At 32.7% G+C, this 119,480-nt stretch overlaps 3 protein-coding genes and 1 long non-coding RNA gene across 4 annotated transcripts; all 4 read left to right on the top strand.

Annotated features, from left to right (window-relative positions):
- The first annotated feature begins 4,232 nt into the window (after nucleotides 1-4,232).
- LOC143072628 (uncharacterized) lies at nucleotides 4,233-36,898 on the top strand. The gene is made up of 3 exons (XR_012977262.1): nucleotides 4,233-4,345; nucleotides 33,157-33,296; nucleotides 34,376-36,898. It is a non-coding gene; the product is annotated as an uncharacterized LOC143072628 (long non-coding RNA).
- Nucleotides 36,899-49,913: 13,015 nt separating this feature from the next.
- LOC143072627 (tripartite motif-containing protein 59-like) lies at nucleotides 49,914-51,872 on the top strand. The gene has a single exon (XM_076247666.1). The coding sequence runs from the start codon at nucleotides 49,954-49,956 to the stop codon at nucleotides 51,787-51,789; it is 1,836 nt and encodes a 611-aa protein (XP_076103781.1). The 5' UTR covers nucleotides 49,914-49,953; the 3' UTR covers nucleotides 51,790-51,872.
- Nucleotides 51,873-51,909: 37 nt separating this feature from the next.
- Nucleotides 51,910-54,651, top strand: LOC143072625 (protein meiotic P26-like). The gene has a single exon (XM_076247665.1). It carries the CDS (start codon nucleotides 52,382-52,384, stop codon nucleotides 54,347-54,349), a length of 1,968 nt encoding a protein of 655 aa, XP_076103780.1. The 5' UTR covers nucleotides 51,910-52,381; the 3' UTR covers nucleotides 54,350-54,651.
- A 14,490-nt stretch (nucleotides 54,652-69,141) lies between these two features.
- Nucleotides 69,142-117,269, top strand: LOC143071062 (SCO-spondin-like). Its single transcript, XM_076245138.1, has 35 exons — nucleotides 69,142-69,196; nucleotides 69,503-69,571; nucleotides 69,916-70,051; nucleotides 74,239-75,394; nucleotides 77,118-77,217; nucleotides 77,678-77,728; nucleotides 78,247-78,429; nucleotides 79,326-79,496; nucleotides 79,995-80,165; nucleotides 80,461-80,631; nucleotides 81,814-81,984; nucleotides 82,913-83,083; nucleotides 83,659-83,829; nucleotides 84,266-84,436; nucleotides 84,989-85,159; nucleotides 85,521-85,691; nucleotides 86,775-86,971; nucleotides 87,268-87,433; nucleotides 88,666-88,694; nucleotides 95,689-95,767; nucleotides 97,158-98,443; nucleotides 101,452-101,551; nucleotides 102,331-102,381; nucleotides 104,166-104,348; nucleotides 105,240-105,410; nucleotides 105,904-106,078; nucleotides 109,764-109,936; nucleotides 110,844-111,014; nucleotides 111,590-111,760; nucleotides 112,180-112,350; nucleotides 112,903-113,073; nucleotides 113,428-113,598; nucleotides 114,682-114,878; nucleotides 115,175-115,340; nucleotides 116,564-117,269. Exons 2-35 carry the CDS (start codon nucleotides 69,526-69,528, stop codon nucleotides 116,641-116,643), a joined length of 7,119 nt encoding a protein of 2,372 aa, XP_076101253.1. The 5' UTR covers nucleotides 69,142-69,196; nucleotides 69,503-69,525; the 3' UTR covers nucleotides 116,644-117,269.
- Nucleotides 117,270-119,480: the final 2,211 nt, after the last annotated feature.

The following is a 119,480-nucleotide window of genomic DNA, read 5'->3' as shown; positions in this document are numbered from 1 at the left end:
AAGTTATCTTCATATATAGAAATATCAGTATACTTTAAAAATATAAGACCTGAACATAAACTTCAGAAATCATGGAAAGATATGGCGAAAATGAGCACCCCACTCTAGGTACTCTTGTTGTCTCTTAATTAGAGATTGGTGCTTGATTCGCAATATTGGATATATTTTTCCTGGCATGAGTATATCACTGTTAAGGTATCGAAGGCCGGTATAGAGCTTAGCTAGAGATGTTATTCGCTCAATCCAGTAGGCAAGGATACCTTTTTTAGCTTTATTTATCAGTTCATCATGGCCTTTTTCATCTGAATATGATCTAGCCACTCACTTGCATTTCATAGATCGTATTTTAGCATGACTGTTTTTACTTCAATAAACCAACTGTTACTATTCATTGACTTGATGCACAATTGCCTCCTTGCTAGTTGTTTTTGAGTTGGGTACATACATTTATGAAGAGGGTCATAACTTTTAAGTGTATTTCTGCTTCTACTGGTATCGCACAGGGGCATGCACGATGGATATACCCTTATAAAGGGCATACGATCAGTGGCGTAGCTAGGTCATTTTTACGTGTACGCCCGAACCTTGGCGAGGGGTCCATGTAAAAAACATACTGGCAGTGAGTTAAAGCTATATATATAGGGAGTGAAGCCCCCGGAAGCTAACGAGTTATCGAGAATGGATACCATTCCTGTCATTAAAAAAACATCAATTGCAATAAACTTTGGAATCTAAATGGTTTATTTGTTTTGTTGAATTATTCATTTTGTTAATTATATATATAATATATGGTCATTGGATTTAGAGAAAATGTCAAAACCAGTAATATTAAAATATGTTTAAAGTGGGCCGTGGGGGCAATCAACCAACATGTAATAATTACTCATTAGTGTTCTATGGCACCCTGGTTCTCGTCTGAGGTTTTCTCCACACAAAGTGAATCCATTTATCAGTTCATTAAAGGATTTTTAAAAAATCAAACATTTTATTTAGATATTTTTTCCTAATCTGGAATATTAGTTTCGGCCCAAGTTTGATGACAAACTATTAAGGTTGATGCATTTATTATTTTTTAAAAGCCATACAGTCTTTCAGCATTGTTCAGTATGATACTGAAAAATGAATAAACAAAGGAGTATGGCCACGATGTGCCTATATTGGCCCTGTGAAATGACAAAAAAAAATATAAACAAGGGGATCCCTTATAGTTAAAACATATCTACTAATATCGTTGTTTGTTATTCTAAAAAAAAAATTCATATTTTCATATAGAAATTGCTTTGTGTCCACTTGTGTCCGCCTGTGTCCCCTCATTTCTAGAAGTTTCATATAGAAATAGCACTGTGTCCAGTTGTGTCCACCTGTAACCAGCATATTTTATAAGTTTTATACAGAAATTACGTTGTGTCCACTTGTGTCCGCCTGTGTCCCCTCATTTTTAGAAGTTTTATATAGAAATAACGTTGTTTCCAGCTGTGTCCACCTGTAGCCAGCATATTTTATAAGATTTATATAGAAATTGCGTTGTGTCCACTTGTGTCCTCCTGTGTCCCCTCATTTCTAGAAGTTTTATATAGAAATAGCACTGTGTCCAGCTGTGTCCACCTGTATCCAGCATTTTTATAAGTTTTATATATTATAGAAATTACGTTGTGTCCACTTGTGTCCGCCTGTGTCCACTCATTTTTAGAAGTTTTATGTAGAAATAACGTTGTGTCCAGCTGTGTCCGTCTGTAGCCAGCATTTTTTATAAGTTTTATATAGAAATTGATTTGTGTCCACTTGTGTCCGCCTGTGTCCCCTCATTTTTAGAAGTTTTATATAGAAATAACGTTGTGTCCAGCTGTGTCCGTCTGTAGCCAGCAGTTTTCATAAGTTTTATATAGGAATTGCGTTGTGTCCACTTGTGTCCGCCTGTAGCACACCCTATTCAGAAGTTTTATATAGAAATAACGTTGTGTCCGGCCAGCTGTGTCCACCTGTAGCCAGCAGTTTTCATAAGTTTTATATAGAAATTGCGTTGTGTTCACTTGTGTCCGCCTGTAGCCCCTCATTTCTAGAAGTTTTATATAGAAATAGCACTGTGTCCACCTGTGTCCGTCTGTAGCCAGCAGTTTTCATAAGTTTTATATAGAAATTGAGTTGTGTCCACTTGTGTCCGCCTGTATCCCCTCAAAAATTTGGGACCCTATTATGCAGAATTTTTTTTTTCGGTTTTCGGTCATAGCACGGTTAACTTGAAAAGAGGAGCTATATGTAGATAAAAATTTATGAATGTAAAACTATTAATAAATCTTCTGAATATAGTAATACATAAACAACACATATTTGTGATACAGAATTTACTCAAAATTGTCCAAAATCTGCTCTTCGGGTCTGGGCAGAAACAAACTTCTCTATTACTTGGTCAACATTCACACTGAAATCTCGATGAATATGCAGTAATATAATGCTATGTACCTTTCGTTGTTCATTGTTGATCGTACATTTGTTTTCAATTACATACGTAGTACTGTGACTCAGATAGATCTCAGGGCCATCATGGTATGGTAGCACTCGCGAGATGTTATAAACCAGCGTACGTGTTCAGCATCGAGCGACCTCCCAATTGAATTCGTCAAAATTACATGCTAGGTCAGTTTCGTATGTTTCAGACAATATTGAGATTTGTTCGTTTGTGATATTTCCTACAACACGATGAAGCAGATACAGCACAAAGAAGCGATTTTCTGATAACTTGACGCGACTCCACTCTCCAGTTGCCTTATCATATGGTCTATGAACGCAAAAAATAATGAGACTTTCCAATACTGTTTTGGCGTGGTTGCAGGGTGATTGGCCTCGGCATATTTTCAAAGATATCGAAGGGATCTGATAATTCTAATGCCGATTGGTACATCTCATTCCAAACTGATGAACTGTACACTGTAAAATGTGCTCCAAAACTACATATCTTAGACTGAGTATTACAAATTCAAAAGTAAAAATCTTGTAAAAGATACAAATAATCTTCCGATTTTGTCATAATCTCCAAAAAAATTTATTTTGAAACCAAATATCGTTATTTAATGATATTTCATCAATTAAAAAAAGTGACAACATAGGTGTTTCCTTTAACATTAAATTTATAAATTTTTATTTTGCCATTTCTTTTTTTGCATGCCGAATCAATGTGCACGCAACTTCGGAGCTACGATCTTTTTCTGAATGAACAGCTTCATCAACACATGTAACTAGGTTGTCAAACTAATATCCGGGATAGACGGAAAAGACACCAACAGTCTCCGATTCCGATTGACCAACTCATCTCTCTCTCTTCTGTTTTTGTTTTTGTTTTTGTTTTTTTTGAAAACGACGTGGATGCACGTGCTGTCGTGCCTCCGGGTAGCTACGCCCCTGGAAATAGCGTTGTTTCCACTTGTGTCCGCCTGTAGCCCCTCATTTCTAGAAGTTTTATATAGAAATAACGTTGTGTCCAGTTGTGTCCGCCTGTAGCCCCATATTCAGAAGTTTCATATAGAAATAACGTTGTGTCCAGTTGTGTCCACCTGTAGCCCCCATATTCAGAAGTTTCATATAGAAATAACGTTGTGTTCAGTTGTGTCCGCCTGTAGCCCCCCATATTCAGAAGTTTTTATGCTAGGATTAGTACTGTGTACAGCTGTGTCCATCTGTAGCCAGCAGATTTTTAAGTTTTATATAGAAATAACGTTGTGTCCAGCTGTGTCCGCCTAAATCACAAGTTTTATATAACACTGGGCTACTGTAACCACTATAATAGACATTAATTGTTTATCTGTTTATATAGTTATATATATACGTGTCCATGTATCCCCGGACACAAAATGCATGCTAACTATATTTTGCACCGAAAATAGGACATATCTAAAAAAAAAAAAAAAACACCATAAAACATTCGTATTTTTGAATACATTTTTAATGGTACGACTTCCCAGTGGTATGACTTTACGTTGGTACGAGTTAACTTTTTGGGTACGAGTTGACATGGTACGAGTTTCCGGTGGTATGAGTTAACTTGTTTCCCCCTTAAGTGCCTCACTAATAGCCAATCAAAAAGCTCCATTCTTTATCAAGTTGAAACGACAAAGAATACAAAATTATTAAAATATAAACTTTTTACATTTTCTAACATTAATCGTAAAATAAAACATTTCTATAACAGTTTCCACAAAAATTAAGGTAAAATGCTTTATTGTTTTAATCAACCAATGAAATCGCTAGCCTTTCATCTGATGTAATGGCGATACATGATTACATGCTGAAGATATGATCTATACGAAGATCGACAAGTTTAAACAAAATGCATAACCTTCAGTGGGGAAAAGTAAGTTATAGAACTCGAATTAAGAAAAGAGTGCACATAAGTAAGTTTGGCTGTCATTGTCCAAAAATGACAGAAAGTATGTCTAAAATAGTAAAGTGAAAGTGATCCCGAAAAAGTTTCGGACGAAAAAGTGCGGGAACTTTCTCAAAATAACAACAAGTCTAAAAAATCTGAATATCACAATATTCCTCATTTTCTACCCATTTGTTGGTACAAGTTAATAAACAAACACAATTATTAAAGCATTTGCAATGACTAGATATTAAAACATAAAAATATGGAAAGTAATTTTAACAAAATCTTGATGTTTACAATTTATGCAAAAATGAAAACATTCCCGACTTGGAATAATTTATCACAGGTATTTGGGGCATGGACCCCCCCTTTTTTTTGACCTCTCTAAAAAAAAAATTGTTTGGTGTTTTTTTTATTTTATTTTCAATTTTCTACAATGTATAAACATATATCAAGTCTCAACAATCCATTGCTAGTCGATTGCAATAGGGCTCTTCACGGTTAGTTCGGCCATATTGGATAGGGGGCAGATTTTCATAATAGAGGTAAAAATGGTGTGAAAAATACGGGAAAACATCATTAAAACAGAGCTGTTGCTTGGAAACACACATAGGATTTCCCACACTTTCATACCATTTCCACCTCCTTCCAAAAAATCTGCCCCCTATCCAATATGGCCGAACTAACCGTGAAGAGCCCTATTACTTTTTTACTATCCATACGAGCCCCAAGTGAAAAATGAAGAAGGTAATTACCTTCGATGACTGACCTACTTTCACTTTGGAGTATCAGGTCAGGAAATCGATAAAAATTTCATATAAAAACTCACTTACTTTTCATAAAAAGTACATCCTTAGATTCCTGAGATATTTTTCTCGACGTTTAAATAGGTCACATGGTGATCTGCGGAGGTTTTGTGTCTTGTTTTACTGATTTTGTTCTACAATTGTCGTCCGTTTGTACCTCGATGCACAGAAGTGAAAATACAGCGCCATCTGCGTGGTCTTTGGTTCTGTTTCTATAAGTCGGAAATCAGTTGGTTGAGCCTAGCGATGTCGATAAACGATTGGGATTTTGTTCAATCGATTGTCGTTTAAGTTTTCGGACCTTTAGCTTATCAACTTCCGGTCCGTTTGCGGTTTGCATTTTATCAGTCTGCACCAAAAACTTTTGAGAGTACTAGTCCACTGGACTAGTAATTATTTAAATTTACTAGTCCTGAATAATTTCCACTAGTCCGACACCGGTGAGGGTCGCGAAGCGACCTGAACCAGCTAGGGGGGTTTGGGGGCATGCCCCCCCAAAAAAATTTTGAAATCTTAGATGCAAAATCCTGCATTTTGAGCACACCTGAAAGGGTTTAAGCTGGTTAAAAATTATTTTTTTTTAGCTAATTTTAAGGATTTTACATTTGCAAAAAATTATTGAACAAGGAAAACTTCCTACACTATTAATTTTTAGTCATGATAAGTTCATAACAAAAACAATGTCAGAGTTTCCAAGTAATTTATAGTTTTTTTTATTCCTCATAGTCTTTTAATAATTGCTTTAGATTTAATTTAAACATCCCTTTAGCAAAATTGGTTTTGTTATTTTCTTTGCAGTACGTGCAAAACATTAAGAATTCAGTTCAATTCAAAGTTTTATTGCCATATATAAACTTTAGTTTGTGACATATAAGAACAACAAAAACAAATAAAGACAATAAATTATAAGTCACTCAATATATATATATATATATATACTAATTCAGGTAAATATTAAAGGGTCCCCTGTCCTCAGTTCCATTGACTTTTTTTTTATAAAGGATAATAGTTTTTTCACTTGTGTTGGTGTTGATGGGTTAAGTTAAAGTATAAAAATATGTCATTGTTAGTGAGATTAGCAAATGAATTATTTTCTCTGTTAATGCAATTAAAATATGTTAATCTAATATTTGAATTGTGAGAACAATTTATTAATAAATGTTTTTCATCATCTAGTACTTTGATTTTTTTTGCAAAGTGAGGAATTTGAAAATGCCTTTCTTTTTTAATTAATAAATGAATGGTCACTGATTTGTAAGTTTTGTAATTAATTTTCTAAATTTAAAGTTTGAGTTAGAGAGGTAAGGTTTGATCAATAGATTTGGATCAAGTCCTTTATACAAATTTAATTTACTTTTATCATCAATATATCTCAACTTATCCATCAACAGGTTGTTGTAGTATGAGTTTATTTATTAAGGATGACGGTCATTCTTCCAACTACACGAGATCCGAAACCCTCTGGTCCTGGTTACCTCGGATTTTTTGTTTGTTCAGAAACGTCATCATTTGATCTCTTTCGTTTTATAGCTTTCCTGGCTTTGACCCATCGGTACATTGAAGAATGTTTACGTTCTCCGGTCTTTCTAATTACCAAAAAAATCGAAGTGTACCAACACGATGTTGTTAAGATAACTCATAATGACATACATCTATTTTAATAACTTTATTGATGATGTGAAGTAAACTTAAACATTTTTATAACATTAAAGATATATAATTAATCGGGGGAAAACTTGTTAGTCTTTTCGTTTTATAAACAATTGCCGTCATTATTAGAAAATTTAATGTGTCCGTGTTGGTCCACTTTCTTCTGGTTATAAGACAGATCGAGTTACCGGAACTATTGCGACTGGTTTTCGTTTCTGTTTCACTTCCTCGGGAAATGTACAAATTATCGATCTCGATAGTTTAGACTTCGCAACGCATTGATTTGACGATCTTTTCTACATTACTTGTCAATTTGAACTTCAAAAATGTTCAAATTTCAAATAACATAGAAAGGACGTTATATTTCTTACTAGTCCGGTCGGGCTAGCGATAAATAAAATTTACTAGTCCGAGCTGAAAATTACAAGTCTGGGGCATCGGGCTAGTGGTTAACGTCGCAGACTGTTTTATATGCGCAGTCAAACAAAAAATATCAGTCGATGACAATAACAATGTCAAACATCCTATAATTAAAAGACATAACTAATTTCCTTCTTTATAAACGTGACAAAAGCATTGACTATAAACATAAACAGAATGATGGAATGTTATTTAAAATTTAAAATAACTTTGTATGAAATACTTTCTTTCAATACCGGTACTTGTTACATGAGAGCATACATAAAATCCTTCTGATTTTAGACAAAATAATTACTTTGCTTCATTAGAACGTGTTGCAAATTGCCTTTTATTAATGTTTCATCCATTTGTAGCATCAAAAACATCATATTTCTTTCCAAATTGCTTGTCAGACATCGTTTATTTTTGTAAATTTTCTGAAATTTGTCCACCGTTGAAAAATATAAAAATCACAAATCAGATACGGTTCAACTATGTAATAATTCCGCATTCTTGCAATTATAAGTTCAGACTCACGAATGACACAATTTACAGAAAAATTATGATCACAAAAGTGAATAAAAGCATTCTACGCCAATTTACAGACATTGGCTTAATCCCTTTTGTTTACTGTATATATTTCAATGCAAATGCATTGTTTTATTTTTTTTCTGTTAATTTTAGATTTCTTAAAGTTTAAAACTTTATATATCTTTTCTTAATTAGAAGCATTCAAATGCTTATACAGCTATGTTATTGAAATTGTAATTTGAGTTACACCTGTAATGGTGGTCACTTTGTTTACTTGTCTATATTCTATTTATTTGGGGATACAGTCGATTCCACTTAATTGCATACCGCTTAATAGCATAATTCGGTTAATTGCATACTTTTCTCCTGCACGAAACCATTTCCCATTCACCTAATGTTAAATTGTCCGGTTATATGCATAGCCTTACAAGTGGCATTTCGGTTTATTGCATAGAAAATAATCGCCAGCTAGATATGCTCTGTTAAAACTGACGAGATTTTTGACTGGAAACGGCAATTTTGGTAAGTATATTTTACTTGAATGCATCATAATTTTCATTATTATTTCACATTTACTTGTGTGTAATTCAAATAAAGTTTTAAAACAGTATCTTTCGTGTTTATATGATTATAAAAAAGTCCTCGATGTGTACACAGGTAAAGTTTCCCATATTCTATTTTAAGCCTCGAGGTCATAAAAATGTCAATCAGCTGATTGTTGTAAAAACACAACCATTCTATGATCTTCTATCTCAAAAGGTGTTAATTATTGATTGGATTTCAAACATTGTTCATAAGATTCCATTTTGGCTGAATTTTTAAAACATTAACGCCTGCTAATTATCGATCATTTATATATCCAATGTGTAATCTCGTAATTCAGCTTGGGTGATCTACATTTATGTTAAATATTACAGGGCTTTTATATATGGTTGAAGAATTTTATACATTAATCTTTTCTTTTTAATATTTTTTAAAAGAAAATTAACTTCTGATTATTATATATTTCTCACTTTCAACACTCGTGTCCAGCAAATAACCCGTGCATGGCCCCATCACCTGTGAACTGCTTTGCATAAACAAAACTAGCGGTGTTAAAGTAACAGTGTCACATCACTGTGTAATCGGTAAATACTGAATATCAAAGGCAGTTCATTGCACAATTATTGTTTACAATGATTATAAACTGTGTAGTATTGTTAAACAGTTTATTTTAAACAAGGGGTAACAATGTAATTTGTACATCTGGGTCATAGAAACAAATCTATTTTTAGAACAATTTTATTTTCGTATCTCAGGTAAAGGAAAAATCGGTACATAAATAAACTAAACAAAATGTGTTTATAATCTTTATTGAAAGAATACACAATGAAATAAAATGTATGACACTAGACAAATAACTTTTATTAGAATAAATAAGCATTCAATATGTTGTAAGTGGACTATGGACGTTCATCTTCCTTCTTTGTTGATCTGCACTATCTATGTTATTTGACTCCGTAATTTGGCATTTCGGATATAAGCATACTCCGCTTTATTGCATAATTTCGTCTGACAAATAGGCTATGCAAATAACCGGAATGTACTGTATTGGTTAACTTTAGAATTACTTATAGTTCCGCAACTCTTTCTTCCGAGACCGGCCATGAAATTATCCTTGTCGGGACTTCCTGTTCTGGCACGTGCCCGGCTGGGCTCGTTGTCCATAGGAACTATAAGTATGACGTCACTCACCGGGTTCTGGGCAGTCTACACTAAGGATTTGAAATGAGCAGACGCTCATACTTTGGCTTGGGAATATGGAACTTTATTTATACAAGTAGACTAGCCACCACCGTATATTTATTTATGTAAACTTATGTTCAACCATTTATATGTCTTTAAAATAAACATCTTGTTTATATTCACGTAGTTTTACGTACTTTGTCTAATATCTCAGAACTTGGGTAGACAACGGGAAACCAAGGCCAGTGGAAACTTCCACTCCCGTTACACACCATTGAAATTTAGAAATGTAAGTGTCACTGTTGGTAATTAATGTTGTAATTATGGGATAAAATATGTTCAATCTGAATCTTGATTCTTATTAATTCATTGTTTTAATTGCTAAATAAAATATGAAAAGAAAACTAAAGATCAAATATGAATATATAAACTCTGCAATGATATGGAATATACACATTAGACATGTACAATGAGACTTAATGCGTGATTTCATTTTAAAAATGTGCAAGGTATAATGATGCGATTATAACCGATAGTCGGTTGGTTGCTGTGAACCGATTGTAATAGATAATCGGTTGGTGATTTCAACCGATTATCCAACACTAATTAGAGGGACCTCAAGGTCATCCTTTGTAAAAAATATATGCCCTGGGGGTTACTTGTAACGGTATTAAGGGGAGATATATAATTAATCCAAATGACTTCATAGGGGGTGAACAATAAAGATTGTTTTATACTGTCAGGTTTGAGGAAACAGTAGGTTATACTTTGTGTATAATGTATTAAGGGGAGATAATTACTCCAAATAACTTCATAGGTGGTGAACAATAAAGATTTGTGTTATACTGTCACAGTCTGTCAGGTTTGAGGTAATGGCAGGTTATACTTTGTATATAATGTATTAAGGGGAGGTAATCAATCCAAATGACTTCATAGGGGGTGAACAATAAAGATTTGTTTTATACTGTCGGGTTTGAGGTAACGGTGGGTTATATATACTTTGTGTAAAATGTATCAAGGGGAGATAATCAAATCAAATAACTTTATAGGGGGTGAACTAAAAAAATGTTTTATGCTGTCAGGTTTGAGGTAACAGAAGGTTATACTTTGTGTATAATGTATTAAGGGGAGATAATCAATTGAAATGTCTTCATAGGGGGCGAACTAAAAAAATGTTTTATGCTGTCAGATTAGAGGTAACAGAAGGTTATACTTTGTGTAAAATGTATTAAGGGGAGATAATTAATCCAAATAACTTCATAGGTGGTGAACAATAAAGATTTGTTTTATTCTGTCAGGTTTGAGGTAACGGTAGGTTATATATACTTTGTGAAAAATGTATTAAGGGGAGATAATCAAATCAAATGACTTCATTGGGGGCGAACTAAAAAAATGTTTTATGCTGTCAGATTAAAGGTAACAGAAGGTTATACTTTGTGTAAAATGTATTAAGGGGAGATAATTAATCCAAATAACTTCATAGGTGGTGAACAATAAAGATTTGTTTTATACTGTCAGGTTTGAGGTAACGGTAGGTTATATATACTCTGTGTATAATGTATTAAGGGGAGATAATAAATTCAAATGACTTCATAGGGGATGAACTAAAAAATTGTTTTATGCTGTCAGGTTGAGGTAACAGAAGGTTATACTTTGTGTAAAATGTATTCAGGGGAGATAATTAATCCAAATACAGGGGTTTATCTCGGTATTTTGGGAAAAAGGACCCTGGCCAGTTTTGGGAATTTTTTAGCGCAGTTTTCAATGAAATTGGGAAAAACAACCAATATACCAGATGTACGTTTTAGTGTGTTTAGTTCATTAAATTTGTTTTTAAATATAACAACATGGCATTAAAGTTTATTTGAGTATCAAAATAATGAGTTCTAACTTTTTAAAGGATTGTTATTTTTTTTAATATGACATGAAAATTTGTGAACTAAAATATTTTGAGTTCTGTATAAAATGTATCCTGTTTCTATTTTCTTTTATATATATATATATATATATATATATATATATATATATATATATATATATATATATATATATCTTTTACTTTTCAATTTTAGTGTTGCTATGATAGCTGTCACATGTTTGGTTCTTTTTATTAACTGTATTTGATTGACAAACACAGAATTATATACTTGTTCGTTTCCGGGTTTGATCTGTTTTTAGTATTTTCCCACACTTCCTGTTTATTTATGGCAGCCATTGTTTGTCAAATGTTGTTTGTCATTCAATATGTTTCAACTTGGATTTACACATTACTTGTTGACGATTTTTGACATAAAGCTAGCTGTTGAATAAAATAAACATCTCTGTCATGAATAATAAAGATGAAAATAAATTTTGTGATCATTTGGGAATTTTAATCCCAAAATTGGGAAAAATGTAGGGTTTTAAACTTTTTGCTGTTGGGAATGGGTCCGAAAACCGGACCCTGTGGAATGCTAAAAAAATCCATGAAATAACTTCATAGGTGGTGAACAATAAAGATTTGTTTTATACTATCAGGTTTGAGGTAACGGTAGGTTATCATGTTATATATACTCTGTGTATAATGTATTAAGGGGAGATAATTAATCCAAATGACTTCATAGGGGGTGAACAATAAAGATTGTTTTATACTGTCTGGTTTGAGGTAATGGAAGGTTATACTTTGTGCATAATGTATTAAGGGGCGATAATCAATTGAAATGACTTCATAGGTAGTGAACAATAAAGATTTGTTTCATACTGTCAGGTTTGAGGTAACAGTAGGATATATATACTTTGTGTATAATGTATTTAGGGGAGATAATCAATCCAAATGACTTCATATTTGGTGAACAATAGAGATTTGTTTTATACTGTCAGGTTTGAGGTAACAGTAGGTTATACTTTGTGTATAATGTATTAAGGGGAGATAATCAATCTACTTGACTTCTGTTCATACAGGGTGAACAAAAAGATTTGTTTCATACTGTAATATTTGAGGTAAAGGAAGGTTATACTTTGTGTATAGTGTATTAAGGGCAGTCTGCACGGTAAGCCACTAGTCCGATGCCCCAGACTAGTAAAATTAAATTCGGACTAGTAAGTTTTGCAAAAACTTTGTTTGGACCAATAAGAAAAATGTCTGAATATTGGTCTCCGGACTAGTGGTTGAAAAAGTTTTTGGTGCAGACTGTAAGGGGAGATAATCAATCGAAATGACTTCATAGGCTGTGAACATTAAAGATTTGTTTTATACTGTCAGGTTTGAGGTAACAGTAGGTTATACATATACTTTGTGTAAAATGTATCAAGGGTAGATAATCAATTCAAATGACTTTATAGGGGGTGATCTAAAAAAAATGTTTTATGCTGTAATGTTTGAGGTAAAGGAAGGTTATACTTGGTGTATACTGTATTAAGGGGAGATAATCAATCCAATTGATTTCAAAGGGGGTGAACAACAAGATTTGTTTTATACTGTAATGTTTGAGGTAATAGTAGGTTATACTTTGTGTATAATGTATTAAGGAGAGATTATTAATCCAAATGACTTCTAAGGAGGAGAACAAAACAATTGTTTTATGCTGTCAGGTTTGAGGTAACGGAAGGTTATACTTTGTGTATAATGTATTAAGGGGAGATAATCAATCCAAATGACTTCTAAGGAGGTTAACAAAACAATTGTTTTATGCTGTCAGGTTTGAGGTAACGAAAGGTTATACTTTGTGTATAATGTATTATTTGAGATAATCAATTGAAATGACTTCATAGGTGGTGAATGATAAAAATTTATTTTATTACTGTCGGGTTTGAGGTAAAAGTAGGTTATATATATATACTTTGTGTATAATGTATTAAGGGGAGATAATCAATTCAAATGACTTCTAAGGGGGTGAACAAAAAAATTGTTTTATGCTCTCAGATTTGAGGAAACGGAAGGTTATACTTTGTGTATAATGTATAAAGGGGAGATAATCAATCCAAATGACTCCATAGGGGGTGAACAACAAGATTTGTTTTATACTGTGATGTTTGAGGTATTGGTAGGCTATACTTTGTGTATTATGTATTAAGGGGAGATAATTAATCCAAATGACTTCATAGGGGTTTCAACAAAAAGATTTGTTTTATACTGTAATGTTTGACGTAATGGTAAGTTATACTTTGTGTATATATATAATGCATTAACCCTTTCACCGATTGCTGCCCAGACAGAAGCTACTCTGAGACGATGGCTTCCCTGGCTACTATTACTCAAGTGGGAGATCTTCATAATAAATGTCAATAAAAACTTGTTTGTAGTTATTTGTGTATTTATTTCATTCACTAACACCATGTTCACAGTTTTATTCATGTTTTGATAATTTTTTCTTCATAAAATGTTCAAATTGTCAAATTTTCAACATTTTTTAGGTGAAATTCTCAAAATTCCGCTCTTTGACCCCAAATCGTAATTTTTTAACCCAAAACGGCAAAATTTTGAAAAATTTTATGAGGCTGTACAAATTCCTCACACTGAACGATGTCCATTCCAAGTGTTTTGTACATAAAACGACATTTTATGTCAAAAAGTATACTAGTTTGTTTTCAATTCTTCCATATTCTTTCAAAAAAAATGTTCCCTCATTTCAAATTCTCGTCAATTCCGTAAATTTCCTCTGATTTTGACATGATTTTCAACAAACGGAAGTGCCATGTTTACACTTTCATCCGGGTATTCATCAAAGAAAGATAACTCGTGTTTGCACTGTTTTAAGCGCATATATTTATAAAAGAGGTATTCCGATCCCGGTAAAACGGGACTCATCGTCAGCTGTCTGAAGAGTGAATCCCGGTAAACCGGGACTCATCGGCGAAAGGGTTAATGGTGAGGTTAGATCAATCGATATGACTTTATAGGTGATGAACGATAAAGATTTGTTTTATACTGTAATGTTTGAGGTAAAGGAAGGTTATACTTGGTGTATAATGTATTAAGGGGAGATAGTCAATTGAAATGACTTCATTGGTGGTGAATGATAAAGATTTGTTTTATTACTGTCTGGTTTGAGGTAACGGTATGTTATATATACTTTGTGTATAATGTATTAAGGGGAGATAATCAATCCAAATAACTTCTAAGGGGGTGAACAAAAAAATTGTTTTATACTGTCAGGTTTGAGGAAACGGAAGGTTATACTTTGTGTATAATGTATAAAGGGGAGATAATCAATCCAAATGACTTATAGGGGGTGAACAACAAGATTTGTTTATTTACTGTCAGGTTTGAGGTAATGGTAGGTTATACTTTGTGTATAATGTATTAAGGGGAGATAATCAATCCAAATGACTTCTAAGGAGGTGAACAAAACAATTGTTTTATGCTGTCAGGTTTGAGGTAACGGAAGGTTATGCTTTGTGTATAATGTATTATTTGAGATAATCAATTGAAATGACTTCATTGGTGGTGAATGATAAAGATTTGTTTTATTACTGTCTGGTTGAGGTAACGGTATGTTATATATACTTTGTGTATAATGTATTAAGGGGAGATAATTAATTCAAATGACTTCTAAGGGGGTAAACAAAAAAATTGTTTCATTCTGTCAGGTTTGAGGTAACAGAAGGTTATACTTTGTGTATAATGTATTATTTGAGATAATCAATTGAAATGACTTCATAGGTGGTGAATGATAAAGATTTGTTTTATTACTGTCTGGTTGAGGTAACGGTATGTTATATATACTTTGTGTATAATGTATTAAGGGGAGATAATCAATCCAAATGACTTCTAAGGGGGTGAACAAAAAAAATATTTTATACTGTCAGGTTTGAGGAAACGGAAGGTTATACTTTGTGTATAATGTATAAAGGGGAGATAATCAATCCAAATGACTTATAGGGGGTGAACAACAAGATTTGTTTATTTACTGTCGGGTTTGAGGTAATGGTAGGTTATACTTTGTGTATAATGTATTAAGGGGAGATAATCAATCCAAATGACTTCTAAGGAGGTGAACAAAACAATTGTTTTATGCTGTCAGGTTTGAGGTAACGGAAAATTATACTTTGTGTATAATGTATTATTTGAGATAATCAATTGAAATGACTTCATTGGTTGTGAATGATAAAGATTTGTTTTATTACTGTCGGGTTTGAGGTAACGGTAGGTTATATATATATACTTTGTGTATAATGTATTAAGGGGAGATAATCAATTCAAGTGACTTCATATGCGGGTAACTTAAAAATTGTTTTATCCTGTCAGGTTTGAGGTAATGGAAGGTTATACTTTGTGTATAATGTATTAAAGGGAGATAATCAATCCAATTGATTTCGAAGGGGGTCAACAAAAAGATTTGTTTTATTACTGTCAGGTTTTAGGTAATGGTAGGTTATACTTTGTGTATAATGTACTAAAGGGAGATAATCAATCCAAATGGCTTTATAAGGGGTAAACAACAAGATTTGTTTTATACTGTCAGGTTTGAGGTAACGGTATGTTATATATACTTTGTGTATAATGTATTAAGGGGAGATAATCAATCCAAATGACTTCTAAGGAGGTGAACAAAGCAATTGTTTTATGCTGTCAGGTTTGAGGTAACCAGAGTTCACGAAAATGGTCGGTCCTGTCGGTCCTAATGGTCAAAATGAGGCTCGGACCAGTATTTTGAAACCTAGTGCCGGTCCTGATGACCGATGTAAAAACGGCCGTTGTTCCTATTTTATCGGTAATTAGTTGTACCGCAACTAATTTCGATATGTGTTTACATCGGTCTTCAGATGTACCTGCTGCTAATTTCCGGTACTGGTTTCCTGTTATAAAAAAACTGAAACTTATGGAAACCGAAGTGCCGATCTACACGTGGCCTGCTAAATTTGTTCTTGGCAAACAATCGGCGATTGAAATCTTAGATGGAGTTAACAAATACTAAGAAAATGATTCATTTGATGAAATAGATAGAGAAGATGACTTTAATTAAGAACAATCAGAAGAACAGAACTGGTCCTTCATTATTAATTTGTCCGTAGCTGTGAAAAATAAAACTAATAATAATAAAGATATTTTAGGATAAAATATGTTATTATTTTTATTTTAGGATCAAATTGACAGATTTTTTTAGGACTGGCTAAAATTTTGTAGGACTGACAAATAATCTTGCTTTGTCAGTCCCATGACCGACGGGTCAAACGAAGTTTTCGCGAACTCTGGGTAACGGTAGGTTATACTTTGTGTATAATGTACTAAAGGAAGATAATCAACCAAATGGCTATATAGGGGGTAAACAACAAAGATTTGTTTTATACTGTAATGTTTGAGGTAATAGTAGGTTATAGTTTGTGTATAATGTATTAAGGGGAGATAATCAATTGAAATGACTTCATAGGTGGTGAACGATAAAGATTTGTTTTATACTGTCAGGTTTGAGGTAACGTTAGGTTATATATACTTTGTGTATAATGTATTAAGGGGAGATAATCAATCCAATTGATTTCAAAGGGGTTGAACAACAAGATTTGTTTTATACTTTTAATGTTTGAGGTAATGGTAGGTTATACTTTGTGTATAATGTACTAAAGGGAGATAATCAATCCAAATGGCTTTATAGGGGGTAAACAACAAGATTTGTTTTATACTGTCAGGTTTGAGGTAACGGTATGTTATATATACTTTGTGTATAATGTATTAAGGGGAGATAATCAATCCAAATGACTTCTAAGGAGGTGAACAAAACAATTGTTTTATGCTGTCAGGTTTGAGGTAACGGAAAGTTATACTTTGTGTATAATGTATTATTTGAGATAATCAACTGAAATGACTTCATAGGTGGTGAATGATAAAGATTTGTTTTATAACTGTCTGGTTGAGGTAACGGTATGTTATATATACTTTGTGTATAATGTATTAAGGGAAGATAATCAATCCAAATGACTTCTAAGGAGGTGAACAAAACAATTGTTTTATGCTGTCAGGTTTGAGGTAACAGAAGGTTATACTTTGTGTATAATGTATTATTTGAGATAATCAATTAAAATGACTTCATAGGTGGTGAATGATAAAGATTTGTTTTATTACTGTCTGGTTTGAGGTAACGGTAGGTTATATATACTTTGTGTATAATGTATTAAGGGGAGATAATCAATTCAAATGACTTCTAAGGAGGTGAACAAAACAATGTTTTATGCTGTCAGGTTTGAGGTAACAGAAGGTTATACTTTGTGTATAATGTATTATTTGAGATAATCAATTGAAATGACTTCATTGGTTGTGAATGATACAGATTTGTTTTATTACTGTCGGGTTTGAGGTAACGGTAGGTTATATATATATACTTTGTGTATACTGTATTAAGGGGAGATAATCAATTCAAATGACTTCATATGCGGGTAACTTAAAAATTGTTTTATGCTGTCAGGTTTGAGGTAATGGAAGGTTATACTGTATGTATAATGTATTAACCCTTAGACTGCTACGCGCGACTATTGTCGTTCCGATAAGACAGTCTGCTACTGCTACTCGCGACTATAGTCGTTTTCCATAACTCGTTTGTTTACACAGTTACCATGGAATGGGCGGAGTCGATATTCATGAGATTGCAGCAGTTGCGACTTATATGGATTCTGATTGGTTAAAAATCTGCGTTCTTTCGAATGTCTCTTGACTTTTAATGAGGTATAAGCGATGAACCGAAAGTGAAAATTTTTGATAAAAAAAGTGACAAAATGGCGGACATTATTATAGAGGTAAACAAAGGTAAACTTATGTTTTCATGTTTTATTAACGAATCCATCAATGTAAAAGTATCCAGGACTTCAGAACTGAACCAATATAGTTAACAAGAGGCTGTCACAACGACAGCAAACCGGATTTATTAACATTTATTTGTGTCCTGGCAATATCACAAGAACCATTACTGATGAATGGTGAAAGTGAAAATCGTCAATATCAAATTTGACCTCCATTTTGTCATCAGTATCAACATATTAAAATTTGAAAAGCTTAGATTGAAAGGTTCATGAGTAAATGCAACAACGTGAATGGAAACCCCATTTTACAATCTTTCAAGAACCATAACTCCTGAACGGTATAAGTAAAAATCGACATTATTGTTTTATACTGTCGGGTTTGAGGTAACGTTAGGGTATATATACTTTGTGTATAATGTATTAAGGGGAGATAATCAATCCAATTGATTTCAAAGGGGTTGAACAACAAGATTTGTTTTATACTTTTAATGTTTGAGGTAATGGTAGGTTATAATTTGTGTATAATGTATTAAGGGGAGATTATTAATCCAAATGACTTGATACAAGGGGTGAACAACAAGATTTGTTTTATACTGTAATGTTTGAGGTAATGGTAGGTTATACTTTTTGTATAATGTACTAAAGGGAGATAATCAATCCAAATGGCTTTATAGGGCGTAAACAACAAGATTTGTTTTATACTGTCAGGTTTGAGGTAACGGTATGTTATATATACTTTGTGTATAACGTATTAAGGGAAGATAATCAATCCAAATGACTTCTAAGGAGGTGAACAAAACAATTGTTTTATGCTGTCAGGTTTGAGGTAACGGAAGGTTATACTTTGTGTATAATGTATTATTTGAGATAATCAATTGAAATGACTTCATAGGTGGTGAATGATAAAGATTTGTTTTAGGCCTAAAAAAAAAGATATGTGTTTCCGGTAACATCATTTTGAAAAATAGGGTCGGAAGGTCGGAATTCTTTTTTTTTTTTTTTTTTTTTTTTTTTTTTTTGACATCGTAAATGAAATCCGGAAAATTATCATGGTTTTTCCAAGTCCGGATCCGTAATTAGTTTCAAAAACCGGAAGTGTGCCATTTGCAATGTTTTTGAAGCACCTGCTGTGCAAATTTCTTGGATTTTAACCTATTTGGAATACCTTTTGACATTAATAAAATGTTTTACTGGCTTTCTATGCAAGTAGAAGCAAGAGAGAAAAAATATTATGTCATCTATCAGAAGCCTGTGTCAAAAACGGGGTCGGTTGATACAATTTTTTTTTTTTTTTTTTTGAAGATCCAATAAAAAAGTTAGGGTCGGGGCTAAAAAACAGGGTCAGTAGGGTTACCGGAAACATCGATCTTTTTTTTCTCGGCCTTATTACTGTCTGGTTTTAGGTAACGGTAGGTTATATATATTTTGTGTGTAATGTATTAAGGGGAGATAATTAATTCAAATGACTTCTAAGGAGGTGAACAAAACAATTGTTTTATTCTGTCAGGTTTGAGGTAACGGTAGGTTATACTTTGTTTATAATGTATTCTTTGAGATAATCAATTGAAATGACTTCATTGGTGGTGAATGATAAAGATTTGTTTTATTACTGTCGGGTTTGAGGTAACGGTAGGTTATATATATATACTTTGTGTATAATGTATTAAGGGGAGATAATCAATTCAAGTGACTTCATATGCGGGTAACTGAAAAATTGTTTTATGCTGTCAGGTTTGAGGTAATGGAAGGTTATACTTTGTGTATAATGTATTAAAGGGAGATAATCAATCCAATTGATTTCGAAGGGGGTGAACAAAAAAATTTGTTTTATTACTGTCAGGTTTGAGGTAATGGTAGGTTATACTTTGTGTATAATGTACTAAAGGGAGATAATCAATCCAAATGGCTTTATAGGGGGTAAACAACAAGATTTGTTTTATACTGTCAGGTTTGAGGTAACGGTATGTTATATATACTTTGTGTATAATGTATTAAGGGGAGATAATCAATCCAAATGACTTCTAAGGAGGTGAACAAAACAATTGTTTTATGCTGTCAGGTTTGAGGTAACGGTAGGTTATACTTTGTGTATAATGTATTAAGGGGAGATAATCAATCCAAATGACTTCTAAGGAGGTGAACAAAACAATTGTTTTATGCTGTCAGGTTTGAGGTAACGGTAGGTTATACTTTGTGTATAATGTACTAAAGGGAGATAATCAACCAAATGGCTTTATAGGGGGTTTCAACAACAAAGATTTGTTTTATACTGTAATGTTTGAGGTAATAGTAGGTTATAGTTTGTGTATAATGTATTAAGGGGAGATAATCAATTGAAATGACTTCATAGGTGGTGAACGATAAAGATTTGTTTTATACTGTCAGGTTTGAGGTAACGTTAGGTTATATATACTTTGTGTATAATGTATTAAGGGGAGATAATCAATCCAATTGTGTATAATGTATTAAGGGGAGATAATCAATCCAATTGATTTCAAAGGGGTTGAACAACAAGATTTGTTTTATACTTTTAATGTTTGAGGTAATGGTAGGTTATACTTTGTGTATAATGTACTAAAGGGAGATAATCAATCCAAATGGCTTTATAGGGGGTAAACAACAAGAATTGTTTTATACTATCAGGTTTGAGATATAATCAATTGAAATGACTTCATAGGTGGTGAACGATAAAGATTTGTTTTATACTGTCAGGTTTGAGGTAACGTTAGGTTATATATACTTTGTGTATAATGTATTAAGGGGAGATAATCAATCCAATTGATTTCAAAGGGGTTTAACAACAAGATTTGTTTTATACTTTTAATGTTTGAGGTAATGGTAGGTTATACTTTGTGTATAATGTACTAAAGGGAGATAATCAATCCAAATGGCTTTATAGGGGGTAAACAACAAGATTTGTTTTATACTGTCAGGTTTGAGGTAACGGTATGTTATATATACTTTGTGTATAATGTATTAAGGGGAGATAAATAATCAATCCAAATGACTTCTAAGGAGGTGAACAAAACAATTGTTTTATGCTGTCAGGTTTGAGGTAATGGTAGGTTATACTTTGTGTATAATGTACTAAAGGGAGATAATCAACCAAATGGGTCAGGATCCCTAATAGACCTTGAGATGAGGAACTCAGATGACGTAATTAAAAAAAATATTAGTCCGCCATACAATTGTGGATGCTGTGATTTTAAAAATGGACATAAATGAACAATAAGAACTGTTTAATAGAGCTGATGTGATGAGAAAAGAAAGATGTAGATTTGACCTGAAATAAATTATTAGAAAGGACAATTTTTTTATTGAATTTTATGATCAGAATTTTGGGATAATTTCATGAGGAGAGTGACATTTTTCACCATCTTCCGGGGTCCATCAATTTGCGAAAAAAGTAATCTCACTTGCCACCCCGAAAATTTAACCAGACATGTATAAATGTATCAGCTTCGATATGAGCCATCATACATGTTCAAGTAAACGATATGGACTGAGCAACGGAGGAAAACGTTACCATTACCGCCTATGGAGAATTAATTGTAAATGTATACCCAAATGGCTTTATAGGGGGTAAACAACAAAGATTTGTTTTATACTGTAATGTTTGAGGTAATGGTAGGTTATACTTTGTGTATAATGTATTAAGGGGAGATAATCAATTGAAATGACTTCATAGGTGGTGAACGATAAAGATTTGTTTTATACTGTCAGGTTTGAGGTAACGTTAGGTTATATATACTTTGTGTATAATGTATTAAGGGGAGATAATCAATCCAATTGATTTTAAAGAGGTTGAACAACAAGATTTGTTTTATACTTTTAATGTTTGAGGTAATGGTAGGTTATACTTTGTGTATAATGTATTAAGGGGAGATTATTAATTCAAATGACTTGATACAAGGGGGGACAAAAAGATTTGTTTTATACTGTCGGGTTTGAGGTAACGTTAGGTTATATATACTTTGTGTATAATGCATTAAGGGGAGATAATCAATCCAATTGATTTCAAAGGGGTTGAACAACAAGATTTGTTTTATACTTTTAATGTTTGAGGTAATGGTAGGTTATAATTTGTGTATAATGTATTAAGGGGAGATTATTAATCCAAATGACTTGATACAAGGGGTGAACAACAAGATTTGTTTTATACTGTAATGTTTGAGGTAATGGTAGGTTATACTTTGTGTATTATGTATTAAGGGGAGATAATTAATTCAAATGACTTAATAGGGGTTTCAACAAAAAGATTTTTTTTATACTGTAATGTTTGAGGTAATGGTAGGTTATACTTTGTGTATATATATATAATGCATTAATGGTGAGATTAGATCAATCGAAATGACTTTATAGGTGATCAACGATAAAGATTTGTTTTATACTGTAATGTTTGAGGTAATGGTAGGTTATACTTTGTGTATAATGTATTAAGGGGAGATAATCAATTGAAATGACTTCATAGGTGGTGAACGATAAAGATTTGTTTTATACTGTCAGGTTTGAGGTAACGTTAGGTTATATATACTTTGTGTATAATGTATTAAGGGGAGATAATCAATCCAATTGATTTTAAAGAGGTTGAACAACAAGATTTGTTTTATACTTTTAATGTTTGAGGTAATGGTAGGTTATACTTTGTGTATAATGTATTAAGGGGAGATTATTAATTCAAATGACTTGATACAAGGGGGGACAAAAAGATTTGTTTTATACTGTCGGGTTTGAGGTAACGTTAGGTTATATATACTTTGTGTATAATGCATTAAGGGGAGATAATCAATCCAATTGATTTCAAAGGGGTTGAACAACAAGATTTGTTTTATACTTTTAATGTTTGAGGTAATGGTAGGTTATAATTTGTGTATAATGTATTAAGGGGAGATTATTAATCCAAATGACTTGATACAAGGGGTGAACAACAAGATTTGTTTTATACTGTAATGTTTGAGGTAATGGTAGGTTATACTTTGTGTATTATGTATTAAGGGGAGATAATTAATTCAAATGACTTAATAGGGGTTTCAACAAAAAGATTTTTTTTATACTGTAATGTTTGAGGTAATGGTAGGTTATACTTTGTGTATATATATATAATGCATTAATGGTGAGATTAGATCAATCGAAATGACTTTATAGGTGATCAACGATAAAGATTTGTTTTATACTGTAATGTTTGAGGTAAAGGAAGGTTATACTTGGTGTATAATGTATTAAGGGGAGATAATCAATCCAATTGATTTCAAAGGGGTTGAACAACAAGATTTGTTTTATACTTTTAATGTTTGAGGCAATGGTAGGTTATAATTTGTGTATAATGTATTAAGGGGAGATTATTAATCCAAATGACTTGATACAAGGGGTGAACAACAAGATTTGTTTTATACTGTAATGTTTGAGGTAATGGTAGGTTATACTTTTTGTATAATGTACTAAAGGGAGATAATCAATCCAAATGGCTTTATAGGGGGTAAACAACAAGATTTGTTTTATACTGTCAGGTTTGAGGTAACGGTATGTTATATATACTTTGTGTATAATGTATTAAGGGGAGATAATCAATCCAAATGACTTCTAAGGAGGTGAACAAAACAATTGTTTTATGCTGTCAGGTTTGAGGTAACGGAAGGTTATACTTTGTGTATAATGTATTATTTGAGATAATCAATTGAAATGACTTCATAGGTGGTGAATGATAAAGATTTGTTTTATTACTGTCTGGTTTTAGGTAACGGTATGTTATATATACTTTGTGTATAATGTATTAAGGGAAGATAATCAATCCAAATGACTTCTAAGGAGGTGAACAAAACAATTGTTTTATGCTGTCAGGTTTGAGGTAACAAAAGGTTATACTTTGTGTATAATGTATTATTTGAGATAATCAATTGAAATGACTTCATAGGTGGTGAATGATAAAGATTTGTTTTAGGCCTAAAAAAAAAAGATATGTGTTTCCGGTAACATCATTTTGAAAAATAGGGTCGGTAGGTCGAAATTCTTTTTTTTTTTTTTTTTTTGACATCGTAAATGAAATCCGGAAAATTATCATGGTTTTTCCAAGTCCGGATCCGTAATTAGTTTCAAAAACCGGAAGTGTGCCATTTGCAATGTTTTTGAAGCACCTGCTGTGCAAATTTCTTGGATTTTAACCTATTTGGAATACCTTTTGACATTAATAAAATGTTTTACTGGCTTTCTATGCAAGTAGAAGCAAGAGAGAAAAAATATTATGTCATCTATCAGAAGCCTGTGTCAAAAACGGGGTCGGTTGATACAATTTTTTTTTTTTTTTTTTTTTTGAAGATCCAATAAAAAAGTTAGGGTCGGGGCTAAAAAACAGGGTCAGTAGGGTTAACGGAAACATCGATCTTTTTTTTCTCGGCCTTATTACTGTCTGGTTTTAGGTAACGGTAGGTTATATATATTTTGTGTGTAATGTATTAAGGGGAGATAATTAATTCAAATGACTTCTAAGGAGGTGAATAAAACAATGTTTTATGCTGTCAGGTTTGAGGTAACAGAAGGTTATACTTTGTGTATAATGTATTATTTGAGATAATCAATTGAAATGACTTCATTGGTTGTGAATGATAAAGATTTGTTTTATTACTGTCGGGTTTGAGGTAACGGTAGGTTATATATATATACTTTGTGTATAATGTATTAAGGGGAGATAATCAATTCAAGTGACTTCATATGCGGGTAACTTAAAAATTGTTTTATGCTGTCAGGTTTGAGGTAATGGAAGGTTATACTTTGTGTATAATGTATTAAAGGGAGATAATCAATCCAATTGATTTCGAAGGGGGTGAACAAAAAAATGTGTTTTATTACTGTCAGGTTTGAGGTAATGGTAGGTTATACTTTGTGTATAATGTACTAAAGGGAGATAATCAATCCAAATGGCTTTATAGGGGGTAAACAACAAGATTTGTTTTATACTGTCAGGTTTGAGGTAACGGTATGTTATATATACTTTGTGTATAATGTATTAAGGGGAGATAATCAATTCAAATGACTTCTAAGGAGGTGAACAAAACAATTGTTTTATGCTGTCAGGTTTGAGGTAACGGTAGGTTATACTTTGTGTTCAATGTACTAAAGGGAGATTATCAATCCAAATGGCTTTATAGGGGGTAAACAACAAAGATTTGTTTTATACTGTCAGGTTTGAGGTAACGGTATGTTATATATACTTTGTGTATAATGTATTAAGGGGAGATAATTAATTCAAATGACTTCTAAGGAGGTGAACAAAACAATTGTTTTATGCTGTCAGGTTTGAGGTAACGGAAGGTTATACTTTGTATAATGTATTATTTGAGATAATCAATTGAAATGACTTCATACGTGGTGAATGATAAAGATTTTTTTTATTACTGTCGGGTTTGAGGTAACGGTAGGTTATATATACTTTGTGTATAATGTATTAAGTGGAGATAATCAATCCAAATGACTTCCAAGGGGGTGAACAAAAAAATTGTTTTATGCTGTCAGATTTGAGGAAACGGAAGGTTATACTTTGTGTATAATGTAAAAAGGGGAGATAATCAATCCAAATGACTTCATAGGGGGTGAACAAGATTTGTTTTATACTGTAATGTTTGAGGTAATGGTAAGCTATAATTTGTGTATTATGTATTAAGGGGAGATAATTAATCCAAATGACGTCATAGGGGTGAACAACCAGATTTGTTTTATACTGTAATGTTTGAGGTAATGGTAGGTTATACTTTGTGTATTATGTATTAAGGGGAGATAATTAATCCAAATGACTTCATAGGGGTTTCCACAAAAAGATTTGTTTTATACTGTTATGTTTGAGGTAATGGTAGGTTATACTTTGTGTATATATATAATGCATTAATGGTGAGATTAGATCAATCGAAATGACTTTATAGGTGATGAACGATAAAGATTTGTTTTATACTGTAATGTTTGAGGTAAAGGAAGGTTATACTTGGTGTATAATGTATTAAGGGGAGATAATCAATCCAATTGATTTCAAAGGGGGTGAACAACAAGATTTATTTTATACTGTAATGTTTGAGGTAATGGTAGGTTATACTTTGTGTATAATGTATTAAGGGGAGATAATCAATCCAAATGACTTCTAAGGGGGTGAACAAAAAAATTGTTTTATGCTGTCAGATTGGAGGAAACGGAAGGTTATACTTTGTGTATAATGTATAAAGGGGAGATAATCAATCCAATTGATTTCAAAGGGGTTGAACAACAAGATTTGTTTTATACTGTAATGTTTGAGGTAATGGTAGGTTATACTTTGTGTATAATGTATTAAGGGGAGATTATTAATCCAAATGACTTGATACAGGGGGGGGGGGGGGGGGGGGGACAAAAAGATTTGTTTTATACTGTAATGTTTGAGGTAATGGTAGGTTATACTTTGTGTATAATGTATAAAGGGGAGATAATCAATCCAAATGACTTCATAGGTGGTGAATGATAAAGATTTGTTTTATTACTGTCGGGTTTGAGGTAAAAGTAGGTTATATATATATACTTTGTGTATTATGTATTAAGGGGAGATAATCAATCCAAATGACTTCATAGGGGGTGAACAACAAGATTTGTTTTATACTGTAATGTTTGAGGTAATAGTAGGCTATACTTTGTGTATTATGTATTAAGGGGAGATAATTAATCCAAATGACGTCATAGGGGTGAACAACAAGATTTGTTTGATACTGTAATGTTTGAGGTAATGGTAGGTTATACTTTGTGTATATATATAATGCATTAATGGTGAAATTAGATCAATCAATATGACTTCATAGGGGTTTCAACAAAAAGATTTGTTTTATACTATAATGTTTGAGGTAATGGTAAGTTATACTTTGTGTATATATATAATGCATTAATGGTGAAATTAGATCAATCAATATGACTTTATAGGTGATGAACGATAAAGATTTGTTTTATACTGTAATGTTTGAGGAAAAGGAAGGTTATACTTGGTGTATAATGTATTAAGGGGAGATAATCAATCCAATTGATTTCAAAGGGGGTGAACAACAAGATTTGTTTGATACTGTAATGTTTGAGGTAATGGTAGGTTATACTTTGTGTATAATGTATTAAGGGGAGATAATCAATCCAAATGATTTCAAAGGGGGTGAACAACAAGATTTGTTTTATATTGTAATGTTTGAGGTAATGGTAGGTTATACTTTGTGTATAATGTACTAAAGGGAGATAATCAATCCAAATGGCTCTATAGTGGGTAAACAACAAAGATTTGTTTTATACTGTCAGGTTTGAGGTAACGGTATGTTATATATACTTTGTGTATAATGTATTAAGGGGAGATAATCAATTCAAATGACTTCTAAGGAGGTGAACAAAATTGTTTTATGCTGTCAGGTTTGAGGTAACAGAAGGTTATACTTTGTGTATAATGTATTATTTGAGATAATCAATTGAAATGACTTCATAGGTGGTGAATGATAAAGATTTATTTTATGACTGTCGGGTTCGAGGTAACGGTAGGTTATATATACTTTGTGTATAATGTATTAAGGGGAGATAATCAATCCAAATGACTTCCAAGGGGGTGAACAAACAAATTGTTTTATGCTGTCATATTTGAGGAAACGGAAGGTTATACTTTGTGTATAATGTATAAAGGGGAGATGATCAATCCAAATGACTTCCAAGGGGGTGAACAAAAAAATTGTTTTATGCTGTCAGATTTGAGGTAATGGTAGGCTATACTTTGTGTATTATGTATTAAGGGGAGATAATTAATCCAAATGACGTCATAGGGGTGAACAACAAGATTTGTTTTATACTGTAATGTTTGAGGTAATTGTAGGTTATACTTTGTGTATTATGTATTAAGGGGAGATAATTAATCCAAATGACTTCATAGGGGTTTCAACAAAAAGATTTGTTTTATACTGTAATGTTTGAGGTAATGGTAGGTTATACTTTGTGTATATATATAATGCATTAATGGTGAGATTAGATCAATCGAAATGACTTTATAGGTGATGAACGATAAAGATTTGTTTTATACTGTAATGTTTGAGGTAAAGGAAGGTTATACTTGGTGTATAATGTATTAAGGGGTGATAATCAATGCAATTGATTTCAAAGGGGCTGAACAACAAGAATTGTTTTTTACTGTAATGTTTGAGGTAATGGTAGGTTTTTCTTTGTGTATAATGTATTAAGGGGAGATTATTAATCCAAATGACTTGATACAGGGGGGGGGGGGGGGGACAAAAATATTTGTTTTATGCTGTAATGTTTGAGGTAATGGTAGGTTATACTTTGTGTATATATATAATGCATTAATGGTGAGATTAGATCATCGAAATGACTTAATAGGTGATGAACAATAAAGATTTGTTTTATACTGTAATGTTTGAGGTAAAGGAAGGTAATTATACTTGGTGTATAATGTATTAAGGGGAGGTAATCAATCCAATTGATTTCAAAGGGGGGTGAACAACAAGATTTGTTTTATACTGTAATGTTTGAGGTAATGGTAGGTTATACTTTGTGTATAATGTACTAAAAGAGATAATCAATCCAAACGGCTTTATAGGGGGTAAACAACAAAGATTTGTTTCATGCTGTCAGGTTTGAGGTAACGGAAGGTTATACTTTGTGTATAATGTATTATTTGAGATAATCAATTGAAATGACTTCATAGGTGGTGAATGATAAAGATTTGTTTTATTACTGTCGGGTTTGAGGTAACGGTAGGTTATATATACTTTGTGTATAATGTATTGAGGGAAGATAATTAATTCAAATGACTTCTAAGGAGGTGAACAAAAAAATTGTTTTATGCTGTCAGGTTTGAGGTAACGGAAGGTTATACTTTGTGTATAATGTACTAAAGGGAGATAATCAATCCAAATGGCTTTATAGGGGGTAAACAACAAAGATTTGTTTTATACTGTCAGGTTTGAGGTAACGGTATGTTATATATACTTTGTGTATAATGTATTAAGGGGAGATAATCAATTCAAATGACTTCTAAGGAGGTGAACAAAATTGTTTTATGCTGTCAGGTTTGAGGTAACAGAAGGTTATACTTTGTGTATAATGTATTTTTTGAGATAATCAATTGAAATGACTTCATAGGTGGTGAATGATAAAGATTTATTTTATGACTGTCGGGTTTGAGGTAAGGGTAGGTTATATATACTTTGTGTATAATGTATTAAGGGGAGATAATCAATCCAAATGACTTCCAAGGGGGTGAACAAACAAATTGTTTTATGCTGTCAGATTTGAGGAAACGGAAGGTTATACTTTGTGTATAATGTATAAAGGGGAGATGATCAATCCAAATGACTTCCAAGGGGGTGAACAAAAAAATTGTTTTATGCTGTCAGATTTGAGGTAATGGTAGGCTATACTTTGTGTATTATGTATTAAGGGGAGATAATTAATCCAAATGACGTCATAGGGGTGAACAACAAGATTTGTTTTATACTGTAATGTTTGAGGTAATTGTAGGTTATACTTTGTGTATTATGTATTAAGGGGAGATAATTAATCCAAATGACTTCATAGGGGTTTCAACAAAAAGATTTGTTTTATACTGTAATGTTTGAGGTAATGGTAGGTTATACTTTGTGTATATATATAATGCATTAATGGTGAGATTAGATCAATCGAAATGACTTTATAGGTGATGAACGATAAAGATTTGTTTTATACTGTAATGTTTGAGGTAAAGGAAGGTTATACTTTGTGTATATATATAATGTATTAATGGGGAGATTAAATCAATGGAAATGACTTCATAGGTGGTGAACGATAAAGATTTGTTTTATACTGTCAGGTTTGAGGTAACGTTAGGTTATATATACATTGTGTATAATGTATTAAGGGGAGATAATCAATCCAATTGATTTCAAAGGGGTTGAACAACAAGATTTGTTTTATACTGTAATGTTTGAGGTAATGGTAGGTTATACTTTGTGTATAATGTATTAAGGAGAGATTATTAATCCAAATGACTTCATAGGTGGTGAACGATAAAGATTTGTTTTATACTGTCAGGTTTGAGGTAACGGTAGGTTATATATACTTTGTGTAAAATGTATTAAGGGGAGATAATCAATTCAAATGACTTCATATGGGGGTAACTAAAAAATTGTTTTATGCTGTCAGGTTTGAGGTAATGGAAGGTTATACTTTGTGTATAATGTATTAAAGGGAGATAATCAATCCAATTGATTTCGAAGGGGGTGAACAAAATGATTTGTTTTATTACTGTCAGGTTTGAGGTAACGGAAGGTTATACTTGGTGTATAATGTATTAAGGGGAGATAATCAATCCAATTGATTTCAAAGGAGGTGAACAAAAAGATTTGTTTTATTACTGTCAAGTTTGAGGTAATGGTAGGTTATATATACTTTGTGAATAATTTATTATGGGGGTGAATAAAAACATTTGTTTTATACTGTAATGGTAGGTTATAATTTGTGTATAATGTATTAAGGGGAGAAAATTAATCCAAATGACTTCATAGGGGTTTCAACAAAAAGATTTGTTTTATACTGTAATGTTTGAGGTATTGATAGGTTATACTTTGTGTATATATATAATGCATTAATGGTGAGATTAGATCAATCGAAATGACTTCATAGGTGGTGAAAGAAAAAGATTTGTGTTATATTGTAATGTTTGAGGTAAAGGAAGGTTATACTTTGTGTATAATGTATTAAGGGGAGATCATCAATCCAATTGATTTCAAAAGGGGTGAACAACAAGATTTGTTTTATACTGTCAGGTTTGGGGTAACAGTAGGTTATACTTTGTGTATAATGTATTAATGGGAGATAATCAATCCAATTGATTTCAAAAGGGGTGAACAACAAGATTTGTTTTATACTGTCAGGTTTGAGGTAACGGTTGGTTATACTTTGTGTATAATTTATTAAGGAGAGATAATCAATTCAAATGACTTCATATGGGGTGAACTAAAAAACTGTTTTATGCTGTCAGGTTTGAGGTAATGGAAGGTTATACTTTGTGTATAATGTAGTAAGGGGAGATGATCAATCCAATTGATTTCAAAGGGGGTGAGTAAAAAGATTTGTTTTATACTGTAATGTTTGAGGTAATGGTAGGTTATACTTTGTGTATAATGTATCAAGGAGAGATTATTAATCCAAATGACTTCATTAGGGGGGGGGGGGGGACAAAAAGATTTGTTTTATTCTGTAATGTTTGAGGTAACGGTAGGTTATACTTTGTGTATAATTTATTAAGGGGAGATAATCAATTGAAATGACTTTATAGGTGGTGAACAATAAAGATTTGTTTTATACTGTCTGGTTTGAGGTAATGATATTTTATATACTTTGTGTATAATGTATTAAGGGGAGATAATCCATTCAAATGACTTATAGGGGGTGAACAAAAAACATGTTTTATGCTGTCAGGTTTGAGGTTACAGAACGTTATACTTTGTGTATAATGTGTTAAGGGGAGATAATTAATCCAATTAACATAGGAGGTGAACAAAAACATTGGTTTTAGACTGTAATGTTTAAGGTAACAGTAGGTTATACTTTGAGTAGAATGTATTAAGGGGAGATATTTAATCCAAATGACTTCATAGGGGTGAACAATGAAGATTTGTTTCATTCTGTCAGGTTTGAGGTAACATTAGGTTATATATAAGAGGAGATAATCAATTCAAATGACTACATAGTGGGTGAACAATAAAGATTTGTTTTATACTGTCAGGTTTGAGGAAACGTTGGGTTATTCTTTGTGTATAATGTATTAGGGAGAGATAATAAATCCAAATGACTACATAGGGGGTAAACAATAAAGATTTGTTTGATACTGTGAGGTTGTAGGCAACGGTAGGTTATATATACTTTGTGTATAATGTATTAAGGGGAGATAATTAATCCAAATGACTTCATAGGGGATGAACAATAAAGATTTGTTTTATACTGTCAGGTTTGAGGTACATGTAATGGTAGATTATATATACTTTGTTTATGATGTATTAAGGGGAGATAATCAACCCAAATGAATTCATAGGGAGTGATGAACAAAAAGATTGTTTTATACTCTCAGGTTGGAGGTAATGGTAAGTTATACTTTGTGTAAAATGTATTAAGGGGAGATAATTAATCCAAATGACTTCATAGGGGGTGAACAAAAAAATTTGTTTGATACTGTTATGTTTGAGGTTATTGTAGGTTATACTTTGTGCATAATGTATTAAGGGGGAGATAATCAATCGAAATGACTTCATAGGTGGTGAACAATAAAGATATGTTTGATACTGTCAGGTGTGAGGTAATGGTAGGTTATACTTTGTGTATAATGTATTAAGGGGTGATAATCAATCCAAATGACTTCAAGGAGGTGTACAATAGAGATTTATTTGCATGAACCCCTTAATGGGTTCATGCTTATATATTGGCGAGTTTTGGATGTGTCTTTGGGCCACTGAATATCTCTTGGCCGGAAGTCAGAATAAAATTCTCAGAACGTCTCTAAAGTTTTCGGTCATTTATACAGGTCTTATCAGGTTGTTATCTACATCTTTGTAAAGCGGATTATGTAAAATGTGAAGAGTCAAAAATTAGTTTTATGGTTCAATAAAATCAAAATAAATTATTGCCATTCATTATAAATAAATTTCTATCAAAAATAAGGCTCAAAGAACTTTTTATATTATTTATATTAACAATAACAATGTACACGCATGTTGGCGTGTGAATAAACAATGTCAGAGTGGGCGTGTCGCCATCAAAATTGACAACAATGAAAATAAAACTAATAGTTTTAACCAATCAGAAGACAGTAAAAACACCAAATTTATTTATTGCTCTGTAAACTCCTTCATTTTTGTTTCTATTGTCATACAGTTTCATACTTTCAACAGCTGCTTTTGTTAGTTTCATTTTCAGGATTTCTTATAGTAAAATTTTTTCTGTTTTATCTATTTGCAGGGCAGTGATTTGGTATGTGGATAAGTAATGGGAACGACTCCACCAGTCAAGTGCAGCATCACCTTTGCAGACAATGGAATGTTCCTGACACAGGGTGCAGTCACCATCATAGCAGTGAAGAGTTGCATCTAGAACTTTTGGTAAGTCTTTACTCATATCATTAATGTTTTTGTCGTACTTTTCCATCAGTTTATTAATTATCATGGAGCAAATGCACTTGATATCTTTGCTAAACACTGTCTTTATTTGTCTATTTTCTTCTTTTGTTTTACCATGGATCATTGCCACACTGTATTGAGCACGATTAGAGGCTCTAAATTGAGACTGCCCCAAATGTACTGGATCTGCCAGTCTTTCTACCTCCCACATTAGTTCCAGAGCTTTAATGGCATCTTCAATACCTCTAACGGAAAGTCCATCTCCATCTGTGGTCACATACCATACCAGAAATTTCTGTAGTCCTAGCTGGTTTCCCATCTATTTTGTCAGCTCATACTCTGACAGGGCAGCAGCTCTGTATAAATATGAAGTACATTCTTCATGGCCTGGACATTCTATTGGAAAGCCTTTCACTCTAAGCCAAGCCCCTTTCCAGCACATCTTATTCTGCACAACTGCAGCTACAATAAACTTTCTGTCTGTCATTGTTTCAATACCAAGTGCGAATGCTTGAGTGGCATTCTGACCCGGCTTCTTTTTACTAACAATTGTGTTGCTGTTGTATCTAGCATCCACAGTTATGTTGATTTCGTTGGTTCACTTCTTTTACTTGTTCAAGTTTCTGTGCCATGTCTGTTTTGTTGAGTTTGACCATTTCAGCTGCTACTCTGTTAGATGTGCGTTGCATACTGCTTCGGCATGGTGGTGGTGTGTCAACTCCTGCAAGTAGTTGCTGTACCGTGGTATTTCCAATTGGACAATCCTGCAAAGCAGATGCAAGGGCTACATTTGGTTGTCCTGGGTTGGGTCCTGGTTTGCCATTAGCTATTTCTTTATACATCTTCATTCTGTCTCCAATAAAACATTAGGTTATGCATTTTAGGGTATACTGCCAGCAAGTTCCCCACTTTTTCTGTGCATGATAGTCCACATTCAACCTAGGACAGGATGGTGACTCCACTTTATGTTGATCATAAGTAGTGTTGATCAAGCTGATTGTCAGTTGACTGTCTATCCATCTCATACCAGAATGTAATGCATTGTTTTGTTCTATTTTCAGGTTAACATTCGCTTGCGGTCGAAGATTACAGATGTAACCAGTAGCCTTTTTACAGTCAGGAGATTGTAAAGTTTGCCACACATAGGAAGTACTTGCACTAGCTGAATGAGGGATCTATCTGTATTGACGTCTGGCTTCTGCTTCTACCAGTTGTGCCTACAGTGAACCATCCAGGATTTCTTGGAGAGTTGTCTTTCTTTGACCTCTTCTTGCATTTGCTATATGGGGTATAACCTTTAGTGAACATTTTAAAAATTTAACTGGATCCGTAATATCACAACTTGGACTGATAGCATAAACTTTGGACATCCTTATATTTATAATCAAGCACTGTATGATATCTGCTTTGATGTACATTTTTGTCGAGCCTAAAGCTCGACATAGGGATAGTGATCCGGAGGCAGCTACGGCGGCGGCGTTAGCTCACTTCTTAAAAGCTTGATATTTTAGAAGGTGGAAAACCTGGATGCTTCATACTTTTTATATAGATGCTTCATGTTACGAAGTTTCCGTCAGTCACATGTCCAATGTCCTTGACCTCATTGTCATGGTTCAGTGACCACTTGAAAAAAAGTTCAAAATTTTTTTTAATGTTGAATTCTCTCTTATAATAAGTAATAGGATAACTATATTTAATATTTGCGTACCTTGCAAGGTCCTCGTGTCTGTCAGACAGTTTTCACTTGACCTCAACCTCATTTCATGGATCAGTGAACAAGGTTAAGTTTTGGTGGTCAAGTCCATATCTCAGATACTATAAGCAATAGGGCTAGTATATTCGGTGTATGGAAGGACTGTAAGGTGTACATGTCCAACTGGCAGGTGTCATCTGACCTTGACCTCATTTTCATGGTTCAGTGGTTATAGTTAAATTTTTGTGTTTTGGTCTGTTTTTCTCATACTATATGCAATAGGTCTACTATATTTGTTGTATGGAATGATTGTAAAGTGTACATGTCTAGCGGGCAGATGTCATGTGACCTTGACCTCATTTTCATGGTTCAGTGGTCAAAGTTAAGTTTTTGAGTTTTGGTCTTTTTATCTAACACTATATGCCATAGGTCAACTATATTTGGTGTATGGAAATATTTTATGATCTTTATGTCAGTCGCGCAGGTTTTATTTGACCATGACCTCATTTTCACGGTTCATTGCACAGTGTTAAGTTTTCGTGTTTTGGTCTATTTTTGTCGAGCCTTTGACTTTAGTTGAAAAAGTGAGACCAAGCGATCCTACATTCCGTCGGCGGCGGCTGCGTCCACAAATATTCACTCTGTGGTTCAAGTCTTTGAAATTTTAATAACTTTCTTAAACTATACTGAATTTCTACCAAACTTGGACAGAAGCTTGTTTATAATCATAAGAGAGTATCCAGAAGTAAATTTTGTAAAAATAAAATTCCATTTTTTCCGTATTTAACTTATAAATGGACTTAGTTTTTCTGCGAGGAAACATTACATTCACTCTGTGGTTAAAGTTTTTAAAATTTTAATAACTTTCATAAACTATCCTTGATTAGTACAAACTTGGACAGAAGCTTGTTTATGATCATAAGATAGTATCAAGAAGAAAATTTTGTAAAAATGAATTTCCACTTTTCCGTATTTTACTTATAAATGGACTTAGTTTTTCTGCGAGGAAACATTACATTCTCTCTGTGGTTAAAAGTTTTTAAAATTTTAATAACTTTCATAAACTATCCTTGATTTGTACCAAACTTGGACAGAAGCTTGTTTATGATCATAAGATAGTATCAAGATGAAAAATTTTTTAAATTAATTTTCACTTTTCCGTATTTTACTTATGAATGGACTTAGTTTTTTTGCCAGAAACAAAACATTCACTCTGTGGTTTAAGTTTTTAAAATTTTTATAATGTTCTTAAACTATCCTGGATTTCTACCAAACTTAGACAAAAGCCTGTTTCTGATCATAAGATATTATTCAGAAGTAAATTTGTAAAAAAAAAAAAAAATCACTTTTTCCATATTTTACTTATAAATGGACTTTTTTTCTTCCAGTTAACATTACATACAGTCTGCAGTTAATGTTTTTAAAACGTTTGTTAGATTCATAAACTATCCTTGATTTTTACAATCTAAAGATAGTATAAACATGATAAAGAGGAATATTTTTGTTAAGCCTGGGACTTGCAGCAAAAGTAGGTGAGACAGTGGGTTCTGTGGAACCATTACAAATTTTTTTTTAATTTGTTCTTGACAATTTTTTGTTCATTTAAAAACTTTAATTGTTTTTGGCATCCAAGATCCAAATTGAGTGTTGAGAACCAATATGTGGTAAAGTTTATATTGAATAAGTGAAACTTGTCCTTTGAATCAGTGGTTTCACAATAACCATAATACAAAGTATCTGTTAGAAGATAGCTCTCTCACAGTACATTGTTAAACTTAAAGATAAATATATACCAACAATGACCAATATTAATGATGGAACGAGATTATACATGTATTTATACTGTTTTATATTGTTACATGTACATACATAAATGAAAATTAAAATCAAACTGTTGTCATTATTCATAAAAATGAAACGAAAAGGGAGGTATGATTGGTAATCAGACACCAGCTCTAGACAAAATGATGAAAAAGAAATAAAGCTTACCATACAACATTTAAACTATACATAAATCAGTTAGAAATAGCCATGAAATTACAAATGTTAAACAATATATACAAGAAAACTAATGGCCACATCAATGTACAAACAGAAAATCAAGATATACACCAAAAAATTGCAAGCCCTGTTTTACAGGCTTCTTACTAAGGACCGACACATTCATATGGTAGTTGTGTTCTATATGTATGGTGCAAAATTTTTTCATTGCTAAAACCAGTGGTATCCTAAGTATTAAATCCAGAACAAAGTAAAACTAGAGGCTCTCAAGAGTCTGTATCGCTCACCTGACTCCACTTGGGTTTTTGAATTCATATAAAAAAAAGATAAAATTTGGCTACAAAGTAACAACACTTGGTCAGCACCAGATAATAAACATTCATGCTATGTTTGGTTTCATTCCATTCAGTGGTTCTCTAAAAGAAGACATTTGTATGTATTTCCCAAAGGGTCCCATGTTTAACTAAGTCCTCCGCTAGCGGCCATCTTGGATGATGGATCGGCTACAAAGTAACAACACTTGGTCAGCACCTCATAAGGAATATTCATGCCATGTTTGGTTGCATTCGATTTGGTGGTTCTCAAAAAATTACAAGCCTTATTTTACAGGCTTCTTACTAAGGACCGACAGATTCATATGGTAGTTGTGTTCTATATGTATGGTGCAAAATATTCTCATTGCTAAAACCAGTGGTATCCAAAGCATTAAATCCAGAATAAAATAAAAAAAGACCTACAGTTGAAAAACTATCCAGATGTTGTGAAATTCAATTAACAAAAATACCATCATTAGCGAAAGGCTATCTGCATATAATACATTGTAATATTTACAATGAACCATTTAATAATTAGAAAACAGAACCTACAATGTGCATGTATAGCTGCTGAATTTAAAAAAAAAATAAATGAATAAATGATTGACTGTGATTACAATAAAACCAAGATAACTCAGTGAAGCTATTTATGAACATTTAAAAAGTTTGTGTTGACTGCAACAAAAATCTAGAATAAGGGATAGCAATCTTGCTGTGTTAACATCCATTTAATTAGCAATTGATCCAAACGCTAAATATTTCAGAAAATAGAAGACCTGGATACTACATGTACAAACATTGTTAATAAATGCCATTTGTAGAGCAGGATCTGCTTACCCATCCGGAGCACCTGAGATCATCCCCAAGTTTTGGTGGGGTTCGTGTTGCTCAGTCTTTAGTTTTCTATGTTGTTTCTATTGTACTTTCATTTGTCATGTCTTTTTCAGTTTTAGTCATGGAATTGTAAGTTTATTTTCGATTTATGAGTTTGCTGTTCATCTGCTATCTTTAGTCTCAATATTACAATTATTCATTTGTCTTGAACCTCTTTTTCATAGTTCAGTGAGTTACTATATAGCTACTCGAAGAATTGTTTGCTATGCTGATTCTCTATTATACGTTATACGCTAACGATTTTTAAAAGTGTGCAACTATATGGTCATAATGCCAATCTAACAGTTCTCATTTGACCAAGTAATCATTGATAATTCACAAAGTTAAGTTTCCTAGTTCAAGTCAGTATCTCAGATATGATAGCAATTTATATTATCTGTACTATATTTTAAGATGAACATATCTGTCTGTTATTACGAGTGAATGGCAACATGTCGACTTAAAAAAAAATCGAAAAATTTCTTAATGAACTGTTACACAAGAAGTCATTGGAAAGTAACATTGTCTATTCAAGTTATCTTGTGAGTCTTATTGCAGTCGTGCTACGATATTACATGTATTTATACTGTTTTATATTGTTACATGTACATACATAAATGAAAATTAAAATCAAACTGTTGTCATTATTCATAAAAATGAAACGAAAAGGGAGGTATGATTGGTAATCAGACACCAGCTCTAGACAAAATGATGAAAAAGAAATAAAGCTTACCATACAACATTTAAACTATACATAAATCAGTTAGAAATAGCCATGAAATTACAAATGTTAAACAATATATACAAGAAAACTAATGGCCACATCAATGTACAAACAGAAAATCAAGATATACACCAAAAAATTGCAAGCCCTGTTTTACAGGCTTCTTACTAAGGACCGACACATTCATATGGTAGTTGTGTTCTATATGTATGGTGCAAAATTTTCTCATTGCTAAAACCAGTGGTATCCTAAGTATTAAATCCAGAACAAAGTAAAACTAGAGGCTCTCAAGAGTCTGTATCGCTCACCTGACTCCACTTGGGTTTTTGAATTCATATAAAAAAAAGATAAAATTTGGCTACAAAGTAACAACACTTGGTCAGCACCAGATAATAAACATTCATGCTATGTTTGGTTTCATTCCATTCAGTGGTTCTCTAAAAGAAGACATTTGTATGTATTTCCCAAAGGGTCCCATGTTTAACTAAGTCCTCCGCTAGCGGCCATCTTGGATGATGGATCGGCTACAAAGTAACAACACTTGGTCAGCACCTCATAAGGAATATTCATGCCATGTTTGGTTGCATTCGATTTGGTGGTTCTCAAAAAATTACAAGCCTTATTTTACAGGCTTCTTACTAAGGACCGACAGATTCATATGGTAGTTGTGTTCTATATGTATGGTGCAAAATATTCTCATTGCTTAAACCAGTGGTATCCAAAGCATTAAATCCAGAATAAAATAAAAAAAGACCTACAGTTGAAAAACTATCCAGATGTTGTGAAATTCAATTAACAAAAATACCATCATTAGCGAAAGGCTATCTGCATATAATACATTGTAATATTTACAATGAACCATTTAATAATTAGAAAACAGAACCTACAATGTGCATGTATAGCTGCTGAATTTTAAAAAAAAATAAATGAATAAATGATTGACTGTGATTACAATAAAACCAAGATAACTCAGTGAAGCTATTTATGAACATTTAAAAAGTTTGTGTTGACTGCAACAAAAATCTAGAATAAGGGATAGCAATCTTGCTGTGTTAACATCCATTTAATTAGCAATTGATCCAAACGCTAAATATTTCAGAAAATAGAAGACCTGGATACTACATGTACAAACATTGTTAATAAATGCCATTTGTAGAGCAGGATCTGCTTACCCATCCGGAGCACCTGAGATCATCCCCAAGTTTTGGTGGGGTTCGTGTTGCTCAGTCTTTAGTTTTCTATGTTGTTTCTATTGTACTTTCATTTGTCATGTCTTTTTCAGTTTTAGTCATGGAATTGTAAGTTTATTTTCGATTTATGAGTTTGCTGTTCATCTGCTATCTTTAGTCTCAATATTACAATTATTCATTTGTCTTGAACCTCTTTTTCATAGTTCAGTGAGTTACTATATAGCTACTCGAAGAATTGTTTGCTATGCTGATTCTCTATTATACGTTATACGCTAACGATTTTTAAAAGTGTGCAACTATATGGTCATAATGCCAATCTAACAGTTCTCATTTGACCAAGTAATCATTGATAATTCACAAAGTTAAGTTTCCTAGTTCAAGTCAGTATCTCAGATATGATAGCAATTTATATTATCTGTACTATATTTTAAGATGAACATATCTGTCTGTTATTACGAGTGAATGGCAACATGTCGACTTAAAAAAAATCGAAAAATTTCTTAATGAACTGTTACACAAGAAGTCATTGGAAAGTAACATTGTCTATTCAAGTTATCTTGTGAGTCTTATTGCAGTCGTGCTACGATATTACATGTATTTATACTGTTTTATATTGTTACATGTACATACATAAATGAAAATTAAAATCAAACTGTTGTCATTATTCATAAAAATGAAACGAAAAGGGAGGTATGATTGGTAATCAGACACCAGCTCTAGACAAAATGATGAAAAAGAAATAAAGCTTACCATACAACATTTAAACTATACATAAATCAGTTAGAAATAGCCATGAAATTACAAATGTTAAACAATATATACAAGAAAACTAATGGCCACATCAATGTACAAACAGAAAATCAAGATATACACCAAAAAATTGCAAGCCCTGTTTTACAGGCTTCTTACTAAGGACCGACACATTCATATGGTAGTTGTGTTCTATATGTATGGTGCAAAATTTTCTCATTGCTAAAACCAGTGGTATCCTAAGTATTAAATCCAGAACAAAGTAAAACTAGAGGCTCTCAAGAGTCTGTATCGCTCACCTGACTCCACTTGGGTTTTTGAATTCATATAAAAAAAAAGATAAAATTTGGCTACAAAGTAACAACACTTGGTCAGCACCAGATAATAAACATTCATGCTATGTTTGGTTTCATTCCATTCAGTGGTTCTCTAAAAGAAGACATTTGTATGTATTTCCCAAAGGGTCCCATGTTTAACTAAGTCCTCCGCTAGCGGCCATCTTGGATGATGGATCGGCTACAAAGTAACAACACTTGGTCAGCACCTCATAAGGAATATTCATGCCATGTTTGGTTGCATTCGATTTGGTGGTTCTCAAAAAATTACAAGCCTTATTTTACAGGCTTCTTACTAAGGACCGACAGATTCATATGGTAGTTGTGTTCTATATGTATGGTGCAAAATATTCTCATTGCTAAAACTAGTGGTATCCAAAGCATTAAATCCAGAATAAAATAAAAAAAGACCTACAGTTGAAAAACTATCCAGATGTTGTGAAATTCAATTAACAAAAATACCATCATTAGCGAAAGGCTATCTGCATATAATACATTGTAATATTTACAATGAACCATTTAATAATTAGAAAACAGAACCTACAATGTGCATGTATAGCTGCTGAATTTAAAAAAAAAATAAATGAATAAATGATTGACTGTGATTACAATAAAACCAAGATAACTCAGTGAAGCTATTTATGAACATTTAAAAAGTTTGTGTTGACTGCAACAAAAATCTAGAATAAGGGATAGCAATCTTGCTGTGTTAACATCCATTTAATTAGCAATTGATCCAAACGCTAAATATTTCAGAAAATAGAAGACCTGGATACTACATGTACAAACATTGTTAATAAATGCCATTTGTAGAGCAGGATCTGCTTACCCATCCGGAGCACCTGAGATCATCCCCAAGTTTTGGTGGGGTTCGTGTTGCTCAGTCTTTAGTTTTCTATGTTGTTTCTATTGTACTTTCATTTGTCATGTCTTTTTCAGTTTTAGTCATGGAATTGTAAGTTTATTTTCGATTTATGAGTTTGCTGTTCATCTGCTATCTTTAGTCTCAATATTACAATTATTCATTTGTCTTGAACCTCTTTTTCATAGTTCAGTGAGTTACTATATAGCTACTCGAAGAATTGTTTGCTATGCTGATTCTCTATTATACGTTATACGCTAACGATTTTTAAAAGTGTGCAACTATATGGTCATAATGCCAATCTAACAGTTCTCATTTGACCAAGTAATCATTGATAATTCACAAAGTTAAGTTTCCTAGTTCAAGTCAGTATCTCAGATATGATAGCAATTTATATTATCTGTACTATATTTTAAGATAAACATATCTGTCTGTTATTACGAGTGAATGGCAACATGTCGACTTAAAAAAAATCGAAAAATTTCTTAATGAACTGTTACACAAGAAGTCATTGGAAAGTAACATTGTCTATTCAAGTTATCTTGTGAGTCTTATTGCAGTCGTGCTACGATATTACATGTATTTATACTGTTTTATATTGTTACATGTACATACATAAATGAAAATTAAAATCAAACTGTTGTCATTATTCATAAAAATGAAACGAAAAGGGAGGTATGATTGGTAATCAGACACCAGCTCTAGACAAAATGATGAAAAAGAAATAAAGCTTACCATACAACATTTAAACTATACATAAATCAGTTAGAAATAGCCATGAAATTACAAATGTTAAACAATATATACAAGAAAACTAATGGCCACATCAATGTACAAACAGAAAATCAAGATATACACCAAAAAATTGCAAGCCCTGTTTTACAGGCTTCTTACTAAGGACCGACACATTCATATGGTAGTTGTGTTCTATATGTATGGTGCAAAATTTTCTCATTGCTAAAACCAGTGGTATCCTAAGTATTAAATCCAGAACAAAGTAAAACTAGAGGCTCTCAAGAGTCTGTATCGCTCACCTGACTCCACTTGGGTTTTTGAATTCATATAAAAAAAAGATAAAATTTGGCTACAAAGTAACAACACTTGGTCAGCACCAGATAATAAACATTCATGCTATGTTTGGTTTCATTCCATTCAGTGGTTCTCTAAAAGAAGACATTTGTATGTATTTCCCAAAGGGTCCCATGTTTAACTAAGTCCTCCGCTAGCGGCCATCTTGGATGATGGATCGGCTACAAAGTAACAACACTTGGTCAGCACCTCATAAGGAATATTCATGCCATGTTTGGTTGCATTCGATTTGGTGGTTCTCAAAAAATTACAAGCCTTATTTTACAGGCTTCTTACTAAGGACCGACAGATTCATATGGTAGTTGTGTTCTATATGTATGGTGCAAAATATTCTCATTGCTAAAACCAGTGGTATCCAAAGCATTAAATCCAGAATAAAATAAAAAAAGACCTACAGTTGAAAAACTATCCAGATGTTGTGAAATTCAATTAACAAAAATACCATCATTAGCGAAAGGCTATCTGCATATAATACATTGTAATATTTACAATGAACCATTTAATAATTAGAAAACAGAACCTACAATGTGCATGTATAGCTGCTGAATTTTAAAAAAAAATAAATGAATAAATGATTGACTGTGATTACAATAAAACCAAGATAACTCAGTGAAGCTATTTATGAACATTTAAAAAGTTTGTGTTGACTGCAACAAAAATCTAGAATAAGGGATAGCAATCTTGCTGTGTTAACATCCATTTAATTAGCAATTGATCCAAACGCTAAATATTTCAGAAAATAGAAGACCTGGATACTACATGTACAAACATTGTTAATAAATGCCATTTGTAGAGCAGGATCTGCTTACCCATCCGGAGCACCTGAGATCATCCCCAAGTTTTGGTGGGGTTCGTGTTGCTCAGTCTTTAGTTTTCTATGTTGTTTCTATTGTACTTTCATTTGTCATGTCTTTTTCAGTTTTAGTCATGGAATTGTAAGTTTATTTTCGATTTATGAGTTTGCTGTTCATCTGCTATCTTTAGTCTCAATATTACAATTATTCATTTGTCTTGAACCTCTTTTTCATAGTTCAGTGAGTTACTATATAGCTACTCGAAGAATTGTTTGCTATGCTGATTCTCTATTATACGTTATACGCTAACGATTTTTAAAAGTGTGCAATGCCAATCTAACAGTTCTCATTTGACCAAGTAATCATTGATAATTCACAAATTTAAGTTTCCTAGTTCAAGTCAGTATCTCAGATATGATAGCAATTTATATTATCTGTACTATATTTTAAGATGAACATATCTGTCTGTTATTACGAGTGAATGGCAACATGTCGACTTAAAAAAAATCGAAAAATTTCTTAATGAACTGTTACACAAGAAGTCATTGGAAAGTAACATTGTCTATTCAAGTTATCTTGTGAGTCTTATTGCAGTCGTGCTACGATATTTAAGATCTAGAGCTTCTTAAAAACACCGTAGACACATCGGAATGGCCCAAGACCTCGGTATCCCTGTACGCAGCTACAGAAAGGCTAGCTTTTCACTCGCAAACAAAAGGTGTAAATGAAAAGAATCGTGCACAACCAAGACTTGCAAATGCAAAAAAACTATGATACCGTGTGGAAGTAAATGTCACCCAAGACTACATGCAAGAATGTAATTAACGGTGAAAACTAACTATGGCATCAATATTTGATTTTTACGTAGTATTTGAATTATAAAAATAATACATTGTCATGTAACCATCATTGTTTTTTTAGATAAAGTTTTTGCATTATTGAAACTTTTATAATGTAATTTTAAAAAAATACCTAAATGGTCCAATACTCATATGGTCCGGCCCGTCAATAACCAAACGAGTGTTATACTCATATGGTCCGGAACATACACATAAAAAAAATATTGTGTCCCAGTTTAGATAATAAAAAAGGAAGGAGAAACCTTTCTTTTTTCATCAGGGGCCTCGTTTGCCAAGAAATCTAAGTAGTTCTACAGTAATCACTAGACAGTCAACACTGAGGGTTTCAGGGCAAACTCCGCCCGTGCTGGGGTTTTCGACTCCAATATTAATTGATTAAGGACTGTCAGTTTTCCTATCAAATGTGTGTGGTTTTCTCCAGGCACTCCGGCTCCCTCTACTAATAAAAACTGGGCGCCACGAAATAGCCGAAATGCCCTATATCCTTATTTATTCAGTTATTTAAATAAAACAGGTGTACTAGAATCTTTACTAGTAGCATATGTTTGTGTCCCTTTTGCCTTATTTAATATTTATTTAAATTGCGTAAAGCAAGACAAGTGTACTAGAGACTTTATTAGTAGCGTATGGCATGTCTTCAAGCGACTAGTAAAATAGAGGACAATAAAAGTATAACAAAGAACTCTCAGACATACCTTTGAAAACCTATAATATACTGTAAATTTTTAGACTGAGATATATATATATATATATATATATATATATATATATATATATATATACAACTCGTCTAAACATCAACCCAACAATGTTAGATCTGTAAATTTGCTTTCGCATTGTATATACATTATGTACACAGCCATGTATCACCATCATTGATGGCGATCCGATGGATACATCTGTTGTAGGGTTGTCACTTACTCAGACGTACTTATGTATATATATATATATATATATATATATATATATATATATATATATATATATATAGACCAAACATATATATATATATGTTTGGTCTACTGATATTTAATGTGATAACATTTACAGATTAGGTCACGTATTCATTTTTTAAATAATTGACAAAATGAAAAAAGACAAGATTTTTTGGTCTTTGACCGGAATTCGCCTTTATATATGCAGTTTGTTTAAATTTTACATTGCTGTCCCTCCCATCCTTGCACCCACTCTTAGACAGCCTTTTTCTTTGCTTGGTCTTTCATCACCAGTTGATATCGTGCGTTGTGTATGAGGAACACTAGTCTTCTTGATTGGAATTCTATTTGAGACATCAGGTCAGATGTGACTCTGTATATCTTTTGTATTTTTGTAATGTCCATTAATACTTGAATTGTCATTTCACATGTGAGATCTTCTTCACGCACCCCATTTGTGGTTAGTAGGTTCTTAATTGTTTGTAGTATTGGATCTCGCAGGTAATTCCACGCTTCACATTCTATAGCCTAACACATTTCCATTGTGCACGTTTCAGCTGAACTTTTTGCTCCAATTTTATAGAATAAATATGTTGGCATTGCTAACTCATAAATAAGTATTAAGTGAATACAAGATGAAACATCTATTGAAAATATAATGCAGTAAACTGTTGTCGTCCTGAGTGCGCATGTAATATTATACCTCAGTATGTTTTTTCTATATAAAAAATAATGAAATAGTTCTGCTATTTCATTCTACAGACTATTTGCCAGTCAATAGTTTCAAAGACCCCGGTTTATAGTTTCAATATCATCTTTCCCGTTCTTTTTCATGCTTATTTTTCCTTGGACAATAATGATGTCATTGACTATTTTGCTTGGCAACGTCAAACTCTAATATTGTAGCAATTATAAAAGAGAGAAAATCTTCGCGCGCATTTTTTAAAGATCTAAAATATAGTACCTTATTCATAATATGGGTTCTGTAGTAGTATTCTAAAAGTGAATTTGCGTTTGATGTACTTAAATCATAAATGTTTTTGGAGACAGAATTTTCTTAAAATTTGCCAAAATGAAGATTTTACTATGCTTTTTTCAAAAATATAATAAAAAGTATGGGTCACCGTGCTATTTTTCAAGCTATGAGTCGTTGAAAATTGCCTAATTTTGGTTAGTTTGTTCATGAAAAAACACATAAGAGTGCATAAAAAAATTCTATGGGATAGAATTTTGAAAAAAAAAATGTGAGAAGATAGGTTTCATAATATGTTTTAAGAAAATAAAAAGAAAACATGGTGTCACCGAACTTGTTTTCTTGGCACAAGTAAAAATAAAAAATTTCCCTATTAGCCTAGTATAAATTTTGTACTAAAAGAGTTATCTCCCATTAAATGGCTCATTAGAAAAGAAATGATTTTAAAAACCAAAAAGGTATTTGTTAAAATATTTTGAATAATACAATAAATCAACAAGTTTTCTTTATATTAATAAACAGTCTAACCATTAAATTGCAAATCTGTTTCCAAATTTGCTGATTTGGGAAAATAACTAGCTAGACCGACTTTGTACTGTGATTGTACAATCCAAGATGGCGGTATACCATGAATCTACCTTAAACATGTTAAGCTGAAATTTATCATATGCACGGAAAATTTAACACAAGTATTTCTAGTCTTGATTGCAATTAATGAAATATTTACAAATACAAGAAGAACTATAAAAAAACGTTTAGTTCATCTTGTGCATGTCAAGTTATGTGACATTTTTTTCTTTTCTTTCAGATGATATTTGTACACTTTTAGAAAATAAGTTAATTTGGTATCTAAAAACACTTAATGACTGTGTTGTTCAGTATAAGAAAACACCTAATGACTGGTTGTGCGGGTAGTAGAAAGTTTGTTGTCCCTTCGCATACCAACTATTGGTATCTCAGGGACAACAAACTTGCTATTACCCTCACACCCAGTCAATAGGTATATACTGTACTTTGAACAACCTACATCATCATCGTCATCGGCTAGTCGTAATCCAGAAATTATTCCATTATATATTTACAAGTTTTGATATGCTGGCCTCACATAGATATGTGAATTTTTATATTTTTTTTTTAAATTTCACCTGATAATTACATTTTTAGTTTAGTCTTGATATGAAGCTGGCATTTAATGTAGCGCCCTCCTCATATTATTAAAAAAATTAGAACCACAACTACAAAAAACAACACAATAATAATATCCGATCAGAATTACAAATACAACATCATATATATAACCAAATACATTAATTTTGGATAGCAAAGTATCCTAGGTGACACGTCTTATAGTAATGTGAAAGAGGGACGAAAGATACCAGAGGGACAGTCAAACTCATAAATCGAAAATAAACTGACAACGCAATGGCTAAAAATGAAAAAGACAAACAGAAAAACAAAAGTACACATGACACAACATAGCAAACTAAAGAATAAGCAACACCCACCCCACCATAAAACTAGGGGTTATCTCAGGTGCTCCGGAAGGGGAAGTAGATCCTGCTCCACATGTGGCGCCCGTCATGTTGCTCCTGTTATATAACAAATACGGTAAATATTCTAATTCGGTAGGACACATTCATAAAAAGGAAGCCTTCAAGAGGATTGTAGTTATTACGTAAGGGACATATCAGATATTATCTGTGAAACGATTATTCCATACTTGAACGGCCAACCAACTTGTGGCGTCCATAAAATTTACGAACTCTTGGTTTAATAGCTTCCTTGTGAGCAGCAACCATCTATCAAGAAAATCATTATAGGAAATGTAAGCACGGGAATATCGTATCAATTGGGAGATATATACCCCGTATGCAGGTGCAGTTGGAATATTGCTACTTGGAAATGGAACGTTCCCAATTGGAAAGCTGAAATCATCTCTTTTGTCGTAAAGTTCTGTTTTCAACCGACCCTCATTGTCAATTTCTAGATGCAAGTCAAGATATGAGGCCGACTTAACTGTATCTGTGGTATCCTTTATCTCTAGTTCGACGGGATAGATGCGTTAAACATAGTCATCAAATTTTGAATTATTTAGTGAGACGGAACATCATCTATATAGCGGAAAGTAAAGTTAAAGGATATTGCTAACATCTAATCTTTCTTCCTAATAACGTATGATTCTAATGGATCAACCAATTCGTGATGGTGTCCATAACATTTACGGAGTGTCGTTTCTAATCTTTTCTCCTCATAACTTTGTGCGAGCAGTTTCTGCGTAAGGAGCACACTACGGTAAATATGAAGTCCTTATAGTGTGAACATGCACGAGCATCAGTACGTCGCAATGAAGCTACCCACCAGATATTCCCGGAACATGATAAATAGTAGCTGCGAATACGTAGCTCTTAAGGTCCTTTTGATGATTTTGATATTTGCGAACCGCAAAAAAAATTTCAAAGGACAATAGAGCTACGTTTTCGCAGCTAGATAAATAGATAATAACGAACATGATATTAAGTTGTCTTTTACCAATTTAAAGATCTCATATTTGTCATTTGTTGATTAAAGCTTTTTAACAATTCAAAGATTACTACAAAACAAGTAAAAGTTTTAAAGCAATTTGATAATGTGATATACATGGAAAATAACTTCGCGCGTAAAAGGAAAAAGCAAATCGACTGAAAACTAGAGGTGAAAATGAATGAAATTGATTATTTTTATTGATGAAATGATCATCATGATGTTTCAACTATATTAATGACACATGCATGGTTACATTCGATAAACATGAATGATTATCAAATGCTCAAGAGAAAACGTTGTATTTAGGATTATAAAAATAAACTTATTATATTTCAAGTTGTTTAGAATTACCCATTTATATTCTATGAATTATTTATCAACACTGATTTTACATGAGTTGGTATCCGGTTATTTGTTAATTTCTGTTTAGTTGAATTCATTATTTCAAAGAAATATCAATATTCAAATTCAAATTTCTTAGAAAAAAATCATCATTCCAATGAAATGTAATTATATAATTTCAGTTTCTTAGAGAAATATAAATCCAAATCGACCAAATAGAAACCAAGTTCAATTACCTATATAATGAATAAGTCTTCTTTCCTGAACGACAGCATGTGGTTATTCCAAAAAGGGTATACATATGTATGACAAAAATGATAGTTTGCTATTTTAGAGTCATTTGATATCATTTTGAATTATGTGTCACTTGTTTTAAAAGGCATGGCGTTGACGCGAAGTTTTGCCGATCTTAGTTGTTCGATATGTATGTATGATTTTGAGGACCCTCGACTGCTTCCATGTTTTCATACTTTCTGTCGACGTTGTATTGATGGCGTTATTGCAGCTGAGTACAAAGATGGGACTTTCAAATGTCCTCTGTGTCAGGAAACAATTAAAGTCCCAAGAAATGGCTCGAAAGGATTTCCCATCAATACATTCTTAGAAAGAGATTTTAAACTTCGAGATATAACATGCGACGTTTGCGACGAAAAAAAGCATGCTGTGTCTAAATGCCGTGACTGTGACCAAAACTTCTGCCACAAGTGTGTAGACATACATGAAAAAATGCAAGGTACTTCTTCACATATCGTCCATTCAATCCCGTCAATATCAAAACCACGCTTACCATCCTGCAAGGAACATGCTATGGAAAAATTGGAATATTTTTGTGATTCTTGTAATGCTGTCCTATGTGAAGTTTGTATCAAGTATGGTCACAAATATCATTCAATCCAGGATGTTTCTTCCGTTGCAGATACGCTTAGGGATGATATCAATCCATATCAACAAAAACTTCAGAAATTTCCTGATTCTTACAATTATAAAAAACAGGTTGCTAGACAACATCAGAAACTAGATCGTGATGAAAATGACGTAATGGACGCAATAAAAGAACAAACAGAAAAGTTTAAACATGTGGTTGATGATGTCCGCAACGATTTTGTGCGTCAGCTTTTAGAAGCTCTCTCCGACTCTAAGAATGAAATCAAAGATAACAAAGGCTTTGTTACTCAAAACTGTGCAGCAGCTAATCACTTAAAACAATTTGCCGAGCTTTTTGTAAAAAATGCCAATGACTGTGATGTCATCAAGTATGGACCTATCTTAAAAGAAAAGTTGTACAATTTAGAGTACGGGAATACTGGTATACTTAATTTGAAAAAGATCGAATTTATACCGAAGGATGTATCCCTGAATGATGTTAAGAGGCTCTTCGGATTCTTTAATCCCGCAAAATACGATTTTTCGTTAACTGGGGGTGTTAATATCGTTCAGTCTTTCCACAGCTCTCTGGAAGACTGTACTATAACGTCTTTGACATTCACGCCAGACACCAGCTTGTGGATTTGTATGGGAAACAATGGTGTCTTAGAACGATACAGCTTTAATGGCCAGAAAAAGGCGCAAATTCGATTGGAACACAGAATAGACGCAATTGCGTCAGACAGTCATGGGGTCCTCTATGTAACATGCAATGCGGAAAAGAAAATAATAATGTTTAACAAGAATAAATCAAGTAAAAGAGAACATTTTATTGATACCGAAATGTGCGTTAGAGGAATAGCAATAGATAAGAATGACCATATTGTTGTTGGGTTAACAGAACGTGATGTGTTCTTTGACTCCACATATCCTCAGATAGGTTCTGTGACCCTTATTTCACAAGAGAAAACCGTCAACAAGTTACACGGTGACGATGTTGTTCAGTATCCAGCTCGTATTGCTGTCAATAATACTGGAGCTGTGGCTGTATCAGATTGGATCGCTCTGTGTGTCAAAATTTTCAAGAAAAATAAAACAGTAGGCTTTTTCGACGGGAAAATAAATGGTTTCCGACATTTTCTTCCCCGAGGAATTTGTTCAACCAATGATGGAAGTTTTATAATTGTTGATACCTCTTCTAATTGTCTTCACTGGATAACAGAAGATGGCAACCTACAAAGAACCGTAGAAAGTAAAGGTGAAATGGGTGAACCATACAGCGTCACTGTTGACAATCATGACGGGTTATGGATAGGCACAAAAGATGGAAGAATTGTACAATTGTACATTTGATAAAACAAAAATGGCAAATCATTATAGGTAATAATCATAGGATTGATTAAAATATTGACACCTTTAATTGCTGCTATGACTTATCGACTGTGTTTTAAATTACATAGTTGTCATAACTTCTGTTCATTTAAGAACTTTTTATTGTGCGATGCAATTTAATGGAATGATTTTCACAACAGACTTCAAAAAGTTTCAGTACAATAATTTAAAACAAATACGAGCAAATACTTGAAGTTGTTGCTAGTAACGATATGTTTTGTTGTCATATGGATTGTAAAACCACTTTGAAGTCTATTACTTTTAATTGAATATAAATATTTCATACGAGAACTATATAATTCCTCATTTATTATTGATAAAATCCTCGTAATGAGAGAAGATAAATACTATTGGGTTATTAGTATTGATGAAGTATTATGACAAAAAGTTGATTTCATAAAGATTAAAACAAAGGCGTTTCAATTGGGACACATGTCAAGTATATATTTTCAGTAGATAGTTTTTTGTTCGTTATTCATGTTGACAAGTCTCAAGTGATATCATGTGCATACATTGAATATTTCTTATATTACGTTAAAACCGTAGTGGTAACATGGATTCATTAACTTTAAACAGTATGAAATTCATAGGAAAACTGAAAGCAGGTGTGAATAAGCGACGGACGAGAAAGAGTTACTTTTGTACGCTGTGTAAAGATGACTTCAAGGATCCTCGACTCCTCAACTGTTACCATTCTTTCTGCAGATTTTGTTTAGATGAGTATCTGATGGTGAACTATGAGGATGGAAACTTCCCATGCCCACTTTGTAAAGAGATGAACATTGCCCCTGTCAATGGGTGTAGAGGTTTACCGAAAAACGAATACATAAAGATCAGTGACAGTAGCTCCCCAATTAATTGCGACCTTTGCGAACATAAAATAAAAGCAGATTCAGTATGCAAAGATTGCAATACAAACTTGTGTAAATCTTGTCTTATTAGCCATATAAGTATGCAAGGATATAAATATCATAATGTTATAAGTCTAGGGAAAGGGAAAGAACAGATAAGAACATGTTCTATACACCCAAAGGAAGAACTGTTGTATTATTGTGATACTTGCGAGAAACCTATTTGCCACACGTGCAACACAACGGAACATAAAACCCATCGTAGTAAAGATATAGCAAGTATGGCAACCATTTTAAGAGAGCAACTTGGAACATCGTTGAAAACGGTCACATCAAATACGGATGCAAATGACTTTCAAAATAAAGTTGCTGAACAGAAACGGAAAATCAAAGCGTATCAAGAAGATGTCATCGCCATGATTGATGAACGGACGAAAGAATTACATAGACTAGTGAATGAGATACGCGGCGAATTTGTAAGGAAAGTTGTTAACGAAAATGAAGAAAACATAAAACAACTAGAAAATAATATGAACACGTTGAACACGAATGTAGCTTCAATTGAGGAACTTCTAAAATTGGGAAATATATTTTTACAACACGCTTACAATATAGATATTGTAGTCCATACACCGAAACTTCAGAAACAATTTAAAAAATTACAGAGATTAGACGTTCAAATTTCGGAAATTAAGCTTAAACACTTTTCTCCATCGCAAACTGGCATTACAGATTTTGAAATAGAGAAAATATTTGGAACATTTGATAAATTGAATAAAAGACCAAAACACATTCAATCAATTTCCAGGCTTTCAGAATTACGTCGCTCCTACTACGACGAAGATCGCCGAACTAAATCAATTCGTTCACATCGTTCATTTGATGTGTCATCTTCTTCGCGCTGTAGAAAAGCATTCTGGTGTTCCGAAGGTACAGTTACTGGCTTGACATTACTACGGGACGGGTCTGTTTGTGTTTGTCTCGGAGGTGAAGGTATTCTTGAAACCTTTACCATAACCGGTCTTCGAATTGGACACAAGAAGTTCCATCATCCAATTGACGATTTAGTTGCAGCTAGAAATGGATCTCTTTATATCAGTTCAAACTCAGAAAAAAGAATATTCAAACTTGTAAAGGAAAATAAGGAGATATTTGCTGAGACACGTTCTTGTGTACGGGGACTTGCAATTGATTTCGATGAGAATTTAATTGCTGGAATGACAGAAAAGGGTTCTTTCTTCGACAGACACCAAGTTGGACATGTCACTGAAATATCAAAGGCACATAAGGTTAAGAGAGTAGTAAATGACAATAAAATTAGGTATCCAGCGAGAATTGCGATTGGTCAAAATCGACGCATAGTCGTTTCTGATTGGATACAACTCTCTGTCTTTATCTGTAATGGGGACATAATTATTGGAACGTATTCTGGTATTTTTGACTCAGAACAGGAATTTATACCACGTGGAGTTTGTTGTTGTGAAAATGGTGACATAGTTGTTGTAGACATTTCTACAAACTGTCTTCACTGGCTGTCACCTGAAGGAAGACTTCGCCGGGTTGTGCCCCTTGATAATCAGGAGGCTTGGAGTGTAACAGCCGATCAAAATAATACTGTCTGGATAGGCACAAACAATGGTTATGTTTTTCCGGTAGAACTATTAAGTTAATACATAAAGGGATAAAATCCTCAACTGAGAATACACATACTATATATATACAAGATTTTACATTCATTTTGTTATCGATATTTTGCTGGCTCCCGCAAAATAGCGATTTATATATATGAGTGTTTTTATTTTCCGGTCTTAATTCTGATTTTCAGTATATAAGTTACAGTAAGAATTAACAAAAATATACTGAGAAACATGCAGTTTGATACAAAATCTCTAAACATTCTTTAAAACATTTATACATAAGCAAAGTACGTGAGTTATAATTGACATTATTTTCTTTTTTAAGTAGTCTCTAAAACAAATTAAAAACATAGCAACTCGAAACCCATAAAACAAACTAATGAATCTCTCAGGTGCTCTGCAAAGGAAAGTGGATCCTGCATTGTGGTCACGGTGAATTTTTCAAATATTAAAATAGTTGTGCAATAAAAATCAGATTTATATAGCTGATGACTAATTTAGCCTTCAAAGTGGGTTTATAAGAAACTCGAGATTATTTTTTATCCTTTTTATGGGTTGTTAACTGTTTGACTGTCCGTATTTTTCGTAGGTCCAGAATTTTCGGTAGTATAAAAATAAGAAGATGTGGTATAATTGACAATGAGCCGTGACAACTCTTTAAAAGACACCAAAATGACACATAATTAACCGCTATGGGTCGCTGTACGGCCAAAAAGTATTGAAACGGAAATTGGACAATGGTGTCAAAGAAACAACAACCTGACCAAAGAGCAGAAAACAGACGGAGGCTCTTCAACACAACGATAAAATCCCACACCCGAGGCGAGCTTCAGCTGGCCATACATAAAAATGTGTACTAGATCATGAAAAACGATCATCATACAAAACTTCAAAACATATAAATATAAAATTGAGGGGCGCCGCAATGATGCTTGAAAGTTATGGAAAGTAATATATTGACACAAATGGCTCCTGATGTTCATATATTTTCTGTTTATGCCCAAATTATGGTTATCCCCATAAACCGACAAGTCAACTGTTTCATCATAACACCGTAACAAGGGGTGTTTTATTCTTCTTCTTGAATAATCAGATGATATTCATCAGGAGAAAGTCTGCTGTCTGCGTTTGTGTAAATTGGTGGGAAAGTACTTTCATTATTTGTCTATCTTGACTTAAAAAAATTCAAAAGGTTTATCTACAATCTGTCGGGAAATATTATGCAGTTACTGTTTTACTCACAACCTGTCACAAATGCAGCTATGGCAGATGTGAAACAAAGATTTTTGTCATCCTTTCACCACAAGCGCTTATAGAATACTTGTCAACTTCTTTTTTTTACTTTTTGTTCCATGAGACTATATTTATCATTTTTTTTTATCAAATAATTTCGATGTGATTGATTTGACTTCTTTCCAATTAATTAGTGTTGGTCTGATCCTGGAACAGTATATCTAATTCCTGGTCTGATAGAGTAATTCTTTTTTTCTAATGTCATCAATTGCTTTTCCTTTTTGCAAATAATATAAACAGCCAATATTTCTACAGTCAGTAAGCTACTTTAGCAAACTTTAACAAAATGTTAAAATGAAAGAAATGACTATATCTGTATGATGATAAGATAACGTATCCATCAAAAATACATTGTACAATTGCGTTTAGGTGTCCTTGTTTAATTCCTTCGAGAAGGAAACACAAAAGCTGATTTTTAGTATCTGCTTAGTTAGAGGCCTAGGATGGGATAGATCTGCGCAATGCTAGGCGGTGATGTGGTAGAAGTATGGAGTGAAAAGTACATTATATTGATTTTAATTAACTGATAACAAAATCATTGTATTCATACCAATAAAAACAATTTTCAAATATTTAATGACAGTGTTGAATAGGTTGATATGTTTATCAAGATCGTATCTAAATTTTCGGGCTTCGTTTACAACATCACCGTAAAATTTAGGATGTGCTATTCCGTGTGAAATAAGTTTTCTACAGGTACAGCTAAACTTGCTGACCAAATCTTTGTATCTACAAAAGTAATTTGTGGTAACGAAATCCCTGCCTTAATAATATATAAATTTATCCTGCAATTGGGTGTTCTTCTAAATACAGATACAGCCCTACAGATATCGCTATGCTGTATCTGTGTACTATACAGATATAGCTTTAAAGCTGCCGGACTGAGTATTGTATGAACCTGCGTGACCTCAGAATGTGTATTGCAACTCCATTCCAATGACGTATTAAACTACAATTTTCCGATAACATACACACATGAACAGCAGCCTTTTCTACGATGACAACTACCGATTTCAAAACTTGAATGTGCATGATTGTGTAACAAAAAAAAACCATGTCAATTTCAGCATGCATGTTTAGAGAATGTCGAGACTGAAGCGTAGGACAACTCGTACACTCCTGTTTCAAATTGGACAATGTTTTGTTATTTGTTTTTACTGTTGAAATTAGTTGTTATGTTAAAATAGATAATTATTCACCTTGAGCAATGTATTATTGTTGACAATTCGAGATTCTTTTTTGTGAACCCGTCTTCAGCTGAATTTGTGATTACTGTATCGTATTACTACACGGGCCTCAAGGGATTTCAAAACGAAAATAAATGCAAAAAACATGCTTTTTTGTGTCTTTCAAAACACAAAAAATATACAGAATTAATCGCAGGATAAAGACAATAACTGTTTAGTGTCTTTAAATATCAGCTGTTCTTGTACTCGGCTCGAAACAGGTGTAATATCTCGCTAAAAGCTCGCATACACCTTGTTTCCTAGCCTCGTACAAATACAGCTGATATTTAAAGACACTAAACAGTTATTGTCTTTATCCTGCAATTAATTCTGTAATTCTTCAAATTTAGTATACTCTGTTTATTTAAAAGTAATTTTAGCAGTTAAAACAGAATTAACTCAAACTTTTTTCATGTTTTTGTGGTACAACAAAATATTAAAAAGATTAAAAAAAAGTGGTTGTATGCAATTAAAAAGGGGGAAAGATTCTATAGAATAACTATAATATTTATTTGAAAATTTGTACACTTCACTAGTCGAGCTGGTTTGAACTGGTCAAAAGTAGACAAAATTAGGATATTATTTTTTGCTCACACCATTTTCCAATTTTTTGTATTGGATAAGTACATTTTCTTTGTTAACAGTTCCACAACTTGTGATAACAAAATGATTTTAACACAAATTTCCATCAATTTTTCATATTTTTAAATTATTATTTGATGCGTTTTAATATAAATTAGATATTTTATTATTGATTTTCCGGTCTCTTTGGGAGAGTTATCTCATTGGCAATCATACCACACCTTCTTTTTTATATTTAGGATGAAACTGGGCCCTGTAGTTTTGCATTGGTAAAACTCGATTTTTTTTCTTTTGCTCATGCATGTATTCAAACGTATGTTAATTTGCAGTAATAAAATTCAAATTCAGCTCCCTCAAAGTATGTAATGATTTTACCTAATTAATAATGAATTATATCTAATTTGAACTATTTACAATTAATTTGTTCAGTTCTAATATAAAACGATAATTTTACTATCTCTATTGGATAAATCCGATAATCCACTCGTATCACCGTAAGAATCTATATATATACAACTCGTCTAAAACCCTAACTGATATAAGGGTTTTGGTAAGGACTTTTAAAAGATAGAAAAAGACAATATATATATATATACTAGAACACACCCGTGATATCACGGGTCCGTGACTGAATTAAAGTATATAACTATGCGCAAGCCTTATTTTAGTATTAGTATTGTCATCTGATAAAGTCATGCCGATTATAAGGTACACAGTTTTTCTCTGCTTTCAAGTCTTTCTGTTTGAACCCGTCGAACTGAAACAATAATATTAATTATTTGGAAAACAAAAAGTCCTGAAATGGAGCATTTTTTTAATCAACAGCATTGTCCTATATAAGTTATAAATAAAGTTGAATTCTTTGCTTCGCTGTTTTACGTCATGCCCACTAACAAATTGAAAACTGTACCTATACGCCTTATTTTTAGTCCAGATTTTTAGTATTCGTATTGTTATCTTAGAAAGTCTTACTGGTTAAAATACTACAATAGGTAACAATTTGACAATTTAGTAGTGTCAACCCTGTGGTTATGACCCGTGTATATAGCATATTAATCCTGAATACAACATTTGGTGGTGCGCCTGTCAGATGCGGAACGTACAGATAAGGTAATAGGTAACAGGTGAATATACTATTGGTATCGGTAGCGGACTCGACCCGGAACTTCTTAATTATTGGCATATTAATTACGTGGAAAACAAAAGGGCCTGGAGTGGTGTAATTTTTAATCTACACCTTTGTACTATATTAGTTATATATAAAGTTGAATTCTGTGATTCGTCGTTTTTACGTGATGACGGTTGACAAATTGGACCTCGTAATTTTAGTATTATAGATATGTTTAACTTTAGACGAGTTGTATATATATATTATATTTCTTTTACCGTAATGCATGTGTACATAATTTAAGGATATAAGTTGTATACTTATTTGAATCCATTTCTTGTTAATTTTCTTGCTTTTACTTGATAAAGAAATATTTTATTAACTTATGTTTTAATCAGGTTCTGAGATATGGGGGTTTCATCATGCCAAGGACATTAAACAGGTTCATAATAAATTTTGTAGACTTGTACTTAAAGTTGGTAAACATTTAATGAATGGCTATTATTTATTTTGAATTTATTGAACCATAAAATTAATTTTTGACTCTTCACGTTGAATAATCCGCGAAGCGGATTATGTAAAATGTGAAGAGTCAAAAATTAATTTTATGGTTCAATAAATTCAAAATAAATTATTGCCATTCATTATAAATAAATTTCTATCAAAAATAAAGCTCAAAGAACACTTTATATTATTTATATTAACAATAACAACGTACACACATGTCGGCGTATGAATACACAACGTCAGAGTGGGCGTGTCGCCATAAAAATTGACAACATTGAAAATAAAACTAATAATTTTAACCAATCAGAAGACAGTAAATACACCAAATTTATTTATTCACCTTTATGTGCTGTTATCAGTGAACTTGGACATTTGCCAATGCATATTATTAGAAAACAAAGAATACTTTTAATATTGGTTGAACATTGTTACTAAGAAACCTCCTATTGTATTTGATTTGTATAAAATGTGTTAGTTAATGATACTAAGAATGGAAAAACAAACTTGGCGTCAAATGTCCGGATCTTGTTAAATTATCTTAGTTATAAATTTTTATGTCATAACCAAGAAAATGATTTTTTTTTTCATATGATGTTTTGAAACTACGCCTCTATGATCAGTTTTTACAAAGCTGACGTTCTAATATGTTGGAATGTGAAAAAATGACTTTTGTTTGGAAAAATATTTACTCTTAACACAACTTAGATGTGGTTCACTTAAACATTGAAACTGGTAGATAATAATGTGCCTCGTAATGAAAGACTTAGGCTGCATTTCTTTCTAACCAAAATTTTGTAAACGTTGTGTGGCGTTTGTTGTTGTTTTCTAAACTCTACGAAAGTAGAAACAAATAAATACAACGTTCAATAAGTATTTACTGACCCTGTTTCAACTTTCAATTATGCATGTACATGTTGTTGGTAAACAGATTTTTTACAAACGTAGAAAAAATATATCGTTTAATCAAGTTCAAGTCAGAAACAAATGTAGTGTTTGTACTAACAAACGACGAACGACAAACTGTAGACTTATCTTTAGCGATTGCATAGACAGTTTGTCAAAGTTTATGTAAACTTTTCAAACGTATGTTAGAAACAAATGATCAAAACATGTGCGCGCTTAGTCGTTTGCGTAGTTTGTGATAGAAAGAAATGCACCCTATGTCAATGTTGCAATATGAAAGCTATTGAAAATGAATATCATTTTGTAATGATTTGTCTAGCCTAAAGACATTTGCGTTTAAGATTTTTGCCTAAATCTTATTTTTCTTGGCCTAATATGTCAAAATGTTTATCACTTATTCAAACATGTTCAAGAACGTTGGTATTAAAACTTTGTTGTTTGTTAAATGAAAACTGGAAACTACGGTCACAACTGATAACGTAGATTATATATGGTACTATTTGTTTAATATGGGTTGTTTTTTTGTTATTATTTTGTTTCTGTTTTCACTTATATTATGTCGCTTATTATATAATATATGTTGTTGATACTATAGCATTATATTATATGCTGATTTGCAATAAACTTATTACAATTACAAATATAAGACTTGTGTTTAAGCATAGTATGTGTGCAAACCTAATATAGCAAACAAAACATTCAAATGCTACTTTTTTTGTATATGCTTGTTAAAATAATTCTATCATTATACGGTAACGAGAAAATTGTACTTAGAACTACGATAGAACATCTTTGTTAAGATTATCTTAGGATACCTTCGGTGTATAGTCTGAGATATATCATAAGACCGTCCTAAGACTATCTTAAGACAATTCTTAGGACACTTTCGATGACACGGCCCCTGGTGGTAGATCCCTGTGTTTTCTGAGTTACCATGAGTGTATTTCGGCAAATTATGAACTTAATTGACCTGACTGAATTTAAAGACTTATGAAATATCATATTTGGCATGTATGACGGACAAAGGACACGGCCTCATTAGTCCTAGCCTTAAAAGAATTATAAGCGATCAAAACTTGGTAAATAAACGATATTTAGGTCAGAAAATATTCGGAAATCACTATTCTCTTTATTAAACTAAACAAATCAAGATACAAAAAATATAGACCAATAAAGCTATATGTGCTTGATCCATGATAGTAGCATAGGCGGATCCAGGGGGGGGGGCCCTGGGGGGCCCGGGCCCCCCCTTTCGTGGAAAAAATTTGGTTGATTATATAGGGAATCATTGAAGCATGACTGGAGCGGGCCCCCTCTTAGGTCAGTCAGCGGGCCCCCCCTTAGGAAAAGTTCTGGATCCGCCACTGAGTAGAAACATATATATATATTTCTCTGGTGATAGGTAAAAACAATAGATGACAAGACCCTATCGTACACATTTTTTTATAAGTTGGGGTTTTGGTAAGGATTTTAAAAAGATAGAATAAAACAATAAGACAGTAGATGTATTGGTTAAAATCGATTTTTACATGATGATTAACTCAAAGCATTTTATTTTTAAAACAAATGTTAGACATGTTATAAATTTCATTCTTGTCCTTAAGCTACTTATCAAAATTGTAGATTTGGTTCAAGGTAAATCCCTTTATTGTCTAAATGCTTATCACCTTAGTGAAAATGTTATAAATATAAAACAATTGTAAAAGTATTAACTGATTTTCAATGTATTCACATGAGAAATAAAAATTCGAAGGTAAAATATGAAATACGGGTTGACTTCCAATTCACAACACTAAAGCAACCATGCATGTCCCATCTATGTTTTGCTTTATAATTTGAAAAGAAAAAAAAACCCACTGCAGATATTGCTAAAATAGTCTCATTTTGAAATGTTGTCCTTTGATTTAGATATGACCTACAGTATTACAGTACTTCCAAACACAAGTAACTGAATTCAATTTTGCCATGATTCAGGGTTGATTGATTGATTGATTGGCGACTAACGCCACTTTCAACACTATTGTGCTATTTCGTGGCAGTTAGTTTTTATTGGTGGAGGAAGCCAGAGTTCCCGGAGAGACCATGATTTAGGGGTAATTAAGGCCATGTTGGCATAGCAACATGACACCAATAGGATAGTTACACCATGGAAGTAAAGTCCATGGTTCTATATGTAACTATCGTATTCCAATTCGATCATTATCCTTTCTTAAGTCCCGGTCACAACAGATCGTACGATTTTTTGTCGTGGAAGATCTATTAAATAGTTGTCGTGGCACTGTCGTGCAAAATGTCCAAAAATATTTCGAGTGGTCACATTGGCTACGACATTTCCACGATGATCCCACGATGGGTACACGACAGAACAAAACATTGTAATTATACTGTCGCAAATTTGTCGCAAGTCGGTCGTGCGACAGTCGTAGGACAATCGTGAGTTGTTTAGGGCTATGGTTTTAGGTTTTCATTTCATGGGATGCGCGTGTTACTGTCGTGTCACTGTCGTACCACTGTCGTACGACTGTCGCACAACAGTCGTGAGTCACTCACGCGTTTGACTCCGAACTATAGTATATATAGAGGGCCCGATTATTGGGTAAGTAATGTGAGCGGCGACTCTCAGTAAAAGTTCTTGAAACATGCCAGGCTCCATCTGCATGAATCAAACAAAATCACCGGCAGATTCCCGCTTCAACTCTTGCATCAGTGTACTATACTGCCCACCCATCAGGCGCAGCTCAATCCATGGTCTAACCCACCAATGTCGGGCGTTTCGCTGGTTCCTATTCTGGTCACGGGCTCGATTCAACGCTAACAGGACCATATTTTGCTATCGTTGGATTCCGGCAATGCGCCTATTTATGGGGTCGGGAAAATCGAAGCAAAAAAACAAAGGTAAGCCAAAGCATAAATTGTCTTTTTAATTTATTTTTAGCACCAAATAATGTATTACACGGAAGATATCATTACATAAGTTTTCAGCATGCTATTCCAGCTTTACTGCAACAAAACAGATTTTTTTTGTGTCAAGGATTTGTCAGTTGTTACAAAGAGAATAATTTTCTATACTGTCTGAAGCTTTTTTGATTTTTAGTTGTAGTTTGTAGCAGTATTTTAGTTTGTTGTATACCCAATGCAAATATGAAGGGATGTGGAGTAAATGTACATGAGACCATATTATTATCTTACCTCCTATACATTTCCAGGAATATGATTGGTTACCCAATGTAAATATGAAGGGATGTGGAGTAAATGTACATGAGACCATATTAATATCAATACATGGTAAAATCCGACTATGGAACGTTTTTATTGTTGTCCTTCATCTTCAAGTCACCATGAGGCATTCAACAATTATCAATATTTCATATAACTGGTGGTATGTTCAAGTGGGCACTTCTCATCGGTTTGAGTTGCCTAATTCATGGTTAAATATCATACAAAGCAAAATCAACCTTTACTAGGAGGAATAATTTGATATTTGTTTGCTTTAGGATTTTTAGATCTTTTGTCAAACGAAGTTGGGGAAGGGATACAGTGTTTCATCTGTCCACCACAAAGATTCCATCTGTCTAGTGTAAATATATTTATTTATAGTGGATTGGGAAACAAGTAATGGCAACTTATATTAATCCCTTTTCACTTTGCGGGTGTGCGTGTATGCTGCCTTGTAGCGGCATTAGCCTTCTCTTTTTCGTAATTTACAAAGGAGTCCTTTACGGGCAATAGATATGGATCTCTCTTAACACGGGTCAGCCATTTATCGACCCCTTCTGATGGACTATCATCGTTTCTTAAGACCCCACTCGCAGATTGTTTATATAATATTTTGCACATTTTTTTACTTTAGAAACCTCCATATTTCCGGCCAAAAATTAACTCTCGTTTTACATTATACAATGTATATATACATGTATGGTTATTTGAGATACACAAAACAGTTACAATATATTATATATAACATGGATAAATTCATCAAATAACCAATAGCAACCTGCGTTTAAGATGGGCGATGATTCAAACATGATGGAGGCTTGTTTAGGGGGGGTATCAATATCCCATATCCCATTAAGTTTTTATCCCAATATCCCGTATCCCTATAATGTTTACCCCTAATATCCCAATAAATATTTTTTACAAATATCCCATATCCCTAAAACTATTTTGAAATATCCCCAAAAATCATTATAAAGTCATTCCCAAGCCCATTTTTTTCCTCATCATCACAGCGTCAACAATTTTGACTGGTAAAACAAACTGTGTTAAAGGAAATTTACAGTGCATACTTCCAGTGTTAAATAAGAAAATATGTGTCCAAAAGATGAAGTGTTCCATCTTAGAGCCTTGTATAACAATCTTTTTTATGTGATCTTAAACGATAAATTTAGTGTAAGGGGTCTAATTTCAGACTTTTTTAAATTGTTCAAACCGTGATGCATATGACTGTAAAATTTCATTTTGATAGCAGTCTTCTTTTATTGATAAGAAACTTCATCCTACACGTTAAACTATGTTGGAAAGAACAGAAGGACTCAACCCTGTCTCTTGTCCGAGATTGCTCTGACATCCAACGGTTGTTTTGTCAGACAAGTTGAGACTGTGGGACGTCAGAGCACGTCTATATCAAAAAGTGGATATTTAGCATGCAAGTTCAATAACTCAAAATTTAACACAAGAAAGCTTTCTGCTAATGTACCTACATTACACTTAACTGTTGCAATATTTTTACAGCAGGCAAAATTTGCACAGCCCTTGTTTTGCAAAGAAATAACACAACATTTGACTCTGTGATCTTGAACTTTATGAATTACATAGATCCCAATATTTTTGTTACTTTTTTTTAATTTCCTTCCTCACAACACCAGTAATAGAAGAATATATATGAATTTACATTGATTGTTTAGTAATTATTCGTTATTAACATAGTTTATACGGCGAAATATCTACTTTTTGATATGGGGCGTGCTCTGACGTCTCCCGGCCCTAGCTTGTCTGGCAAAACAGCCGTTGCACATCAGAGCAATCTGTGAAACGTGGAGACCTCTGAAGATCCTCACCACGTGAAAAATAAGAGGTAAAACACTAGAAAATATCCTGTAATCATATAAAGCATCAAAACAAATAAAAACATTGACAACAATAAGGCTTATAAAAAAGAAGATGTGGTATGATTGCCAATGAGACAACTATCCGCAAAAGACCAAAATGACACAGACATTAACAACTATAGGTCACCATACGGCCTTCAACAATGAGCAAAGCCCATACCGCAAAGTCAGCTATAATAGGCCCCGATAAGACAATGTAAAACAATTCAAACGAGAAAACTAACGGCCTTATTTATGTAAAAACAAATATGTAACACATAAACAAACGACAACCACTGAATTACAGGCTCCTGACTTGGGACAGGCACATACATAAATAATATGTCGGGGTTAAACATGTTAGCGGGATCCCAACCCTCATCCTAACCTGGGACAGTGGTATAACATAACTCATCAGATGGATACATCTAACAAAAATCTATGATTATTTTAAGAAAATTTTCAATGCATATGTGCATATAATATAAAAAAAGATATGGTATGATTGCCAATGAAACAACTCTTCGCAAGAGACCATGTGACACAGAAATTAACAACTATAGGTCACTGTACGACCGTCAACAATGAGTAAAGCTCATATCGCATAGTTAGCTATAAAAGGTCCTGAAATGACAAATGTAGAACAATTCAAACGAGAAAACTAACAGCCTAATTTATGTACACAAAAATGAACAAAAAACAAATATGTAACACAGCAACAAACGACAACCACTGAATTAAAGACTTCTGACTTTGGACAGACACATACATACAGAATGTGGCGAGGTTAAACATGTAAGCGGGATCCCAACCCTCCCCTTAACCTGGGACAGTTGTGTAATAGTACAAAATAAGAACGAACTATACAAATCAGTTGAAAAAGGCTTAACTCATCAGATGGATACAAATAGAAATACATCTAACAAAAACAGAGAGTGGACGTGACCGAGTACTTGTACATCCCATCAACAAAAAGACACTAAGTACAGATCTGAGAGTACTCGCAGTTACTGACAGCTAGTTCAAAGCCAATTACAACTAATAAAAAGTAATGCATCTGAGGCTAAATTATCAATCATTACACATCCAGCATCCAATGGCACGGTAAACAACATCTCCGTAAAAATGAGGATGTGCTATCCCGTTTGAAATAAGTTTTCTACAGGTAGAACCAAACTTCAAAACCAAATCTAGAATTTAGTAAAGATTTTAAGTGATTTATGGTAACGAAATCCCTGACTTAATAATTTACCAGTAATACATAGATTTCGTTCATTAAAATCCAAAACGTTACAACAGACACGGGCATAGCGGAGGAGTTGTGATATACAAACACCGTAAGATAGTGCAAAAGGAACATCACCACCCAAAAAGGAAAATTAACAATAAGGAATGAAGTATGGAAAGCAAAACAAATACTTTTAAAATTATCAGTACATATGAGCATACAAATATCGAAAATAGATCAATACTTTTCGCTTGGGTTTGGATGACTTTTAAATAAAACGACCATAAACTCAATTAAAATCAACAAAGCACTAAAATGACCTTTAATATTAAACTTTTTTGAGCAATTTTATCAAGTGAGATGTAAATATTTCTGTACTTAACTTTTAAATTCCACTTATTTTTTTTCATGTTAAAAATTCAGTATCCTAATAAATGCATCAATATCCCATATCCCATTTACTATTAGGACAAATATCCCATATCCCTAAAATTAAAATGGCAAATATCCCGTATCCCAATATACCCTATACAAGCCTCATGATGCAAATGATACTGAAGGTGCATTAAAACTTATAACTCGGAATCGAACTGACAATACTATTGTAATAAAACAAAAATCAACAAAATGCAAACAACAGATTACAAAAAAAACACAAAAAATATAAGTTGTTTTTATTGGGGTTTGTTTGGAGGGGAGGTGAAGGGGTGGTTGTCTTCCGCTTCTGTTTGTTGCTTTCTCTTTTCCTTCTCTGTTTTTTTTTAATTTCGTAAACACTTGTCGTTATTCGTTTAATTAAAAGGATCACAAGTTTCACCTTTCGGCAGAGAACAATAAGCCCAAATTTATTGCGATTAAGGTCGTGTTTTGTTGTTTCATTATTTTTAAGTGGATGAGGTGTAGTCTTCTGTCTTTTGTTTATTGCACTTTCTTTTATATTTTCCTTTTGAATTTGTTTTTGTATACAGTGTTTTATATATTTGATTAAAATGATCACACATTTGACCTTCTACCTAGAGAACAAGAGGATACTTTCCTTGCGCCAGTACCATTGCAAGACCGAAACAAAAATTCTAAAAAAAAAGGTTTTGGAACCGATTTTAAGGAGATTGAAGATACATAAGATGATTGCTTAAATATTTTTTTTCGCACCTGATCATTCTTAAAAAGAGAAAAAAAAGCATAATGAAATAGAAAAAAAAAACATACTATTAAGAAATAAATCACACGCATAACTGGATACACAATAAAGAGCACGGTATTTAAAATTGATGATTTTTTTTTTCACAACCACTGGTACGATGCCGCATTTGGTTGATGTTTCCTCACCGAATAAACGGGTTTTAAGATTAAAATAATTCCAGAAATTGGCTCACTTCAATTTTGTTTTCAAGAATGCAAACAAAACGGAAAAAAGCAAGCGCGTGAACAAAGGTACTGAGTAGTCATGTACAACATTGACTTATTGTATTTCTACTATGACATTGTAGGCACAAATGCATCAGATAACAGAGGAACAAAATTTGTCATAGCCTACATGGATACACAATAAAGAGCATGGTATTTAAAATTGATGATTTTTTTCACAACCACTGGTACGATGTCGCATTTGGTTGATGTCTCCTCACCGAAGGTATTACCAGGACTCTTTGTTGGTATGTTGTTATGAATTATCATTGATGTTTACAAAACCTTGAATATTTCGAAATTCTAAGGAGAATTTTCTTTCCTATGAATATATTATCTTAGCTCTATTTGGCAAAACCTTAAAATGATTTTGGTCGTTAACTTCGTACTATATTTGCCTTGTACCACTTTTGATTCGAGCGTCTTTAATTAGCATTAATAAACGAAAAAGCGCGTCTGGCGTACAAAATTATAAGCCTGGAATATGTGATAAGTTTTTTCATGTAAATCAATCTAAAGTTAGAAGTCTTGAAATACGGTCTATCAACAGAATACCAAATAGACTTAACTGCATTACTTTTGTTACAATAGAAATGAAACAGTAGTAACATAATACGTAACTGAAATATTACTAGAAGGCTTTAATGGGAAAATAATTTTGCGGAGATTTTTTTTCTCCTTAACCGAAACAGATCCTTATTGAAACATTCATCTTAAATATGATCATATTTGGCGCGTTTTAACAAGAAGTTGATAATTTGACTTTCAACAGAATTTGTATGGTGAATACATACAACGAATTACGTCATGTTTGCCACTCAATAAAACTTAAAAGATTCTTTCGGATTCACGATTTTTTAAATAACAAATTATCAAACTGTTAACCAGAAAAGGTCATTTTGTTTAATTCTTGCAAAATTTAGGAAAGTACATTCTTGGCCCTTCAACCTTGATTTAATGGACATGTTTGCAGTCAGGCTAAACAGAAAGACTTTAAGTATACTGAGATCATAAGCTTTCAAATGAAATACATATGTATGTTAGGTGAGAGATTTTATGTCGTTCACGTAGATACTTTTTAAAGAATGCCACTCACCTGTTCGCACAAGTTTAAAAGTTGTACGCACAAGGTTTAAAGTCGCGCGCATAAATATTCTAAACTTCATCTTTGGCGCTTAAGGGGCTGGAGGACGTATTTTTCAAATATGTATTTATTTATGTTAAATAATATAAGTCAGATACCTCGACAGGTCTAAAGAAAAAATAACCGAAATTCGTCTCTAAATAAGATAAATAAAAAGCAAGCCAATCACAGTTTAACTTTTGATATAGATTTATAATTCAATTTAGATTTAAGAATTGGCCCCATATGCAGATTTTTTTTGTCCCATAATCTTATAATCACATTTCTATTCAGTAGTTATTAGAGTACTGTGCATGCGTATTGAGGTAATATATAATCTATGTTTTATTAACTATTACGTGTAATATAACAGCGATAGAACTGATACATGACGGACCCATTTCAGACTTCAAGGTGTAAGTCAAAATACAATTATTAAGACATAAGGCAGATGATACCAAACAGATGATAACAAAATCACAAGCCAAAAAAATAATTTATTATTATCATATATATATATATTAATATATAAATAGTCATTTAATTTAATTAAGAAAATGAAGTCGTTTGTTTTAGTTTTTGCTTGTTTTTAGCATGTTGCACTATGACTGTAGGACTAAATGTTCGTTTTCGAATGTTTCACGCTCCTGTATATATATATATATATATATAAAAAATATATTATATAGTCGCCATTTACTAAATTGTTTATTATTCTTTAGGGTTCTAAAAGACCTTGTTAAGGATGATATTCGTAGCGATCTTGGTTAGTTTGCTGTCCTCTTCTCATGGTAAGTGTCTAAATACTATAGATATTCATCAGACCAGTTTTTCGCAATTTTGATGACTGCATATTCTTAAATAAACAATATGCATCTAGAGTGGGAAAAAATTGTAATAGTTCTCAATGTGTTATATAATAGAATTATTTTTTTCTTGCGGGGAAGGAATAACGGGTTTTAAGATTAAAATAATTCCAGAAATTGGATCACTTCAATTTTGTTTTCAATAATGTAAACAAAACGGAAAAAAGTCAAGAATGCAAACAAAACGGAAAAAAAGCAAGCGCGTGAACAAAGGGACTAAGTATTCATGTACAACATTGACTTATTTTATTTCAAATATGACATTGTAGGTACAAATGCACCAGATAACAGAGGAACAGAATTTGTCATAGCCTACATGGATAATTATTTATCAACTTACGAATTGGAATTATTCGTAACGACATCACGAACAACTATAGTTAACGTCGAAGTCACGTCACCTAACACTGGTTCTCCGTTAAAGCGCCCATTTTATAACGTTATTTTGTCCCACCGTAAGAAAGCAAAACTAACGACTTCCAGTTATATACCCGTAGCTTGTTATACTTATATCTGAGAGTTTTAAATTTCTTTATTATCTATATTTTTAATATTTATAAAGGTTAGTACATATTGCACCACGATGGTGATCGTACCGGCCGTCCATAATATTTTCTTTGAAAAGCTGAAATTTCCGTTGATGGATAAAAGACCAACCAGGACAAAATATTTAGTACACTATAGAGTGTAATATGAGTTTAATTTGATCATAAGGTTACCATGAATAATTTTATTTATAACAATGGTCATTTATTGCAAGTTACATCAGTCTGAAAAACGAAGCAAAGTTGAAAACTGTAGAGATTTGTTAAGCGTGTAATCTCCGTGGAATAGCCAATTTCTTAAAAAACATCAATTTTGAAAATAAATTCCACATCCAACAGATCGATATCGGTGTCAACATTAAATTTTAGTACAACTTCAATCTTTAGATATACATATTATGGTTAATAAATGACGAAATCGTCGAAATGTAACCTCCGTGGAATGTAATCTCCGTTGACATTTTGGTAAAGAGTGCTTTCTATCACGTCCGCACTTTTATCGAGTATGGCATGCCAAATAAACATATTAGATAGTTATAATGGATGGCGAATAAATCACTTACAGATCAATAATATATTGTAATTCAGACGACATAAGACGACACCATGTAACAATTTTTATAAATCAATTGTTTGAGTGTCACAGAGTTGCTTCTTTCTCAAATCTAGAAGAAGAAAAACAACCGAACCGGATGTTTTTATATCAATCGTAATGCATGTAAATAATTTAGACCTGTTTTCAATATTTAAGATATGAAGCTTTTATATGATTAATATAAATTTGATTCCGAATTCAATACGATTTAACAATTATGCAATTGCAAAAAGGTATAAAAATTGTTCTTTCTTTTTTTTTTTTGTGTTGCACAAGGAGAGAAGCTTTTAATTTCTTTCATCGAAATTAGGACGTCGGTTGAAAAGGCATGATATATTGTCTGCTACATTTATTAACAACACCTTGTACAAAATTCTTTTCGAAATTAAAAGCAGTTAAATAGATTAAACAAAACTATCCGTCAAAATGCTATATATTACGGTCTGTATTAGAGGAGGAGATCTACATTTCTGTATTCTATAATTCTTTTAGCCATTTTTCTCTATTCAGTTAGAAATATATGCCCTTCTATGTAAAATTCTTGGGTTCAGTTCCTGCATTTGAAAACTTCCGTATATAATATTTTGACAATATATAGTGTCTTGACTGTATCAAAAATATACGTATAACGACACTACTCCGTATAGCCCCTCTTTTTTATTCTGTCACTGTACTGCATAAATGATACCATGTTTAAAATAAGTATAAAACTTGGAGAAAAAAAAAGTATTTCAATTTGTTCGAAATCAGTTGGATATTTGGGATAATAAACAAAAGGAAAGATGATATGAGGTATACTTTATCATATTTTCCTTGTGATTCGGGGTACTAGTAATGAGGAGCTGAACGTTCAGTTTTATAACAGTGACAGTACCGGTAGCTAACCGACATTAAGAGAAATCTGAAATCGGATAAAATAAAAATTTGATCACCAAAAAGATTTTATCATTGATTACTCATCTGTCCAACAAAATATAGAAAGAGACATTGCTTATCAATCAACTGTTTTGGTGAATAGTGAAATATATTTAATATATGTTGGTACTAAAAAAATGTTATACCCAAAAGTCTGCCGTCCTCGAGCATCAGTATGAAAATTAAAACGTACGAATTATGACAATGTTTTGATTCTGCAAATCCTTACAATTCCAATCAATGGTCAATTTATATATTTTGGAATTATAAAGATACCTAAGGTTTTAAACTTCATCAATCAATGTTACATTCGACTGATTTGACTTTTTTTGTGTGTCATTTTTGTCATATAGCTCATCAACTCTTTCTATTCTTTCATATCTTTTGATTTCAAATACTTGTCGCTGAGGCGTAAATGATGAAGATCAATCAAAGATAGTGCCCGCTTCAAACGCATGAAATTTATAACTTTTTTTTCGACCACTATTGCAGATCTTTTTGTTATCGGATTATCGTGGTCTGACATCTGTCACGAACTGTTTTTTTTTTAAGGTGAATAACATTAAATATTAAATACGAGAAGGATGTAAGGTTAAATTTGCCTACAATAGGAAACGAAATGACAAGTTAACTCATGCAAGATCGTGATTTTGGCGAAAAACACTGAACGGATGCTTATATGAATGTATAAAATTTGCATCGCTTATTTCATTTGACCAGTTGCGTTTACAACCAATTTGAAAGTTCAACGTTTCTTTCGAAATGATCTACTAGAATATTGTCAATAATGCATTTAATATGCAGAAAACGGAAAGTTTCATTCATCTTTAAATCATTTATTTCTGTTATTTTTAATTCACCGTATTCTTATTTTTCATAATTGTTTTTTAATCTATAAACCACCTCCTATATCTTGGATTAATTCAAATAACTTTATGATATTCAAGCGGAATACGATGCATAGTACTATTAGTATAAGAGTATCTACAAAAAAAGCTGTTCAATTAGTCGTTACTGGTTGTCTAAAAATCGAAGTTGCGAGATTAATAGACTACAACTAACCAACAAAGAGGATGAATAAAATATCTATGAAAAATGATTTTATATTTATATTTTGCTGGATCATTTTTTGTCGTGTCTGTCTCATCATTGCTTTTTTTATATATTTATATTGAACCTTTTTAAATTCTTTATCAACGGCAACGCATGTAACATCTGATTTATTTTTTTGAATATTCTTCTCCCGCTCATAAATCTGCATGAAATATTTGCCACTGTACGTCCAGAAAACATCAATCACGAATAAATCATATCTCCTCTAAAGTTGTAGTAATATACTAACTGTAAACATTATCAAATAAGTGATTCTTTTAAATTCTAGTCAGATATTATCAGTTACACAGTATGTTAGTGACCTAATACGATAAATTCGGGGTCAGTTAATTCCATAAGGGGTTTGAGCGAAAATAGAACCTCATATGGAATTTACTGACCCTGTATATCGTATCAGGTCACTAACACACTGTATAACGAATTTATCGTGCCGACTATCTTTATTAGTTGAATTTTGAATTTTAAACTCGAGTCTCATTTGCAATCATACCACATCTTCTTAATTGTTATATTAAAGTGTTCAAGTGTTCAGTTTTAAGAAACATACTCTCATTGGTCTGCTATATATATATAAAATACTAATATAAACTTCTCGTCTCTCTCCTAATTTTTTTCCCAAATTTTCGATACAATGAACAAAAAGGTATCAAAGGGAGTAACCCATCAAAGATACAAGATCATACAAGGGTTGTGCTTCGGCTTCGAAAGAATTTTTCAAAACAGTTCAAAGCAAGGAATTCATGCGTTATACGCCATACTTGTGCATTTTGAAATTAAAACAGTTGATTTATATATATGTTTTCGATATCAATATGACCACATCAATGATAATTCATTGTAACACAGATTGGTAAATAGGATGATGACGAAAAAGAGGAGAATTCAGTGGCGAATTATATGCATAGTTGGGTTGAAAGCATGTTAATACGATTTTGTTATTTATTCTGCTTTGTACAAGACTAAAATGCCGAGTCGATTGTTTATCGTACTTATTCATACAGAAACGGCCAAATTGAAGATTAATCACATTAATTTGTGTTAAAGAGATGACAAAATGATTTTTATATATATATATATATATAATAATAATGCAGACATGACTGAATATCTTAAATTTCAACTAACAAGAAAAAGAAAAAAAAGTTTACGTGAATCAATAAAAAAAGTTTTTAGCATTTTGGCATTGAAAATCACGACGTCAAAGGAAATAAAATGACGTTAAATTTTTTTTTTTTATTGTTTTATTATCTAAACTGTCTCGATCATTACAAATTTACGGTAGCACATTACATGCTGAAATTTATAGGGTGGATAGAATACACTATGAAGATGTTCTATGTTCTTTATAAACAAGTTTCGCTGTAATTTATATTTTATCATTTTTTACTCTGACGTTGGGCGCTTTAACGGAGAACTAGTGCTAAATGGACCAACCCATCTGTCAACGAAAAATTCACAGTAACAGCAGGTGTCGTCAAGCAACTTTTAATTGACCTTAGATTACGTTTGGAAGGAACAGTTAAGGAGTCAAAAGGTATTCTTGTATCTGCAGACGATGAGGTGGTCATTTATGGGGTAAACAAACAAAAGTATTCTAACGATGCTTTTCTTGGGCTCCCTGTAGATGTCCTATCAGATGAGTATTTTGCTGTAACATATTATCCACCCTACCGTAAGGCTCAACTATGTGTTGTAGGTGTGAGCGACTCGACCAATGTTGAAATAAAGCTCCCATCATGTTCAAATTGTGGAAGCGTTACCTATAATGGACAGAAATATTCCAAAGGTCAGACAATTTCTGTCATTTTGAACAGATTTGATGCAATCCATCTTCAAAGCACAGGTGATTTAACCGGAGCTCGTATTACTAGCGACAAGCCTGTTTCAGCATTCAGTGGAAATAGGAAAACAAACACCGGATCCGGAGGGAGTCAAGATCACTTGGTGGAGCAGCTGACTCCAGTTAATACGTGGGGAAAGAGGTTTGCAACTGTCCCTACACCAGCAAGAACCATTGGAGATTACTATAAATTTATTGCTAGTGAGGATTCCACTCAAGTTACTTATAAATGCAATAAAAATGGGCAGATATCGACAAATTCATTCACCTTATCCACTCTAGGTGACCAAAAACAAATTTCTATCGACTCCCAAAACTACTGCTATATAACAGCAGATAAACCAATACTTGCAGTGATGATTGTTAAAAGTCAGCTGTCATCGTCGGAACCAGCTGATCCTGCTATGATTATAATTCCACCTGTAGAACAATATGCTGCCGATTATACATTTACAACACCTAAATATAGTGGAGGAAGTTACGAAAACTTTTTCCTTTTTGTGGTGAACAAGGCAGATAAGAATGGACTAAAAATCGACGGCGGTTCTTTCCCAGGAAACACTGCGTACTACGATATTCCAGATACTGATCTTGTAGGAGGGTACATTTCAGTATCGGATGGATCTCATTCTGTTCGTCATACCTCACCAATTTCTATTTTCGGGGGATTTCTTTATGGAAAGGCAAACCTTGAAACATATGGATTTACTACAGGAATGAGAATGGCAAAAATTAATTCGGTATATTAGATATATTTCAAGTTATATAACTTTTCCCATGAACTTCACATATAATTGCCTTTTTTACTTATAGACTTACTTGCATTTAATTTATCTGTTTGATTTTTATTCGAAATTATATTATAATTATATAATTCACCAAATTTTCTTCCTATATCTTTTAAAAAAAAAACATTGCACAAACTTTAGCGCAATTATATGCCCTTGACAAATTAACACTTCTATCAGTGTAAGAATCTATCCATATGTCAATGGTGAATGTCATCATAGGGTAAGTATAATGTTTGCATACTTATGAACCAAACAATGCCATTGAACTCAGAATATCTAGTCCATCTCTCATGGACCAGGGAATCATATTCAATCTTTTGTATCTACTTACATTGTACAAGAATTTGCAATAAATTATAATACTAAACACTTTTAAAAGATATATTAAATTTGTTTCATATTTCGACATAGGCATAGATATTGAAAATGAGGTACATTTGAAAGCTAAACCTCAGTTTAATTGAGGTCTGGAGCTGGCATGTCAGTTCACTGCTAGTAGTCTGTTGTTATTTATGTATTATTGTCATTTTATTCATTTCATTTTGTTACATCTTTTGACATCGGACTCGGACTTCTCTTGAACTGAACTTTAATGTGCGCATTGTTATGCGTTTACTTTTCTACATTGGCTAGAGGTATAGGGGAGGGTTGAGATCTCACAAACATGTTTAACCCCGCCGCAATTTTGCGCCTGTCCCAAGTCAGGAGCCTCTGGTCTTTGTTAGTCTTGTATGATTTTTAATTTTAGTTTCTTGTGTATAATTCGGAGTTTAGTATGACGTCCATTATCACTGTACTAGTATACATATTTTTAGGGGCCAGCTGAAGGACACCTATGGGTGCGGGAATTCTCGCTACATTGAAGACCCATTGGTGGCCTTCGGCTGTTGTCTGCTCTATGGTCGGGTTGTTGTCGCTTTGACACATTCCCAATTTCCTTTCTCAATTTTATTTAAGTGAAAAGAGACGATTTCTATTCCCCCTTTGTGAACTTTCGATTTCTAAGTAAAAACATTCAACCAGCAGCATCGAAATAAGGCATATCAATTTCGAAGTAGACAAGGACTAGGATTTGCTTCGGCTATCAAACTAAAGGTAGAAACGATGAAGATATATACAAGGAGACTTTCAAAAATTCATAAGTTGAGAGAAATTAGCAACGCCATGACAAATTACGGAAGGCGATGACAGTAGACGTGTTCAGAATTGTTTGAACATTTTTTTATGTCCCTCGGTCAGCACCAAAACTATTGCTTTCATAATTTAGAGTATGTATAACGTTTACAGAATATAGAATAATGGATAAAACATACAGAATAAAGTGCCCATAAATAAGAAATAGAGAAAGATAGGTAATCCGGAATAGAGAATGATGATGTGCTCAAATAAATAACAAAGAGAATGATTGGCAAACAAAATATAGAATAGAAAAAAATGATTTCATAAAATTATAGAGTACAGAAAGGAAGGACTCTATCTGGTTGATGACGACGAAAACGAAAATGATTGTGACAAGGAAGACGGTACGATGATGATGACGATGACAATGATGACGGAGACGATGACAATGACGATGATGACGAAAACGATTACAATGACGACGATGACGATGATGATTGTAATAATTTAGTTTCCTAAGTAAGTTTTATGCTTTGCATACAATTAATTACAGATATGTGTGCCGACACCTACAGTCGTAGGGGATGGTATTGACAACGATTGTGATGGACTTATTGATGAAGAACTGTGTACAACAGAAAATAAAAATAAAGGTAGTTTAAAAATAGGACAAAATGGCGATTTGAATTTTAAGTATTTTTTTTTTTATAGTTTTAGATTATTAGAAATTTCTTTAGTTACGACTATGTAACTCGAGCCTAGACAGTGATGAAAACTGGAAATTTCAAATTGATTATAGATTTGAAATAAATCCAGATATACGATGAGTTTTCTAAAAACATTAGACTAATCAAGTGGCAGCACCTTATCGTATTTTTAATTGCATACCTTGATTTGTTTTTATCATGACTTTTAAAGTTTGATTTAGCTTCATTTCATTCAATGACTTACGATTTAGCGTCTAATATTAGGCTGGTCCATTGTGGTATGTTGTTACAGTTACCGTACTCAAGTCGAAACCAGTTTCGTATTTATTCATTATTCGTGTTTTTTTGTTTTTTTTTTTTTAGTTTTTCGAAACACATGACATACGGGTTCTATTTTATTATACAGATGACGATGGTGATGGTGTATCAGAAGAAGATTGTGCAAAACCTCCACCAAGTAAGTAGTATTGGATAAGGCAGACGATTGAAATCTATGCATGCAATTAGAATTGCAAATTGTATGTCATAAACCAACAAATGGATGAAATGCTTGTTAATTTGTGTATTAATCTAATACGTATGACGTTGATGAAAACCAGAAATATATATATTATTTTTTAGATGCATAAGCATCTTTCTTGTAAAAACACAAGTGTGGACACAGATCAGTGTGGATTATAACAGTTCGGTTCGATTTTTGTTAAAAAAACAATATTTATGGTGAGTACATGTTGGTTGTGAAATGTATTGGATGTTTAACCTGTTGGTTGTGAATTCTATTGGATATTTTGCATGTTGGTTGTAAAATCTATTGGACGTTTTTGATAATAAATTCCAACAATTTAATCAATTTCATTTTCTTTGGATAATTTCTGAGACATCTTACAGAATGTTGAGATGTCAATACAACTTGACATATAACAACACCATATGAAGACGTACGAACGAATAGCATATTTTATTTCTAAATTACAGTTAACGGTGCATGGACAGATTGGGCATCATGGGGTAGTTGTTCCGTATCATGCAATCCTAGCGCGTCTGGTACATACACCAGAATCAGAACCTGTACGAATCCAGCACCAAAGTACGATGGGACACAGTGCGTTGGTGTCACAAGTCAATCAAGTTCCTGTTCACCGACCATCTATTGTCCAAGTGAGTTGATTTGTTACTACTATCCATTGATATTCTTATAGTTTGCTTTTTTTAATTGAGGAGGTGGCGCAAATAAAAAGTTTCAATTCTGGTATTATGATGAATTTATATAACACCTAGCATAAACAATGTACATAAATGCAGTAAAATTACCACATTAGAATTGTTTGCCTAATATAGAATTTACGAATCCTAATAAAAGTATCCAATAGATTGTAAAGACATAAGCATACAATATAATATTTTGTTAACATCCCATTTTTAAGATATTCCTACATTTGACCATCCTACCTAGTACATTTCGAATATATGTTTTGAACACTCTTACCTAAAAAAATAATTCATGTATATATTTTTATTTTATTCTTTCAATAATTTATTGTTTATCTCTGATATTGTTTCAGACTAGTTTATAGCAGAAACATAAGATTCACTATTTTTTTTCTAAATCATTGCATACACAAGTGAAATCAGTGACTCAAGTTGCCATAAAATATCTTTGATCAGACGTCATTATTTTATATTTAAAAAAAATCTTTTCTTTTACGAATAACTAAAAATATGATACATTGAATAGAAATATAACGCTAAGTGTTTTCGAGATAAGAAATATAACAAACGCGTGTCGATAATTCTACATTTAAAGACTGGTCTTTTTGGCAAATTTACACGTGTAACTAACATTCAAGTTGATTTTCGATTAACAAAAGGTGTAAACACTGGCTGCACTCAAGTTTATAGTGTACATACATAATGAAACCGAACATGAGAAATAAGAAAAAAATTTGTTTTTTATCACTTAACATTATTTCAAGTTAAAGATCTTAAAGAGTACATCTTAGAAAGTACAGGAATCAATTAAATGAAAGCCTTGATGAAATACAATTTTTTTCCAGTTGATGGAAACTGGGGATCATGGGGTTCTTATGGATCATGCTCAGTAACTTGTGCAACAGGAGATCAAACAAAGACAAGATCTTGTAATAATCCTACTCCTGCACACAATGGAAACCAATGTAGTGGTTCAGGGACTAGCTCAAAAACGTGTACCATGGTAGCATGTCCAGGTAAGGCTTCGTTGAATGCTTGCTTTATTTATTCCGTTGAAGCTTGTTTCTTTTCTTGTCTTTTATAACTGACCGTATAGCAAATGATAGTAAATTATAATAGTAACTGTTAATGCTTTAAACGCAGAGCAAAACAATTACAACTGATGATTATAAAGGAATACATTAGTTAAAAACTTTAGAGAGTTATGAAAAATATTACACATTTACCTTATACATACTTTGCCACGACTGGACATAACTTAATCAGTTGTAAAATTAAATAAAGTAAACTACCGATACTAGGCAAATCCTCAACATATATATATTCTAGTAGTATATTTTAAGTTTCTATATAAAATGATATTTTAAAATTTGAAATCATGTAAATGTTATCAAAACTTTAATAAATTAGAATATATATGTGATACAAAAGTAATGTTTACTAAACCAATAGAACATATATACGTTAAACCTCGTTTTGGAGCTATGCTATTTTTTTCTTACCATTTATTGCAGTAAATGGTAATTGGGCATCTTGGACGACATGGACCTCTTGTTCTTTAAGTTGCGGAAGTGGAATCTCAAGTAGAAGTAGAGCATGTTCCAACCCAGCACCCGCTAACAATGGATTGGACTGTAGTGGATCCGGCTCAGAAAGTAAAACGTGTACACTTATTGCTTGTCCTAGTAAGTATTTTTATGTATATCGAATGCATTCAGACTTGTTGAAGTTGGTATTCGTTTTGTCGTAGAGACAACACTTTCACATGATAATCTGAAGCACTGTGCAGAGGATTTTCTTTGACAACGAAAACATGTCTCAAATATAAAAGAAAATATTTATGTACTCTATGGTTATTTTAGATTAATTTCTACGACCTCTTAATTACGACCGAGATACACAATTATCTTATTTTTTCTAAACCTTAAAATTTAAAAGAAATATCGACACCAATTATTTATGTTTTATTCTTGTCTGCAGTTGATGGTCAGTGGGGAAGCTGGGCTTCATGGGGAGGTTGTTCTGTGACCTGTGCAAGCGGAACTGATACGAGACAACGCCAGTGTGACAGCCCTGCACCACAGCATAATGGGCAAAGCTGTAGTGGTTCGGGTACAGAAACAAAGACATGTACAAAAGTTTCTTGTCCAGGTACTAACTATATCTAAGCATTAATTTGCAGAAGGAGTCATGCTTATGTGTTTCCTCTTAATGTATAGAAAAAATATCAACCATGTTCATGTGTTTGTGTGTGATTTAATAAAAGTTTCCAAATTTAATAGGAAAACCAGTTTCGATCAACTATTTACCAAATAATTATTATCATCTGAAATGAAAATTATATGGAAAACTGCCTTGCAGGCTAGTTTTTATGACCTTTATATAAAATGTTTATCATCGGAAATATGGAGAATTTAACTTCGACAATTCATGTTACTTTATTGGTTCTCTTTAATCATAAACTCAATACAAACACCAAATTAAAACCATTCTCACTCAAATGCCTGCCTTTTTTCTTGTGATTTTTACAATTAAATTTAAAAATAAGCATAATTCAAATTATAACCCTGCGGACAAACAAATCATATGAGTCGATAGGGGCTATAGAAGGCTGTTCTTTTATTGTTTTTACAAAAAATTCGCAGAGTAAAGATGATTATATTGTATCATCATTTAAGACAGTTGTGATAAAAATACAGAGAATCAGGTACATGTACAATCCTAGCTATATGCAAAAAGTAAAATCACAAAACAAACTGAACTCCGAGGAAAATTCAAGACGTAAATTCCCTAATCAAATGGCAAATTAAATGATAAAACACATCAAACGAATGGTCAACAACTCTCATATTACTGACTTTGTACAGGCATTTTCATATGTAGAATATGGTGGATTGAACCTGGTTTTATAGCGCTAAGCCTCTCATTTGTACGACAGTTTCATCGAATTCCATTATACTGACAATGATGCGTGAACAAAACAAACAGACACAATGAGTAAAAATGTCACAAATACGGGTAAAACTGCAACACTAACCTCACCAAAAACAGGGAGAGATTTCATGTGCTCCGGTAGGGTAAGCAGATTCTGCTCGTTTGGCTTTATAACTATTTTGATCTGAGCGTCACTGATGAGTCTTATGTAGACGAAACGCGCGTCTGGCGTATTAAATATAATCCTGGTACCTTTGATAACTGTTTAAATCTTCTGTCTAATGATAGGACTTATTAGACTTGAATACATTCAGTATAAGGAATTCCTGTTAAGGTGAGGTTCATGTCCAATACATCGAACTTTGTGTAACATTTTAAATGATTCATTCTTAATTGTAGTTGATGGTCAGTGGGGAAGCTGGGCTTCATGGGCTACTTGTTCTGTAACCTGTGCAAGCGGGACACAAAACAGACAACGCCAGTGTGATAGTCCTGCACAACAACACAACGGATTAGATTGTGTTGGTTCGGGTTCAGATACAAAGACATGTACAAAAGTAGCATGCCCAGGTATGGTCTTATATTTCTAAATTATTTCTGCCTTAAATAAAATTGAGAATGGCAATGGGGAATGTGTCCCGTTAGGGGTTTAGTATCATACCATCATAACATATATGAGAAGAACATAACCATAACATGCTAACAACTGTTTTTAGAATAAATGTGTTTAGTTCCGATGCAAAGACCTTATCAGTGACTCAATATTAACGCCAAAATATGCAATCTTTAATGACTTGACAACAGTATCGTAATTATATCCCTTCTTAATAAGTAAGTCTTTTTTTGTCGAATATGAGAAACGAATTGATAAAAATATAATTACAACCCTTATTATCATTTTTGACTGATGTATAAAAACAAGTTATGTGCATTATGAATGACTCTTTATAATTTTAATTAATACCTAACTGATTCACATGTCAAAGAACACATTTTCATATATCATAAATAAGAAAAATCTCAAAGAAAATAAATGAAAATTGAGAAAGTTTCAATTTTGAAAATGTTCAACTCAGATATGTGTAGCAATTTGCTTTCAAAAGCATTTGTTGATGCTGTCTGCACGAAATAACTTAGAACAGAAATTAACATAAATCACAAAATATAATCAGTTGTACTTGCTTCATTGAGGTAGAATTTGAATACTTTTTTTGTCTACCAATTTCAATTAATATCATTAATACTTCCTCGAAATAATCTACGTATCTTTGCTCGGTATCACCCCTTTTGTTTTTCAATTTGTTATTTTACATCTTTTCTTTTTCTGTGTCGTGTTTTGATATTGTCGTCAGTTTGTATCATTTCTTTTTATAGTCATGGAAGTTACTGTTTTAGTAGACCTTCAAATTACCAATAGCCCATTGCTATCTTTATTTGATTTGAAGTTTACTTTTTTTCTGTTCAAATTTGCACATTCCCTTCTTATTATACGTTGCAGTCAATGGTAATTGGGGAACTTGGGCGTCATGGGACTCTTGTTCAGTAACCTGTGCAAGTGGAACACAAAATAGACAACGTCAATGTGACCAGCCAGCACCACAACATAACGGACAGGACTGCGGTGGTTCGAATACAGATACAAAGAGTTGTACACAAATAGCTTGTCCAAGTATGTTTACATTTGTTTACGCGGTGATATTTCTTGTAGAACACAAACATGTCAAGAAACACGTTTTACCTTTATATTCTTAAAAAGGATTACTACAACATGATAATGCGCTTTATGAAGCAAAATGATAATATTTTATACAATTCACTGCACTGCACTTATCAATACGGTAGCTGGTGATAACATAGCAATGTTTTTACTATGTCGCATTACAGTGTAACCGATTCGAATAAATAAAAGTATTATAATTATTTTGAATCAGTAGTAGTTCATCAACTAAGATATTTTTAACGATTAAGGATACACATGGTAACTTGTTATGTAGCAGTACAATTTTAAAAAGTTGAAATATCACTGGCAAACAGAATCAGTCGGTTAAGAAGTATGCTCACTTCAATCAAATTTTGAAATTGTCCGCCACTGTTAAGCCAATGGCAGAGTATATCTTTACACATAATTAATACTAAGCCACAGTTTATGAATATTATGATGTTTAAAATCTATTAGTAACTGTATTACTTGATAATATCTAAATATAACATTATTTTTATATTGTTTCAATAACCGTTTCATAGTTGATGGTAATTGGGGAAGTTGGGCTTCCTGGGGTAGCTGTTCAGTAACTTGTGCAAGTGGAACCGAAACAAGACAACGTCAGTGTGATAGTCCGGCAGCACAACACAATGGACAGGATTGCAGTGGTTCGGGTACAGACACACAGACATGTACTAAAGTCGCATGTCCAAGTAAGAGTAGTCAATGTTTTTATATGCTATGTATATACTATGATTAGCATATGAATGCTTCATTTATCATACTGATATTGTTCAATATTTTCTCAATTAAATAAACTACATCTATGGTGTGACGATTTAAGAATACCAAGATGCATACACCTGCTGTATCAATCATTCAGCGAATGTCGCAAACGAAACGTTGACTGGATTCAGCAAAAGAGAGGCAAAAAAAACCAAAGGGATATTCAAACTCATAAGTTTTTAACTGCCAAAGGTCGACCAATATATTTAGATATAATTGGATTGCTTTTGATTTTCTTGATCTGATATTGATCCATATTAGTAAGTAGATTTGAGAAATTGAAATATAAAGCAATGTAAATTGCAACTATGTAATAACACATTTACAAAATTCAAATTCATAAAAAAAACTGTTTTTTCTTAGTTGATGGAGTATGGGGAAGTTGGGCTTCCTGGGGAAGTTGTTCTGTAACCTGCGCAAGCGGGACTGAAAACAGACAACGCCTGTGTGATAGTCCAGCACCACAACACTCTGGACAGGACTGCAGTGGTTCTGGTACAGATACACAGACATGCACTAAAGTCCCTTGTCCAAGTATGTATAATAATAACAGTTGTCTTAAATAACATAATAACACCACATACTCAATACAATGTATTTACCAAAAATAAGATGTATATTATGACAATAAACTCATCATAGATACAAGGATTAAACTTTGTTTTGCCAGACGCGCGTTTTATCTACAAAAGACTCACGAGTGACGTTTGAATACAAAAAAGTAAGAAATACCACTTAAAGTTCGAAGTTGAAGAGCTTTGATAACCAAAATTCCGTAAGGTGTTGCCAAATATGGCTAAGGTAATACTAATTTATTTCTGGGATAGAAGTTCTTAGTATTCCGACCAAATGTGCTGTGAACAGTTATTTTGTTATAATAATTATATCAATGACAATTCAAGTCAACACATGAGCGCTGACTACAGGGTTGTGTCTTTTTGGAATTATATTGTATGATTTATTTTTGTTTTATCAGTATCATGTTAAATATCATTATTTGTAAGAATCATATGATGACATATTGGTTTCGTTATGGGAAACATCGATTAGAAATATATTATGTTTGTTTTCATTATAAAATTTAAGTTGATGGCTTATGGGCTGTTTGGAGTGCATGGGGAACATGCTCCGTAACATGTGCAAGTGGTACACATGACCGATCAAGAACTTGCACTGATCCTGCGCCAGCACATAATGGAGCCAATTGTGTTGGATCTGGCACAGCAACACAAACCTGTACTTTAACGCCATGTCCAAGTAAGTAAAGGTGTTTCAATAAGTTTTCATATTTTACTGTTTAAAACATGTATTTAAACGCCAACCAACATTATATTTCTAAAGTAGCAAACAAGGAAACATTTAAATGTGTACGTACAGAAATAGCATTTTAAAAACTTTTGCTAGAATATCTATTATATCTTTATAAAATGCAAATAAGCATGTGAGTCAAAGTTCCGTGTTGCTGTCCGTACTTTGACCTATAATTTGAATCTGCTTGTGTCACTTGTAAAACTGGTTTTACAGAGAAAAGTGAATTTACTATTTTATTGTGCATTTTGGTATACTAGTATTTCTTTGTTAAATAACCGTTTTATTTTGCTTCCTTTTGAAAAAAAAGTTGATGGTGCATGGACAACCTGGAATTCTTGGGGAACTTGCACTGTTACTTGTGGTGGTGGCACACAAGATCGCACCCGATCATGTACAAATCCTGCCCCACAATATAACGGAGCAGCGTGTGCTAGTAATGGTCTAGAAACACAGTCATGTAATACTCAAGTTTGCATAAGTAAGTAAGAACTGTTTAAGTTGTTATATTCTATTGGATATAATACTTACTGTATTGCATTTACTGTTATATTTAAAAGTTTTAAATTTCTGTTAATTAAAAGACTACTTTTTTTTAAATGTGCTTAGACTTGTTAAATGGAGAAACAAGTTATAAACAAACAACCATACTTGGAGTAATACCAATCCATAAAAAAATCCTGTGTTACATTATATTTTTACTGTATTTGGTGACAAAAGTGCTGGTTACAAAAATGCTATATAATCGAAAACGAATCTGCTATAAAGTAAAATACTAAGCTCTGAGGAAAATTCAAAACGAAAAGTCAATATTCAAATGACAAACTCAAAAGCGTAAACACGCAAAACGATTGGATAACCATTGTCATATTCCTGACTTGGAACAGGCATTTGTTTATGTAGAAAAATGGTGTATTAAACCTGATTTTATAGCTGGCTAGACCCCTCACTTGTATGACAGTCGCGTAAATTCCATTATATTGCCGACAATGTTTGAACAAAACAAGCAGATATAATAAGTGAAAACTAGTGGTGCAGCATTCAACACTGTGTTACTATCTTAATCACTATAAAATATATATGCACAGACAAATATAAGAATACCATAACATGTTAATAGGATGATAAACAACGTAATCTATACTTCAAGACCATCGTCTATTATACATACATTTGACACGGAATATTTATCGACAAGGTCTTTGTATCTTTATCTTTTTGAAAATTTGAAAAAGAACGAGATGTTTATTGACATAACCCTAGTTCTTTAAGTTTCTGCTCATACGTTGGTGACGTTTTACAAAGTCTGAGTAGCAAGCTCTTGAATAACGAATCAGTTGGAAACATGTTTTATTGAAATTTGCTGTTTTTGTTATCCTTTTATCTTGAATCACCCTCATGAACAACTTTGACTCTTTGTTTTGATCGGGTTGGATACTGTAAAATTGTTGCCGGTCATTTTATTATGTCATTTATCTAAGTACCCTACTTTAACTAAAAGATTATATATATTTACCTTTCTTTATTGAAGAATTGTATACACAAGTTGTTTTTGCACAAACAGTTGATGGTACATGGGGACAATGGCAGTCTTGGGGTGTGTGCTCAGTTACGTGTGGTGGTGGTCGTCAATCGAGAATGAGAGTATGTGATGATCCAAGACCAGCTAATGGCGGACTTCCTTGTAGTGGTTCGTCAAGCGAGTATGGATACTGCAACATACAAGCTTGTCCCACAGCAGCATATGGAGCTTATGTACAAGTAAGATTTAATAATTTAGAAGCAATATTTGTGAACAAACAATATTTGTTTTCTCATGGATTTCTTTTATCAATTGGAAACAAATGTAACAAAACAGAAGTAAATGTTGAACATTGCTAGTTCGCCACAGATGAATGTTTAACTTAAAGCTTATTGCTGTATCAGTACATTTTGTATTTCAAATATTTTAATATAAAGATTTAAACTGTCATGAGAATATTTTTTGGTTAGTAGGGTTTACTTATACATGTATATCCTAATTTATATACTCACATCAAATTTGCATTTCTTTGTAGACATGTCCAACCGGTTGGTTTTCATGCCAGCATGGGTCCGTTTCTTGTATAGATGAAGCATTTAAGTGTGACTGTGAGGAGGACTGCGAGGATGGCAGCGATGAATCGACATCATATGCCAGTTGTGATCCATACATTTTGGCGACTTGTCCTAGCGGTGCTGATAGTAAGTAATGTATAAGATAATACTATTAGGATTCTGGAAATGATTCGTTTATTAAAATAAATTTGATTGCAATGTTATTTCAGGATATTGGATTATACTCGAAACTATAGTACGGTGTTAGTACTTTGACAATAAGTATTACTTTTCAAAATATAACTTAAGGTACAATTCACTATTCTCAATAAAGAAATGTAATTTGTAAATAGTCACTCTGATCTTAACATCGTGTTAAACGTCTGGAAATAAAAAGTTTGTGTTGATGACAAGTTATCAATCACTTCAATACTTGCGATTTATTGACTTATGTGGAGATATTCCGATTGAGATTTTTCGAGTAGGTCTGAGAACAAAACATTCCATTGATTTCATTGTTGCCTAGTGTATTTATACCTGTGTTTTTCGTACACCTTCTACATTTATTTCTTAATGTTAAATGTATAAAATAACAATTTAAGAGATGAAATTATACTTAAAAAAATTTAATCGTTTATTATAAGGCAAAGTAGTTAATTGGCAAGCTTAAAAGAGCATATTATAACGAATTTAGCTAAATCTGTGACACACCTTAAATAAACCTATCCACATTTAAAAAAATTATGCGATACAACACTTTACACATTTTAAGTGTCCAAAGCGCATTTCTGAATTAGAGTAAGAGTACGTTAATTTAACGATTGAAATAAATTCATAAGACACATTTAAGCTAACAACTTGTTATTGATGGCTTTTGTTTTTGTATATACCAAAAAGTAAAATCAGAAAAATACTGAACTCAGAGGAGAATCCAATCGGAAAGTCCATAATCACATGGCAAAATCAAATGACAAAACACATCAAAAACGAATGGACAACAACTGTCATATTCCTGACCAATTTAGTAGGTTCTTAATTCTAAGTATTGAAAACTTGATCATTTTAATAGGCCACAAGTCTAAATACCTCATGTTAAGATAGTCGGTAAGATAAATTTGTAACACAGTGTGCTAGTGACCAAGTACGATATATATGGGGTCAGTACAGAGTGGTTAAATTTTTAAATCAACAGGTTAAGTGGTAGGATCTGTTTTTTTTTCCGTGATCTTATAAAAGAAGAAACCATATATTACTTGGGAAAATGAATCCATGTTATTTTTTTCAATTTGTAGTTATATTTGATTTCATTGTTATCATGTTTTTAAAAAAAAATTCTATAAATCAATATAGTTTTTGTATTCTCTTTTTTTTTTCTTCAGAAATATCAACCATTTCTCTTGTCACTGTTGTATGTATGATTGGAACGATACGAATGATGTTGATGGTCCTTTGGTATTGATGAACAGGATAATGATTAAATGTTATATACCACTTACTTTATTTGAATCTGATATCATATGTTTATCATCTACATAATAATTACGTCCGACTCCTCGTAAGAGTTGTATTGTCACAAAGATCGATAAAAAATTAAAACCTTTCCTTGGCTGAAGGTCATGAATTCGTCACACACTTAACCTTTTTCCTTTGGTTTTAAAAAGAGTACATGCTCCTTCCTTTATGCCGGTTCTCGGATTTAAAACTGTTAGCTTTGAGCGTTTGTTATGAATGCATATCCAAAAAAGTGCTTCAGGCGCAATTATTTATTGCTGTTTTGTTTTCATTTTATGGACATACAGATGATATTTCTTAATATGATTTAGTACAACATTGATTTTTACTGCAGAATATGTATATAAAACTTCTTGCTATAGCTTGTAAGAGTGCTAAATTTCTCTCAGCATCTCAGTGAAAAAATGTATCACAAAAATCATGTGCTTATGACATACTACAAATCATTTTACTTTTTTGTTTAAACAAACATGAAATCACCGAATATATCCTGATGCAAATGCTGTGTTGTTTTGTCTTATTTTGTAAGTTTTTCATGTTGTTTGATAAACTTCAATTAGCAAATTATAAATGAATTATATGCCTGGACTTATTTCTATCACAAAAAATGTATTTAAAAAACAATGGCCCAACAAAAAATTAATGATTGGTGCCTTATATATACAACTTTGATACCAAAAGGAAATCTAGATTATACTACATTTAATATATAGTTAACTATGCATCCTTAAATTGTTTTCTGTAGTTACATAGGTAATGATGTGCCCTGAATGAAATGTAACGCCTGTTAATTACAAGGGTACCAGGCGTAAAATTTTTACCTGACATCATTGCAATATTATTAAAGGTACCTGAATGACCAAGTGTATAACCAGGCGTAAAATGGGGCATTATATTTAAATGAGTATGTGCTGTTATATAGAATGGCGTTAATTGTTATTTTCTCTGAATAAATGTGCTATTCGGAGAGCATGGTGCTTAATGTTGTTTTTCTCTGATGAATGTGATATTCAACCACTTTGAATCCTTGCAAAACAAAAGATCTGCTGTTCGAAGAGCATGGCGTTAATTGTTGTTTTCTCTGAATAAATATGCTGTTCAGAGAGCATGGCGCTTATTGTTGTTTTCTCTGAATACATGTGATGTTGTACAGCATGGCGCTTGTTGTTATTTTCTCTGAATAAATGTGCTGTTCAGAGAGTATTGCGCTTTATGTTTTCTCTGGATAAATGTGATGTAAGAGAGCATGGCGCTTATTGGGTTTTTTTTCAGAATAAATGTGCTGTTCGGAAAGCATAGCGCTTATTGATGTTGGTTTTCTTTCAGAATAAATGTGCTGGTTAGAGAGCATGGCGCTTATTGTTGTTGGTTTTTTTTCAGAATAAATGTGCTGTTCGGGGAACATGGTGCTTATTGTTGGTTTTCTCTGAATATATTGAATATATATGCTGCTCGAAGAGCATGGCGCTAATTGTTGATTTCTATGAAAGAATGTGCTGTTGTATAGAATGGCGTTAATTGTTGTTTTCTCTGAATAAATGTGCTATTCGAAGAACATGGTGCTTAATGTTGTTTTTCTCTGATGAATGTGCTATTCAGACAGCATTGTGCTTTATGATGTTTTCTCTGAATAAATGTGCTATTTGGAGAGCATGGCGCTTTTTGTTATTTGTTTCTGAATAAATATGCTATTCGGAGAGCTTATGTTTGCAAACTTTAAATTTCACTATTTTTGCATCCGTTTGATGCCTTGGTGCGTTAAATATAATGTACCCTTGGGTTGATTCAATGCTAAACATATGGAAATTTTATAGACAATCCACAGCCTTTCCCCTTGTACTCTCATAGTTGGCAATTCGATGATTCATAGATAGAGGATTATTGCATGCAGTGCAAGTTTATACATTAAGATATTGGTTAAAACAAATATAAATATGGACCAATTCAAGTACACCTTCTAGAATGCACTCGACTTTAGTGACTCAACACGAGGTGTTTTGTAATTTAAAGGTTGTTTAGGACTTTTTGTAAACAATAAACGCTAGCACATCATAGAAAAACTAGTGAGTAACCTATGGTTACAATGGAGAAGGTCCGGTAAGGACCGTTTTTGGCCTCAAATTTCAGGTTCATCTGACGAAAGATTTTGACCACTTTTTAAACACTTAAGTGTCTATTTCGTTTGAATTAATTAGTTTATGTGAACGATTTTAACTCTTTTAGTCATTAAAAACGATCCGATTTAAGCTCAAATATGAAAAATCTACAAAATATGCCGAAAAAAGTCATTTTTCAGATGGTTTTTGTCAAAAATGAAAATGGCCGCATCCGTGTTCATCCTCAATCTTTATATATGTTATGTATTACCAAAAAATACAAGTTACATTTCAATATTAAGGATGAACACGGATGCGGCCACTTTCGTTTTACACAAAAACCGTCTAAAATTTAACTAAAATGCTAGAATTGTGAAGATTTCAGTAATTTATCATGACTTAATGGTGCTAGTACCCAATATATGTGCATGGTATTGTCAAAAAGAGCCCATATTTATGTAGCAGAAGCATATTCTACTGTCCAATAAATAACTAAAAGTTTACATTTTAACAATTTTGTAAAACCGCTATATTTTGGGGCCAAAATGAGGTCTTACTGGACCTACTCCTTTACAACAAAAATCTCTGTATTAAAGCAGTCTGTGGATTTTCTACAAAAATCTTTGGTTTTATTTTCACCAAATTCTCTTTTTCTACTAGTGCAATTAAATTATAAATAATAATGCTTTGCACGAAGTTTCCCTTTTCATATGTACAAAATGACCCATCTCTATTATTCATTATCTCAGCGGCTGTTTTGATACTATTGCAGTTTGAAAATTTCGTAATTCACAGGCCACAGAAGGGGTCATAATAAATAAATGTTGATGTACCATCTTTCATTTAAAAAAGTTAATCTTAATATGTTGATTGTGTGTAAAAGAAAATTATAAACACTATAAAAAAAGAAGATGTGGTATGATTGCCGATGAGATAACTCTCAACAAGAGACCAAAATAACACAGAAATTAAAAACTATAGGTCACCGTACGGCCTTCAACTAGTTTTTTTTTTTTTAAAGATTATATATTTTTTAACCAATTCAACTGGATATAGGATACAATCAAAAGGTCGAGCTTTAACCTTAATTCGATTTTCTGGCTAAAGTTATTTGCTGGATTATTGATAATAATTATGCAGAATTATAAACGAAATTGAACTGGATATATAATACAATCAAAAGGTCGAGCTTTGACCGTATTATAATTTTCTAGCGCAATTTCCTTATTGTGCCATTTGGAAACTTGGATTATTGACAAGTATTAAACTTACTTATATAAGGCACTCACGTTGTTAAGGTGTAGGTGTCGTAGGTGTGAAGAACATATTAACAGAATTATCTTTAAACTGATTTTTTTCCAAATTGAATAAACTACCTGTAATTGGCCTCTTTGGTTGTCAGTAAAATACTAAAAAGCGACAAGACTAAAAGAGTACAGTAGCAGTAATATCGATCTAATGGTAATTCATTTTAGATGTTGTTTCTCGAAATTGACTAAAAGAGAAGAAAACGTTGCTCTGTTTTTAATAAATTTTTGAAGACAAATATTTCTTTCTTTGCATATATAGTCTTTCATAAAAGATTGATTCAAATTATTTTTATTACACCAAATTTGCTCAATTAATGGCTTTTTTTCCTAATCAAAATGGCTGTATATGTCTCGCCTTCTTTACTAATCATTGATATTATGTTGATAGTCCTAAATATAGAGCTGTACTACAACTATCACACAAACTTAACATGATCCAAGAAAATAAGGTAAAGATCATATAAACCAAATGAAAAAAAAAAAACGTGTACACCTTAAAATCATTCAATACACTAAATATAGTTGACCCATTGCTTATAGTTTCTAAGTAACAGATTTAACCAAGAAAACCAAACATTGACCAATGAACCATGAAAATGAGGTCAAGTTCAGATGAACCATGCCAGGCAGACATGTACAGCTTACAACCCTTCAATACAACAAATATAATAGTTGACCTAATGCTTATAAAACAGACCAAAACACAAAAATTTAATACTGAGCAATGAACCGTGAAAATGATATCAGGGTCAAATAAAACCTGTAAGACTGGCATGTACATCATGAAATATTTCCAAACACCAAATATAGTTGACCTTTCGCATTTAGAAAACGAAAAAAAAAAACCAAAACTCAAAATTATTAACTTTGACTACTGAACCATGAAAATGAGGTCAAGGTCAGATGATACCTGTCAGTTGGTTACGCCTTACAGTCATTCCATACATGAGATATAGTAGACCCATTTCATATAGTATAAGAAAAACAGGCCAAAACACAAAAACTTAACTATATAACAACTGAACGCTGAAAATGAGGTCAAGGTCAGATGACATCTGCCAGTTTGACATATACATCTTATAATCCTTCCATACACCAAATATAATAGACCTATTGCTTGTAGTATCTGATAGATATACTTGACCACCAAAACTTAACCTTGTTTATTGATCCATGAAATGAGGCCAAGGTCAAGTGAAAACTGTGTGACGGGCATGGAGACCTTGCAAGGTACGCACATACCAAATATAGTAAATGAAATCCTATTACTCATTATAAGAAAGAATTTAACCTTACATTTTTTTTCAAGTAGCCACTGATCCATGAAAATGAGGTCAAGGACCATGGACATGTGAATGGACATGTGACAGACAGAAATTTTGTAACATGAGGCATCTACATATATACAAAGTATGATTCATCCAGGTCTTCCACCTTCATACATATGAAGTTTTTAAGAAGTAAATTAACGCCGCAGCCGTCGCCAGATCACTTTCCTGATGTCGAGCTTTTCTACTACAAAAGTCGCAGGGTCGACAAAAACCACGTTCATTTTCCAAATCTAAATCATGAATCTTCTAGCTTCATTGGTTGCGACATGCATTTCTCTCTTGATAAAAAGATTTGAAATATACAAAAGGGATATTCAAACACTTGAGTCGAAAACAAACTGGCAAATACGAAAAAAAGGAGAAATCCGTTTGCGCCAAAAATGCGTCCTTTTGCGCCATAACTTTTTTCTCCACGTTTCCGCCACTTTTTTTTTTTTTTTAAATTAGATGGTATCATTTGCGCCAAAAATAAAACATACAATTACGCCAATTAGAAGAAAATTGACTTTCCTCCTCCTTTTATTCGGACTTGGAACCGGCAGTTTACACGGCAAATGTTTCCTTTTCTGAATCATATCTCCTTCTTACTGCTGCTGCATGGGTACTTTCCAATTTAATGTATGTAGTAGCTTGTAACTTAACTTTATTGTCCAAAAACACAAACAAATCATTGAAGGATGCAATGCATAAAACAGTTCATTATAATTCCTGTAGAGTTGTTCTGCCCATACGGATGGTGGGAACAGAGCACTGTATCATCAACATATGTGACTAAAACATAATAAGCAAAAGCTTATCTTTTCTTCTCTTTTGTCATATCTTGTATTACATGTAAATATTCAGCAAAAGCTTTTTTTTCTCCTCTTTTGGCATATCTTATATTAGATATTCAGCAAAGCAATAAGTTTTCTTCGCTCTCTGGACATGGACTATCTAATGCATTTTAAGTCATTTTCTCTCCCGATGCTCATCTTCATGGTGAAATATCTCCGAACATATGATACTTTTTAAGCCAAAAATAAGATAAATATATTATAATCATAAATATTTATGATAGATATGAGTACAGGTAAATTGGCGGAAATAAGTTCCTGATATTGGCGCAATTGATACATTTGGAAAACAAAATTTGGCGTAACGGAGCATACCCCTGAAAAACAGTAATTGGCGCAAAAGGGCTGCTGCCAAAAAATATATATTACAATATACATAACACAAATAGAAATTGAAAGACTTAAGAAGTCGGCAATGGCAAAATGCGAAAAAAAGATTTAAAGACAGATAATAGTCATAAAATACAACATGGAAAACTTAAGACTGAGCTACACGAACCCCAACCAAATCACGGAGTGATCTCAGGGACTCCTTGATCATTTGCTTTTCAATTCTCACGTCTTTCGTCGGAATGATATTTATTTGTCATTCTTACAGTTATCAGACAAATATCTTAAGATAGATTATACTCATTACAACTGCACAATGAAACAGCTCTTTTAAAAATAAATCCGGATTTTTAAATTTAAGTACTAGTAGTTTAGACACGATTAACACATTTAATCACATTTTATTAAAGCTTGAAATATTAACCTATATTATTCATTAGGGAATTGCAGGCGAGGCTTCTTGGTTTGTTAGTGAAAAGAGGTAAAAACTATTCAAAATGTATCTCAACAAACATTTAAAAGCGCTTTATTTATATATTTAAATGATTATTCAAGGTAGAAAAAAAAAGTATTCTATAAAAATTTCTGATAAGAGCTCCAATTAATCACTAAAAATTTGAGAAACGTGCGATTTAAACTTGGATTCGGATAAATTAATCAACTTTAAAGATACAATTGAATACAAGATATATTGCATTATAGAACATTAAGTTATGCCGTGAGCGTATCTGATAAAAAGTATAAGCGAAACTGAACAACAATTATTTAAAGAAAGGAATTTTTTTATAAGGGAACGACCATTCGTCTCTGAAGAGGCTGGAAGAGTTTCTTCATAAAAAAATATTCTGATTGCAAACTTCGAAAAGAAAAAAAAATAAACTCAAGACAATTTGATACTTGCTTGATTCGAAAAAAAATCGAAATGAAGAAAACAAATTTAATATGATTTATCCGTGTCTTTTTTAACATAGCTTTTTATGTATATTGTAGACATTAGCTCTCTCCAGTCTACACACACTAAACATGAAATCTGCCATTCTTTTCCTGACAATTTTAGTCTACAGTCAAGGTAAGACTATATTGAGTATTTGTTCCCCGAAAAAGTTACATGTGAATTCTGTGCTTAGAAATAAAATTATCCATCTAATGATTTTTAGACGAACATTGAAAGACTGTTTTCTGAGTTTCTTGATTATTTATTTTTTTACTGCAGAGGTTTTCTGGTATCGAAAGAAAAAGATTTGTTTGTAGATTCGATATTCTGACTGAAAGAAAATATTTCTTCGTAGCCATATTAAATGAAATGACATTAACGGTACCAATTTTACTGACATAACTGACTAAATGGGAGTTTCTTTGACAAACACGATATGGAGGTCATCTACATAGACACGGAAATTATAGAACAAGCGTTTTTATAATAAAGAGAATTCAAGAAAAGTTTTTTCAATCGGTGACATCTTTTACGGTATTAGAACGTTATAAGAACGTGTTGTTGTACAATATGTAGCTTTCATTATGTTTTTATTTATGTTTGAGACACTACTTTCAAACCATTCTTTCTGGTCCCTTTTTTGTCATATATCTCCTAAAGGTCCAATAACTTATACATCCTTGACGTTTAAAATTTTGGTTTGATAGTTCATTATGAAGGTAAATCCTATAAAAGAGTTATATTTATTCCGTTTGTTGTTATTTCATTAAAATTTTATACAAATTTACTCTGTTCAATGGACCTTGTCTGTCTGTATCTTTTAATGGCGTTGTTGAAAGAAATTTACTCCTAAGTCCAACGGCCGATACTACATCGAAGGACAGCATGCTTTCATATGAACTTGCTTTTAGAAACTGCGATTTTTTTCGGGTGTAGATTTTTCAATTATTTATTAATTATTTTGTTTTTGTCGTCCATTAAAAAGTAAAATAACAAAAACACCGAATTCAAAATAAAATTCAAATAAAAAAGTCCAATATAAAATGGCAAAATCAAAAGCTCAAACACAGGAAATGAATGGAAAACAATTGTCATATTCCTGACTTGGTATATATATATATATGTCTAAAAAATTGCAAAATTTTAGACTCATATAATTTATTCCTTATCTGGACAGTATCGTCTTTTCCAGACGATCCGGTACATAGTAAATTTGCTGGTTGGTCCTTTATATATATACAACTCGTCTAAACATCAACCCAACAATATTAGATCTGTAAATTTGCTTTTGCAAATTTTTTGTTCTTCCATAGAAAGCCGTCTGTATTTGAAGAAATACTCAATTACTCTTAGATTTTTGCTTTATTTCTTCATCACAAATTGTCATTTTTCCTTTAAAAAAAGTCAAATAAATTTTCAGAAAGAGGGGTTTTCCGAAACATAACTGATGTATGTTTTATATTCTGTCTATTTGCAATGGTAACTGCATGTAAATTAAAGTTATTTCTTGTGTTTCGCATTTAAGGTGCCCCTGACAATAGAGGCACGGAATTCATCATAGCTTATATGGACAACTATCTAGCAAACTTTCCACTTGAACTCTTCGTTACGACTTCTCGTACTACAACTGTAGATGTACAGGTCACATCACCTGGTTGGACAAATCCCTCTGTGAATGAGCAATTTTCAGTCATAGCTGGATCTGTAAAACAGTTATTTATAGACCTTAAGTTGCGTCTGAATGGATCGGTCAAGGAAAAGAAGGGTATTTTGGTGACAGCGACGGACGAAATTGTTATTTACGGTGTCAACAAACAAGACTATTCCAACGACGCATTTCTGGGCTTACCCATAGATGTTCTTGCTATGGAATATTACACAGTGACATATTATCCTCCATATAGAAGAGCTCAAATTTGTGTAGTTGGAGTAGAAGATTCAACAACTGTCTCCATTAAATTGTCATCTTGTTCTAATTGCGGATCGGTCACCTACAACGGCGCCACTTACAACAAGGGAAACACTCTCACACTTCGTTTGGACAGATATGACGCCATACAATTACAGAGCACTGGCGATCTCACTGGGGCACACATCACAGCCAATAAGAAAATTTCTGTTTTCAGCGGAAACAGGAAGACAAAAACTGGTTCCGGCGGAAGTCAAGATCATTTGGTGGAGCATTTAACACCAGTTGACACTTGGGGAAAGAGATTCGCAACTGTTCCAACTCCAATGAGAACTGTTGGTGACTACTTCAAAATCATTGCAAGTGAAGATAGCACCAGCGTTACTTATAAATGCAACAAAAACAATGCCATTACAACGGGAAGTGTTTCTCTTAGTAAGGCAGGAGATTTCCAGCAGCTACTCATAGGATCAGGAAAATATTGTTATTTCGTTGCTGACAAAGCCATACTCTTGGTACAGACTGTTCTGAGTCAACAGAGAAGCAGTGAACCATCAGACCCTGCTATGCTCATCATACCACCTGTCGAGCAGTATGCAGCAGATTACACTTTTGCAACACCAAAATATTCAAAAGGTTCCTATGACAACTACTTTATGTTCGTCGTAGATTCCTCACAGAAATCCGGATTGAGGTTAGATGGGTCTGCTTTCCCAAGCAACACAGTTTATCATAATATACCTGATACAAATTTAGTGGGAGCTTACATAACTGTAACAGAAGGATCCCACACAGTTCGTCACACTTCAGTGATATCCGTATTTGGAGGATTTCTGTATGGCAGAGCTCATGCAGAAACATACGGGTTTACAACCGGAATGCGCATGGCTGGTATAAACACTGTAAGTGCTTACCAAAATGTAAATAAATAGCAAGATATCATTTTGATAGTGAAAATATATAAAGTTGAAAGTGTAATTTATATATGTTATCAGATATATATAAAACCGATTATTTATACATGTAGTTATATTGGGCAAAATGTAATAAAAATCCTCTAAATACCCCTTGCCAGGCGCGTAGCTACGTTTACGTCAAAACGCCCGGGCGTACACTAGAATTTGATAAAAAAAAAAAATACCTCCATTAAAAAGATCTGGTTTAAAGCACATCAGTGTTGTAAATCAATCTCAAATAGCTTGTAATTGCTTATAAAAGTGACGAAATCTACTTCCGATCAAATAGTACCGTATTATATATTTGTTTATTTTCTTTCGGTCAAAGTCTGAATCTCCTGGTAATTCTTCTTACTTTCCATTTGTTCAAAGAAATTCATAATTAGCTGAGATTCGATATGTGCTTTGAATTTTAGCCGAGCCTGCGACATTTATGACGCGAAAAAAAGAAATAGCGAACCTACATTTCTTCAGCGGCGTCAACATTTAGGTTCAATATGTGGTTATTTTAATATCAATAATTTTGTCAAACCTTCATGAAGTTTTACGAAAGTTGGACAGAAGCTTTTTATTCTTAATAGAGTATCCAAAGCATAATGATGAATTTAAATTTTTAATTTTACCGTATTTTACCGATAAAGGGAATTTGTTTTTTGCAGTTAATGCGGGGTTCACACATTGCCGATTATTGCTCCCGTTTGAGATCAGACAGCGATACGACACGAAAAGTGAAAAAGTCGGATTAGTATCCTCAATTATCTGGAATGTCCTATTATTGTCTGAACGCAGTCGTTTTAGTTCGTAACAGATTCCTACTGGTCGGGAAGGGTCCGAATAGTTCGGCAAAGCACCCCGACAGTGTAGCCTTCGTAATCCATCGTGTAGCCTTCGTGATCCATCGTGTAGGCTTCGACAGAGATATGAAGCTTAAATACCCGTCTTCGGTTAACCTTCGTATGTCCATCTTTTGCTATCGTATATAATTTCGGCACCATCGTATAGACTTCGTTATTCATCGTACTTGCTTCGGTCACTTTTTGGTATTTTAACGAGATCGGGACCAACTTCGTACGAACTTACAATTTTCGCATTCGGGTGTCCATCGTATATAAAAATCGGGACAGTGTGACGCGGGCATTAAGAAGTGTGTTACATTTCAATTACTTTGTCAAACCTTCATCGAATTTTATGAACCTTTAACAAAAGTTTTTTTTGTGATTAATGTCTGAAGTAACTTTTAGCAATTAACAGACGGTCTGTGGTTAATATTGTTTTTTACTAGACAATTTTGAAAACCTTCAGATATTGTATTGAAACTTTGGCAGAAGTTAATATTCCAGATCAAGAAAAAAAACCATCTTAATTAATTTAATGTTTGATTATTTTAAATCTTGTAATGAAATGAACTGATTGATGGATTCAATTTTTGAAGGGGTAATCTCAGACGAGAATCACGGTAATCCATGGACCCCTTTACGAATTTTCATAATGTACCTAAAAATCTATGCAAATTTATCATTTCATATCCATTTGCACAAATACAGGGGTTTTAGTCAAGTAATTGCTTTAGCCCACGGTTTCTTTAAAACATATTTTAAAGTAACTGGTCTGGATAATGTCTCTAACACCAATGACCATCAGATTTCAAATCAACAAAATGGGTTCATTAACATAAAAGATTAAAAACAATAGTCTCTAAAGTATGTTCAACTTTCTACATGCAGTTCGTTTTAATGATAGAAATGGGACTCCCCCTCCTCCTACCCACTACTATGAATAGGTTTTATAACCTGGATCCGATTGGAGCTCTCAAACTCCTCTACAAGGTTGGGGCGTACACTTAAAAATAGCCTAGCTACGCCACTGCCTTGCAACAACTATCAAACGTTTTAGAGGCTATATGGTAGTTCGTCTGATTTTGCTTCCATACTTCCTATGTACATAAGGGGAATGGCACGCTATCGGGATGCGTTGTATAGGGGTGGATAATAGTCTTACTGTGTAATATAATGGATAACAAAGTGGCATCAGGAAAAAAAGTTTTTTTTAAGCGGGCATATGGAAATTAGCACACCAGTGTCATCCTAATCATCTAAAAACTGGCAAAGCAAAATAAAAGTTTTAACCATCTAATAATGTGTATATTTAAAATATTTTAAGCATCAAAAAGCTGGTAAACGGCAAAAAATGTTAAATCTTCTTTAAAATGGGATGGCAAAAATGTTTTAGTCATTTCAAAACTGATATAGAAGAAAAGGTCGAACGATCTTAAATGGGTTTATTCGTTCATAGTGTATTAATTTACGTTTTTTGATTGAGTTAAGCCTGCCAATTGATTTTTTATCGTATGTTTTTCTATATTGTGATGTTATGCTATTGTTTCAGAAAAAGGGAGAAGGTTTGGTACCATTTAAACGTTTAATCCCGCTGCAAATGGTTGCACCTGTCCTAAGTCAGGAATCTGATGTACAGTAGTTGTCGTTTGTTTACGTGTCTCTCGTTTCTCGTTTTTTTTTTTTATAGATTAGATTTTTTTTTTATAGATTGGTTTTCCCGTTTGAATGGTTTTACACTAGTAATTTTGGGACCCTTTATAGCTTGTTGTTCGGTGTGAGCCAAGGCTCCGTGTTGAAGGCCGTACATTGACCTATAACGGTTTACTTTTTTAAAATTGTTATTTGGATGGAGGGTTGTCTCATTGGCACTCACACCACATCTTCTTATATCTATATATAGCATAAAATGTTTTAATCATTTTTTCTTTGAATAAATATTTATTTACTAAAGTGTTTCTACAAAACAGGTTTGTGAACTAAGTACAACTTTTGTTGGAGATTGATATAGCATAAACTGTTTTAAACATCTTTAAACTACTTTTCATCAGCAATGCACCCTATCTACTTATATATTCACTTTTATATACCTTTGAATATATATTTATATCTACATAATAGGTGTGTGTACCAAGTACAACTGTTGTTGGAGATGGTATTGATAACGATTGTGATGGATTAATTGACGAGGAAATTTGTACTACAGCCAATCAGAACAATGGTTTGTATTAGTATTACCTTACCTTAACCTTAATTCTCTCCGCGCCAGAAGTCGCATAAGGCCTCCACGCTGCTTTTCCACCCTTTTCTATCTTTTGCCGCTGTTCTGGCTACGTTCCAACTTGTCCATCCTTGTTAGTATTACAGCCAATTACAAAAATGGTCTGTACTGCACTGCGCCAATCAGAACAATCGTCTGTGCGATTAGTTTATTGTTTGGGAGGGTAGACGGTTGATGCTTTACTTTTTATACCCTAACCATTAAATGTTTGGGAGGGTAGACGGCTGATGCTCTAATTTTTATACTCTTACCATTGTTTGGGAGGGGAGACGGTTGGTGCTCTACTTTTTATACTCTAACCATTGTTTTGGGTAGACGATTGATGCTTTACTTTTTATACTCTTACCATTGTTTGGGAGGGGAGACGGTTGGTGCTCTACTTTTTATACTCTAACCATTGTTTTGGGTAGATGGTTGATGCTTTACTTTTTATACTCTAACCATTGTTTTCAAACAGCAAAATTAGTTTGTGTTGTATCATTAGGTATGCAGTGTAAAACTCAAAATTGTCTTTTTATCAAACAACGTTTAAATAAGAGAAAATACTATTTTAAATATCGGCGAAGCAAAGGACTACATATGGTCATTTCATTACTCTATGTGTCTGATGGGGACTGTATATTTTTGTTTTGTCGTTCTTTGAATCAGGAGGATATATAGCTGTTACCTTAAATGTATTTGGAATTAAACCACATTTTACCTTTATTATTTTTCAACAGATGATGACGGTGATGGTGTGTCAGATGAAGATTGTGCAACACCGGCACCGAGTAAGTAGTTTTGCTTTTAAACTAATTGGTAACTTATTGACCCATGATCATTAAAAAGACAAATAGATAAAAAGTTGGTTATCAAAAACGTATTCTGACATCATTCAGCGCAACTTTCTCTGACAATGACATTTACATAGTAGCACTTGTCATTGAATTTACAAGACCATGCGCATCTAGAAGTAGTACACATAATACAATTAGGCAAACATTTTGAACAAGTACTTATATATCTTTAAAAGTGACAAAGGAGGTCAAAGAACAATTTTCAAATGTAGAATTTGACCATGGCATTTGACTTTTATAATTACCTAGTATTTTTTTCTTTTGACAAAGGACATCGAATCAATAGACCCTGGGCCTCTATCACTTATGGGTTACCAGTAACAAATGCATAAAACTTATTTCAAATTCATTAGGCTGGGAAATAACTACCATATGAAGTATTCGTATCGCTTCCATCAAAATTGAATAAAAAATCCTGAGGATATATCGAGCAATTTGGTAAAATAAATTTTCCGCTTTCCTTTTCGGTTACGGAGGAGATCTCAACACAAAGAAAACAGTGTTTAGGGAGATAACTCTTACAATGAAAAGTCCTCGACAAAACAGTGTCAGTCTCAAAAGCGCAATAACTGTTCGATATCATGTGCAAAAAATCTAGACGATATCTTGGGAAACCACAAAATAGGGCACGAAACAAATTTGGCGGAAGAAGAAAAAAAATATAATCAGAACAAATACTATACACTATAGGTGAAATCTGTAAATATAGAATCTGTACTTTGGCAACTTCCCTAAATGTTTTGATGGTGTCAATTTGTCAAATAGCATGAAACTAAAGGATTTAAACTTTTATTTTATAGAATTTCTGCAAAAATGACCAATTTTGGCATTTTATGGTCAAAATAGGCATTTATAGCTTTTTCAATATTGATGCATAAATAGCATCCTGACTTTCTATCTGACAGGTTTTCATGTGTCAATATTAGTGTTTTTATGCCTTTATCTAGTTCTTTTACTTATTTATGAACTCTACAGAAAAGAAGATTACCTCAGACAATATGTGCAAAATGTGTTGTTTAAATGACGACTTGTCTAACGCCCTGTTTGGATGAAGTAAAAAGTGGGGAGCTTGGTACATAAAATTTGAAGTCCATAATAAATACCTCACTTAATTTGTATCAAAAGCACTTTACAAGTCTATTGTACCTGTTCCATTTCACATAATATCTTTCTGTTCTTCTGTAGGATAGCAAGTGATTTAAATATAAGCCTGTTGCCAGACGATTGCAATCTATGCATGCGATTAGAATTGCAAAGTGTATGTCATAAACCAACAAATGGATGAAATGCTTGTTAATTTGTGTATTAATCTAATACGTATGACGTTGATGAAAACCAGAAATATATATATTATTTTTTAGATGCATTAGCATCTTTCTTGTAAAAACACAAGTGTGGACACAGATCAGTGTGGATTATAACAGTTCGGTTTGAGTTTTGTTTAAAAAACAATATTTATGGCGAGTACATGTTGGTTGTGAAATGTATTGGATGTTTCACATGTTGGTTGTGAATTCTATTGGATATTTTGCATGTTGGTTGTGAAATCTATTGGATGTTTTTGATATCAAATTCCAACAATTTAATCAATAATTTTATTTTCTCCGGTTAATTTCTGAGACATCTTACACAATGTTGAGATGTCAATACAACTTGACATATAACAAAACCATATGAAGACGTACGAACGAATAGCATATTTTATTTCTAAATTACAGTTAACGGTGCATGGACAGATTGGGCATCATGGGGTAGTTGTTCCGTATCATGCAATCCTAGCGCGTCTGGTACATACACCAGAATCAGAACCTGTACGAATCCAGCACCAAAGTATGATGGAACACAGTGCGTTGGTGTCACGAGTCAATCAAGCTCCTGTTCACCGACCATCTATTGTCCAAGTGAGTTGATTTGTTACTACTATCCATTGATATTCTTATAGTTTGTTTTTTTTTAATTGAGGAGGTGGCGCAAATAAAAAGTTTCAATTCTGGTATTATGGTGAATTTATATAACACCTAGCATAAACTATGTAAATAAATGCAGTAAAATTACCACATTAGAAGTGTTTGCCTAATATAGAATTTACGAATCCTAATAAAAGTATCCAATAGATTGTAAAGACATAAGCATACAATATAATATTTCGTTAACATCCCATTTTTAAGATATTCCTACATTTGACCATCCTACCTAGTACATTTCGAATATATGTTTTGAACACTCTTACCTAAAAAAACATATTTTTATTTTATTCTTTCAATAATTTATTGTTTATCTCTGATATTGTTTCAGACTAGTTTATAGCAGAAACATAAGATTCACTATTTTTTTTCTTCTAAATCATTGCATACACAAGTGAAATCAGTGACTCAAGTTGCCATAAAATATCTTTGATCAGACGTCATTATTTTATATTTAAAAAAAAAATCTTTTCTATTACGAATAACTAAAAATATGATACATTGAATAGAAATATAACGCTAAGTGTTTTCGAGATAAGAAATATAACAAACGCGTGTCGATAATTCTACATTTAAAGACTGGTCTTTTTGGCAAATTTACACGTGTAACTAACATTCAAGTTGATTTTCGATTAACAAAAGGTGTAAACACTGGCTGCACTCAAGTTTATAGTGTACATACATAATGAAACCGAACATGAGAAATAAGAACAAATTTTGTTTTTTATTACTTAACATTATTTCAAGTTAAAGATCTTAAAGAGTACATCTTAGAAAGTACAGGAATCAATTAAATGAAAGCCTTGATGAAATACAATTTTTTTCCAGTTGATGGAAACTGGGGATCATGGGGTTCTTATGGATCATGCTCAGTAACTTGTGCAACAGGAGATCAAACAAAGACAAGATCTTGTAATAATCCTACTCCGGCACACAATGGAAACCAATGTAGTGGTTCAGGGACTAGCTCAAAAACGTGTACCATGGTAGCATGTCCAGGTAAGGCTTCGTTGAATGTTTGCTTTTTTTATTCCGTTGAAGCTTGTTTCTTTTCTTGTCTTTTATAACTGACCGTATAGCAAATGATAGTAAATTATAATAGTAACTGTTAATGCTTTAAACGCAGAGCAAAACAATTACAACTGATGGCTATAAAGGAATACATAAGTTAAAAACATTAGGGAGTTATGGAAAATATTACACATTTACCTTATACATACTTTGCCACGACTGGACATAACTTAATAAGTTGTAAAATTAATAAAGTAAACTACCGATGCTAGGCAACTCCTCAACAGATATATATTCTAGTAGTATATTTTAAGTTTCTATATAAAATGATATTTTAGAATTTGAAATCATGTTATCAAAACTTTAATAAATTAGAATATATAAATGTGATACAAAAGTAATGTTTACTAAACCAATAGAACATATATACGTTAAACCTCGTTTTGGAGCTATGCTATTTTTTTCTTACCATGTATTGCAGTAAATGGAAATTGGGCATCTTGGACGACATGGACCTCTTGTTCTTTAAGTTGTGGAAGTGGGAGCTCAAGTAGGAGTAGAGCATGTTCCAACCCAGCACCAGCTAATAATGGATTGGACTGTAGTGGATCCGGCTCAGAAAGTAAAACTTGTACACTTATTGCTTGTCCTAGTAAGTATTAGAAATGGAAAATTACTAAATACTAAACTTGTTCAAAGGGTATCTACACGTCTCAATCTTCAAAATCGGTTATCTAAAAATACTACCATCGCTAACATTTTTAACAATAAAAATCGTGGTTACCCTTCTATCGATAAGTGTCATGCCAAAAAATGACTCACATGTCCCCGTCGTTCCACCAACAATACGGTAAGGTCCACGTTTAATGGTCGCACATTTTCTTTAAATTTTGAAACTGATATAACTTGAAAAAACAAACAGTATTATTTATTTACTCACATGAAACAAACCGGGGTGTGGTATTCAGTACGTAGGAGAAACTGGACGATATTTATCTAAACGCACTCAAGAACATCTGTATCGTTTGAAAAGACCCAATAAATTCAAAAGTATCATTTACCAACACCTTAAGAAGCACAGCCATCCTTTTAAATATTTAGCAGTTCAACCTTTAGAAGTAGTAAATAAGCAGTTTGGTGAATCGCATTCAAAGTTTGTACGATCACTGAAAATAATTGAATTAAATTGGATTAAAAAATTACAGACAGTTTACCCTCTCGGTCTAAATGATAATATCATGGGGATTGGTAATATATCTAGAACCAATTCCGTTAACATTTTGGATATAGTTTCTAAAACTGTTCGTAAAAAACGTTCTCACGGTCGTAGAACAAATCGCAATCAAAGAAAATTTCGGGCCAATCATACCAATATTTCGGACCTAATTTCTATTTCAAAAAACAACGGCAGACATTATTTGTTAACAAAACTCTGTTCGTTACCGGTTAATAAGTTAAATAAAGTTTTGGAGGATTGCAACACAATTTCATATAGCAGTCCTAAGTATGAAATTGTTCAAATTATTATGGCATATTGTTATTCTAAATTATTTCCCAAAATTGATCGCCCTGAAGATCATAAAAAACATTTTATTAAAATTAAGTATGTCAATAAAGGCTTTGATTTTGTAAATATTGCCGGGATATTTAACGACCATTCTGTTAAAGAACACATTCCTGGATATTTTGACAATACTGAGCTACCTCTTATTTGTTATATTTACAAGAAATCTACCCGGAAATTTGTGTTTAATTATAGTCAATTGTGTAACGATGTTAATATCAGTGAAAATACACCTACTTCATGTAATTGCAGTAATTCCGAATATATTTATGGACCCATTTCCCATGTTATAACAGGAGATCTTAACATCGTTCAAGACCGAGAGTTAAAATCATTCCTCAGTAAAGGACCTAAATATCGTCCCCCGTCAATTATTAATTGGAATGAGTGTCGTAATATCATCCACGACTCACTCCATACTTACTGTATGAAATGGATAAAACGGGAAAAAGCTGACAAAAAATCTTTGGACTCTTTTTTAAATTCAGTAATGAAGATAGTTGATATACGTATTCAACATTTTAAAGAACATTTTACTATTAACAATAATCACAATAAACGTATTTCTCGTATCAAACATAAACTAAAAGAACTAGCCAAGGAATTTGTTTTTGTCCCGGCCGATAAAGCTGCTAATAATATTATTATTGTTTGACGTAAATTTTACATTGAGGTTCTGAAAAAGGAAATCACCAATTCACCATCATTCCAACTGACTCCATTTTCAGAAAACGAAATCTGTAACAAACATAAACTTTTAGCCACCGCTTTACAAGCAGAGCCAAATATAATGAAAGTCCCAACTATGTATTGGCTTCCGAAGCTACACAAAACCCCTTACAAATATAGATTTATTTCGTCTTCAAGCCATTGTTCAACTACTAAATTGTCTATTCTTCTTACCAACACACTTGGTACAATTAAAAACCTGATAATAAATTGTTCAAATAAGGCCTTCGAAAATAGTGGAATAAATTACTTTTGGAGTGTCAAGAGCTCGTTGGAAGTACTTGATAAATTGCATGCTTATATTGGTGATTTTGAATCTGTTCAAAGTTTTGATTTTTGTACCCTGTATACCACATTGCCTCACATTCTCATTAAGAAAAAATTCACACACCTAATTAAATGGGCATTCAAAAAATCAGAATGTGAATATATATGTTCAAACTCTTTTAGGTCATTTTTTAGTCGCAATAAACAAAAAAACTATGTTAATTAAACATGCTTTGATACTATATATGCCCTTGAATTTTTACTAGATAACATTTTTGTTCGCTTTGGGAATTCCGTGTATCGTCAGATTATCGGAATTCCAATGGGGACTAACTGTGCACCACTTATTGCGGACCTGTTTTTGTATTGTTATGAGTTACAATTTATGACAAAAATAAGCAAAGACCCATCGAAACAGCATCTGATAACAAATTTAATAATACTTTTAGATATTTGGATGATATTTTGGCTCTCAATAATGACGACTTCAGTATGTATATTAATGAAATTTATCCTGTTGAACTTACTTTAAATAAAGCTAATACTAACAATGACCACTGCCCTTTTCTCGATCTTGATATCTATATCGCTAATGGAAAGCTGAATACTAAAATTTATGATAAAAGGGATGATTTTTCATTTCCTATCGTTAATTATCCGTTTTTAGATGGTGACGTTCCCTTGTCACCATCTTACGGTGTTTATATATCTCAACTTGTACGATTCGTTCGTGTATGTAACAATGTTTTAGATTTTAACGAGACAAATTTATGTATTACTGAAAAATTATTACACCAGGGTTTTCGATATCACAAACTAGTCAAAACATTTACTAAATTCTATCATCGGTATAAAGACATCATTCGTAAATATAGCTCAACATGCAGACTTCTAATACGTTCAGGTATTTCACATCCAATTTTTTATGGAAATATTCTTTATAAAGCACAAAGGTGTCAGTATTCACCTCAGAAACTTACAAAACCTTTGAATAGACTTCTTAAGAAGGGATATGATTACGATACTGTTGTCAAGTTATTAAAGATTGCATATTTTGGCGTTAATATTGAGTCAGTGATGAGGTCTTTGCATCGGAACTAAACACATTTATTCTAAAAACAGTTGTTGGCTTGACACGGGTTATGTTCTTCTCATGTATGTTATGATGGTATGATACTAAACCCCTAACGGGAAGGATTGTGCCTGATGTTCATATGATGAAATCATAATCTTTCAGTCAGTTTAATTGAAGTCTGGAGCTGGCATGTCAGTTAACTGCTAGTAGTCTGTTGTTATTTTGTTTATTTTCTTTGGTTACATCTTCTGACATCAGACTAGGACTTCTCTTGAACTGAATTTTAATGTGCGTATTGTTATGCGTTTACTTTTCTACATTGGTTAGAGGTATAGGGGGAGGGTTGAGATCTCACAAACATGTTTAACCCCGCCGCATTTTTACGCCTGTCCCAAGTCAGGAGCCTCTGGCCTTTGTTAGTCTTGTATTATTTTAATTTTAGTTTCTTGTGTTCAATTTGGAAATTAGTATGGCGTTCATTATCACTGGACAAGTATAAATTTGTTTAGAGGCCAGCTGAAGGACGCCTCCGGGTGCGGGAATTTCTCGCTACATTGAAGACCTGTTGGTGACCCTCTGCTGTTGTTTTTTATTTGGTCGGGTTGTTGTCTCTTTGACACATTCCCCATTTCCATTCTCAATTTTATGTTTATGTATATCGAATGCATTCAGACTTGTTGAAGTTGGTATTCGTTTTGTCGTAGAGACAACACTTTCACATGATAATCTGGGCTTCATGGGCTACTTGTTCTGTAACCTGTGCAAGCGGGACACAAAACAGACAACGCCAGTGTGATAGTCCTGCACAACAACACAACGGATTATATTGTGTTGGTTCGGGTTCAGATACAAAGACATGTACAAAAGTAGCATGCCCAGGTATCGTCTTATATTTCTAAATTATTTCTGCCTTAAATAAAATTGAGAATGGAAATGGGGAATGTGTCCCGTTAGGGGTTTAGTATCATACCATCATAACATATATGAGAAGAACATAACCATAACATGCTAACAACTGTTCTTAGAATAAATGTGTTTAGTTCCGCTGCAAAGACCAACGCCAAAATATGTAATCTTTAATGACTTGACAACAGTATCGTAATTATATCCCTTCTTAATAAGTAAGTCTTTTTTTGTCGAATATAAGAAACGAATTGATAAAAATATAATTAAAACCCTTATTATCGTTTTTGACTGATGTATAAAAACAAGTTATGTGCATTATGAATGACTCTTTATAATTTTAATTAATACCTAACTGATTCACATGTCAAAGAACACATTTTCATATATTATAAATAAGAAAAATCTCAAAGAAAATAAATGAAGATTGAGAAAGTTTCAATTTTGAAAATGTTCAACTCAGATATGTGTAGCAATTTGCTTTTAAAAGCATTTGTTGATGCTGTCTGCACGAAATAACTTAGAACAGAAATTAACATAAATCACAAAATATAATCAGTTGTACTTGCTTCATTGAGGTAGAATTTGAATACTTTTTTGTCTACCAATTTCAATTAATATCATTAATACTTCCTCGAAATAATCTACGTATCTTTGCTCAGTATCACCCCTCTTGTTTTTCAATTTGTTATTTTACATCTTTTCTTTTTCTGTGTCGTGTTTTGATATTGTCGTCAGTTTGTATCATTTCTTTTTATAGTCATGGAAGTTACTGTTTTAGTAGACCTTCAAATTACCAATAGCCCATTGCTATCTTTATTTGATTTTTAGTTTACTTTTTTCTGTTCATATTTGCACATTCCCTTCTTATTATACTTTGCAGTCAATGGTAATTGGGGAACTTGGGCGTCATGGGACTCTTGTTCAGTAACATGTGCAAGTGGAACACAAAATAGACAACGTCAATGTGACCAGCCAGCACCACAACATAACGGACAGGACTGCGGTGGTTCGAATACAGATACAAAGAGTTGTACACAAATAGCTTGTCCAAGTATGTTTATATTTGTTTACGCGGTGATATTTCTTGTAGAACACAAACATGTCAAGAAACAAGTTTTACCTTTATATTTTTAAAAAGGATTACTACAACATGATAATGCGCTTTATGAAGCAAAATAATAATATTTTATACAATTCAATGCAATGCACTTATCAATACGGTAGCTGGTGATAACATAGCAATGTTTTTACTATGTCGCATTACAGTGTAACCGATTCGAATAAATAAAAGTATTATAATTATTTTGAATCAGTAGTAGTTCATCAACTAAGATATTTTTAACGATTAAGGATACACATGGTAACTTGTTATGTAGCAGTACAATTTTAAAAAGTTAAAATATCACTGACAAACAGAATCAGTCGGTGAAGAAGTATGCTCACTTCAATCAAATTTTAAAATTGTCCGCCACTGTTAAGCCAATGGCAGAGTATATCTTTACACATAATTAATACTAAGCCACAGTTTATGAATATTATGATGTTTAAAATCTATTAGTAACTGTATTACTTGTTAATATCTAAATATAACATTATTTTTATATTGTTTCAATAACCGTTTCATAGTTGATGGTAATTGGGGAAGTTGGGCTTCCTGGGGTAGCTGTTCAGTAACTTGTGCAAGTGGAACCGAAACAAGACAACGTCAGTGTGATAGTCCGGCAGCACAACACAATGGACAGGATTGCAGTGGTTCGGGTACAGACACACAGACATGTACTCAAGTCGCATGTCCAAGTAAGAGTAGTCAATGTTTTTATATGCTATGTATATACTATGATTAGCATATGAATGCTTCATTTATCATACTGATATTGTTCAATATTTTCACAATTAAATAAACTACATCTATAGTATGACGATTTAAGAATACCAAGATGCATACACCTGCTGTATCAATCATTCAGCGAATGTCGCAAATGAAACGTTGACTGGATTCAGCAAAAGAGAGGCAAAAAATACTAAAGGGATAAACTGACAAAGGTCGACCAATATATTTAGATATAATTGGATTGCTTTTGATTTTCTTGATCTGATATTGATCCATATTAGTAAATAGATTTGAGAAATTGAAATATAAAGCAATGTAAATTGCAACTATGTAATAACACATTTACAAAATTCAAATTCATAAAAAAAAACCTGTCTTTTCTTAGTTGATGGAGTATGGGGAAGTTGGGCTTCCTGGGGAAGTTGTTCTGTAACCTGCGCAAGCGGGACTGAAAACAGACAACGCCTGTGTGATAGTCCAGCACCACAACACTCTGGACAGGACTGCAGTGGTTCTGGTACAGATACACAGACATGTACTAAAGTCCCTTGTCCAAGTATGTATAATAATAACAGTTGTCTTAAATAACATAATAACACCACATACTCAATACAATGTATTTACCAAAAATAAGATGTATATTATGACAATAAACTCATCATAGATACAAGGATTAAACTTTGTTTTGCCAGACGCGCGTTTCATCTACAAATAATTCACGAGTGACGTTTGAATACAAAAAAGTAAGAAATACCACTTAAAGTTCGAAGTTGAAGAGCTTTGATAACCAAAATTCCGTAAGGTTTTGCCAAATACGGCTCAGGTAATACTAATTTATTTCTGGGATAGAAGTTCTTAGTATTCCGACCAAATGTGCTGTGAACAGTTATTTTGTTATAATAATTATATCAATGACAATTCAAGTCAACACATGAGCGCTGACTACAGGGTTGTGTCTTTTTGGAATTATATTGTATGATTTATTTTTGTTTTATCAGTATCATGTTAAATATCATTATTTGTAAAAATCATATGATGACATATTGGTTTCGTTATGAGAAACATCGATAAGAAATATATTATGTTTGTTTTTATTATAAAATTTAAGTTGATGGCTTATGGGCTGTTTGGAGTGCATGGGGAACATGCTCCGTAACATGTGCAAGTGGTACACATGACCGATCAAGAACTTGTACTGATCCTGCGCCAGCACATAATGGAGCCAATTGTGTTGGATCTGGCACAGCAACACAAACCTGTACTTTAACGCCATGTCCAAGTAAGTAAAGGTGTTTCAATAAGTTCTCATATTTTACTGTTTAAAACATGTATTTAAACGCCAACCAACATTATATTTCTAAAGTAGCAAACAAGGAAACATTTAAATGTGTACGTACAGAAATAGCATTTTAAAAACTTTTGCTAGAATATCTATTATATCTTTATAAAATGCAAATAAGCATGTGAGTCAAAGTTCCGTGTTGCTGTCCGTACTTTGACCTATAATTTGAATCTGCTTGTGTCACTTGTAAAACTGGTTTTACAGAGAAAAGTGAATTTACTATTTTATTGTGCATTTTGGTATATTTCTTTGTTAAATAACCGTTGTATTTTGCTTCCTTTTGAAAAAAAGTTGATGGTGCATGGACAACCTGGACATCTTGGGGAACTTGCACTGTTACTTGTGGTGGTGGCACACAAGATCGCACCCGATCATGTACAAATCCTGCCCCACAATATAACGGAGCAGCGTGTGCTAGTAATGGTCTAGAAACACAGTCATGTAATACTCAAGTTTGCATAAGTAAGTAAGAACTGTTTAAGTTGTTATATTCTATTGGATATAATACTTACTGTATTGCATTTACTGTTATATTTAAAAGTTTTAAATTTCTGTTAAATAAAAGACTACTTTTTTTTAAATGTGCTTAGACTTGTGAAATGGAGAAACAAGTTATAAACAAACAACCATACTTGGAGTAATACCAATCCATAAAAAAATCCTGTGTTACATTATATTTTTACTGTATTTGGTGACAAAAGTGCTGGTTACAAAAATGCTATATAATCGAAAACGAATCTGCTATAAAGTAAAATACTAAGCTCTGAGGAAAATTCAAAACGAAAAGTCAATATTCAAATGACAAACTCAAAAGCGTAAACACGCAAAACGATTGGATAACCATTGTCATATTCCTGACTTGGAACAGGCATTTGTTTATGTAGAAAAATGGTGTATTAAACCTGATTTTATAGCTGGCTAGACCCCTCACTTGTATGACAGTCGCGTAAATTCCATTATATTGCCGACAATGTGTGAACAAAACAAGCAGATATAATAAGTGAAAACTAGTGGTGCAGCATTCAACACTGTGTTACTATCTTAATCACTATAAAATATATATGCACAGACAAATATAAGAATACCATAACATGTTAATAGGATGATAAACAACGTAATCTATACTTCAAGACCATCGTCTATTATACATACATTTGACACGGAATATTTATCGACAAGGTCTTTGTATCTTCATCTTTTTGAAAATTTGAAAAAGAACGAGATGTTTATTGACATAACCCTAGTTCATTAAGTTTCTGCTCATACGTTGGTGACGTTTTACAAAGTCTGAGTAGCAAGCTCTTGAATAACGAATAAGTTGGAAACATGTTTTATTGAAATTTGCTGTTTTTGTTATCCTTTTATCTTGCATCACCCTCATGAACAACTTTGACTCTTTGTTTTGATCGGGTTGGATACTGTAAAATTGTTGCCGGTCATTTTATTATGTCATTTATCTAAGTACCCTACTTTAACTAAAAGATTATATATATTTACCTGTCTTCAATGAAGAATTGTATACACAAGTTGTTTTTGCACAAACAGTTGATGGTACATGGGGACAATGGCAGTCTTGGGGTGTGTGCTCAGTTACGTGTGGTGGTGGTCGTCAATCGAGAATGAGAGTATGTGATGATCCAAGACCAGCTAATGGCGGACTTCCTTGTAGTGGTTCGTCAAGCGAGTATGGATACTGCAACATACAAGCTTGTCCCACAGCAGCATATGGAGCTTATGTACAAGTAAGATTTAATAATTTAGAAGCAATATTTGTGAACAAACAATATTTGTTTTCTCATGGATTTCTTTTATCAATTGGAAACAAATGTAACAAAACAGAAGTAAATGTTGAACATTGCTAGTTCGCCACAGATGAATGTTTAACTTAAAGCTTATTGCTGTATCAGTACATTTTGTATTTCAAATATTTTAATATAAAGATTTAAACTGTCATGAGAATATTTGTTGGTTAGTAGGGTTTACTTATACATGTATATCCTAATTTATATACTCACATCAAATTTGCATTTCTTTGTAGACATGTCCAACCGGTTGGTTTTCATGCCAGCATGGGTCCGTTTCTTGTATAGATGAAGCATTTAAGTGTGACTGTGAGGAGGACTGCGAGGATGGCAGCGATGAATCGACATCATATGCCAGTTGTGATCCATACATTTTGGCGACTTGTCCTAGCGGTGCTGATAGTAAGTAATGTATAAGATAATACTATTAGGATTTTGGAAATGATTCGTTAAATAAAATAAATTTGATTGCAATGTTATTTCAGGATATTGGATTATACTCGAAACTATAGTACGGTGTTAGTACTTTGACAATAAGTATTACTTTTCAAAGTATAACTTAAGGTACAATTCACTATTCTCAATAAAGAAATGTAATTTGTAAATAGTCACTCTGATCTTAACATCGTGTAAAACGTCTGGAAATAAAAAGTTTGTGTTGATGACAAGTTATCAATCACTTCAATACTTGCGATTTATTGACTTATGTGGAGATATTCCGATTGAGATTTTTCGAGTAGGTCTGAGAACAAAACATTCCATTGATTTCATTGTTGCCTAGTGTATTTATACCTGTGTTTTTCGTACACCTTCTACATTTATTTCTTAATGTTAAATGTATAAAATAACAATTTAAGAGATGAAATTATACTTAAAAAAATTTAATCGTTTATTATAAGGCAAAGTAGTTAATTGGCAAGCTTAAAAGAGCATATTATAACGAATTCAGCTAAATCTGTGACACACCTTAAATAAACCTATCCACATTAAAAAAAATTATGTGATACAACACTTTACACATTTTAAGTGTCCAAAGCGCATTTCTGAATTAGAGTAAGAGTACGTTAATTTAACGATTGAAATAAATTCATAAGACACATTTAAGCTAACAACTTGTTATTGTTGGCTTTCGTTTTTGTATATACCAAAAAGTAAAATCACAAAAATACTGAACTCAGAGGAGAATCCAATCGGAAAGTCCATAATCACATGGCAAAATCAAATGACAAAACACATCAAAAACGAATGGACAACAACTGTCATATTCCTGACCAATTTAGTAGGTTCTTAATTCTAAGTATTGAAAACTTGATCACTTTAATAGGCCACAAGTCTAAATACCTCATGTTAAGATAGTCGGTAAGATAAATTTGTAACACAGTGTGCTAGTGACCAAGTACGATATATAGGGGGTCAATACAGAGTGGTTAAATTTTTAAATCAACAGGTTAATCTGGGTCTTTTTTCGTGATCTTATAAAAGAAGAAACCATATATTACTTGGGAAAATGAATCCATGTTATTTTTTTCAATTTGTAGTTATATTTGATTTCATTGTTATCATGTTTTTTTTAAATTTTATTCTATAAATCAATATAGTTTTTGTATTCTCTTTTTTTTCTTCAGAAATATCAACCATTTCGCTTGTCACTGTTGTATGTATGATTGGAACAATACGAATGATATTGATGGTCCTTTGGTATTGATGAACAGGATAATGATTAAATGTTATATACCACTTACTTTATTTGAATCTGATATCATATGTTTATCATCTACATAATAATTACGTCCGACTCCTCGTTAGAGTTGTATTGTCACAAAGATCGATAAAAAATTAAAACATTTCCTTGGCTGAAGGTCATGAATTCGTCACACACTTAACCATTTTCCTTTGGTTTTAAAAGAGTACATGCTCCTTCCTTTATGCCGGTTCTCGGATTTAAAACTGTAAGCTTTGAGCGTTTGTTATGAATGCATATCCAAAAAAGTGCTTCAGGCGCAATTATTTATTGCTGTTTTTTTTCATTTTATGGACATACAGATGATATTTCTTAATATGATTTAGTTCAACATTGATTTTCACTGCAGAATATGTATATTAAACTTCTTGCTATAGCTTGTAAGAGTGCTAAATTTCTCTCAGTATCTCAGTGAAAAAATGTATCACAAAAATCATGTGCTTATGACATACTACAAATCATTTTACTTTTTTGTTTAAACAAACATGAAATCACCGAATATATCCTGATGCAAATGCTGTGTTGTTTTGTCTTATTTTGTAAGTTTTTCATGTTGTTTGATAAACTTCAATTAGCAAATTATAAATGAATTATATGCGTTGACTTATTTCTATCACAAAAATGTATTTGAAAAACAATGGCCCAACAAAAAAATTAATGATTGGTGCCTTATATATACAGCTTTGATACCAAAAGGAAATCTAGATTATACTACATTTAATATATAGTTAACTATGCTTCCTTAAATTGTTTTCTGTAGTTACATAGGTAATGATGTGCCCTGAATGAAATGTAACGCCTGTTAATTACAAGGGTACCAGGCGTAAAATATGTACCTGACATCATTGCAATATTATTAAAGGTACCTGAATGACCAAGTGTATAACCAGGCGTAAAATGGGGCATTATATTTAAATGAGTACGCTTGGTCTTGACAGAAATCCTGGCGTAATGATGATTCTTATTTAATAGGCGTATTATGCATATTACGCCTGGTAAATAACAATCAACATATGAACAAACTATAAAAATCAGTTAAATAGGGCTTAACTCATCTGATCGATACAAAGCAGAAAAAAACAAGTAGAAAAAACACAGACCGGTCATCCCTACAACAACAAAAAAGATACTTATACAGATCTAACAGTACTGACAGTTACTGAAAGCAATAAACAATGTCTATAACCCTAAAAATATCAAAAGTTCGTTTGTATTTCTAACGGTACACCGTTGTAATGACCAACACCAACAGATGGCTAAACACCAAGTTTAGATAACTGTAGTTCTGTTTGATCTCATTTCATATATAAAGACGTAAATAAATGTAAATCATTTACTCATATATTGTATCAGACTGACATTTTTGCGGATCAAATCAATCAGCAAAATCTGTAATTCTGATGATGACTTTCCTATATTCAGGTGAAATTCGCTTCCATCGCTGAGATGTTGAGCACACATGAAACAAAACTCCAACTAAGGTTAAATCAAGGGTCGCATGAATGCGGAATTAAATGTGGCTGATATATTGACTTGCAAGACAATTATACAACATCGATGTTTTGAGCTAATTTTGCAAAATTTAAAAAACTTGACTGATAGTAGCGAAATATTATTTTCAATGTTCTGCTATTATAAATGTTTAAAACATGAAAAGAAATCAGGTTTTTATTAACCTAAATCGTAGATAATGATCTTTTTACGATATTTTATTGATGACAAATATTAACTAGAATCATCATCGAATAAAACTGAATAAAATCAGGACATCAAACTGCTTTATAAAACTAGACAGATTATGAATGCACACCTCTGTAACCATCTGTATAGAAATATGGAAGTCTATGGTTGTAAATTGAAAATCCAAGCAAATAGTCCATTAGAAATTAAGGACACTCTTCCTGTGTTCTGAAGTGGTTCGGAAGTATAAACAGTTCTTGAAAACGGGTGTGTTGCTAATAGTCTAAAATAGCTTAATTGTTGATTCGCGACATGATAAAGAATTTCTTGATCAAAGTAAGAGCTTATTCGCTTAAAAAAAGACAATGTCGACCTTTATTCAAGTCATGTCTGTTTTTAAAAAAAACCCAGAATTTATCTTGTGACAGAAGGTGAAGGTTTTAAAAAAAGTGAAAATAAAATTATTTCATGAACTGTCGCAACTTTCGCCTGATCTTGCGTTATTGCTGATTCTTTATGGACTTTGTCAATGAATTATAAAAAAGAATATGGGAATAAAAGATGTTTACACTTGATAATTTGCGGCAATACTATTATGCATCTTACCAAGCAAGAAGCCAAACTCATTCATCTATGAGTTAAGATTTTGTAGCATTTGGTTCTTTTAAAAGACTGCCAAGTTGGATTTTTTTCAAAACTTTTTCACATGACAACTGAAGCTCAACTCTCTCAGGCAAATTAATCTCTCTCTTTTGTTTTGGCTTACGAAACAAGTAATGTTATTCCAGCAACATATGTCCTAATATTCATTCAAAAGGTATGAAAGCATTACGTGGAGAAATTCGTCGACAAAAAGTTCGACGTCATTGTGTTCATTATTTTTAATTGTTCTTACAAATTAAACGATTTGCTTGATTTTCTGCAGCAAATCATGGACTTCAACATTTCTAAACATAGCAAGGTCTGATCAGCGGTGTGAATAGACTAATCATAGATACCAGGACTAAATTTAGTATATACGCCAGACGGGCGTCTCGTCTACAAAAGACTCATCAGTGACGCTCGAATCCAAAAAAGTTAAAAAGGCCAAATAAAGTACGAAGTTGAAGAGCATTTGAGGA

The sequence above is a fragment of the Mytilus galloprovincialis genome, chromosome 4 (genome assembly GCF_965363235.1).
Source record: "Mytilus galloprovincialis chromosome 4, xbMytGall1.hap1.1, whole genome shotgun sequence".
NCBI classification, from domain to species: Eukaryota; Metazoa; Mollusca; class Bivalvia; order Mytilida; family Mytilidae; genus Mytilus; species Mytilus galloprovincialis.
The sequence above is the reverse complement of the archived record's forward strand: the minus strand, read 5'-3'. Positions and strand labels throughout refer to the sequence as shown.

Bases quoted from the DNA above. Each gene is read 5' to 3' on its own strand.
- LOC143072627 (XM_076247666.1), top strand. From the start codon at position 49,954: ATGGCGTTGACGCGAAGTTTTGCCGATCTTAGTTGTTCGATATGTATG.
- LOC143071062 (XM_076245138.1), top strand. From the start codon at position 69,526: ATGATATTCGTAGCGATCTTGGTTAGTTTGCTGTCCTCTTCTCATG. The intron at 85,692-86,774 runs GTAAGTAAGAAC...TTGCACAAACAG, and splicing joins TAATACTCAAGTTTGCATAA to TTGATGGTACATGGGGACAA. The intron at 111,015-111,589 runs GTATGTTTATAT...ACCGTTTCATAG, and splicing joins TACACAAATAGCTTGTCCAA to TTGATGGTAATTGGGGAAGT.
- LOC143072625 (XM_076247665.1), top strand. From the start codon at position 52,382: ATGGATTCATTAACTTTAAACAGTATGAAATTCATAGGAAAACTGAAA.